Source organism: Phoca vitulina, unplaced genomic scaffold (genome assembly GCF_004348235.1).
Source record: "Phoca vitulina isolate PV1807 unplaced genomic scaffold, GSC_HSeal_1.0 scaffold5, whole genome shotgun sequence".
In the NCBI taxonomy this organism is placed as follows: Eukaryota; Metazoa; Chordata; class Mammalia; order Carnivora; family Phocidae; genus Phoca; species Phoca vitulina.
Genome location: NW_022589708.1, coordinates 63,293,313 through 63,437,491, shown reverse-complemented (window position 1 = coordinate 63,437,491; position 144,179 = coordinate 63,293,313).

Here is a 144,179-nt window from a genome sequence, read left to right as displayed (position 1 = left end):
GAAGCAGTCATCAAAAATCTCCCAACAAACAAGAGCCCAGGGCCAGATGGCTTCCCAGGGGAATTCTACCAAACATTTTTTTTTTTTAAGATTTTATTTATTTATTTTGACAGAGAGAGAGAGACAGCGAAAGAGGGAATACAAGCAGGGAGTAGTGGGAGAGGGAGAAGCAGGCTTCCCACTGAGCAGAGAGCCCGACGTGGGGCTTGATCCCAGGACCCTGGGATCATGACCTGAGCCGAAGGCAGATGCTTAACCACTGAGCCACCCAGGTGCCCCTCTACCAAATATTTAAAGAAGAATTAATACTTATTCTTCTGAAACCATTCCAAAAAATAAAAATGGAAGGAAAACTTCCAAACTCATTTTATGAGGCCACCATTACTTTGATCCCAAAACCAGACAAAGACCCCATCAAAAAGGAGAACTACAGACCAATATCCCTGAGGAACATGGATGCAAAAATTCTCACCAAAATACTAGCCAATAGGATCCAACAGTACATTAAAAGGATTATTCACCACAACCAAGTGGGATTTATTCCTGGGCTGCAAGTTTGGTTCAACACCAATCAATCAATTAATGTGATATAACACATTAATAAATTAATAAAAGAAAGAACAAGAACCATATGATCCTCTCAATAGATGCAGAAAAAGCATTTGACAAAGTACAGCATCCTTTCTTGATTAAAACTCTTCAGAGTGTAGGGATGGAGGGTATGTACCTCAATATCATAAAAGCCATCTATGAAAAACCCACAGCGAATATCATTCTCAATGGGGAAAAACTGAGAGCTTTCCCCCTAAGGTCAGGAACATGGAAGGGATGTCCACTATCACCACTGCTATTCAACATAGTACTAGAAGTCCTAGCCACAGCAATCAGACAACAAAAAGGAATAAAAGGCATTCGAATTGGCAAAGAAGAAGTCAAATTCTCACTCTTTGCAGATGATATGATACTTTATGTGGAAAACTCAAAAGACTCCACGCCAAAGCTGCTAGAACTCATACAGGAATTCAGTAAAGTGGCAGGATATAAAATCAATGCACAGAAATCTGTTGCATTTCTATACACCAACAACAAGACAGAAGAAAGAGAAATTAAGGAGTCGATCCCATTTACAATTGCACCCCAAACCATAAGATACCTAGGAATAAATCTAACCAAAGAGCCAAAGGATCTGTACTCAGAAAACTATAAAATACTCATGAAAGAAATTGAGGAAGACACAAAGAAATGGAAAAACGTCCCATGCTCATGGATTTGAAGAACAAATATTGTGAAGATGTCAATGCTACCTAGAGCAATCTACACATTCAATGCAATCCCTATCAAAATACCATCCACTTTTTTCAAAGAAATGGAACAAATAATCCTAAAATTTGTATTTAGAAAGACCAGAAAGACCCCAAATAGCCAGAGGAATGTTGAAAAAGAAAAGCAAAGCTGGTGGCATCATAATTCCAGACTTCAAGCTCTATTACAAAGCTGTCATCATCAAGACAGTATGGTACTGGCACAAAAACAGACACATAGATCAATGGAACAGAATAGAGAGCCCAGAAATGGACCCTCAACTCTATGGTCAACTAATCTTTGACAAAGCAGGAAAGAATGTCCAGTGGAAAAAAAACAGTCTCTTCAACAAATGGTGTTGGGGAAATTGGACAACCACATGCAGAAGAATGAAACTGGACCATTTCCTTACACGACACACAAAAATAGACTCCAAATGGTTGAAAGACCTCAGTGTGAGACAGGAGTCCATCAAAATCCTAAAGGAGAACACAGGCAGCAACCTCTTCGACCTCAGCCACAGCAACTTCTTCTTAGAAACATCGCCAAAGGCAAGGGAAGCAAGGGCAAAAATGAACTATTGGGACTTCATCAAGATAAAAAGCTTTTGCACAGTGAAGGAAACAGTCAACAAAACCAAAAGAGAACCGACAGAATGGGAGAAGATATTTGCAAATGACATATCAGATAAAGGGCTAGTATCCAAAATCTATAAAGAACTTATCAAACTCAACACCCAAAGAACAAAGAATCCAATCAAGAAATGGGCAGAAGACATGAACAGACATTTTTCCAAAGAAGACATCCAAATGGCCAACAGACACATGAAAAAGTGCTCAACATCACTCAGCATCAGGGAAATCCAAATCAAAACCTCAATGAGGTACCAGCTCACACCAGTTAGAATGACTAAAATTAACAAGTCAGGAAATGACATATGTTGGCGGGGATGTGGAGAAAGGGGAACCCTCCTACAATGTTGGTGGGAATGCAAGCTGGTGCAGCCACTCTGGAAAACAGTATTGATGTTCCTCAAAAATTTGAAAATAGAGCTACCCTACAACCCAGCAATTGTACTACTGGGTATTTACCCCAAAGATACAAACGTAGGGATCCGAAGGGGTACGTGCACCCCGATGTTTATAGCAGCAATGTCCACAATAGCCAAACTATGGAAAGAGCCAAGATGTCCATCGACAGATGAATGGATAAAGAAGAAGTGGTATATATATACAATGGAATATTATGCAGCCATCAAAAAAAAAATGAAATCTTGCCATTTGCAATGACATGGATGGAACTGGAGGGTATTATGCTAAGCAAAATAAGGCAATCAGAGAAAGACATGTATCATATGACCTCACTGATATGAGGAATTCTTAATCTCAGGAAACAAACTGAGGGTTGCTAGAGTGGTGGGGGGTGGAAGGGATGGGGTGGCTGGGTGATAGACATTGGGGAGGGTATGTGCTATGGTGAGCGCTGTGAATTGTGTAAGACTGATGAATCACAGACCTGTACCTCTGAAACAAATAATACATTATGTGTTAAAAAGAAAAAAAAAGATAGTAGGAAGGGAAAAATGAAGGGGGGGAATCGGAGGGGGAAACGAACCATGAGAGACTATGGACTCTGAGAAACAAAGGGGGGGGATGGGTTAGCCTGGTGATGGGTATTAAAGAGGGCACGTACCGAATGGAGCACTGGGTGTTATATGCAAACAATGAATCATGGAACACTACATCAAAACCTAATGATGTAATGTATGGTGATTAACATAACATAATAAAATAAAATTTAAAAAAAAAAGATTCTTAAAGTCCAGTTGGGAAAGCAGACAAGGAAATGAGTACTCAAAACAATTTGATAATTATTAGAATGGTAATCTACACAATGTGCTGTGGGAACACAGAGAAACGCACTCAAGAGATGCAGGAAGCTTTCCTAGGAAAGAAGATCCCGGAACCGGATCTGGAACATAAGTCGCATGGTATCTCCAGAGACTGGGAGAATGGGGGAGGAAGCTGTGCTGGCTAAGATGAAAAATGTTAAAAACCAGGAAGCCTCGAAAAGCCAAATCAGGGAATGATTAAGTAAATAAGGCAACAGCAGCGTGTGAAAACTAAGAAGCGAGCACTGGGGGTTGAGATTGGAGGTAGACAAACATAAGATCATAAAAAGCTTTATTCCTACGTGTGCTAAGGAGTCTGAGTTTTTAATCCTAACAGCAAGTCTGACCATGCAGCTAGTCCTCCTAAATTTTAAAATACATTTTGATAAAGAAAACGCTCTGGCATTAGTTTGCATCTAGTCTTATTTCCTGACACATTGGGCACAGCATTGACACCTACTCAAGAACAGATTGTGCCAATACTTAGTAACAGTCAGCCCACATGGACTTTTAAAATCAGTATAATTATGAGAGATTATAGGTCTTTCATGTTAGCAATTAATTTGTTCACTGTATTTATCATTGATAAATGGAGACTGAATACCGGATTACCTGGAAGTGCCCCACTCGAAATAGAATTTTTAAATTGACATGGTTTGAAAATCCTGTTTTGTTCTGAGTCAAACCAGGGCAATTTGGTAAAAGATCGATTAAGTGTTGCAGACCTGCAGCTTACTTTCTCTTTGATAGACTCTACCTTCCAAATGAAGGCATGTTCCTTTACATTCAGTATAATCATATGGGAAAATGCTGATGGCCTGACAAAATTAGTGGATTATATGGTAAAAGGTGTTCAATGGTCCAGCCACTTTGTTGGCCCCACTCCATATAAATTCCAGACCACTATAGTCCAGAGAGACTCCTATGACCCAAATATCAGCTGGAGTATGAGTGGAAATGACGTAATAATTTCTCTAGAAAGTGATCTATTATAAGGAGGTAGGGGAGAAAATCTTTGGGTTACTAATTACATTTTCCCCTACTAACCTATCTGGGTTAATGAATAACCTTCTGAAACCAGCGATATCATTATTGTTACACATTCATAACAACATATTTGTTCTTAGATAAAGTTATATAGAGACATACAGCAATGTCGCCATGCTACTGAGAAGTCACTGTGGCAAAGGAAACTGCCTGTCTAACATGAAACATTCAGGAGGAGATATCCATCTAAATCCTGTTCTTTACAGCAATAGCCCTAGTGCATACATCCAAGAAGTCTCTGGTACAATTTGAAGGGACCTACAATGAAAATGATAACATCTGAGAATAGCAAACTTTAAAAAAAAAAAAAAAACAATCCATATCTGAACTGCTGCAGGTACTTAAGATGACTGAATCACAAATATTTTGATGCTTCAGATGAAAAAACCTTAGAGAATTTACAAGAAAATCTTTTCCTGAATAGCAAAGGCAATGATACAGTTCTGTAGATATAAATGAGCACACTGCCATATACAGAACATATATAGACTCTTTAATGTACATTTGGCTTAGAACTTCTCTTTATAATTGTGTACGCTGTAGGATAATTTCTTTCCAATGCACATTTCTTTGTTAAGAAAAGCTAGGAAGAGAACTACACAGAGAAAATTATATGCAACAAGTATCCTGAAGAAACAACTTGTTACCTTAAATGGATTTTCCTCCATACTTTGAGGAAACATTTAATCTCTTAAAAATATGACCGTCAAACCCAAGATAACATAAAGACCATAAGAATTTAAGAACCAGACCTTTGTCATATTCACTACAGAATACTCACTGCCTAGAATTATGCTTGACACAGTAAAATGCTCCAAAAATTTCACTGAATGTATAAGCAGCACACAAAATTTGAACAAACAGGTTTTATGATCTATTTGAAGTTCTTTTCTAAAATGTCAATGCTCCTTGGCCAAAGACCACCAGAAACACACATGCAGTTAAATGAATTGGGTTGACTGCTAATTGCAATGGTAGAGAATACACATCATGGCAAAATGTGGAATATCTCAGTAGGAGGGTATTAAGAAGGACTTAGTACAGGATCTGGGCTTTGGTTAGGTGGTTTTATGCTGGATTTAAGGAAGCAGAGCTTTATTCTGGATCAGGCATTGTCAGGAAGCAGAGATAATTCTATACTTAGGTATCTCAATAAGTATTATATAGGATGAGAGTGGACCAAAATGAAGCTAAAGTTCTATTTCGTAAAGAAGCAGTGGTCAGTCACATTAGCCAAAATGGGGAAAGTTTTGTGGCTTGGAATTTTTTTTTTACATGCTCAGACATAATTATGGAGTGATCTTATGTTTGTTCTGACCCACCATGGTCAGAGGGACCTTCTCTGATGTTGGTGTTCTGAAAATTGTTTACGTTTAACAGAACACCAGAGGTCCACTAGGGGCTCCCACGCCAGCTCTTCATGACACCAGTCTTGTGAAGACTGTAAGAAGTGCCTGGCAAATTCCTAGTTGCCGTAGGCCACTTTGGTCTTTCTCAAAATTAGTCTAATATTTGGTCTTTCAATTGTGACTTTCATCCTTAGAGTGTTTTCAATAGCTAACTAAATGCAATAATTTCAAATTACATACCAACTTCAAGGCACACTTTGAAGATAATCAACTAAGATTTTGAAATGGCAAGTCTGAAAGGATGAATACCAAAATTTTTAAAGCAGTTACTTACATAATTTAAAGTAATGTAGGGGGATTATAAGATTTTATCTTCTCTTTTCTGGGGTTTTTCTCTATGTTCTAATGAAGACAAGATATATTTTTAAAGTGTGTGAAATGCTTTGAATAAGGTATTAAATATTCAAAGGGCTCAGAATTATTTTTTATTATGGGTAATGTCATGACAGTGATTAGTAAACAGAGTGAGTTGTTCCGTATATGAGTAATTTTAGATGAAAAACAGCCAAAATGATTGCAAGACCAATTTTCATGGTCCCACTTCCTGTAAGACAAGATGTTTCACTGTAACAGCAGGAGGGAGGAGCTTCTGTAGATATATGATCAAAAGTAGTAATGACTGAAAACAGTTTGGTTGGAGCTGAGCAGCTTGGTGAGGAAAGGCAAAAGAAAACATTGAGATTTAGAACCCCAAATTGGAACCCCTCGGGCTTTCTGCAGGTCTCCACAGACTTTTGTTTCAGACTACATGTTCAGGGTTTGAGCTTCAAGATCCATTTATTCTTAGAGCCTTTTAAAATAGCAACTGGAGTGATTTCAAAGAGCTGAACTTTGTCTTCAAATGTAAGAATGAGAAAAACAAGACCGCAGGGAAGTGAACTTCTAATGGATATTCTTAACCATCCACCTCAATTAGCTGCTCTGTTTTGTCTGTCAATGGGAGTGATGTCAACTCCAAACTATGAGGCCATAAAAAAAAATCATGTAGTAGAAAAAAAATAAACGCAATGAACAGCTAAAGGTAAATCTGGAATAGTCTCTCATTCATTTATTGATTCAACAACTATCTACCAAGTGCCTGCTAGGCACCAGGTGCTGAGCTAAATGCTAGAGATTGAAAGCTGAGGGGACCTTCTGGGCAGAGAGAACCATGCATTCAGGGAAGGGTGAAGGGAGGAGAAGGGGGGGAACATATAAACAGGCAATTTCATATGCTATCTGCATTATTTCCTATTGCTGCCATTAGCATACTACCCTAAACTTAGTGGCTTAAAACAAGGCATATTTATTCTCTAACACTTCTGGAGAACTCTGACATGAGTCTCATTGAGCTAAAATCAAGGTGTAAGTAGGCTGCATTTTTTCTGGAGGGTCTAGGAGTGAAGGGCTTGTCACTGTCTCTTTCAGTCCGCATTCTTGGCCAGTAACAGCCCCTTGAATCTTTTTCACAGCGTAAAAGTCTGACAAATTCTTCTGCCTCCCCCTTTCATCTTTTAAGGACCTTTGTGATTACATTGGATATCCCACCTGGATAATCCAGATTACTTTCTCCATTTTAAGGTCAGCTAATTAGCAAACTTAATTCCGTCTTCAACTTAATTAGCTGTCACCATGTAACATAAGGTATTCACAGATTCCAAGGATTAGGACATGGGCATCTCCGGGGAGCCACTATTCAGCTACCACCCTCTCCAGAGGCAAAGTACAAACAACGTGCTTTCAGAGCAAATCTTCCGAAAATAATTGGGCATGTTTGTTCAGGCCTCCCTGTCTTTTTTTCAAGATGCTGGTGGTGATTCCAAAAATCTGTGCCTGAGGTAGCCAAGCTTAGGTAATCTTTTAAAGAACATTAATGTCCTAAGTCTTTTCCTTCTTTCACTTTTTTAGATTCTTTTCCAAAATGCTTCCTTCATTTATGAAGTATTTTTCTAGGTTCAAGAGGAAAACACTTGTTATGCCTTCATTTAAGCAGTGATATTTTGCTCCCATGATCACTTTATTTCCAAAATTATTCATTATTCATTTCAAACAATTTTTTTGGCCATCCTCCTATCCTACTGCAAACTATAATCTTACATATATCAAATACCAAACAAAAAATGAAAAAATGAATTTTACTCAGACACGGAGTGGGAGACTTATTTTGCATATTGAATGCATTCCATTAAATGTTTCCCATAGTTTAACTCTGAGCTTCTCAAGGGCAGGGACTGAGTTTGGTGATTATTCTTTTCATTCTTTACACACAACACAATGCCAGGCATATACTACATGGTCAGAAATGCTGACTGTATAAATGACTGGACAATATAACCCAATTTCCTGGACTCTTGAATACCTAGAGATGTGATTTCAAAATGTAATGTTTTAAGGTTCTTAATTAAAAATGCAATAGCCTGAAGAATAGTTAAGAAGCAGAAAAGTAATAAACCTGTTATTCTATGCCTTAGTGCCCCTGCAGGTTGCTTGGAATGGCAATTTTTGTCAAACCACTTTCCTGTGCTTCTTGGAGAGAATAGTGGGGGATGGGGGAAGTGGGGTGGTTATGCATTACCCCTGAAGTGTGTCATCAGCTCCTCTTATTCTTTATGACCCACATGCATTCTTGTTTTCCCAGACTGGTGTATCGGTGGCTACCTGTTCCCATGGGAACTAGATGTCAAGTGGCCCTGCCATTTCTTGGCTATCGCCTGTCCCATTTCTCTGCCTTTCCCTGTTGGAGCCTCTGCAGGTCTGGAAGCGGTGATCTGCATTCCCAACACATTTTAGCCTGCCACCTGGGCTTGCTGTCTCTTGGCTGGCTTCCTTCTGCCCTATTCTGAAGCTGACCTGCCGGGATGACTCCCAGACCCTCTTTGCTGCCTGGCAGTGGCCTTTCCTGTTCTTTTCATCTCTCTTTGTATCCAGAGTCCATGTAAGTCAGACTCTGGATATATCTTGATGCGGGATATCTGACCCCCTGTCTCTGTACTCTGTCCACTCCTCGCCACCTCTCTAGCTATTATTACCTTGGTCAAAACCACAGAGTTACTTAGATAACTGTAATACCCCCTTTGTTCTACCCCTGCTCCTCTACAATGTGTTCTCAATTGAGCAATCAGAGGTATCATTTGTACCTGAAAGACGATGTTACCTCTCTGTGTAAAACTGTGCAGTGGTGGGGTGCCTGGCTGGCTCGGTCAGTAGAGTGTGCAACTCTTGATTGCCTGGTCATAAGTTCACCCCACGTTGGGTGTAGAGTTTACTTAAAATAAATAAATAAATAAAATCTTTACAAACAGAAAAATACCCTGCAATGGCTTCTCATTTTCCCTCAGAGTAAATCCTCACAGGAGTCTACAAGGACCCATCTGAGTTGGCCCTGTTACTGCTGTGACCTCTCTTTGAGATGGTCCTAGACATCATAACCGTGTCTTTCTCCCCTCTATACTGCCAGCATTTTGCACGAAGTCTGGTATCCACTGCACAACAATGTTTCTTTACATGCTGAATATTTATCCAGATTCCCAGGGAAGAGCTAAAGCCAATGGTCTTCCTCCATCATTCCCTCTCTCTGACAGCAGACATTCTGAACTGAAGAGCTTCAGGCTCAGGGACCATCTTGCAACATTGTGCACTAGCCACCGGGGCACAGCAGCAATCAAGCCCTGAGTCGGGTGGCAACCATGTAAGTAACTGCCAGTCATTTGACTTCACAGTGGACTTATTCCTATTTCAGCTGAAATTATCTTTCAAATATGGATTCCTTTCAGTTAAGAGTCAAATGCTTCTTTTTGACACTACAACATCAGTGATTAATTAACATATCTCTATCTAAAAAGATTAATATACCTCCACTTGGTAGTCAGTTCAAAACATTAATGTAATATGATGTCATGTTTCTTATGGTTCCTCAAACCTCAGAAATACAATAGTCTCCCAGAGCAATTGGCTGTATTTTAATTATGTAAACACCATAAGCTCAATGGAATGGAAATTCACATTTTACTAGAAATTATCATAAGAGAGACACTCTTCAGAGATCATTTTCTAAAGTATTTACTTGAGATTGTATATCATGGAAGATTTATAGGATAGCAATTCTCTAAAGAGTTTAAATGTTTCTGCAAATTGATTCAACTCTCCTGCATTTTAAAGATTGTGTAAATATTTAAAAATTAATTTATTTCAGCATCTCAAGAAGATATCCTAAAACCCATTAGTAGTTCTTCCCCATTTGCCCTCCATGTCCCTACCCTAGGCAGCCATTAATCTGCTATCCCTCTCTACAGATTTGCCTATTCTGGATGTTTCATATAAATAGGATCATGCAATATGTAGTCTTCTGTGGCCAGTTTCTTTCACTTCCATAATATTTTCAACGTTTATCTTCCATGTATCAGTACTTCATTTTTTATTGTTAAATAATATCCCCTTGTATGGATATACCACATTTTGTTGATCTATGCATCAGTTGATGGACTCTTGGGTTATTTCTCATCTTGACTATACAGAAAATGCTGCTACAAACATTCCTGTAAAAGTTTTTGTGTGCTATGTTTCCATTCTCTCAGGTGTACTCCCTAGGAGTGGAATTGCTGAGCTGTATGATCACTCTGTTTAACCTTTTCAGGGACTGCCACACTTTTTTCCAAAGTGGCTACACTACTTTGCATTCCTGTCAGCAGTGTGTCAGAGCTCCAATTTATCCACAGTCCCATCAACACTTATAATTGGCTGCCTTTGTGTATAACTGCCCTCATTGGTGTGAAGTGGCATCTCATTGTGATTTTCATTTTCATTTCCTTAATGATTATTAACATTGAGAATCTTTTCATGTGTTTAGTGGTCAGTCGCATATCTTCTTTGGAGAAATGTCTATTCAGATCCTTCACCCCTTGTTTAGCTGAGTGATTTGTTTTATTATGAAGTTGTAGAAGTTCTGTATGTATTTTAGGTACAGGACTAGATACAAATCAGATAAATGATCTGCGAATACATTTCCCCATTCTGTGTGCTGTCTTTTTCCTTTCTTGATGAGGTGTTGTCTGAAGCACAAAAGATTTTAATTTTGATGAAGTCTAGTTTATTTATTTTTATTTTGTTGCTTGAGCTTTTGGCGTCATATCTAGGAAGGCTTTGCTTACCCGAAGTTCACAAAGATTTATTCCTACATATGCATAAATGATGTTTATAGTTTTAGTTTTTACTTTTAGGTCTATAACCCATTTTAAGTAATTTTTTTGTGTAAGATGTGAGGGGAGGAAGGAACTTCATTCTTCTGCATGTGAAAATCCAATCAGCTCAGCAATATTTGATGAAAAGACTGTTCTTTCTTCATTGAATTGTTTTGGCACCCTTGTAAAAAAGATGAATTACATAAATGTAAGAGACTATTTCTGGGCTCTTCATTCTATTCCACTGATACACATCTATCCTTATGTTACACCATGCCACACGGTCTTGATTACTATAGCTTTGTATTGACATCAGGTTGTGTGAGTCCTCCAACTTTGTTCTATTTTTTTAAGATTGTCTTGGCTATTCTAGATCCCTTTCATTTCCATATATTTTTCTCCCAACAATTTAAATTCATTTCATATGCAACAGATACTATTTTTGAACACCTATCATTCAGAAAATGGTTTTGGTAGTTCTTAATTATTTAAGAGTACCCAGTTCAATGCCTGTCTTCAGTGGAAAACATAGTGAGTCCACCCTGCTGGGATTCACATTAGAGTTTCCAAGGAGCCCAGATGGATTTTTAGATAACTAATCTATTCCCTATTACTTACATAAAATGTCTTTTATACCTTATTGTTCCCCACTAAGCTCTTACTTTATCAAACAGAAAACATGCCTGCCATACATGCTATGCTTTTTAAGAGTCCACGTTCTCTTCAGAGATACTCCAGATCAATTCATTATGCCATTTTATTATTTTCTTGTAGTTTGTATTTAGCTAGCCAGTGATTTGCTCAACCTAGTTTCATATCCTATAAAGATTGGGTATTACATGGTTCTTTTGTATATTTCTCATATGCACTAACTCTGAAAAATGTCAAAATTTAAAAGTATATCTTTTGGTTCTAAAATTATTTCTAGAGGAAATAGAAATATAGTTTATAACCGGGGGAATCTAGGACATCCTTGTTCATGTAATGAAAATAACTTTACTTCCTTTGATTAACATGATAATTATTTACCATCTCTAAATATTTATAAAGATTGCTGACAATAATAATTGTGAAATTAATAATTTCACAGCTGAAAATAATAATTATTCTTACTATGCAAATAGAGAATTGAAATTCATGATTCTGGATATTTCAAAAGAATGGAAAATAGAACATGCTGTGTATTTATTTTATGTTGGTTCAATTAATTGGAGGCAAAATACTCTCTGGAAAAGACTTATCTAAAACATAAATAAATAAAGCGATTATTTAAAAATAGCCTCAACATAAAAGATGGAATGGCTGTTTACAAGCAAGAGAATATGGTAACTGATTGAAATACATAACCAGAGAAAGAGTTTGGTTCTGTCTATCTTCTGTTTTTCTTAACACTCTCTGCTGATGACTCTAGATTTTCTTTGGTTTTATGAACCTCTAAAAGGGTTGCTTTTTTCCTGGCTCTCTCAAAAAAATTCTTCCTCACTTTTTTTTTTTAAAGATTATTTATTTATTTATTTATTTGACAGAGAGAGAGAGCACAGGCAGAGAAAGAGAGAGAAGCAGGCTTCCCACAGAGCAGGGGGAGCCCGACACAGGACTTGATCCCAGGACCCCCCGGGATCATGACATGAGCTGAAGGAAGTCACTTAACCAACTGAGCCACCCAGGCGCCCTTCCTCACTTTCAAATAAACAAATACGAACTGACTCCTGAGAGCGGAGCTTCACAAATGTTAATATTCATATCAGGAACCAAGTAGTTTTAAGATGGAGATTATATTCAACACGTGTGGGGCAAAGCCTGAGATTCTGCATTTCTAACAAGCTGTGCCGACATGGCAGGTAACAAGGGTTTAGAGGATAAATGGCTTCAAGAGCTTGCCTTTCATGATTAGACCTACATACCTTGGGAAGACACTACAAGTTCTAGAATACATCACCTCTATTCAAGAGTTCCTATGTATTCTTCCAGAGATAAATTATGCCTGCCAAATAATATTTATACAATTTTAAACACAGAAAGTAGCATCCAATAGTGTTTGGCATCTTTTTTTATTTTAATATATCTTGGAGAATGTATATCATTTTTTTCTTTAAATCTACTTTCTAAATCATTGGTACTTATATAAGAAAACTATTAAATTCATGTATGAGTAATGTACTCAGGTAACCTGCTGGATTATGTTACTCTTCGAAATTTTTCCCAGTTCATTCTCTAAACTTTTTCAGTTGTATCATATCAACTTTGGATAAAGATAATTTTCAATATTTATACTATATAAATTTGAAACTTAAGGGAGAAGTTTGAATTGCAGGCATATTTTTAGATGCCATTAGTATAGAGATACTATTTAAAACTATGGGACTAGATAAATATATCCTTAAGGTACTATATAATTTATCATGTCTATTGTTAATTTTCTCTCTTAGATATAACATCAACCAAGAAGGAATATGCCTGTTTTGTTCCCCTTTGTGTTTTAGGAGTTTAGAACAGTGCCCAGTGTTAAAAAATATTTCTGAATTTTGTTGATTGAGGAAAGGTTATTATCTTGAGAGTCGAGAGGAGGGCAAAAGGAATATTAAAGATGTGAGGAGAGAGGACTTATGAAATGACGTTCTGACAAGTTGGGGAATTAACTAGGGAAGTGTCAAATTGCTAGAGAAAGCTAAGAATCTAGTATTTGTGATCATAATTTAACCCGAATCCTTTCAGTGTGGTTATCTCTTCTCCGGCCACATTCAGATACAGTATTAATGGAACCAAGTCAGCAAAGACCTCGGTTCAACTAAGGTAGGAGTTTGCAAGTGATAAAAAAAAAAAAAAAGGTTGGAGATTGGTCCTAAGGGATATCCCGAATGGACGTTCCAGGATATAGATGTGATTATATAGTCTTAAATTAATTGTTAAACCAACGATTGCTGAAAATATTTTTTAAAAAAAGGTTGAAGAGAGGGCAGTGAGATTAGTAATGATGCATGGAATCTTAACTACCTAGAGAACAATGAAACCCTCTGCCTAAGGAGTTGAGAGACAATAAAAAAAAGTAGTAGGATAAATAGACCGGGGATCCTGATAGATGATAAATTGTGTAAGTGTGGGGTTGGGTGGGGGTGGTTGGTATAGTTCATGAGCTGGAAAGCCAGAAATTATGGTCTTTCAGTGGAATGGTTGAAACTAATTCTGGGTGTGATATGATCATTGAAGTGTTGGTGTGAGGTCCAGGAAGGGATGATGGAAAACAAGGTCAATGAACTGGAACATTTACCCAGAGCTCAAATTCCAAATAATATATGATCATTACTAATAAAAATGCTGTGGTGCCCCATGATATTCAACAAAATGGTATAAAGCTTATTCCATATAGCTGATCAAACATGTGCACTTTCACATTTGGCCAGCTTGTACCCAAAGTACATCGTAATTACAAAGCAGAATGTTAGTGAGCTCCGTGTTTGCTGAGTCCCAAGACAAGATTCTCTTTTAAGACTCCAGAAAGGAGAAAATTAAACTCATTGTTCTATCGTAGTTAGAGCTTATGTCTAATTAAATTAAAGAACAGATTGAATAGTTTAACATATCTCATGTTCATATGGCATTGAAAATCCTTGGTTGGCAGCTGTGTAAATCAGCAGGAAATCAGGGGAAGGCAAAAGTGAGATGAATATTTAGAAGTGGAAATTAGAGGCAAACACCGTTTGCTGTTTATATGGCAATACCAATAACTGAGATATGATGATATTGAGTTATTAATATACTATCAAAACATAATAGTAATTAAAACATCATGAGTTTTAGTATCTACCTACTATAACTTTTATTTACCATCTTTTCAGTTTTAAGGAGCTAAACACATAACAGAGAAAAACATATATCTTGAGTTCATCCTTAAATTCCAAAAAATGTAAACAATCATTGTTATGATCACCATGAGCATAAAACATTCAAATACAGTTTGAGATAAGTAGCACAAAAATGACTTTGACGTTAAGCATCATAACTTACACACAGATGCATAGTTACATAATTCTCAGGAATTTAAAGTGAGCTGAACCTTCCATATTTTTCCATTTATCTTTTTTTTTTGGTTGAAAATTTTCATACATGCTCAGAAGCGGAAAGAATTATATAATGAACTCCCATGCACTCATAATCCAAATTTTATAATTGTCAAGATTTACTACATTTTTTAATTCTTTGCTTTTTTTTTTTTTACTGAAGTCTTTTATAAAAAAATGCCAAATATCTTATAATTTTGCCCCTACATATTTCACAATTATATAGCTTGGGTGGGATTCTAGTATTTTTAAATTTATTTAGTAGTTTTTTCAAAACTTTGCCATGTTTTGTCTATGAAAAAAGCTTATTTATGCTTCTCAATTTGCATCTAGCAAGAGTAGAATTAAAAAAATTTGAAAAACTAAAACAAAAATAAATGGAAAATTTTTAGGACAAAGATCAATTTGATAGGGCAGGTAATATGTCATTTTACTCATTAAACTTAATTGTATATTTACATGCAGTTGTAAGAACATACTATAGATTAGTTCTCTGTACTCTTGCCCAGTATTCCCCAATGATAACATTTTGCAAAACCATAAGATGATATCACAACCAAGGTATTGACATTGGTACAGCCAAGATACAGATCATTTTCATCACCCTAAAGATCCTTCATGTTGCCCTTTTATGGCTATCCTCCACTTCCCTCCTGTTCCCATCCCCTCCTTAACTTATGGTACCCACTAATTTGTTCTCCATATCTATAATTTTGTGATTTGAATAATGTTCTATCAGTGGAATCATACAGTATGTAATGTTTTGTAATTGCCTTTTACTAATCCAACATAATTCTCTGAAGATTTATCCATATTGTTAGGTTGATCAGTAGTCTATTCCTTTTTATTGCTAAGTAGAAGTCCATGGTGTGGATCTACCAGTTTGTTATTGTTCTGTTATTCACACACTGAAGGACATATGGCTCGTTTATAGTTCTGCTTTTGATGTCAAGTCTCAGAACTCTTTGCCTAGACTCAGATCCCTAGCCCTATGTTGAATCAGAGTGATGAGAGTGGACATCCTTGCCTAATTCCCAATCTTAGAGGAGGCATTCAGTCTTTCCCATTCAACATCTTGGTGTCTATAGGTTTTCATAGTTGTTCTTTATCAGGTTGAGGAAGTTACCTGCTATTCTTATTTTTCTGAGAACTTTTATCATGAATAGAGGTTGAATTTTGTCAGAGACTTTTTCTATATTGATTGATGTGATCATATGACTTTTATTCTTTAGTCTGCTAATATAGTGGATTACATTGATTGACTTTCTAATATTGAACCAGCCTTGCATCCCTGGAATAAACTCCATTTGGTCTTGATGTATACTTCTCTTTATATATTGCTAAAATTTATTTGCTAATATTTTGCTAAGGAATTTTGGGCCTATATCCATGATCTGTAGTTTTGTTTATTTCGGGGGATTTTTTTTTTTTTTTTTTTTGGTACTGTCTTTGCCTGGTTTTGGTATCAGTTTTACTGACTTCATAAAATGAATTAGAAAGTGTTCCTTTCTCTTCTATTTCCTGAGATTGTATGGAATTGGTGTTAACTTTTCTATAAACATTTGATAGACATTTCCATTGAAAGCACCTATGCCTAGAGATGTCCTTTTTGAGAGTTTTTAAATTATGAATTCAATTTCCTTAATAGTTATAGGGCTCACATTGGATCAACTGTGACACTTTGTGTTTTTCAAGGAAGTAGACAAGGAGTTTGTATAATTGATATGTGTAGAGTTGTTCATAGGATTCCCTTATTATTCTTAGGTGTCTGCAATGTCTGCAGTTAATATCCCATGATTGATCCCTGATATCGGTTTATGGAGTTTAGTTATTTTTTCAAAACATACAAATGTATGTTTTCTCTTTTTGTCCTTGTCAATCTTGATAGATGCTTGTCAATTTTATTGATCTTTACAACAAACCAGCTCTTTGCTTTATTAATTGTCTTCTTTGTATACTGTTGGGGATTTCGTTGGTTTATGCTCTTTCATGTATTATTTCCTTCTTTTTACTTGTTTTGGGTTTATTTCTTATTTTTTTCATATTCTTGAAGTCGGAGGTTAGTTTATTGATTTAAGGCTTTTCCTCTTTTCTCCTGTATTTAGTCCTATAAATTTATCTTTTGACACTTTAGTTATTACTCACCAATTTTTACATGTAGCATTTTCATTTTCATTCAGCTTAATGTATTTTTTGTTTCTTTGGGAATTCCTTTTGACCCATAGATTATGTAAAAGTGTGTTGTTTAGTTTCCAAGTGTTTGGGCATTTTTTTTGGTCTTTCTTCTTTTTTTTTTTTTTTATTATGTTATATTAATCACCATACATTACATCATTAGTTTTTGATGTAGTGTTCCATGATTCATTGCATATAACACCCAGTGCTCCATTCAATACGTGCCCTCTTTAATACCCATCACCAGGCTAACCCATCCCCCCACCCTTTTTGATCTTTCTGTTCTTGATTTCTAGTTTGATACCATTGTGGTAAAAAAATGCATTCTATGATTTCAAATACTTTAAGTGTGTTGAGAGGTTTTTTTGTTTTTGTTTTTGTTTTTTTTTATAGCCCAGGATATGGTCTATCTTATTGAATGTTTTAAGGACATGTGAAAAATTTTCTATTCCAATGTTAAATAGAATATTCTATAAGATGTCAGTTAAACTCTGGTGGTTTGATGTTCTTGTTCAGTTCCTCTATATCCTTACCGATTTTCTGTCCATTGTTCTAATCCGTTACTAAGAGAGGGGTGTTTCAGTACCCACCTGTAATTGTGGATCTATTTCTCCTTTAATTCTGTTTTCAGTTCTACTGTTTTTTGCAGTTTATTGTTTTGTGCATATACATTTAGGATTGTTACATCTTTTTGATGAACTGACTCTCTCATCATTATATCACATCTTTCTCTGTCTATGGTAATTTTCTTTGAAGTCTAATTTATCTGATATTAGTTATTCCTTTTTTTCCTTTGGTTAAAGTTGGCATGATACATCTTTTTTCATCCTTTTACTTTCAACCTCCCTATATTGTTATAGTTGAATTGGCCTTCTTATAGATGACATGTACATGGATTGTGTTTTTTAATACAGTGTGAAAATCTGTCTTTTATTGGTGTATAGAGACCATTTAGTGTATTGTAATTATTGATGTCTCAGGGCTTAGGTCTACCATTTTGTTTTTTGTTGTTGTTGTTGTTTTCTATTTGTTTCTTCACTGCTTTGTTTTTCTTTTTCTTCCTGTGGGTTACTTGAATATTTTCTAAGATTCCATTTCGATTTACCTAGTGTTTTTGAATGTGTCTTTTTTGTGATTGCTTTAGGTGTTATGGATGTAAATTGTCACAGGCTACAGTTATATTTTTACCAGTTTGAGTGAAGTATAGAAACTTTGCCTTCATTTATGTCCCTTTGCCTTCTCTTGTTTATTTCCTCTGTTTAGAATCACACAAACATTTTTACAAGTTTTGCTTTAACCATCAAACAATTTAGAACTCAAGAAGAGAAGGAAAGTCTTTTGCATTTACACATATTTTTGCTTACCATGTTCTTTTTTTCTTCCTGATATTGCAAAGTTTCTTTTATTATTTCCATTTTGTTTAAAGAACTTCCTTTAGTAATTCCTTTAGAAACATTTTGCTGGCAACAAATTCTCTCAGTTTTCTTTATCTCAGAGTATTTTGATTTCCCTTTCATTTCTGGAGGATATTTTCCACCAGGTATAGGATTCTGGGTTCACTGTCCTTTCTCAGCACTTGAAAAATATTGTGCCACTTCCTCCTGGCCTCCAAGTTTATTGAGAAATTTATTGTCATTTGAATTGTTTCCCGCATACATAAAATGCCATTTCTCTCTTGCTGCTTTCCAGATTTTTGTTTGCTTGCTTTTAGTTTTATGGAGTTTAATTATGATATATGTTAACATAGATTTCTTTGAGTTTATCCTGTTTGGGTTTACTCGGCCTCTTGACTCTGTAGGTTTATATCTCTTACCAAATTTGGTAATTCTTTTCTTCAAGAACTTTTCAGCCCTGCCCTCTTTCCCTCTTCCTTCTGGGACTCTAATGACATAAACATCAGATCTTTTTGTTGTTGTTGCCCCACGGGTCCCTGAGGCTCTTCCTTTCTGGTTTATTTTCTTTCTGTTGTTTAGATTGAGTTATTTCCCTTGTCCCACCTTCCAGTTGACTGATTTTTTTCTTCTGTCCTCCCAGTCTGTGTCAACAGCATCCACTGAGTTTTTTAAAATATCATTTATTATGTTTTTCATATAAATTTTCCATTTGATTCTTCTTTATATCTTCCCTTTCTTTGCTGGGACTTTATTTCTTTCCTGAGGCTTTCTAATTTTTAATTTGTTTCAAGCAGGTTTGGAACTGCTCATAGAAGTACCTTTATCATTCTTTCTTTAAATTCTTTGTCAGATAACTCTAACATCTCATCTCAGTATTAGTATCTATGGTTTTTTTAATTCATTTTGTGATCTTCTTGCGTCGTGGTATGAGGAGTGATTTTTTTATTAAACCTAGACCTTTATTTATTTTGTTATAATACCCTGGATTTTATTTAAACTTTCTGATATAGCTGGCTTTCTCTGAGAGCATCCCCACGGCTGGGGCTGGGCGGGGGCAGCAGGAAGAAATCCAGTTTCCCTACTTAGCCTCCACTGATACCCAAGTGGGACATCTCCTCATTACTTCAGAGTAGGGGTGGCATTTCCAGCTTCCTGCGTGATCTCCACTGATACAGCAGTGGGAGAGGCCTCATTACCACTGAGTGACAGTCCTGACTCTTCAGGAGGTCTCCTCTGCACCATCTTATCAGGTAGGAAGAGGGGCACCTCTTTACAGCCAAGTGGAGGTAGAAATCCAGTCTTTCCCTGACCCTCCCAGGGTGGGGGGACTTCATTACTGGCCAATGAGCATAAAAGTCCTAGCCCCCTACTTGGCCTCCTCTGACATTACCCAAACAGAGGTGTTGGAACAGCACTGTAAAGCCTGCTGAGGGTGCACATCTAAGCTCCTCACTTGGCCACTACTGGTGTAGAAAAGAGTGACCCACTGTTTTTCCTGTGTTCTCTGCCTGGAACAGAACAGTTATTGTCTAAAAGTTTTCTGTCTCACCAGCCTGTCCCTTTCCTAGTCCTTGGTCTACGGAGCATATGCTTTTATTGGAGTTCTTTTCATCTGTACCCTTCGGCATTCCCAGGTTATTGACTTCTTCAACTCAAAGTCTAGGATATATGAGGGGGAAAAAAAAAAATCCAGAGAACTTATCGCTGTGTGGCTCCTCACATCTTAAGGTCCCAGGCTGGTCTGCCTTCTTCTTCTACTCTTCAGAGTATTCTTGTGTTTGCTCTAGATATAATGTGCAGGGGTTTTAATTGTATCTGATGGAAGGAACAGGGAAATGTCTGTCTATTCCCTCTTCCTAAAATGTGATTTTAATACACAAAAATAATTCATAATAATATGTTTTATTTTGCACATACAGCAAACATTGTGTTGTAATTTTAGTTAACAAGATGCAGCAAAGCAATGAGAATTTTACAAAGATTCTTTTGGCAAATCCTCATTCTTTTAGAAAAAAATAGGGAGAACCATTTCCTCTAGTTGAATACGTGTCATCAAGCTTGCTAATATATTTCACTTAAAAAAGATAATCAGTGTAACCAAAGAATTTGACCAATTATAAGGGTATAAATTATACTAGTCATGAATTTATCCAAATTTTAAAATCTCTTACAATAAACAAGCAGGGTTTTTTTTATTTCTTATTCAGGTTATTTTGTTGCTTTACAGCTCTGATGGTTACCTGGTTTGGGACCAACTAATTCTTAGTAATCTTGACAATAAATATAATATTTTATGTCATTGGCCAGATTCAGTTATAAAGATGGCCAAAAGCATTGATGATAATTTTATAACCAGCTATTTATCACAGGTAAAGTCAAAATCATGAACTGTAAGAACAGGAATTGAAGTAAGGGTTTTCTTTGAATTTCTCAATAAAATATACCCAACAACCTTTTAGTTAGCATCCTAGTCTTTATTGATTTAAAAAATTAAACAATTCTATTTTTTTAAGTTTTTCTTTACCCTACTATAAATATATTCCTGAAATGTGATGGCCAAAAGACTATGACTTTTACATCTATCTTCTTTCCACTTAACTTATTTCCACTTAATTTTTAGACTATCTTCCAAGAAATATTAAATGTAGAGAAGTAAAACAGTTACCATACAATAATATGATCTTCCCTCTTTCTTAAAGCTGGGTTTCTTGGGAACTAAAGTATTTGCTTGCTCTCCAGCAGATGATATTTTTGGATACTTTTTATCCCTTTTCCACTGTCTTCAATTTTTTGTCTCTTGGTTTGGTATCTAACCTCGTTTTATCATAGTAGCCACTTAAGGCTCGGTTTTCTACTTTTTACAGTCGTTGACAAGTTGACAAGCTATTTCCAAATCACTGGATAACCAGAAGGTCACATCAACTGTTATTGTGTCCATTAGTACACATTTTTCAGTTCTGAGGAAGAGTTACAAAATGTTAGTTACATTAGTTAGGATTCTCCAGAGAAACAGACCCAAAAGCAAATATATAGATATATGTATAAGCGGAGATTTATTGTGAGAATTGGCTTGCATGATTATAGAGGCTGAGCTATGCGGCATACGCTGACTGCAAGCTGGAGAACCAGAAGAGCCAGGGGTATAATTCAGTCCGAGTCGGAAGGTCACTGATCAAAGTCCCAGAGTCCAAAGGTCCTCCAAGGTCAGAAGAAGATGGATGTCCCAGCTCAAGAAAAAAGGGAGGAAATCCGCCTTTTTTTTTTTTTTTTTTTTTGGTCTTTTTGTTCCCGTCCTGCCCTCAGTGGATTGGATGATTAATGCTCCTATTTGTGAGGGCGATCTCTTTACTCAGTCTACCGATTCACATGCTAATCTCTTCCAGAAACACCCTCACAGACACACTCAGAAATAACGTTTTACCAGCAATCCAGCAGTTAATTAATTAAATTAACTGGTCACATTAGGAAATTCAGTCAGATTGCAAATCTTCCTTTAAAGATATTTTAAACCATATCTTAAACAAAAATGTTGCAAATGATACCCAATTGATTCTGATAAAGTACCAATAGGAAATATAAAATCTATCACCTTATAATATCTAAAAAGATGGAACATTCATCTTTCCAGCTTGAGTTTAGATGAAAACCTGCCAAGAAAGAAGTCAATAATGAGACAATAGTGGAGCGGTGTTTTGAGGAGTCTTTTACTTTAGTTAATTAAAGAACCAGCAAAGAGATGGATTTCTGATTTTGTAATCCAAGTTTGGCAGCTCTAAACATGCCAACACAAGCACACAAGAGAAACAGTCTTTCTACTGCTGGTTATTTCTCAGTGAGTTTTTAAACTCCTTATATTTCCAATCCAATTTTGGATCATTTATATAATTCATTAAGAGGCCAGTTTATTTGCACTTTTCCAACTAGATTTACATTTTCCCCTTCAGTTCTTGACATTTTAGTGAATGTTGACTCTGAAGTCAGTCAATATTAGCAGTACTTTGCTCCAAACCAGATGCTAAAGCTTGCAGTGAGAGTGATATTCCTGAACCCTAATTTTCTTTAGTTTCTTATTCCTAAATAAAAAAAAAAAAAAAGGAGAGTGCTTTCTGAAGTGGGATTCTTTAGTTTAAAGAATAGCCTTGGGGCACCTGGGTGGGTCGGTAGGTTAATCATCTGCCTTTGGCTCAGGTCATGATCTTAGAGTCTTGGGATTGAGCCCCACGTCAGGATCCCTGTTCAGCAGGGAATCTGCTTCCTCTCTCGCTCTGCACACCCCCCCTCGTGCCCTCTCTCTTTCTCTCTCTCAAATAAATAAATAAAATCTTTGAAAAGAATAGCTTTGACAGTAGCCACTGAGAAGAAATCTGTGACCTGGCTAATGTGCTCTCCCCTGGGACTTGACTAATCGCATGGACTTTGCGCCCTGACTTGGCCTCCTCCTGTGGGCACATTGTCTGCAGGATCTTTTCTCAACACCGCCTTGACGCTTCTGTTTATTTTCTCATCGAGCTCATCCTTCCCACCACCAATTACATCCACACGGATGAATCACAAGCTTATAATTTTCTTTTGCTGGGTCCTTAAGGGCACCTTAGGAATTCTTCCACTCTACACCTGTACTCTCCATAGACTATAAATGGACTTTAGAATCTATAAATAATCCAGTCAACACTGAACACTGCCTTCAGGTGCTGGCAAGCTGCTGTTCACTAGGTGCTCACACTGAGCCTTCATGCTGTTTGCATCAGCAAATCTTTTCCTTTTAAGTTACTCAGTATATATTCTTTGTGCTATTTACTTTTGAGCTTCGAAAAAGAAAAGAAAAAGATTCCACCCACTACTCCTTTCAAAGAAACTCTAAATAATAACATTTTACTTAGTTAATGGAGCGATTGAGATAGCTATGTAGTCATAATGGGGATATTGTTTTTAATCAAGTCATTTGAGTAAGAACATTTGTTTATATATGCTTTATGTATGCTTTCTTAAAATTTCTATGACCCATAACAAAGTACTATTGTATGAAACATGGGAACTCTGTTTAATTTAACTTAATTGGAAAATCACACAAAATATGGAATTGTTGAATGGGAAAACATTATTGAGAATCAAAAGTCTTCTTCATTTTAAACTCCTTTATGGAGAGCCCCTAAATATTCCTGATTGAAAAACTTCTAATTGCTGGCAGAAACAGACCAAAATTTCTAAAGAAAAAGTGAAATGGGAAAACATAGGCATCATTCATGAAGTTGTCCTCCAACCACTTTCAACTTCACCAAATATTTGGTAGATATTTTATGGATAAAACCAAATTAGAGCAAATCATTAGTGATCAATTTATAACCCCTTTTAGAAAAAAGCAGCATAATACTATAGTGAAATAGGAGAAGTTGGTGCAGAAGCCGTCATGCCTCCTAATTTGAAGAAGGGCAAAAAAGGAGGGTACATTTTGAGAGAATAAATACAACCCTGGTGCAGTAGGAATGTAATTCCCGTACATGTCTGTAAAGAGAGTACCCTGAAAAACCTAATAACAAAGTCCAGAATTTAAGATTGAAATAGGCCATAATTATTTCCCAATCCAGATCATCATCCCAGGAAAATTTAAGTTACCTAAAATTTATATTGATGTTAAGGAGACTTTAGCATAACCGTAAAAGAATGTATCAGAATTTTAAATTTTCTTTTCATTTGTATTTTATTCTTTTTCTAACAGATATACTGATCTTTATTTAACAATTTGATTTTCCTGGGGCACCTGGGTGGCTCACTTGGTTGAGCGTCTGACTCTTGATTTCTGCTCAGGTCATGATCTCAGGGTCGTTGGATGGAGCCCCATGACAGGCTCCGTGTTCAGCGCTGAGTCTGCTTGAGATTCTCTCCCTCTCACTTTGCCCCTCACTCAGGTGCAGGCGCACAAGCACTCACTCAGGTGCAGGTGCACAAGCACCTGCTTGCACACTTTCTCTCTCTCAAATAAACAAATAAATTTAAATAAATAAATAAAATAAAAAATAATCTGACTTTCCTTGTAAGAATGTAAACAACAATTAAAAATAAATATAAAAATTGTATGTAAGTGGCTAAAAGAGGATTAGTAAAAGTTCAGTTTTATGTTGAATACATTTTCTTTTTAGTCACAAATGATATTTAACAAAGTGATAATTCACTAGCAGTATTTCAAAATTGCATCCACAAGGGAAACAATTACTGACATCTCTTTCCAGCACAGGGAATATGTTCTAAGATCTAGCGGTTATGTGAGTCTGTCTGGCCCCTGTACTCAGAGGGCAGGAAGAGCCCGAAGAAGTGGCAGGCCACTCCAGGCTTGCAGGGGGTAGTTTTAATAAACAAAGGGAACTTACCAACGAGACTTGTCTTAAGTGGCAGAAAGATGAATGGATCCCTGCACTCTCCCTCCAAATCTTAACAGTTTACAGAGAGGCCTTGGCTAGATTCAGTCACATCTACTGTGCTGGTGTTTTCATCACTGCGTCACTATCTCAATACTGTGTCCCTGGAGCAGCCTCCGGGAATGGGAAAGGCAAGTGGGTCCCACATTCCAAGGACAGGGGAGGGGGTGAGGAGCCTCCGAATGCCCGCGCCAATTGTCAGTCACATCCTTTCGATGACTTCTCCAATGGAATCTGAGTACTGAGGCAAAGACAGTACTGATTCCTCTCGTGGGAAGAATGGGCAACTTTAAGTTGTCAAAGAGCAATGATTTCTAAGGAAAAATAAATATCACAATCTTTGTCTAAATGTAAGAAACTCACACCTGGAAAATATGTATGTTAAGAACTGAACAGGGGCGCCTGGGTGGCTCAGTCGGTTAAGCATCGGACTCTTGGTTTCGGTTCAAGTCATGATCTCAGGGTCGTGAGATCAAGCCCTGCATTGGGCTCTGTGCTCATGGGGATTCTGCTTGAGACTCTCTCCCTCTCACTCTGCCCCTCCCCCCTGCTCACTCTCTCTCAAATAAAATAAATAAAATCTTAAAAAAAAAAAAAAAGGCCTGGACAAATACTTCGCAATACTTTACAGAGCCTGGAAAAATATGAAACTTATTTCCCAATTACATATTACATTTTTTATCTTATTTTACAGGAATGTCTATGTGATAAAAGATGTGTAGTATTGTCTAGGTATTAGAGGTAGAGTGCTGTTCTTCCAGTGAATGAGTACTATCCCTCGAAGGAATTACCCAAATGCTTTCTGCTTTAAAGTTTTTCCATTCCAGAAAATTTGGTTTCTAGGTGTATTACAATAAGAAACATGCAATAGTCATAAGGATAGTGTTCCAATCATGATTACTGTATAACCTATCACCCCAAAAACTTAGTAGCATAAAATAAAACCATTTTGTTATACCTAACAAGTTCTGTGAAACTGGAATTTGGACAGACTGGGCTAGGTGAATTTCTGCTCCTTGCTCTGTTAACTGAAGCCACTTATTGGAGCTCCACTGGTGGATGGGTTGGCTTGGAGAGTCTAAGACAATGCCACTCATGTTTCTGGGAATGGATGAATCATTGGGTTTAGTGGGAACTGTCAACATGGTCTCTCCACTATGGAATTCTCAGGGTATTTGGATTTCTTACATGACAGCTAGATTTCCCAGAGCAACCATCCCAAGACAACCAGGCAGAGCTGCGTCACTCCCACCACATTTTCTTGGTTACAGGTGAGTTGTTGGGCCAGCCCAGGTTTCAAGGGGAGGAGAATTAGCCTCCATATCTTCATGGGTAGCAGCAAGGTCATAATATGAGAGAATCTATAGAATGGGAGATAATGTTGTAATCATCATAGAACATGCATTCTGTAAAATACAATTTGGAAATTCATTTATTGTCCAAGGTCACTTAAGTAATAAGTAGCAAATCTGGTACATTAACGTAAGCCAAGCATGACTCCAAAGACTTTTCCATTAGAATTTTGTAATGAATCTGAGAGAAAGAGAGGAGAGGCAGAGAGAGAGAGAGAGAGATGGAGAGAGAATATCATATTTTGAAAGCTTATTTTAGGATACAAATTAGATTTTGAAAATACCAAATAGTTTAACAATTATCTCTTATTTAAGGATATTTCTTCTATGAATGTATCATTTGAATCAAAGATCCATTAAGATGGGGGACTTATTCTTCACTTTTACCTTTCTTTTTTTTTTTTTTTATAGCATAGTACTTGACCTAAAGTAGATGATCAAAAAGATTTGTTGGCATGAATGAGTGAATGAATGAATGTTGTGCACAAATGTTGGCAAAGGAAAGATAACTTGTATTTGGAAAAATAAAGGAACAGCTTAAGTATTTTCTAAGAACTATAAGCATTTTATGCTTCCTTTGAACTACCTATTGAAGCCTATTACCTATGAAACTATTTTTCCTACATTCTAGATTTAAAGGGCTTAAAGAGATACATTCCCTTCTCCTTCTTAAATACTAACTTTATGTTAAAAATTATTTGGATAGGGGCGCCTGGGTGGCTCAGTTGGTTAAGCGACTGCCTTCGGCTCAGGTCATGATCCTGGAGTCCCGGAATCGAGTCCCACATCGGGCTCCCTGCTCGGCAGGGAGTCTGCTTCTCCCTCTGACCCTCCTCCCTCTCATGCTCTCTGTCTCTCATTCTCTCTCTCGCAAATAAATAAAAAAACTTAAAAAAAAAATTATTTGGATAGAAAAATTAAACAAATAATTTGTGTGTAACAGTATGCTCATTATTTCACATATAACATTCAATTAAATAAAATGCCTATAGTAAATAATACTGCAATTAAAAGTATAAACAAATAATATACTATACCTTTGTATTTAAAACCTGAAAAACTGCCTGATTTTCAACCTTGACTTGTTCTTTAGGAAGCTACATTTTAAGGTGCATATAATTAAAATGTATATGACTAAGTCATATGTAGAAATGTGTTTATCCAACAGCTATACATTTTCTTAAAGTACAGTTCATTTTATTACATACTCTGTTAAATCTCCTCTCTCTTAAAACATTGGAAACGGATGAATAGTATTCGTTTCTAAACTCTGTCAGAATTTCCCAAGGCAGTAGAGAGGATTTTTCCATTGCTTAGGAATGAAACATTTGGTATAATTTGTTTGCTCAAAGGAAATGTTTCTATATGAGAAAACACAATGTTGCCATGGTGATACATCAAAAAAATCACTTTTAAAAAAATGCAGTGACTTAAAACCTCTTCTATTCTGTTTTTAAAAATAGTTCAGATTTTTAAAATAATATATGCAGAAATTTTAATTTTGAAATGTCTTTATAAGGAAACAGTTTAATAAATAAAAATCAATATTTGATTTGATTACATTTCAAACTTATGAAAAGAAAACTCATTGGATCTAAAGTCAGTCTCTTTATTTTCTTTTATTTCCTTTGTTAACATTGGAAAATATCTAGCAGAATGTGGGTAGTGTGAAGGGATCATCTTTTACTGGTCAGTGGAGAAACATCATAGGATACAGAAATACACTATAAAATCCATCCAATCCAGGTATTGGTGGCTTTCTCTTTAGGTTTGCTTGATCTAAAACGGGCATTATCTAGCAGACTACATTACTTTCCTAATCTCTTAGCTGGCGGGGTGAAAGGTGGCTAGCTATTCAGTGGGTGAATAAGTGGGTAGGAAATGGCATTTGTTATCTATCAGAACTCAAACCTGATTGTTCTAACATTTTCAAACACAGCACTTACCTAGTCAGCAAAAGAGGAAAAGGAAAAAACAATACATTCAAAAGCAAAAATTGCCCTCCACTTTGATTTCTTTGTGAGGACTGAGCCAGTCTGCAATAAAATCACTTTGTTGGCCTCTTGGACTTGAACGCCCCACTTGGTTCTTCTGGAGCTGGAGACCATCTTGTCTCAGGTCAGCTCTCATACGTTCAGCTGGCTTGTCTGGCTTTCAGTGATCCTGGCTCCCAGCTGCCTATCAGTTATTAGGTTAAGGCACACTGGGAGCCATAGCAGTTGGCTCCCCTAGATCTCACCAGAAGTTAGCATATCGCTGGGTGACAAAACTCATCAGTTCTCATTGATTTTCTGGGTCTCTGCTGGTGCAAAGTGATTACCTATGCAATCACCAGGCCTTATATTATCTATCTCCCAGGATCCAAAAGCAAATACACATTATCTTCTTGTTTTCAAAAGCTCTAGAATAACCTGAGTATTGGCACCAAGTCTTTTACCTTAAAACTGAATCTCTCAAAAAACAAATCTACTAAAGAATAACTACAGTCCCTCAACCTATAAACCTATCTTTCTTTACTGACTGGGAATTATTACATATTTACAGTAACTGGAAGAATAGAATAATATTTCATTGACATAAAGAAATTATTATGAGTCCTTTTTTCATACTGAAAATAGTTTCTCCTAAAAATTGTCTAAAAATCACACTTCTTTTAAAATAAGTGAAAACTCTGTTGAATTGCTATGTCGTACACCTGAAACTAATATTACACTGTGTGTTAGCTAACAAATTTAAACAAGAACTTTAAAAAATGATAGGTAAAATAAAAATAAATAAATAAAATACACGAATACTTATTTTAATGCTCTATTCTTTATGACAAAAGAATGAGTTATTGCTGCGGCGGCGGCTACTGCCGGTTCCCTCTAAAATGGTATTTGGCTTTTTTTTTTAAGTGAGAATTACCCCTTTATTGGTATAAAGTGGTATTTGAAATAGCAGTATAATAGGATGAACACCTCCCTTCCGGAAAGAGAGAAGAAATTAAGGAAATCATCTTCAACAATACCTGACACAAATTTGTATTTGAATCTTCCAGGCTTTATTAGTAACTCTGTGTTTCTCAGCGCAATTCCTCTGCTTGAAACCTGGGACTCTATCTTATTTATCTTCATGTTACCAGTGTTAGCAGAAGGATTTTCATAGAGGAGCTGCTCAATAAATATTTATTTGATAAATAATGTTGCTAAGTCATAGGAGTAAGTATTGATAAATGGACCTGGAGATCTTGATCCCAATTATGAGCTCGGGCAGAAGATGTCTCAGGATGAATTTATAGCTGCTAAGTGAGAGCTTTCCCAAAGACCACAGGCCAGAAAGAATGTTCAATCATTTTATTCTAATTTAATTAACAACAGAGAAATTTCCTTAGGATATAATATGAATGAATGCAGCAGACATTGTTGGTGCCTGACCGTGACCCTCAGGACTCACTCTTCCCTTACTTTCTAGGGCTTCCTAGGCAGGCACCTGCCATCAGCCTGGGGGCTTCCTCTGGCCAAGAGAGCCTGTGCCACCTCGTGACCCAGGTGCAGCACCGTCTGGAAGTGCCAGGAAGCTCATGCCTCTGGGAGCAGGCAATATGGAAGGGATTTGGTAGATAAATACCTCAGCATCCTTGCCCTTCTGGTATAATCACAGTCTCCCAATATTACCTAGCAGAATTGAAGCCCAGTTGTCCAACCTACTCATTGATTTCCTCCCCTTCTTTGTCTCATCTTCCTACTTCCCAATCGCTGTTTGAAGGATCACTACTCAAATAAATTAATTGCACTTGCATCTTAGTCTCAGACTCTGATGATGTTTGCTTGTTTGATCCTTCCAAACTGCTACTTTTTTGTTTGCTCCTTTGAATTCTAAATCCTTGTCCTTTTATTCAATATGCTTTTAGTGTCACTTGCCATGTACGATGAGTTCTTACGGACACTAAGATATTCTCTTAAGCCATTTTCAAACACATTTTCTATCTTTCATAAGGATTCATGAACTAATTATGTACAGCCAATTTCAATTGATTAAGTAATTCTTACTTGTTTTTAGCTAGAAGGACAATGAGGCTCTGAGCTCAACATAGCTTTTATGCCAAAAACGTCAATGCTTTACAGCATGAACACATGAAGTCACCTAATACCTATGTGACTCATAATACCTAGGATTCATAAGCTGTACTTTCTTAGTTCCATCATTTTTAGGAAAGCCAGATATACTGGGAGATTTGGGTGCTTTAGACACCAGAGAATTTTAAATCCTAGTGACAGCATTGAGACCATATGATTAACTTTTACAGGAGCCGTAGTGAACACAACACAGCTCACAACAAAACTGTCACAGGACAACTCCTGGCAGGTGCACTTCTAATTTCTCAGCATCCTCCAGCACCAAATAAAGTCACAGGTATTTTTCTAGCAATTTAAATCGCTACCTTCCCACTCTCCATCAAGATGTGAGTTTTATTATTTTCCTTGGAAAGGAAAGAAGAATCTTGGAATTATTTCTTCCTCTAGCTCAAGTGATGCTGTCATAATTATGCCCATATCGTTGATCTTTTCATGGGGCATCTATTCACAGAGAGGTTTCAAATATATGATTTCACGTAAACCAGTTAAATAGATCCAGAGGTATTATAGTTATTTTATTTTGGAGGTAGGAAAACTGGTACTCATAAAAGTTAAGTGTCTTGACTGATAGAACATGGAATCAGGAATAGCCCCAAATGTCCTTCCTCACATCCTTGGCTGGTTCCACTCGACCTTGGGTGGACTTGATAACACCTCTGACTCTGGGGAAAATGCTTGTTCATTGTTAATTCTGTATTATCAGAGAACCCCTGTATTGCCTGCAAAGAACAAACATTTTTAGGGGAAAGTGAATATCCCTAGGATCACATTCAGATCTCCAATGAAAAGGCAGTATTTTATTTCACTTCTTTGTGTTGAATCAAATTAAATTCTTAGATGAAAGTCTCGATCAAAAAGTCATTATGTAGAAATTTTTATGTAGAAAATTTTAAAAGCATAAATCTTGTGCAGATGATCAAATCTTAATGGAGCAAATGAAGTCACTGGGTTTTCTTTGTTAAAGCTAACATCTGGTAAATTTATAGCTCATTGTGCTGTAGTTTAATGGCAATAACAAAAACACTGTCATTGCATCAATAGTCAACCACCATAAGGAGTAAATGTTATTATCCAGAAAATAATCCCCTAAGAAAATGTATTTCTAACTGATTAGTAAAGCTGCATATGAAGACCCTACATAATAAAGCAACTTCGTTTCTTAGCAACAGGAGAATAAAACAGATTGAAATATGATGGGTTTGACAATGACAATGAATGGGAAATCAGTGTAACTGGAAAAAACTCAGCAGGAGAGAAGTTGATAGGTATAGAGGAAAGTTGCAGACTACTTTTAGATTTAAGATTTTAACCATAAATCCAGCACACAGAGGAGCATGAGACTTGTAGCAAAACAAAAATCTGGGGGTGCCTGAGTGTCTCAGTCCATTAAGCATCTCCCTTCGGGTCAGGTCATGATCTCAGAGTCCTGGCACCTAGCCCCATGTCACATTAGGCTCCCTGCTCAGTGGAGAGTCTGCTTCTTCCTCTCCCTCTGCCTCTCCCCCTTCTCGTGTGCTCTCTCTCTCTCAAATAAATAAATAAATAAAATCTTTAATAAAAAAAATCTGAAGGAAGCCAATTTGTTTTATAGGAGAAAGTGTTTCACTGCCTTTCATTATATTAGGAACTATTGCAATCTAACAACCAATGTGGCAAGGAAAGAGTGAAGGAATAAATCCCACTTACATCCTTTTAAAATGCTATCCTGGTGAACTAATCATAAAAGGGATCACATATTACAGATTAACTAGAATTTTAATATCTTAGGAGGGAATTTTCACTATAGATCGTGATATTTCAAGTGCTTTTTATTTTTTATTTTTTTATTTTTTTAAAGATTTTATTTATTTATTTGACAGAGAAAGACACAGCGAGAGAGGGAACACAAGCAGGGGGAGTGGGAGAGGGAGAAGCAAGCTTCCCGCGGAGCAGGGAGCCCGATGTGGGGCTCGATCCCAGGACCCTGGGATCATGACCTGAGCCGAAGGCAGACGCTTAACGACTGAGCCACCCAGGCGCCCCTCAAGTGCTTTTTATGTATTTTCTCAAAATTCATTTGAACTTCCAGTGGGATGGGGGAATTTTAATACATAATATAAAAATTTTATTCCATTTAATGAATACTGTTGATTAATAACAATTTACTGAGTGCTTACTGTGAACCAAGCTCTTTCTAATCAATTTTCATACTTCAGTGTATTTGATCTTTACACCACCACTAAAAGTGCCACTTATTTTCCTCGTTTTACTGAGGAAAGCAGACCCTTTGAGAAATTTGCCTGTGGTAGGCAGAATTCTATTAAGACCCCTAAGAATCCCACCCTGTTAGGTGCAAAATTCCCCTCACCTTACATAGAGGCAGAATCTGTGAATGAATATAGTCACTCCTGTGATTCAGTCACCAATTAGTAGATTTTGAGTGAATCAAAAGAAAGAGTATCTGGGTGGGCTCCATCTCATTAGATGAGTCCTTAAAAGGATCTGAAGGTAGAGAGATAGATAGGGAAGCATAAGAAAACCTATGGAGGGGGCCATGTGACAAAGACCCAAATGCCACCTTTAGGAAATGAGAGCAGACCCTGGTTGGCAGCTGGGACAGGGTCCCCTGGTTGGAAGACAACAGGGACCTCAGTCATACAACTGCCAGGAAGTGAATTCTACCCATTCTAGTCAACTTAGAAGAGGCCTGGAGCTTCAGTTGGAAATCACAGCCCGGGAAGACACCTTGCTTCCACCCTGGTGAGACCTTAAGAAGAGGACTCAGCTCACCAGTACCCAAAAAAAAAGGACAGCCAGAAATTGTGAGATAATAAATGGGTATTGTTTTGAACCATTACATTTATGATGATTTGGTAATGCAGCTGTAGAAGAACAATACAGTGCATAAAGCCCGATTGCCAGTGAGTGAGACCAAAACACAGGGCAGTCTGATCCTGATGGTCTCACTTTCAAACATTTTCCTATCAATTTCCATATAAATTAAGGCCTTTTGTTTGCAATCTATAGAAACTGACCTCTGGCTAACTGAAACAGAAGTTAAAGTAAAATAATTTCATTTCATATGATATACAGAAAATCTTACAGGATAAAAAAAAAAAAAAGAAAAGAAAAGTTAAAAAGCCAGGCTCAAGAACAAGACAGAAAGCAGTTTCCAGAATCCCAGCTGGAAGATCCAGTCTCTATAGGCAGCTGCTGTTGGAAATGGCTCTTCCCACTGCTTCAGGCCTGAAGCTCAAGATTGAGATTCCCCGGCGGGGAAAGCCTGATGGCACACCTAGGTTACAGGCCCACACCTGTGTTGGGTGGGGCTGAAAGTGGGATTGACAAAATTTCTAGAATCATAAGAAGTAATAATGCAGGATTACTTTTTCGTTTCTATTTTGTGAGAGGTGGGAGGTGTATTAGGGTTCTCCAGAGAAACAGAACCAATAGGATGTATATACAAAGAGATAGAGATTTCTTTAGGGAATTGGATCACATAATTGTAGGGCCTGGCAAATCCAAAATCTGTAGATTGGGCTGGCAGCCTGGAAACTCTGGCAAGAGTTGATGCAGTCTTGAGTCCAAGGTAGTGTAGAAGGCAGAATTCCTTCCTTTTTGGGAACACTCAGCTTTTTCCTCTTCAAGCCTTCAATAATTGGATGAGGCCCACCCACATTATGGAGAGTCAGCATCTACTGATTTAAATGTTCATCTCATCTAAAAAAAATAGCTTCAGGGACACCTGGGTGACTCAGTCGGTTAAGCATCTGCCTTTGGCTCAGGTCATGATCCCAAGGTCCTGGGTTCGATTCTCGAATCAGGCTCCCTGCTTATCGGGGAGCCTGCTTCTCCCTCTGCTTGCTGCTCTCCCTGCTTGTGCTCTTCCTCTTTAAGAAATAAATAAATAAAATCTTTTAAAAAAAAATAGCTTCAGAGCACCACATAGATTGGTGTTTGACCAAACAATAAGGAAACTGTAGCCAAGACAAGCTGACATATAAAATTAACCATCCCAGGGGGTCTTATAAGAGTTAGTGGAGGCTTCCAGTACTTCTGCTTGGACTTTTCTATATGATAGCCCTTTACTGTGGGCCAGGAACCACCAATGAAAGGTTTCTGAAAGTTACTGAGGACATCTTTCGATAATGACTGTCACAATATTATCAAAGTTTCCATTGAAAATTATGTAAATACAGTGAACATTTAGCTCCAGCTTTAGCAAATTTATATCAATAGGGAAAATGGATAACTTAATTGAATTTTCAGGCTGGATGTGGAAAATGTCATAGGCTTGATGAGACTTTTGTTTGAAAATTTCTTCTACCATATATCTATTTCACCAGTAATATTAATTGATTAAGCATCATGCATGAAAAAGCATTATAGATTAACTGTGTTTGATCAAAATACCCTGGAGACCCTGACTTTGATATAATTTCCAAATTATAGTGAAGAATTGAAACATGCTATCTTTGGGGAAAATGTATTATTTTAAATTCTTATGGACTTTAAATTCATTTGTTCATTGTTTTATTTAATAAACATTTTTGAATAATTTTCTTTAGAAAATTATGAAGTAGGGCCTGAGATCCCCTTAAATATCTTTGTGCTATGATTTTCCTTTCTTTCCAGAAGCAGGTATGGGACAAAACCATGACTCTCTAACTTGACTAAAGGGTTTCAGAATCTACTACATCTGCTTGGATTTAGGCTATGTATTTTTTAATGAGGGGAATCAAATCCTGACTGATGATTTTCTGCCAAAAGTCATTTTTGACAAAGACTCGTGCATGGTTATTTGCATTGGCATTCCTATAAATAAATCCAGGAACATTTGTCCATTAATGTTCCAAATAAAGGTAATGAAAGTTGTGTTTCAATGTTTTTGTGGGCCCTGAATGACACCTTAATCAAGACAATGACTCTTTGAGACATTTCTCCACCCTGGCATAGTTATGAATGGGTATCACCAAGGCTTGGCTACCGAGGGCTACCCTATTTTGTTGGTGCCCTCAGTTTCAGAGTGGGGACAATTTTTTCAAATTCAGGCACCCAAGGCAATCTGGATGGCTAGAGAATGCCCCATTATTCAGTGTGAATAACATCAGGCAATATACTGAGGGCACATAGAAAATAAAGCTTCTATTATCCCTCATTTTACTGTAATTTATAGATATAGTGAAATGTAGAATGAGCTCAAAAGTCAGAGTGCTTGGGTTGAAATCCTGGCTCTGCTGCTTAATAACAGTGTGACTCTGGTTGGCTTTCTTAACTTCTCTGTGTCTTGCTTTCTTTTCAAATTGTGGATAACAACAGCAGGTTTGCAGCAGGGACTACATGAAATAATACATGTAAAATGCATAGAACTAGACGATGCTAGTAATATTTTAGTAGCTGACATTTTGGGGAAAAAAATCCCGCAATTATAGAATTTTCCAATTTCCATGATATAAATTCTCCCACTTTGGCCAATTTCAAGCTGCCAATGTGGTATCACTGAACCTGGAGGTGGGGACATGTGCCAGTTGGCTCCTGGAAGACAGTATGGGTCAGCTTCAGCACACTACTGATTTGAACAATACCTAAACATAGTAGACATTGAAGGAAAGTAAGTTATTAGTATTCCTATTTATTGAAAATTTACAACTAAGTATGGTTTCATCCAAGAGGTAGCCACACCAGGCAGACCCTGAAACACTCTCCAAGGTCATGGCACCTGGCTTATGAAAGAAAGATGCATCTGTTCTGTAAAGCTTCAGTTAGTATTTTTCTTTTCCTTTTTTTAAAAAATTTTTTAAAGATTTTATTTATTTATTTGAGAGAGAGAAAGAGAGCACATGAGAGGGGGGAGGGTCAGAGGGAGAAGCAGACTCCCTGCTCAGCAGGGAGCCCGATGGGACTCCATCCGGGACTCCAGGATCATGACCTGAGCCAAAGGCAGATGCCTAATCAACTGAGCCACCGAGGCTTCCCTCTTTTTCTTTTTTTAAGATTTTATTTTTAAGTAATCTTTAAACCCAATGTGGGGCTCGTATTCACAACCCCAAGATCAAGAGTTACATGCTCTACCAACTAAGCCAGCTAGGTGCCCCCAGTTAGTATTTTTCTACTTGAGCTGCCGTTACAAAGGCGAGAGCAATCAATAGCAGAATCACAAACCCTTCAACCTGTCATGGCTAACCCATGGTTCTGACAATGCTCTAGCTTTCTGCTTGCATAGAAGCAACCATGCTGGGCAGAGGTCTTGTTTGTCTGTGTTTGTTTTTCAAATTATAGCTTGGGACTAGAGCAAATATCTTCAGAAACTACTCTGTTTAGTTGACCAAGTGCTCCATTTCTATTGACTGGGCTACATCCAGGCAGCTGCATGGAGAATGAAACCTTAATCTTTCTCATAGCAAAAAAAAAAAAAAAAATTGGAACAGAATCTGCCTGCAGTTGATGCTATTTTCCCAACTGGAGGAAAACCCTAATCTTAATCAATGTTACAAATAAATATTTATTTATTTGATTTTGGTTGCATTATTTTGTTTGATATTTTAAAAATATTTTTTTACTGAAAAAGGAGGTAGGATATTATTTTGTTTTTAAGTTATCCCAAAAGTGCAAAGTAAAGCCACACAATCTGGGGCAGCGTGATTCGATCACACAGAAGACTCTTCCCCACACTCACCATCTCTCTCACTCTAGGGCCAATTTGCATGGGGCCAACTGCATGATTCCTGAGCACCTGAATGCTGCAGTTGAAAGAGAATAGGCTTCTGAGTCAGAGAGGGCATTGTTCAAACCCTGAACCCACCATATACTGCTAATTGACTTTGGACAAATTACTTAGCCAATAAAATTTATTTATTCAACAAATATTTTCAAGCTCCATCTCCTAACCAAGCACAGTTAAAGCATGTTCCAGAATAAAATTTAGATATAAAGGATACAAAGTCCCCATCCTCATGGAGCTTACATTCAGGTGCATAAATACAAAAATTAGTGAAGATACTGAGTAGCAATAAGAACTGAGAGGAGAATTAAAGCAGAAGAAGAGGGATAAGAGAATTGTTTATGAGTTACTTTAGAAAAAAATAGTCAAGGAAGATTTCTCTAAGAAGGTGAGGCAGAGGGAGGAGAAAGTGCCAGGTCCCTGAGGTAGAATTATGTTGGTGTGTTCAACCATCAATAAGAAAGCCAATGTGGTTAAAGCAAACCTAGTGATGGAGACTGATAATAAGGACAAGATCATGGCAACATGTGTAGGCCAAGTCTGTTAGTGTTCTGTTGCTGTGTAACAAATCACCACAGACTTAGTTGCTTAAAACAACACAAACTTATTATGTTACAGTTTCCATAGATCAGGAGTCTAGGGGAAGCTTAACTATGTTCTCTGCTCTGGGTCTCCCAAGGGTGCAATAAAGGTATTGGCCCGGGTGCATTCTCATCTGGGGGCTCGACTGGCTGAGAATCCACTTCCAGGTTCATTCAGGTTGTTGGCAAAATTCATTATTTTGCAAGTGAATCGTTATTCCTCATTTTCTTGCTAGTTCTCAACTCCTAGAGGCTGCCCTCAGGTCCCTTCCTTTGGTCCCCTCAATAAGCAATTCACAAAATGGCTGTTTGTTTAGTTAAGGCCAAAGCCAGAATCTACCTTCAAGATGGGGCCAGTTCCTGTCTAATGGACTTTACCTGATTACATCAGTCAATTTAAGGTAATTTCCCTTTTGACTGACCAAAAATCAGCTGATCTGGGATCTTGCTTATACCTGCAAAATCCCTTCACTTTTGCCATGTTGAAAATATGGTGACCTCATCAGGAGTGATGACCCATCCGGTCATGCTCACAAGTCTTACCCACTCTCAAGAGGAGGGAATTACATAAACATCTACCACACCAAGGTACAGACCTTAGATTTTATATTACAGGGATGGAAGTCATGAAAATATTTTGAGCAGGAGGACAACATAATTAACTTTAATTTTTTAAAGACTTGCTGCTCTGTGAAGAATTTATTGTAGGGCTAGAAGAAGGGAGGCAGTGAAAACTTTAGGAATTTTATACAGTAGTATAAGAGATAGACGAGGACAGCTTGGAGTCGTGTGATAGTGATGAGAAGAAGTCATATTTTTTTATTTTGAAAAATGAAGATGGTAGTATCTGATGATGAATAAGATGTGCAATAAATAGTAATCATGTTGGAGGGTTGTTATGAAAATTAACTGAGATAATGTATGCATACAGCATTTAGTAGATACTAAACAAATGTTATTTATCTTTTATTTATAATATATAGAATTACAATTATTATTTAGAGGACATATTTTTTTTCTTAAAGAATCTCATAGCAAAGAGCCTTAGTACCTGAGAATTTAAATATTTACAGAATTTTTAAAAAGATTTATTTATTTATTTTAGAGAGAGAGAACATGAGAGGTGGGGAAGGACAGAGGGGATGGGAGAATTCTCAAGTAGACTCCCCACTGAGTGTGGACCCTGATGAGGGGCTTGATCCCAGGACTCTGAGATCACAACCTAAGCTGGAATCAAGAGCTAGCCACCCAACACTGACTGAGCCACCCAGGCACCCCTAGATATTTACAGCAACTTTTAGTTAGAGTAGTGAAAATCAGGATATAAAGAAAAGTTCATTTCTTTCCTTCTCACCCTGAAAATTCTGGGAACATGATTATTCCTTTTGCTTTATATGCAACCAAGAAAAGGGAGAGAGTGACATTTAGATGTAAGATTCAGCTGCATTTAATTGCACTTTTTGATTTAATCTGGATTGTATCCAGAAGCAATGTGTTATACCAGAGAAAAATAGCTCCTTTCACCTGTAAGAGACCTGAGAGAGAGGAAAAAAATTATGGCTTCAAATCTCAGTCTCTGGAGCACCACTAAAGTAAAAGAGTCTTTCAAAACAGCCATATCCATGAGTCTCCATGCTCCAGCCCAGAAGAGTATTTCAGAATCTCCATTATGTTTGTATACAAGAAATCAAAAGAAATGAGCCAGCTGTCTCCCTAGAGGATGGCTTAAGTTTAATGAATCTGTGGTTGTAAGAGCTTTGAGCTCCTGTGTTTTTAGAAGACATTGCCATATTATGAATGTAACATACACAGGACCCACTTTAACCTTTTAGAAACAAATATAATTATATAATTTATAAGGTAAGAATTATAGTTTCTCTTGCTGGTTCTTCACCAAAGAGATCTTAACATTCAGAAATCATAACTATTACTTGATGACTTTTAATGTCAACTGTGTACATGGAGATTATGTTACCAAAACTGCAACTGAAGAAAGGGAAGAGGTAGGCAATACTCGAGTGATTAGCTCCATTGCTAGTGTCCATGAGAATGACACCCCTGCTAGCTTCCTGACTAGAGATTCTCAACATTGTGTGCATATTAGAATTTTCTGGGTAGTTAAAAAAATTAACAAGGTCTGGATCTCACTCCAACAGACGATGATCTAATTAATCTGGGGAAGATCCTGGGCATAAGTATATATTAAAAAATAAATATGGTTGGCAAAATATTGCTTCCAAATATGCGAGGTCTCCAGAATCTGTCAATATATTATGGGATTGGGCAGATGAGATTAAGGCTGCCAACCCTGAGATGAAGAGATTATCTTGGGTTATCTGGCTATAAAATATTATCTGATTATAAAAGGCATTAAAATCAAAGAACACCTCCCAACTAGAGTCAGAGATGGGACAGAAGAAAAAAGGAGAAATTTGAAGTATAAGAGTGACACAAATAACAATTACTGGCTTGGAAGATGAGAGAAGGGGACCATGAGCCAGGGAATAGGAAGCTTCTAGAAGCTGGGGATTGCCCTCTGCTGACATCCAGCAAGGAAACAGGAACCTCAGTCCTACACCCAAAAAGAACTGAATTCTGCCAACAACTCAACTGAGCAAGGAAATAAATGCTCCCCTAGAATCTATAGAAAGGAAGACAGTCCTGCTGATGCCTTGATTTTAGCCCAGTGAGACCTTTGTCAGATTTCCAACCTATAGAACTGGACACTATTAAATTCATATTTAAATTCCTAACTTTCTGGTAATTTGTTTACAGCAGTAAAAGAAATAATCATAGAGTAATTCTATATATATTATACATAAAATAATATTTCAAAAAGAAATAATAATAGAATAAATTTCATATTTAGAATAGTTTTAAATTTACAGAAAAGTTACAAAGATAGTACAGAGAGTTACCTTACACCCCACACCAGTTACCCCTACTAACATATTAGTGTGGTACATTAGTCACATATAATGAACCAATATTGATACATTATTTTTTTTAAGATTTTATTTATTTATTTCAGAGAGAGAGAATGCAAAAGTGGGGGGAGAGGGAGAAGCAGACTCCCCGCTGAGCAGGGAGCCCTATGTGGGGCTAGATCCCAGGACCCGAGACCATGACCTGAGCCGAAGGCAGATGCTTAATCGACTGAGCCACCTGGGTGCCCCTTATTAACTAAAGATCATACTTTATCCAAATTTATTAGTTTTTACCTAATATTATTTTGCTGTTCCAGGATCCTATCCAAAATACCTCATTACATGTAATCATGTCTCTTTAGTTTCCTCAAGACTGTGACATTTTCTCAGACTTTCCTTGTCCTTGATGACCTGACAGTTTTCAGGAGTACTGGTCGGATTATTTTGTAGAACGTCCTTCAATTTGGACTTGTCTGATGTTTCTCTGGGGTTGTGGGGTTTTGAGAGGAAGACCACAAAGCTAAAATGCCATTCTCATAACATCACATCAAAGGTATTTTCTATCAGTAGGACTCATCAATAGTGATATTAAACTTTGATTATCTGGCATTTGACAGGTGTCTCCACTACAAAGTTACTTTTTAGATTCTTTTGTCAAAGTCTGCATTCCTTTCTGGGATTCTTGACCCTCTTTTTTTTTTTTTTTTTAATTTATATACATTAATGTTTATTCGTTGTATTGTAAAGTTGTTTGATATTTTTAGGGATTCTTAACTCTATATTTCTTTTTTGTTTGTTTTTATCATGCTTAGACAGTTAACATGAGATCTGCCCTCTTAAATGTTTAAGTGTATAATACAGTATTGACTATAAGTACAATATTGTACAGCGTATCTCTAAAACATATTTATCTTGCTTAACTAATGCTTTACACCCTCTGATTAATAACTACCCCCGCACCCTGTTCCCAGACCCTGGCAACCACCGACTCCACTCTTTGAGTCTATGAATTTGGCTGTTTTAGGTACCTCATATAAGTGGAATTAGTAGTATTTGCCTTTCTGTGACTGGCTTTTTTCAATTACAATAATGTTCGCAAGGTTCATCTATGCTATTGCATCTTGCAGGGTATGCTACAAATATCATTTTCTTTGTGTGCCATGATATGAAAACTTTTGGAAAAAACTTAGAGAACAAAATTTGGAAGCTTTCCTTGAATGCCTGTTCTCTGCCAGGGCATGGCAGGTGGCCCGGTTGTTTAACGTGATGGGAAATAATGCAAGTTTTCTCATTTCTGCCACTGATTCACTGTAGTTTTGAGTAGGTGACTTAAACATTGTGTCTGTACATAAGATGGCAAGAATGGATGATCGCTGAGATTCTAGTGTTCTTTGAGTTTGTCAACAGTTAATAATGAATGCAAGAACACATTTAAAATTGAGATATGAGACTAGATTTCAACAAACTTACCTGTATGGAATATTTTGTGTAAAGTGGCTTCCTTTGGATTTATGAATCTCTCCCAAATGATGCTTTTGATGTCATGGCTTTAGCATTTATTTGTCTAATTAAAGCGAATGTCGACAGACTTATTTCAGACCACATCTCACCATACAATGTGTTCAGCAGCAGCAAAATCTCGCTGAAAGTCAATTTGAAAGAGAAGGCAAATTGAATACTTTAAATGAGAGTTGCTGAAGTAGAGATGAGTAATTAAAGGCAATGTAAGAATGAGTTAAGTAGATTTATTTTTAAAAGAAAGCAAGCTGGAATGTTCTGCCAATGCTTTTAATCAATTTCTATTGAATGGCTCAGTCCATTTAATGAAAAAAAAAAGAGAACATCTCATCTCATGAAGATGATTAGGATGTTTTATTACCAGTCCTTAGATTGTAGCCAGTTCAATCATCTTCAGACATGAATTCAACCAAAAAACCCTTGAGAATATGCTCAGCATTTATCATACACTTCAAAAGCCCTAGGAGAAAATGGGAAAAGGTGCAATGAGAAAGTTTAGGAGAGATTCATAGTACTTCTCATGCATCAGTCTTGCCAAGAGCTCCTAAATGTTCTAAATGCATTTCTATCTATGGAATAATTTTATTCTCAATGGGATAAATCCCGAAAATTAATAAGACTATCTCTTGCAAGTGAGCCAATAACAGAGAGGCATTGACTATTTGAGCAAAATTATGTTAATTCCAAATTTATTTTTCTCACTACAGTGTTTTCTGAAATGTGGGACGCGCATCACTGACTACAAGATAATTCTAGGTGGTACATAGACAGCTTTAAATAGCATTAAATCACATAGTGAGAAAGATACTAAGTGTTTGGTACTTTTCCAATCCTTACTCATTAGGTCAATAGACAGTCTTAATTTGATGCTAGTTTCTTTCTCCTACTTTAATGCTATTCTGAAGAGACATTACATGTACATTGTTTATAAAGTGAGACTTCAATTAAAAACTCCTAATTCACCATTGTCCCCCTACCCATCTTCCCTCCCTGGAGAAAAAGCATTATTATTAGTTTTATTTATATTTGCCTATTATCTATTCATTCAAATATAAATCATTTTTTCTTATCTAAATAGTGTTAATATCATATGTACTTCTGTGTTTTGCGGGTTGTTTTAAATGCTATTCATGGGTTTAAACACCTGTTAATATTCCTTTTTAACAGAAAGATTTCAATGTTTCACCAGTTAATAGAATCAAGCTGAAATTTAATAACAAATATACTCCCATTGTATTAAGAAGTTATCTATTTATGGCAAGGAAGGATGAGGTGATATGATGCTTCCTCTTCAAATATATTCAATTTTTAAGCTTGAACTAATTGAAAGAGAAAAAAAAGCCCTTAGGGAACTTTCAATAAGTAGGGCTCTAGCATCACGGAAAGAATCATTAAAGAATATAATCCACATTCATTACGAATGAAAAAAAAGGAACTGAGTAGAAGGAAGACACAGATGATAAAAGCAAGAAATATATATAAGACATATCTTTGTAAATCTAGTAACTATGGACTGTAGATACTAATGTGGAATTTGAGAAGAGCATAAAGGAGTAGTTAAAACATGCTAAGTTACTTATCTTCTGGAGACGAGAATATAAACACTGGAAGTTTATATTTAAAGTTTTTTTAAATTGATATTTAATAGCAAAAAAAAACTGTATATAAAGTTTTTGATAAGGTTTTTAAAGCTAATATCTTATAAGGTTTAAAAACTTTTATAAAGTGTCTTTTAAAATTAATACTTAATAGCAAACAAGCTGTAACTTCAGACCACAAACCAGCCAAGGCATGGGGAAGGCATATGGAACAAAGAGACTTTATTAATCCAACAGAATGCAAGAAGGAAGAAAAAAAATAAAGAGGAAAAAAAAAGGCCCAGGATACAGAAGCTACCAGATAGACACAGGCCACTGAATTGTGTTCTTCTAACAATTGTCGTCGTTTTAAAATATCGCTGCAAATTCTTTGACATTCTCTTATTGAGTGTTGTCTATATTCCTTCTCCTTGAACCTGGGCAGGACTAGAACTGCTTTGACCAGTGAATTATGGCAGAAATGACCCTACATGAGGCCTTTACCTGAGTCTCTTCAATTGCTCCCTCTGTAGACACAGCCGCTTGACAACTGAGTCTTCATACGGTGAGAACCCCAATCAACAAAGAAAAATCACGTGTAGCCCCTCTGATCGACAGTCCTGGCTAAATCCAGTCTTCTAGTCATCTCCGTTGGTAGAGACATGGGGAAAAACACATTCTGGATGAGTCCAGCTCCCAGCCATTTGAAACACTCCAGTCATGCAGGTCATCCCAGCCAAGGCCCGAGATTTAATTTAGGAACAGAGAGAAGCCATAATCCTAATCTCACAGAATCGATAGGCATAATAATTTTTATTTTATGTCAAAAGTTTTGGGGTAGTTTGTTACACAGTAATAATAAATGACACAACAAAATAGTTAAGACCATTTCTGAGCTTTATTTAAATGGATATAATCTATGTATTTTCTGTATTTGGCTTCTGTCTCCCAACATGGCATATTTAAGATTCAGCCATTTTGTTGTGAGTAGCTATCGTTCATTTATTTTCACTGCTGTACAGTGTTCTAAGACTATGCCAAAATTTATTTATGAATTCTGCTTTTGATGGTTTGTTTCCAGTTTAGGGGCTGCTCAGAACAATGCTGCTTCTTAAATATGAACATTCTTACACATTATTCCTGGTGCACATATGCACAATTTAATACCTAGGACAGGAATGCATAATTTCAAGTTGGTTGCCAAAGTTGTTGTGGTAATTTAAATTTTTAAAAAAGTGTTTAAAAATCTTGTTTCTTCACAAACTTTAGTATTATCAGACTTTAAATTTTTTTTTGACTTGATGGGAATAATGGTGTCACTGTGTTAATCTGCATTTTCGTGAGCAACTGTCCATGTGTTTACTGGTCGTTTGGATTTCCTCTTTTGTAGAGTGTATACTCTTATACTACATTGCCTTTGTTTTCTTTTGGTTTGGGTTTTTTGAAAAGATTTTATTTATTTATTTATTTGACACAGAGAGCGAGCGCACAAGCAGGGGGAATGGGAGAAGGATCTCCTCTGCTGATCAAGGAGCCCAATGTGGGGCTACATTGCCTTTTTATATTAATTTTGAAGTGGCATTTCATGGACTTTTTAGATATTGATCCTCATCAGTTGTATATGTTTCATATATCTTCTCTCAGTCTTTGGCTTGTAATTTCACTTTCTTCATTATGTCTTTTGAGTAATAGAAATTCTTAATTTTAGTGTAGTAAAATTATCAATTTTTCCTTTTTCCAGACAATTTCAGAGGTAAATATTGTCAAGCTTTGAAGGAACACTTTCTGTTCTTCACAAACTGCTTTCAAGTATTAATAAAAAATTAGGGGGAACTCAACCTAATTCATTTTATAAAACATGAAGCATGTATGCTTATTTTATGAAGTATATGAAGCATTAAGGTGATAAGAAAATTTAATAAGGACAATGTAAGAAGAGAAAACCATAGTCAAATCTAACTTATAAACAAAAACACAACTATATTAGCTAAATTCTAGAAAGTAAAATACAATAGCGTATTAGAAATATGCATCATAACTGAGTAGATTTATCCTAGCAATATAAGGATAGCTCACTATAAAAAGAAAAGAAATCAATGTAATTCACTATAAGAACAAACGAAAACAGTGTTACGGACTGAATGCTTGTGTTCCCCTAAAATTCGTACATTGAATTCCTCACAATGTGGTGGTATTAGGAGGTGGAGCCTTTGAGAGATAATTAGGTCCTGAGGCTAGAGCACCCATAAATGGAACTAGTGTCTATAAAGACACCAGAGCGTGCTTTCTCGCTTTCTCTGCTCCACTCTGCTCTTCTCCATGGGATGATACAAGAGAAGATGACTCATCTGAGAACCAGGAAATGAACTCTCACCAGACACTAGATCTGCCTGCACTTTGACCATGGACTTCCCAGTCTCCAGAAATGTGAGAAATAAGTAGTTGTTGGTAAGCCACCCAGCCTATGATCTATTTGTTATAGCAGCCTGAACTAAGACAGAGAAAACTGTGTGAATACATGAAAACGTGTACCAGTTGTATCTGAAGAAATTCTGCATTTTCCCACAATAACTAACTCTTATTGAATTAGGACTAGAAAACCTTCTCAACCTAGTAAAGGATATCATAAAATATTTGCAACAAACTGCACACACACACAAAAAAAAACCCTGTGGTTTACAACAACCTGCATATCAATGAAATGTTAAAATTGTAACATTTGAGTCAAGATCAAGAGAGGCTTTAGGTAAGGCAAAGACAAAATACAACCACCACAAAAAGCAAAGACCAAAAAATTACTACTACCATTATAAAATAAAAAGTAAAATAAAAGAAAGGAAGTACTTATGCCACCAAGTCATTATTATCATGATTACTAATAGCTATGAAGGTCCATTTGAAAAAGCCAAGAAAAGTTTTATAACCAAGTAGAACTAATAAGAGATTGAGGTAGTCTTGCAGGTTACAAGGTTAACATTTTCTTCAAATTTTAAGGGCATTTCCTTAAAACAGCAATAATAAAATAGAAAATATATAGTAAACCAATATCTCAATTATAAGCACATTATCTAACATAAGTTGTGGGAGAATATTTTGGAATTTAAAAAGTCATTATTTAAGGGCGCCTGGGTGGCTCAGTTGGTTAAGTGACTGCCTTCGGCTCAGGTCATGATCCTGGAGTCCCGGGATCGAGTCCCACATCGGGCTCCCTGCTCGGCAGGGAGTCTGCTTCTCCCTCTGACCCTCTCATGCTCTCTCTGTCTCATTCTCTCTCTCAAATAAATAAATAAAATCTTTAAAAAAAAAAAAAAAGTCAGGGGCGCCTGGGTGGCTCAGATGGTTAAGCGTCTGCCTTCGGCTCAGGTCATGATCCCGGGGTCCTGGGATCGAGCCCCGCATCGGGCTCCTGCCTCGGCGGGGAGCCTGCTTCTCCCTCTCCCTCTGCCTCTCTCCCTGCTCATGCTCTCTCTCTGTGTGTATCTCTGTGTCTCAAATGAATAAATAAAATCTTTAAAAAAAAAAAAAAAAAAAAGTCATTATTTAAGGACATAAAATAAGGCCATCTTTTCTTGCCTAGATGGTTGCACTCATTTTAGAGCTGATTTCTTTCCTTCTGCAATGTATTCTCCTCTCCAGCAGCAAGAGAGATCCTTTTACAACACAAGGTATATCCATTCAAAACTCACCAGTGTCTTCTTTCTCATTTAGAATAAACCCAGAGTGCATAATAGAGTTCCACAAGGTCCCAGACCTCACTCACACTGTCCTTGGTCCTACACTACCCTTCATTCACCCTTCATTCAGATCCAGTCCTTTGGCTCTTTCTTGAACTTACAAGGTGAATTTACACTCTTAGAGTCTTGACACTTGTGATTCCCTCTACTTGAAATGCCTTGACCCAAAAAACTCCTGACTTCTTGGGTTTCTGTTCAAATGTCCCATTATCATTACTCTCCTACATAAAATAGTGCTCTCTTCTGCCCTGGCATACTTGAGCCCCTTTATTCTGCTTTGTATTTTTTTTAAGACTTTATTTATTTGTCAGAGAGGGAGAGAGAGAGGGCACAAGTAGGCTCCCCCCTGAGCAAGGAGACGACGTGGGACTCGACCCCAGCACTCTTTGGGATCATGACTGGAGCTGAAGGCAGACGCTTAACCAACTGAGCCACCCGGGCATCCCTCTGCTTTGTATTTCTCCATAACAGTTTGCCATCTGATGTTATAGATATTTACTTGTTCATATGTTTGTTAACAGTTTCATCCCTTTAGATAACTTCAGGACAGTGACTGTCTTTTTTTTCTTCACCACTGAATTCCATCCCAATACATAGATGAATTTGTGGACGAGAAACTGCAGTAATATTTTTTTAAGTGTTGCTTCTTACCAAAATAATCTATATACTTAATGAAACCTTAGAATAAACATTTTCAGGCTATATCATCAAAGCAGGGAAATTAGTTCTAAAGAATAAAGTAAAATAAAGGCATAAAGGTGTGTTTGGAAAAAAAAAAAAGGAATAGACTTGCCCACAAATGTGTTAGTATATAGTTATAATAGCTAATACGGTATTTTATCAGTGCAGTTTTAATTAAAAATGGAAAAGATTAGAGAACCCAGAAACAGCTGCCAGCATATGAGGGACTAGATATAAAATAGAACATTTTAATCATTAGAGAGGGTGAGCCATCTAATATATGTTGCTGAGTTGTCTGGCTTTCCTTTAAAAATATAAATAGAACCTTATTTCACACCAAAAATAAGAAAACTCATACTGGATCAAAGACCTAAATGTGAAAATAAATTTTAAATTGTTGGAATAAAGTAAAGGATATATTTACCATCTTGGAGGAGAGACAGATTCCTTCAACAAGAATCCAAAAAATGCAAGTCACAAGGGAAAAACAGGTAATTTTGATATCAAAATATATACAGTCCTTTTGCCAAAAATATAAAGGCACAAACCAAGCAAAAAGACAAGTCACATTCTGGGAAAAGGTATTTGCAATTTGTAGTAGAGATAAGAATCAATTAAATCAAGAAAAAAACAGGGACTCCTGCATGGCTCAGTCGTTAAGCGTCTGCCTTCGGCTCAGGTCATGATCCCAGGGTCCTGGGATCGAGCCCCGCATCGGGCTCCCTGCTCAGCGGGAAGCCTGCTTCTCCCTCTCCCACTCCCCCTGCTTGTGTTCCCTCTCTCGCTGGGTCTCTCTCTGTCAAATAAATAAATAAAAAATCTTAAAAAAAAATCAAGGAAAAACATGATCCAATAGAAAAATAGTCAAACGGATTTGAAAAAAGCAATTCAGAAAAAAAGGAAACCTAATGGCTAATATGTATATGAAAAGATATTTGTATCACGAGTAATTGAAGAAATAAAAATCTATAAAACAGTAAAATGCCATCACATAATAATTAGACAGGCATGCAAAAAATACATATAGTTTTAAAACTTCGGTAACTACATTTTCGTAAAGTTTTGGAAAAAGGCAATCTAAGGCATTGCATGTGGGAGGTAATCAGGTACAACCACTATGGAACAATGTGTCGATGTTGAATATTTTTGAAAACGACCGCCCATGTGTAACAGAAGACATTTATGGATCTATTCATCTCAGCAGTTCTTGAAATAAGAAAACAAATGAAAACTAGTTGTGCGGACACCTGGGGGAATGGACACAATGAAAAACCTGTGTTGATGTGTATCAATCTGAATGTCTTCAAGGGCACATGTTACATCCACACGTGGGTTGCTTTTGAATAATGGGAAGGAGCCCAGACTGAGAGGACAATAGTAACATCCACTCTATCTATACAGTGTTCTCATCTCTTTCACAGGAAAATATGCAGCCAGATTACAAAATGCAAATGTCAATAATGCTAAAGAGTGGTATATATACGGGACACCTGGGTGGCTCAGTTGGTTAAGCGTCTGCCTTCTGCTGGGGCCATGATCCCAGGGTTCTGGGTTCAAGTACCGCATCGGGCTCCTTGCTCAGCGTGAGCCTGCTTCTTCCTCTGCCTGCCGCTCTCCCTGCTTGTGCATGCTCTCTCTCTGACAAATAAAATCTTTAAAAAGAAAAAAAAAAAAGAGGGGCGCCTGGGTGGCTCAGTTGTTAAGCATCTGCCTTTGGCCCAGGTCATGATCCCAGGGTCCTGGGATCAAGTCCCACAACCGGCTCCCTGCTCCGTAGGAGGCCTGCTTCTCCCTCTCCCACTCCCCCTGCTTGTGTTCCTGCTCTCGCTCTCTCTGTCAAATTAAAAAAAATCTTTTAAGAAAAAAAAAGAGTGGTATATATATGTGTGTGTGTATATATATATATATACACACACACATATATATATATACACACTCAGACATAGATATACATTTCAAGAAGAGCAGAATGCAGATGTGCTACCCAGAAGTGGCATTCTATTCCTCATATGTCTGATGGTTTGAATGCATTAACATATGAGTAGGGTTTTTTCCCCTGGATTAATTTATATCTGATATCTGATTTGATATAGCCATATACATGAACTTGGTCTTTCAGTTAGCCCTCTTTTCTATTAATGGAGCATATTACTGCCTCTGTAAAATGACAGAATGTATTGTGTTCACTGATTCACAACTGAGCTACAAATTACCTTGAAAGAATGAAAGACCATATACAAATCTCTTGTCATTATTGCAGCTGAACACCTAACTGTTCACTCACAGCTGAAAACATGATGTGATGGCATCTGCATCACATACAAACTAGTATTGGGTTTGGTTATTTTGTTAATTGTTTTGTAAATAAAACTGCCAACTGTCCATACTCATTTTGGTATAATTTGTGAATCTAGAACTGCAATTCCCAAACCTTTTTTTTTTTTTTGTCACATGACAAATCCAACCAACGCATGATGAATTTTCTCTCCAAGTAGGACATATATTGGCATTTTTGTTGCTGTTGTCTCAGTGATTCCTTGATGAGAGGACTCAATTAATTAAAACATGTTTAATAAGCACTACATGACATGCACTGTACTAGGTTCTGGGAATATAATGATGAACAGAATTCAGAACCTGCCCTGAAGGAGTTAATAATAGCCAGGTTATGGTTACCATAATGTCTATTCAACTACCTTCTGAGAAGAAAACAATACAGTTAGTCTAAAACATTATATACCTTTTCTTTTCTGAAACTGTGCCCCAGGCATTTCATTAAAGGTTAAAGAGAACTTGAGCAAATATTAACTAAGTCACTAAAACGATGATGTGATAAAAATCAATATACACAAATTGCTCTGAAATTGTATATTAAATTAGGTTACATAGAATAAGTTTTCAAAGGGATTAAATGTAAGCATAAGATGAGCAGATAATGTCCCTATGCAGAAACAAACCGAGACTTCTAGAGGCACTTAAGGATTGAAGTTTCCTTAAAAAATGTCAGGAGGGTCGTTATCCCTAGTGGCTGGCAGACAGTTCTGAGGTATCTCCTGATTCTGAAAGAGAAACTTAATCCTGATTATGCAGAGTCCAATGAAGACATCATCTCTACAGACATTTCCAGCCATTCTGTGCCCAAATCGAAAGACAGCGTCCCAAGACGTTTAGTACATCTACAAACTGTGGCCCAGAACTGAGAAAGAGGGAAAAAAAAAAAAAAAGTAACTCAACTTTAGTCAAAGGCAGGAATATCACTAAAACCCTATATTGTAATGTTTGTTAAAAGGGTTGACTTAGCTTGTTTATCATGCTTGAATTCAAACAAATTTGATTTGAAAGAGTCATTATGATTTCTCTTCTTTCTAGTAAGGGTTTCTTTTAATCAAATTTGAATAAATTTAGTCTGAAATAGGCAGGGTTTTTATTCTTTCCACCACGGTATTCTTTCCATAATCTACTTGAGTGTGTTCAAATGTATTTTATCATTTATTAACAAAATACACATTTTAATATTTCATTGACAAGTGAAAGTACATTTTGAAGACATAAAATGACGCAAGGCAATAAAAGATATCTGATAGGAACCATAAGTGACTATTAAGTTTAAATTTTCAAAAATGTATTTTTAATTTCAAAGCTGTCTTAATTACAATCAGGTAAAGGCACATCTTTGGCAGTCTCTATGAATTGGCTGCACTGACGAAGACAAATATATCACCTAAAATATAAGCTTCCTAAAAGCAAACATGGCTTCGCTTCTCTGCATACTGACGATTTAACAGACCAGATAGCTAGGAGTAAAACTGATAATTTGCTCCTTTAAGTTACGTGAGGTTGACTGTGTTAACATGATGCTCCTTTGCATCATAGCTTCAGATGTAACTTTAAGCAATTAAAGAAGGAAGAAAAAAATGTGAGTTAGGAGTTTAGCTGCACCAAGGAGTTTGAACTAAGCAGAGGGCCACTGAGTCAGCAATCAGAAAAGCACGTCATTGTTAATATATTATAGCATTTCCATACACAGTCCATTTTAGCAATTGTTAAATTATTGACCGTCTTTACGGCTGAGCTGCATCATGATAACACCTACTGAGCACAAAGAGGCAGATGGATTAATTATTTTAATCTACTACTTTCAGATGAATATGTTTGATGTGTGCAGGCTGAAAATATGTATTTTATAATTAGTATCACAAGTTCTCAGTTATATAGGGGGAATTTGTTCAATATGTATCCATTTTTTTCGTAAGATTTTTCTCTATCTTGCTTTGGATTTTAGACTTAGAACGTGTCAACTGCTTATCAAGTTATCAACTGGAAGTTACTGAAATCAGAGTGGTTGATGGAATATTAAATATATATGAGGGCCTTAACTTCTCTGCTGTAAATAGTGAACAATATATTGGGTATATATGATTAAAATTATTGAATAAGATGAGATTTTAATTTTTCTTGTGAATTGAAATAGTAACATTAACTTGATCTTTTTACTACAGATAACTGACGTATTTCATTGGTATTGATAATTGATTTTTATGTACTCTGTATGATACATTTTATATGCTAGTATTTTGTTAAGGCTTTTTACAAGTATTTCATGAGATATGTTGATTTGTAGTTTTCTTTTCTTGTAATGTCTTTAATCTGGTTTTGGTATTAAAATATTGGCCTCATTGAATGGGTTAGGAAATATTCCCTCTTCTATTTTCTGGAACACATTGCACAGAATTCCCATAGTTTCTTCTTTAAATTATTGGGAGAATTCGCCAGTGACACCAGCTTGGGTTGGTGGTTTCTTTTTTGTAAGATTATTATTAATCAATGGATCTCATAAATACAAGCATCCTCAGGTGATCTATTTCTCCTGGGCATGAATTTTTGTAGTTTGTGTTTTCAAGGACATGGTCCATTTTGTATAAATTATCAATTTATCTGTCATAGCATTGTTCATAAAACTCCTTTATTATTATCCCTTTAATGTCTAAGGAGTCAGTATTGATGACTCTTCTTTCATTTCAAAATTAGTATTTATGTCTTCTCTTGTTTTTCTTGATTAGTCTGACTAGAAGTTTATCAATTTTATTAATATTTCACCTATTTACTGTTTATTTTTTTATTGATTGTCTGCTTTAAATTTCATTGATTTATACTCTAATTTTTTTTTCCTTTTGCTTTTGAATGAAATTGTTCTTCTTTTTCTGGTATCTAGGTGGAAACTTAGATTATTGATTTAAGATCTTTCTTATTTTCTAATATATACATTTAATGCTATAAGTTTCCCTCTAAGCTTGGATTTGCAGCATCCCACAAAATTATCATATATTCATTTTCATTTAATTCAAAATATTTTTAAAATTTCTCTTGAGATTTTTTCACTGGTCAAAGTGTTATTTAGAAGTGTGCTACTTGGAGCGCCTGGGTGGCTCAGTCATTAAGCATCTGTCTTCGGCTCAGGTCATGATCCCAGGGTCCTGGGATCGAGCCCCGCATCGGGCTCCCTGCTCAGCGGGAAGCCTGCTTCTCCCTTTCCCACTCCCCCTGCTTGTGTTCCCTCTCTTACCGTGTCTCTCTCTGTCAAATAAATAAATAAAATCTTTAAAAAAAAAAAGAACTGTGCTATCTAATCTCCAAATATTTGGGAGCTTTCCCAGCTATTTTTCTGTTATTATTTCTAGTTTGGTTTCTTTATAGTCTAAAAACCCAGTTTGTATGATTTTTACTCTCTTTATTAAGGTGTGTTTCATGGCTGGGAATGTGTTCTATCTATTATAGCAAATATTCCAGTCAGCTTGAAAGAATATGTTTTCTACTGTTGTCGGATGAAATATTCTATGTCAATCAGATCCAGTTAGTTGATGGTACCATTTATTTCAACTATATTCTTAACAATTTCTGCCTGTTGGATCTTTCAATTATTAAAAGGGGCATGTTGAAATCCCCAACTATAATAGTGGGTTTGTCTATTTTTCCTTCCAGTTCTATAAGTTTTGTCACCTGCATTTTGATGTGCTGTTATTACTATATACCTGTTCAATAATTTTATTATGTCATCTTGAAGAATTGACCATTTTATCATAATGTAATGTCCTTCTTTATCCCTGCTAATTTTCCTTGCTCAAATTCTGTTTTGTCCGAAATTAATATAGCTACTTCAGCTTTCTTTAGATTAGAATTAACATGGTATAGCTCCATCTATCCCTTTACTTTTAACCTGTGTCTTTATATTTAAAGTGCCTTTCTTGTGGACAACATATTTGGGTCTTGTTTTTATCTACTCTCAAAAGTTCTGCCTTTGAATTGGTTTATTTAAACCATTCACATTTAAGGTAATTATTGATAAGACTATTGATAGAGTTGAATTCATATCTACCATATTTCTGACTATTGCCTATTTTTCTTTATTCTTTTTTGTCATCTCCTATTTTCCCACCATCTCTGGTTTAATTAAGCACTGTATGTGATGCTATTTTCTCTCTTTCTTAGCATATCAATTATATTTCCTTTTTAAGAAACTTAGTGGTTTCCTCAAGTTTGTAATATATATTTACAAATAATCTACATCCACCTTCAGATAACACTATACCACTTCACAGTGTGTAGGCAATTTATAAAAGAGTATTTCCAATTCCCTCCTTACACCCCTTAAAACATTGTTATCATTCATTTCATTTACCCATAAGCTATCATCACTGAATGTATTAAATGTATTTTTGCTATTATTAATTTGAACAGTTGTCTATTAGATTAAAAATAAGAAATATAAGAGAATTAATTTCACCCCACTGACATCTTTTTGACACTCTTCTCTCTTTATGCAGGTATGAGCTTTTGACCTTTTATTTCTCCTGAAAAGCTTCTTTTAACTTTGGGCAGTTCTACTGTAACAAATTCCTTCAGTTGTGTCAGAGAATCTTTTCAAGGATAATTTCATTGTGTATAGAATTCTAGGTTGTCAGGGTTTTTTTTTCTTTCACTACTTTAAATATTTCACTCCACTCTTTTTTTGTTTGTTTGCATAGTTTCTGATAAGAAGTCTGCTGTAATTCTTACTTTTTTTTTTTTTTTTCTCCTAAGTAAGGTGGGTTTTTTCTCTGGTTTCTTTCAAGATTTTCTTTTTGTCTTTGGTATTCTGCAATCTGAATGTGATTTGCTTATATGAAATTGTTTTGATATTCATCCTGCTTGGTGTTATTTGTGCCTCATAGATATATGGGTTGATGTCTATGATTAATTTTGGAAGATTCACAACTATTATTACTTCAAATATTTCTGCTCCTTTCTTTCTTCTTCTATTGTTCATAGTATGCCTATGTTACACCTTATAAAATTGTCCCATAATTCTTGAATGTTTTGTTCTGATATTTTAGTTCTTTCTGGTTTTTGCATTTTATTTTGGAAAGTTTCTACTTAGATATTTTCAAGCTTACATATTCTTTCCTCAGCCCTAGCTGGTCTTTATGAGCATCTAAGGCATTCGTGATTTTTTTTTTCCCCTTCAAAAGCCTTCTTCATTTCTTTTATAGTGTCTTGATTACTAGCATTTCCTTTGACTCTTTCTTAGAATATCCATCTCTCTGTTTACTTTAACCATGTATACTTGCATATTGCCTACTTTTCATTAGAGCCCCAAACCTATTAATCATAGGAGTTTACATTCCCTATCTACTAATTCCAAAATTTGTATCATATTTGAAACTAGCATTGAGTCTTCTTATTTGTTCTCTTCAGGCTTTTTTTTTTTTTTTTTACTTATCTTTTGGCATGTTTTGTAATTTTTTCTTTTTTTTTGAAAGCTGGAGATGATGTATTAGGCAATAGGAAATGACGTAAATAGGCCTTTAGCCTTAATTTGGTTAGGAGATGAGCTTTAATAATCACTCTAGCTGTAAGTACTGGAGACCTCAGTATCCCCTGAGGTTCTCGTTTTTGGTTATCCCATAGTCTTTGGGCTTCCCTAAGAACTCATTCTTAAGTAGAGTCTGCATCTTGCAGCTCTTTACATTGTAACCCAGTGTTATTATACTGGAGCCCTGTTGATGTGGGTGGAAGATGTAGGGGAGGGAAGCCTTATAGAATGTAATAATTAAATCTCAGTCTTTTAGTGGTTCTGTGTCCCTGGGCTGTGACCTTCTCAGGTGTTTGTTAACTTTTTCTTTCTCTTCTTAAGTGAGACAGGAAAGCTAGAGATACTGGAGTTGACCAACTACCCTTCTTTCAGGCTGAAAAGGATCTGGTAAAGTCTTTTCCGTTGAAGAATAGGCCTTTGTTATGGAAAATTCTCTGTGTATATTTTGAAATAGTTACTTTTCTCTTCCTTCTGCCAGAAACATGAGGGTATTATTCTTAGATCTTCACCGTGAGAATCTGGATTGGAGGGGGCATTCCTTGAGGTACCCCCAAAGACTTTCAACAGTTCTCATTTTCAACTTAGTCCACAGTCTTCAGCAATTCATCAAAATTGCTATTTAAGTGTCCTACCAGTTTATAACTTCAAAACATCTACTCTGTGTAAGTCAACCTCAGCTGTGATTCTCTGTCTTCTTTGACTCTCTGTGTTTATCTTCCCAAGTTTTGGAGTGACAGCTTTTTCTGTGAACTCAAGTCTCTAATGGGCCCAAGAAAAGTCATTAATTTTCAGTTTGTTCCATTTTTTTCTGGTTATAATGATGAATAGGCACTGACTCTTTATGTGTCAGAGCTGAAAGAAGCTAGTTTGTTATTTCTTTTGAATTTAATAAAAAACATGAACCCTGATATCATTGTAAAACAGACAATAGTGAAAGTAATGCCATGTAATATAACAAAGAGTTTTTGCACAACTTGAAAGGTATAATAAAAGAGAAAAGTAAGTCAGGCTGGATTTCTTCATTAAATAATCTATGCTGATCACTAAAACTTTAATGATGAATAAGACATTTCTTCAGGCTTCAAGTAAAAGACTGGCCATCATGGAAGGTTGGCATATAAATAGGCAATTAGCATGCAGTTCCCCTATAGAGTGGTAGAGGAGGACACAAAAATTACCATTTGTTTTTGCTTGAATATTTTACATAAATATGTGTTATATGCAAAGATATTATTTCACTGGCCAGGGAGTTGAATCCAGCAGTATAAAACAGAGAGGGAGAGAGAAAGGAAGAAGGAAGGAAGGAAAAAAAGAAGCAAACAAGAATAGTGATTCATTTTTACATAGTAGGAATATGTTAACTTTTTGAACCTATTAAATTCATGATGCATTATCAGAAAAGAGGTAGAATACCATGGATCCTCAAAAACAGATTTCCGAGGGGATGATACCTCAATTGGGTCATGGAAGGTGAGCAGGAATTAAAAGGCAAAAGGGATCGAGGACATGAATTCCCGAAAAAGTGTAAAAAAGGAGTAAGGACGTGAATTACTGGCAAAGCAAACAGTATAAATTGAAACTGGAACTCAGACTAGAGCTGAGTTGAATTTTGGAAATATAACAAAATGATAAGAACTGATAGGTAATCCATGGACTAGTGTTCAGCAGATTTTAAATGATTGCTGCTAAGTGGCTTTGAGACATTAGTAAAAGCTATGGACCTCTCCCCAGAAGTCATGTCTATGTGTGCAAAATCATGCATTACAATTTCATGGTATTTAGTCCCTGAAGCCAATCAAGATCATATTAGGTGATGCATGGGCACCATGAATGGGTTCAAGGAAAAAACCTGGGGAAAAGCCAAATTTAAGGAGAAGGCAGTAAAGGAAGAGCCCATAAAAAGACTGAGAGGAAATAATCGGAGCAAAAGAAGGAAAACCAGAAAAGATTTTTGTCATTTAAAAGAGTGTTAAGGGGTACCTGGGTGGCTCAGTCGTTAAGCGTCTGCCTTCGGCTCAGGTCATGATCCCAGGGTCCTGGGATCGAGCCCCGCATTGGGCTCTCTGCTCGGCGGGAAGCCTGCTTCACCCTCTTCCATTCCCCCCTGCTTGTGTTCCCTCTCTCACTGTCTCTCTCTCTGTCAAAATAAATAAATAAAATCTTTAAAAAAAAAAAAGTGTTACAATAGAGCCAGCCAACTGTGTCAAATATGACAGAGAGGTTCAGAGAGACCGTGATTGAGTGTTCGTTGGATGTGAGGTTACTGAAGTCATATGTGACCTTTACCCAAGCAGTCTCACTGGGATAGTGACTGTTTATAGTAGATTTATGTGGATTATATGGTGGTTGGGAAATGAGTAAGTGGAGACTATGAGCAAGAGAATTTGGGCTTAGCTGAGAAGAGAAGGAGAGAATAGGATGTGTAAGACAGCATATGATCTGGGGCGCCTGGGTGGCTCAGCCGTTAAGCGTCTGCCTTCAGCTCAGGTCATGATCTCAGGGTCCTGGGATCAAGCCCCGCATCGGGCTCCCTGCTCAGCGGGAAGCCTGCTTCTCCCTCTCCCACTCCCCCTGCTTGTGTTCCATCTCTCGCTGTGTCTCTCTCTCTGTCAAATAAATAAAATCTTTAAATAAAAAAAAAAAAAAAAGACAGCGTATGATCTAAGGAGGGATAGCTATTTTCAAATGGAGAAACTTGACCTTGTTCGTAGGATGGGGAAAGGCAAATGGAAAGAAAAATGATGAGGAAATGGGTAGAAACGTGTATAAGTGGTCAAATGAAGTCCCAAAGAGAGCTGGAAGGAGTGGCTTGAGGCTGCAGGTATGCACTAGGAAAACGGGAAGAGGAAGAGTGACAATTCAAACGTTAATCTGACAGCTCTAGGGGCAAAGGGAGGTCTCCCTTATTTACCACTATATTCCTAGCAGAGTCCCTGGAAGGTTTTCATTTTGCATGAAGATCTTTTTAGCTTCCACACTAGATATGGTACATATCACATCACTCCCCTTGTGCCCTTATTAGGACTACATTTTCACTTAAGCAAATTTGTATTCCTTTCAGTCAAATAATCATTGATTACAGCATTAAGAATCATCAGAGAGAAAAAAAAAAAAGATTTATACACAAGGCTGATTTTTGAGTTGTATTTATAATGGAGGATGAATGTAAACTCTCTAAATGTCTAAAAATGGAAAAATGATTAAGTAAAAATAACACTATCCAAATGATATGGCCATTAAAATTATGTTTTTCATTTTTATTTATTTATTATGCCTGGGACATAGTAGTAGTTCAGTAAATATTCACTGAATAAATAAATAATCATCTGGATAAAGTAGCTTAATATGGGCCCACCTATACATGCTCTTATCTTACTGAGAGATGGATTCCCAACCATTGTGAAATTCCGTATTAAACCATAAAACTTCTGGCTTGTTATTGGAGCTTGGGTTAAGACATTCCAGGGTAACTCTTTCCCACTGTGCGTCTTCTTTCTATTCTTGCTCTAAAATCAACATTGCTATCAGTTAACACGCCCTGGTTCGGTGAACTGCTCTCAAACACTATCATATACAACGCATGGCAGTCAAATATTATCATTCTTTACTAGCCTGATTTTAGAGGACAGCTATGTATAGATCCTTTTTTTTTTTTTTTAAATCACCACTCACCTCATGACCCGTATGTTCTCTCCAGTACTGCAGGGATCAGATCCTGGGAACACCGTCACATTACTTTCAGCAAGAACCGGCATCAGCTAAGCAGAAACCATCCTCTTTCAGCAGTGACTGACCAATGCTTGCCCCCAGCTGACCTGAGGGTTTTAGCAGCTTCCGGCCACACACCCACTGACCTTCGTGATGCGACCTTACAGCGTTTCCTTAAGATCGTGCCCTGGCATCATGGCAACTTCTTGATTCCTTGAAATCTACTCACAGAAGGAAGACCTACAGTTGACTTTGCCTGAATGTTGCAGCTCTAGCTCTTCCAAAGCCTTCCAAACCACTTAAAATAAATCTCTTATTGCTTGAAACACCCAGAGCGGATTCTCTTTCTCAGACCAAACGCTGATGAAATCACCCTGTGGCGGGAGCCGAATTATAAACACTGTGGTTGAGCCGTCCCAGGCTCTCTCCTACCATACTTAGCTCGCTCACAGTCACTGCTGTGTAGCTGCTGTATTCTGCACCCTCTCGTTCTCTGAATGTAGTATTATTGCCAATATGTTGAATCGATTGTGGTAGGGCCTAATCCAGATGGCTTGTCATTTGGGAGTTATGAAGCTAAGCAGATCATATCCAGAAGTCTTATTTTTGAAATCCATTTAGGTTTCATTTTGGAAGCCACTGGATGTGATCTCTGCCCACCTCTGCTGCCTGCCTCCCCCTGCCCCACTTCGTGCCAGGCGCTGAGGGGTCCCTTAGGCTGGCAGAGAGTGTGAGCCAGACCAGAACCCCGAGGCTGCTTTGGCCTGCGCATGCGCTCCAGGACGACACCCCCCCCCCCAGCCCCAGCCCCGCCCGTGTGGTCTCCACCCTGGCTGCCCCCAAAGGCCCACTTGATCTGCCTAGTAGAGGAGTTCCTGCAAGAAGAACCAGGGCCGCTTCTACTGCCGGAGGGCCAGCGACCTGGTTGTAAGGACTCACCACTGTGGGAGACCTGGTTTGGCTGTGCAAGACTGGCACAGAAGACGAAGAGAGGGACCTGAAGTTAGAAGAGGACCACGGGACAGACCCACCCGAGACCTGATTCTCTATGTCCCCACCCCTCCGGCCACTCCTTTTCTGTGTCACCTCCTGCGGGTCTGGGCCATTTCTACACGAGTACAATAAAAAGTATGAGTTTAAAGGAGAAAAAAAAAAACATTTTGGATGTTTTCCTATCACTGGTTTAGTGTTCTACTAGAAGTCATATACATAACTCATTCTGAGTTTATATTATGCTGCATTTGCTGAGCAAAATTATAAGCCCTTTAGGTAAAGCTGTCCCTTCTAAAGGATGCCTCCTGTAGTGGTTTGTTAAGAAAATGGTGGTGATTTCAAAGTAATAACAGAGTTTTTGAAAAATTAAAGGAACAATTAATAAATCTATGTGTGCACCGTATCTTCCCCGTCAATTCATCCTATATACTGCTGTCAGAGTATTTCTTTAGAAAAGTGTCTCTGATGGCATTGCTGTGCTCAGATGAATACAGAATACATTACAGACTCCTCACCAAGGATGGAAGTTTTTCCATGATCTATGCCTTCTTCTCATTTCCAAGCATTTCTTTTCTTTTAACACACCTAACCTTCTGGAAAGCCTGGGCCATTGGCCATCTGCAACAAGAACATGACAAATATTAGTTGCTAGCTAGCTCAAGCCCTTCCCTTTCAACTATCCTTGTCAGGATCCCCCTTGCCCACTCTATAGGTCCCAGCCCAAACATCACTTCACCATAAATATACCTTGACTACTGCAGCTCCCTTCTTTAAATTCTCAAAGGATTTTTTTCTGTATTACTCTTATAGGTTTGAGGCAATGACAGAATGAGAAAAGGCAGTTGAAAACCACAGACTAGAATCTAACAGCATGACCAAGATTGACAATACAGATTTTAGAACTTACTTCATAGAAGCAACGAATGAAAGTACTAGGTAGAAGTAATTATGGTCTGGTAAATTAGCTTTTTAGTGGATATAGTTCAATGCATGCTCTCCTAGTCTATATTTGGAACTGCAGAATAGAAGATACTAGGCTTAAAATATGTAATTAAAAAAAACTGAGCCTAATCACTCAGTATAAGTAGTTCAGTCCATCAAACTGTGACCTTGTTACCTTTTGTGATAATTGCCCATTAAAGAGGCTGACTCTTCCATGTTGGTAAACCCCCTCTCCACCCTTTTTAACTTGGGTTAATTTCTTTTACTTTCTTTTGAGATAATTTAAGCAGGTTGATAAAGACTATCTTTAGATTTTCAAAGCATCTTCTTACTGAAGCATGGTTCTGTTTATTCATCCATGCGTTTATTCCCTCTACTCTTGAACATATATAACCTGCAAAGCTCAGTGTCAGGAATTGGAAGTGGGAAAAGACTTAGTATGAACAATAACAGTGACTCTGGTTGACTGGACCATGGATTTCCTGAAAAGAAATAGTGGGAGAAAGGATTTCCAAGGCCAAATGAAGTCGGATCATAAAGGACCTTCAATAACTAGCCAAACGGTTCTGATTTATTCAGGGGGAAAAGGGAAATTAATAAAACTTTTGATCAGGGAAATAAGATGATCAGGGATAAGACTTAGAAAAAAAGTGTGACTAATAAAAGCAGAATGTTGGAATCTAGAGAAATCCTTAGGAATCTATCATAATCATTGTGTGACAGAGTGATAATACAGTGGAAAGGGAAAGAAAGGGAAAGAGATAGAGATTTTTGGAGATAGGTAGTCTACAACTGTAATTTGGAAACTGATTAGATTCATGGGGCATAAACAAGGTTGGCTTCAAAATTTGCAGGACCCAGTGCAAATGAATGAGGTCGAAAATGTGGAGCCTTTTGTTCAAAAGGCAGGAAAAAGTACTGCTAAAGTCACTAAAATATAAAGCCTCTCCATTTAAGATAGTTTATTATTTATAAAATGTAAGAAGGGTAATAGAGATACAGGAGTAAAAACATAAACTTCAAAATCAAAAAATGAAAGTATTTTGGTCTCACAATTTTATATAATATAATAAAATACTTTATTAATGTGATGTATTACTCTTGGCAAATTCAAGGTCTCAACTAGTTTTTTGATAATTTTTAATTTTGAGAAGCATGCAACTATTATTGGAGCTGTTAAGAGCAATTTACAGGCTGTGAAAACATTGGGATAACTTTTTTTAATTGAGGTATAATGGACATACCATGTTGTATTAATTTCTGGTGTACGACATAGTGAATTAACAATTCTATACATTATACAATACTCATCACCATAAGTGTAGTTACCATCTGTCACATAGGGACAAATTTCTGATAAATTTAATAAAACACTCATTTAATTTTTTTTAAAGATTTATTTATTTATTTGAGGAGGGAGCGGCAGAGAGAGAGAGACAGAAACTTAGGCAGACTCCACACTCAGCATGGAGTCCAACACGGGGCTTGTGATCTCACTACCCTGAGATCATGACCTGAGCCAAAACCAACAGTTGGAAGTTCAACAGACTGCACTTCCTGGGTGCTCCCCAAACATCCATTTTGTTACAGCTAGAATTGAGGATTTGGGGGAAACAATTTTTCTAAAAAAATTTAACTCTTTTTACAAATTAATTTTGTGTAATTCTGAATTTATTTTTAAATGTTAATTTTTACAAGAGCATTTTAACATTTCCTCTGACATTTCTTGTAACTTGAGGTCATTTAAGAAACTGAAAATGTATATAATTTTATACAATTTAAAATACCTATTTGTGCATTTTATCACTCTATTTTCATTTATAAGGAAAACTTAATTTCAAAATTGTCCCTTGTTAACAATTGGTTCTTTGAAATTTTATTGAAAATGTTCTTTTCTATTGAAAGTGATGATCCTTAAATTTAATTTCTATTTCTAAGCCTGGGGATATTTGCTTTGCAATGTTACAGCACTTTTCAAAACCAGAAGTGTATATTTTTTTAAAGAATTTTAATAACTCCCTGATATGCTTTATTGCAATGTTAATATGCATGCAATTCATGTTGTAAGATTTACTGAAAGTTTACTTCCTGGGGACTGCAGTTCCTGTCCCAGCCCTCCAACTGGAGAATTAACATTTGCACAGACAACTGCAGGGACAGGGTCTGGCGATGGACAGGCAAGCTTGCCTCCCACGTGGGGCTTGGCGCTGCCCCCAAGTGGAGCCCCTCCTTTCTCCCAAAGCCATAGTCACTTCTGCAGTTACCCTCAGTGTGACCACCACCAATCTGGATCAGGTCCCACCAGGCGACCCCCTCAGGGCCTCATGGCCCAAGGACTTCCCCGACAGGTACCGGGGACGCTCTGCCCACAGACACTGCTGGGCCACAACAGTCCCCTGCTGCTTGCCATGCTCCTTCCCCTGCTTTGTCACAGCAGACTTCACTTACAAAACGTTAAGATCAAAATAAAATTAAGACTATCCAGATGGTGAGAGCAGAACATGAAACCAAACGTGGGGTGCTTCTCAGCAGAGGGTCTCGTGTGAATACACAGGTCACACACCCACCAAGCTGTCCCTGAGCACAAGGAAGAAAGGAGACTCAGAGATGATTATGAACACTGGCACTCACTGAGTGAGTGGTGTAACTATTCATAGAATCCAACCCTTCAAGCATTAGTTTTAAAGGGGTACAATGGAAAGAGGCAGAAGGTAATGAGTTCAATTTTAACAATTAACTGGGGTGAAGTACGAAACTAACCAAAGTTGAAGCAAGAAGCTCTTCAAATGGAGACTCATTTGCCAGAAACAAGCAACTAGGCAAGATGCTCCCTCCTCGTTCCCACTTCCTTTTGCCCTGTCTTCCTTGGGCTCTCTTTCAACTTGAGTCTCTCCTCTACCTTCCTTTTAGGTCTCAGGGATAGAGTAAATCTGTTTCCACACAGTTTTAAACATGTCTTCAAATTCTTTGACATTCCTCTGAAAGGAATCATGACTGCAACGAACAAAGCAAGGACACACAGAAGTCATGTATTTTCTGCCTGCTTCTCTTGGAACATATTCTCCACATGTCTTGTGGGACACAACCTCTCAGAACACAACACCAAGCTACCAGAAGCCCAAGGCACGCGGAGAGTGGAAGCGTAGGCGCTCCAGCCTATGCCCCAGCCAAGCCCAGCCTTACCGTCATCCCTGCCTAGGTACTAGCCCTCTAAATGAAAGAGCCTCCAGTGATTTCCGCCTCTAGCCTTAGTTACATTACCCTTAGCCTTCAGGTCTCACCAACTTACGCCCTAGACATCCTAGAACAGACGAGCCATCCTGCCCTGTCTCATTTGAATTCTCAGCCCATGAAATCCAGAAGCATAAGAAAATGGTTGTCTTACATGATCAAGTGCTACCTTAGTTTGTACCACAGCAATGAAAACTGTAAAAACCTCTGTCTTCTACACAAGTTGGGGCAAAAACAGGATTTATTTTTTCGATGGGTGGGAAAGGGTGTGGGAAAATGGGAAATTTACTCTATTTATCTTCCAGTGTTATCAAGATATAATTGACATGTAACCTTGTATTAGTTTAAGGTGTGCAGCATGATGATTTGATCTATGTATATATTGTAAAATGATCACCACAATTAGTTTAGTTATCATCCATCCATACAGTTACAGAATTTTTTTCTCTTGTGATGAGAACTTTTAAGATCTACTCTCTTAGCAACTTTCAAACATACAAGACAATAGTGTTAACTATAGTCACCATGCTGTACACTATATCCCCAGAACTTATTTATCTTATAACTGGAAGTTTGTACCTTTCGATGCCCTTCCCTCATTTTGCCCACCTCCACCTCACCCTCACCTTTGGCAACCACCAATCTGCATGAGTGATGAATATTAACTCTGAATCTATGAGTTTTGTCTTTGTTTTATTTTTTTTAAGATTCCACATGTAAGTTAAATCATACAGTATTTGTCTTTCTCCATCTGACTCATTTCGCTTAGCATGATACCTTCAAGGTCCATCCATGTTTTCCAAACAGCAGGATTCCCTTCTTTTGTGTGGCTGAATAATATTTCAATCTATCCATCACATTTTCTTTATTGATTTTTTTCTTTTTCCTCTCAGCTCACTGAGATAAGCTGAGATATTTTAAAGACACTCACCGAAAACCTAAATATAACCAAAATAAAATAATATAGGGGATTTAGAAGGTGCATCAAAAAATCTTTAAGCTTACTAGGATTAGATTTCTGATACTGGTATATCTAATATGTTTACAGGCACACAATTCATGTCATTGTATACGTAGAAGTCTATTTTTAAATTCGTAAATTGTCTTTCTACCACTGTTTATATTGTATTTCTTCCTCCTTAAGAAGATGCTATGCAGAAGAAATATAGTCAATAATATTATAATATACATATGGTGACAGACAGTAACTAGACTTACCATGCGGTCATTTCGTGATGTATAAAAATAGCAAATCACTATGATGGACACCTGATACCAATAGGATGTTGTATGTCAATTACATTTCAATTTAAAAATTTGGTATTTAAAAATTCTTAAAGGATAAGATGCTAAACCCAAGTAATGAGCCTTCAAGAAGATACAAGGAGAAAGCACGTTTCCAGATGAACCCCGAACCCCAACATTCTTCCAGGTTGCACAACTATCAACCCAGACTCAGAAAGTCTAATTTCTATTCTTCTTTCTCCTCTAACCCTTTTTTGGGCAGGTCAGTTAAAACTTCACCAAGAAAGTGATAGTCTGGCCAGATCTTAAAGGACACCTTGCTCCTAAAAGAATACTGTGTGTTAACTAAATGGAATTTTTTAAAATTTTAAAAAATAATAATTTAAAAAGGGACACTTTGTTCCTGGTGAATAGTTAACAGTCAAACAAATAATTTGAAGAAATACATGGGACAGACAAAGACCTAGAATGAAAAAAAAAGAAACCACGGCCAGGGGAGGCAGGGTCACGTCCTGGGCCCAGTGCGAGATGCTGGGTGGGGTCTGTGAGGGGGCTTCTAAAGGCGATGGCAGTGGTATCTGAGTGCAATGGGCTCAAAAGAGAGGGACTTCTATAATTCCTCAGCCACATTGGAAAATGGGAGAATCTTCTGCCAAACGCATGAAGCATGATATTTATTTGGACCCAAAATGTACTTTCACAAACTTTCTGCCATGGAAATATGCCTTTAGTCAAATATCTGCTTGACATTTTCCATTTCAATATTTAATTATATAAGCCATTTTTAAACCTAAATCATTTCAATCAAGTATGCAGAGTCCCTATAAAAAAGACTTTTGAAACTCGCAATTTCATCCAATCCCCTTTCATTAATTGTTTTCTGTGTATGATTTGAAAAATCAAGGCCATTTTTCAAACTTGAAAGACCATTTTACCTAATAAGCGTTAATAGAGCTTAACATCAGCAGCAATAGAAAGGCACTCAAAAACTCAAAAGAGAAAGTGATTAAAGAGGTTTGATTTTGGAAAGATTAACCACTTTAAACAGAAGGACCTATATGCTCCCTATGGCTGCCACATGTCCCCGGGTCTCTGTGCACATAGGAGGGGACAAGGATGGAGAGGAACTGGGGATTTGTGGTGACATGAAAAGTCAGCTGTAATTTCAAAAATTACATGCAGGGGGCGCCTGGGCAGCTCAGGCGGTTAAGCATATGACTCTTGATTTCAGCTCAGGTCATGATCACAGGGTCCTGGGATGGAGTCCCGCCTCCAGAGTCTGTTTGAGGATTCTCCCTCTCCCTCTGCCCTCCCCCTGCTCACGCTCTCTGTCTCTCTCTCTCTCTCAAATAAATAAATAAAATTTTTTTTAAAATGCATGCCGAATATTTTGGTTTTGTAAAACTGTTTTGATCCAAGCCAAAAATGTGGGTTCCCTCTTGCCCCATACATCTGAACACTGATTCATTCTATATTCTCCTTGAAAATATCTATTGATATATCGGTCTTCTAGATGTCAGAGGACAATGACTCATTAGTCAAACAAGGAGCTCAATTTGTCTCTGTAACTCACACCCCTGTGCAGGTTTTCACAAGAAGTTAACCACAAATATTGTAATGCCAGAACACAAATCCTTTATGCTTGAACTTCGTTTCGAATTCATGAGAAACTTATCTATAAAGTAGGCTTAAACATGCTTTTGGACTCTGTGAATCTATTCTAAGATGACAACTGGCAAAAGTATTTTTGCTTAAGTCTAATTATCTTTCTATTGAGTAGAAAAAACATTACCATTATCAAAATTTATCTTTCCCTTTCCCTCCCCACCTGTTTTTAACATTTGGTAACTATTCTACACTTAGGCTTTCAGATAATAAATATACATACATAAAGTGTTTGCTCATAAGTTTAGCATCTTCATGGTTTTGAAATATTTTATGATTTCCATTAGAAACAAAATGGCATAATACCATATTACCAAGGCAAATAGTAGACTATATCCTTTGGAAGAGTGTTATCTTAAACTACTGCTCAGTAATTTATGACTTTGTTCTAGTGATTTTAGATCTTGTCATAAAATCAAAATAGAGACAAAAGCATCTCAGCTGAGGAAGAAAGAGAAGTTCCTTTTATTTATTTGCTCATTTAACAAATTCTTGTTTTCGCATTTGCCATATCAAACACCATCTTAGACAACTGGGATGTAGGGACAAAGTAGATAGGAAGACTTTTGCTTTCAAGGAGCTGACATTTTGATGTATATTGGAGGAAAAGGGGAATTCAAAAATAAACCTGACTGACCACAATTCTCTAAGGCAAAGTCATTTAAAAACTTGCTAAATTTAAAGATAACTAACTTCTTAGGGACTAAAGCTTACTTTGGTTCTTTTGGTTCTTTTGATTTTACTTATTTATTTGCAAGAGAGAGAAGGAGCAGGGCGAGGGGCAGAGGGAAAAACAGGATCCCCACTGAGCAAGAAGCCCGATGTGGGACTCGATCCCAGAACATGATCCCAGGACTCGGGGATTGTGACCTGAGCGGAAGGCAGACGCTTAACCGACTGAGCCACCGAGGCGCCCCAGTCTGGTTCAAGTGCAAAGAAATGGAAATCTTAAAACTTCAGATGCTAGAGATCTCAGTGGGCTTTGTTACTTTTTGCTGTTGCTGGTTTTTTGTTTTTTGTTTTTTTTTTAAATTCCTTCATTTCCTGTCAAAGGCAATGATAAATGTCATTCAGACATTACCTTCCCTGAAGTCAGCCGTGTGCTAGGTATGGAGTTGTTTCAAACGATCTAGCCATCCTGAACACTTGAGCTGTCAAAGATTTCTGGGACAAAGGAGTGGTCCCAGGGTTCTATGTGAGCCACGGCCAGTCCTGTGGACATGGCCACTTGATTATCTCAAAAGACATAGGTACTCCACTTCCTTTAACTTCACCTCTGGGGGGAGAGAAAAAGACAAGTCTGTCGGTGATAGGCAATAACGTCTTAATGATGTCATGTGGGTAAATCTAATGATTACCTCTGTGCTAGACTGCTAATTATTCCCCTTGTATTTATGTCCCTTCGCAGAGTAACTTGGGAGCGCCCTTCATCAACAGGGAGAATGTAATTCTTCTCTCACTGAGTCTGAATCCAGGGTCACATTGTGACCTGCTTTGGCTAATGTAACTCGAAGGAGGTAACGTGTTCAAATTCCAATTGCAGGACTCGGGTTTTGCATGCTTCCCCTGTGTCTTTGAACTCTGCAGTTCCATGTGAACCAGCCCCGGCTAGCCAGCTGGAGGGTGGGAGACCACCATGTGGGGAGAGACTTCAATTTTCCCAATCACTCCTGCTGAGCCCGTCATAGACTCATAGTCTTGGGGAACCCACCAGCCTTCCGCAGAAACACGAGGAAACCGGGACAATACCAGAGCAGGCAGGCCCAGGCGAGAACAACCACCCGGCTGCGTTCAACTCTGCAAAATCTGATCCAAATGCATTGCTGTTATTTTAAGTCACTAAAGTTTGAGGAGTTTTCATACAACAAAAGCTAACTAATATGAAATTTTATCATAGTTGTACCACTTCATTTAAGACATCTTCTCTATTCTGTCCTATAAATATTACTAAGAGAGACCTCGCTCGAGATTTTGTAAACATAACTTTGTCTTTCCTTTTGTAATATGTGGAATAGATCTTTTGGCAAAAAGAAAAAAAAAGTGGAGATTTTGGTGCAATTGATTTAATAAGCAATTTGATATTAAAAACTGACTCAACTGTTTGCTTATACAATTTCCCTTCTTTTTAAAATTCATTCCAATGAATAGTAGTAACACTTATGATTTATTCTAGGTAATATCGAACCTTGCCTAGAACAAACTTAACTAAATATTTTAGACACATTTGACTGAACTAAGTCATATCAGCAAATACAATCGAAATTCATTAAAATCCTCCAAATTCCCCAAAATCTTATTGAAATTTCACAATAGTAAATAATAGAGACTAAAGTTAAAATAACTTAAATGCTTTCGGTTCTACATTTAAAAAAATGCTTAAGCATAAGCATAAGTACATTTCTTTACCTTACTTTGAATGCTATTTAATAATTACCACTTGGATATGTGCAAACATAAAAATCATTCCATTTTCATAATTTCATGTCCTGCCTTTGACTCTGAACACCAAATCCACCTAAAATATTTTTGCCATATTCTCATTTTCTTAATCCATCCCTGTTATTTTGTCATCTGGTTAGTTATCCGAATCTCTATAAATGTCCAATTTATAATCTGTATCTCAGAAATTCCTTCTTTAATGGATATTTTCCCTTTCCTTCATTTTGGTCCCAGGTACCATTATCTGCCTGAGATCGCAGGGCCACCTTCTTCCTTAGTTAGCCTACCCATGTGAGCACAGTGCTTAGGACCCACAGAAACATTTTAATTTCAATTTAAAATTAGAAGAAAGAATGCATATAATGATAATGACTCTGTAACCACGAATCCAGCCTGGATTATATTTATCTTTATACTAACCCAGTTGTAAAATATATTTTTAATTTTTTTGTATAGAGAAAGGGGCTCAAGAAGGCAGACGTGCCTGGCAAGGGGGGAAGAGCTTCTCCTCAAGAGATCACCTCCATGCTGGTGGTAGGAAGTGTGTGGAGCTCTCCTCTGTAGGCCAGAGGCTCTTCTTCCCTCGCAGGCAAGGCTGTTAACCATTCTGTGCTTTCAGCTCCGGAATGTTGGCTCTCTCGGGGAGCTTCTGATGTTCTGCGCATGAGCATCCTCCTGGGACGCGTTCTGCTCTCGCACCTCCTCCCAGGAACCCACGGTGCCTCTAACCATTGGAAGATCTCAAAGCGTCCCGTCCGGGGGACACCACTCCCCTCAGCCCTTCTCCCTCTCCTCCCTGATTTCCCTCATCCCAGCTGCCCAGTTAGGTTTGAGAGAGCCATCAATGGTCAACCCTTTGGGAACCCTAATCACTTCCCACCTCCTCTGGTTCATTTTTTATGGCCTCCTCTTCACGAACACAATCAAACCAGTGGGGCGTTGTTTGAATCTTCCTATGGATTGTAAGGGCTTGGCCCCACACATAGTTAGTTGATGAGAATAAACGAACAAAGCATTTGTTCTGGTTACCCTTGGTCATGATCCTTGCCCCAGCTGGTCATCCTAGGGCATTGTGAAGTTGCCTTAGCTACTGTTCCCCATCTCAATTCTATATATATACAACACTAATAATGATATATGTAAAGTACAAAAATAAACATGTAAGTAAATAACAGAAATGAATCTAGAGGGGGAAGATAGATCATATAACCACTTGGATAAATTATTTGGGTTTTTAATTAAAATTTTGTGCTGATAGGATATTTTTCCAGGGCACTATAAAACAGAGAACAATTTTTTACCGAAGGCAGACGAAATGTCATTTTTTTCTTTTGTTACCATAGGCTGAATTTTATTGGAAACCAAACTCAATAATTTTATATGAAATAGGAACAGCTTGCTGACAGAACTAACCCCAAATGGATACTAGATGAAATAGCTTTGAATTATTAAGGTATCAAAATCTGTTTCGTTTTTAAAAGAAATATATCTCATTGGAAGCTGCTAGATATGAAAGGCTAATATATAAAATTATGGAAGCTTTCTAAGAGCTTGTGTATGTATAAAATATAAAAGTAAAATGAATCCACATTTATTTTAAAATGTACTTATTTTTATAAGAATATAAAAGCTTGTAACAGAAAACAGGCTGGAAAGCTAGAATTTAAGCCAAATCAAGCTGACTCCAAATTCCATGATCTTTCCACTATATCAGTGATGGCAATTATATACAACTCATCTTTACCCTCTCCCACGATGGACATTGCAAATCAATTGTGACTGTTTGCAGCCAAGCCTGGATGTGGTCTCCAAAAACTTCTCAACACAGAAATTCAGAAAGCCAATCATAATCAGGCATGCAACCTAAAACCTCTTTGCAATGTTTCCCCTATATCCACAGCCTGTGTTTACTTACCTAGTTTTGTTTTGTTTTTTAAAATAGGGATAATAGTTTTTAAAGATTCTTCAATGTAGTCTCCCTCTTGATAAGCCATCTTTTGTCTTTTCTTCCTCTCAATCTTTTCACCATTAAGGCAAATCTATGGAATTTACTTTCCCAGGGGGCAGATGAGGTAAGTGAGCTTCTAGAACAACAACAACAACAAAAACATAGAATGGGGGAAAAAGGATGATATGTCATAGGGAAGTTTTCAGACAGAAAGACAGGCAAGAGAGGAAGACATTTTCCTCTTGGAGAGAAGGAGAGATGTGTAGGAGCAGTTACCATGGTGAAGGTGCCACCTGAGCCCCTGAGAAAAATCTAGTGCCTCTGTCCTAAGCTTGGTCAAATATGGGGAAGATGGAGGGTGTAGATGATTTGAGAGAGAGACAGACAGGGACAGACAGGGAGAAAAAAGACAGAGAGACAGAGAGAAACTGGAGGAAAATCCAAGAAATCTGAGCTTGTGTTCTAATTTCTTCAAGTTTTCACCATGTTAGCGCAGCTGTAAAGCCTGAGTGATAAAAAAGACCAGATGGATGAGCTTGAGCTTGTGCCCCAGCACACACTCCCTCCCACAACCTACAGATGGCATGCACATGTCCTGGAGAGAAGACAGGGGTGGTAGTGGTGGACCCCAGACATCAGGGTTCTGGACAGAGGAACCTCTTCGTTCAGTATTCATACCTAAAGCACAGAGCAGCAAATACAGAACCCTGCCCCGGATGCCAGGACAGAGGATGGCGAGGTCAAACTGCTCACTACTCATTCAGGTTTCCAGCCCTGACCAATCATGTACCACCTTCTGTAGCTGAGAACAGAGACAACAGAGGAAAGCAGAAATTCTGGAGCCCTTATCTGGAGCCCAGTCACTTTGATGAAGGTACTATGTTCCTCTGCACCCAGATGCCCTTTTAGGCAGTTGGATAAGACCGTGAAAATGTTTTGCAGGAGATATCCTATGGTGTTAATTAGCTCGATGGGGGAATCCCTTCACAATGTATACGTATATAAATGATCATTTTGTATGCTTTAAATATCTTATAATTGTATTTGTCAATTATATTCAATAAAACTTAAAAAAATCTAATCAAGGGAATTTAAATTCCAAATTCTTTAGATTGACTTAATAGTCACCTAAATCAGGGGAGATTGTTATATTTTGCTGGTGCATTTGAAGGTTTTCTCCTGCCAACAGAGGGAAATGGGAGCTCCAGAGCAAGATGAAATCAGTTCACAGAAAATAAAGAAGCTACACTGATTCAACACTCCCAAGGGAGTGGCATTCTATCTCTGTTTTCCATTTATCCAGGGCAGTAATTTTCATGACAAAGGCTGACAGGCCACAAAGCATCCTGCTATCTCTTAATTGGAAAAGTAAGACACCCACTGTCTATATAACTAGTCTTTGGCCAGCAAAAGGTGAACTTAGCAGAGACTAGAAAACATGGGTATTTATCTGCCCACGTTATTATTCCCATTTTTCACCAGGAGAACCAAATCTCATGTTCTAAGTTATGCAATCAGGGTCCCACAGCTAGAAGACAAAAAACTCAAGATCTGAATGACAATCTGTCTGATTTAGAAATCCATATACTTTCTCCCAAAACGATTTCACATCCAAATACCTGTTAGCATCGTTATCTTGATACCTCATAGAGAGCTCAAACTCAGCAGATCCGAAATTGAATACTTCATCTCACCCAACAAATCTATTCTTTTCTTCCCCATATTGTTTATTTTAGGAAATGTCTTAACCAGGGTCATCCAAGATTTCCCAATCTTATCCACTCTTTCTAATTGCCCAGCAAACTGTCTCTTCTATTTCCTGAATATCCCCCGCTGAAGACCCCTTTGTGCTCATAAATAGGAGAAGTGAATGAAGGACAAGAAATATCTACATGGATACGTAAATATCTACATATATACAAATAGCTGATAAATTTCACTGTCACTTGAAACCCCAACACAGCATCTATAGTAAGGCAGTCCGTGAGCAACAGGAGCCCAAATACCTTCTTGGAAATTAGGTTTCATTTCTTGGAAAAGGGAAACAATATCCAAGGGGAGCCAGAAAAGTACTTATTATGAAATCAGATTCAGTAAACAGAAGCACAACTCAAAATAAGATGAGGTGTATAAGGAAACACCTTGAACCTGCTTCTGGGTGAGCCAATCAGAATGTTTACATGGCAAAGGAAGAAGGAAACCCAAGAGAAAAACCACACTCTTGCACCTCATGGAAACCACTATGTACAGGGGATGTAATCACTGACCAGAGAAAGAGGAAAACCTTCAGGAACTTCCATTCATTCCTAAAGAATCCAAGACAATGAGAATGAAATTATCTATTGGTTTTCTCTTTCTCTTCTTTCCTTCTTTCCTTCTTTCTTTCCTTCCTTCCTTCCTTCCTTCCTTCCTTCCTTCCTTCCTTCCTTCCTTCCTTCCTCCCTTTCTTTTTTCCATATTTGTGTATTTGTTGGTTTTTAGAAAGCACTATGTTGGAGATTATTAGTTGATAGATTCTATATAAACTAGTGATAACCGCACTTCACATTTAAAATACATTTTGTAAAGTTATATATAAACTTTTATATTTCCTTATCAAAGGACAGGTGATAAGAAAACATTTTGTTGGTTTACATTTCTTTTTTCCTTACATTTTTAGTCCTGCTGAACATTTTGTGGGTGTGTTAGTCTTGTCCTCCATTATCTCTGCTGACTGTTGCTTTCATTTTTCAGTCTTTCCTCTCAGACTCTACTCATGAACTTGCCCAGAGTTCAGTGTAAGAGTCAGCTGTGGAGGTCTGCATCCACAAACACACACACATTGCACACAGCATTAACCACCTGCTTGAATCATCACAGTGTATGGCTTTGCTCACTGGCTGCCCGGAAGGTGGGTCTCTTCTGGCCACCCTGAGCATTGGGACTGTTCCCCTTTGATTTGTGCAATCCATTAAAATTCTATGTCCTAGAGTAATGGAAGGAAGGAGCTATAAATTACTTTTGTTGAGCAGAGTAACTTCGGAATGACAAGTATATCACCATTGTGTGTTACTGAATAGCGGCAGAATTTGACTTTGATTGATGTGAGCTGAAAAAAAAATTATGTTTCGTGGACTCAACAGGAAGGCTGGAGAACCAGGCTTCGTGTTCCACAGCTGGAAACAATAGCCCAAATCGTACACAGAACTGATGTGATGAGGAAGGAAACTTGTTTTCCCGCTGAGTTGCAAAGCTTACAGTTTGCACTGAGGGCCCTGGTGCTCTGAGAAGGACCACGACACCACAGATTCACGACCTGCTGCTTCTTGGGGGCCCGAGGGGCTTCTGTCTCTGGGATAGGTGTCTGTGACTGGCAGAGCCTCAATTCCCAGATACAAAGAAGGCTGGGGCAATGAGGCTCCGGCATTTTCAGTTTCTATAATATAAAGTTGATTCTGCTCCCCTCCAAGAATCATGAGATCTCATAATATTATCCAAAATATAGGCAGAGAATTCAGATACTGAGCAGCCAGAAACAATGACAGATGTCTGCTATGGGGTCTGAGTTGAAAACTGTGGTCACATTGGGCAGAAAAATAAATGCCAAGGTACTGCTGGGCTACCAAGTCCCCTAAGTAGCCTCAGCAAGTGTTCTTATTTATCAAGGTTTCTGACCAATTTCCCATAGGACACAGACAGACACAGAGACACACGACACACAGACATACACATGTGTGCACACAAATGCGCACGCATGCACGCAGGAAATAAAATAGCATACATTTGCTCCTAGGTAACTAAAGTATTCATTTTTTCTAAATGTTAGAGAATTCCATAAAAATAAAGGGTGAATAGAGGTTAATCATTTGAGATATTTGGACTATGCTTTTTGTCCATCTTGCCTTTTTGGCTTGCTGATGACACTTTGGTATGTTTTCCATGCTAATTTTGTCCAATAAATCCTGGATTGGATGCATTGATTATGCTCTTCAATCATATCCCGGGGGGGAGCTTTTTTTGTTAAAATAAAATCAAAAGAAATATGATGGGTTTAGAAAAAGTAGTAGCCTATGAAAACTGTGAAGGCACCTACTTATTTTTAATATGGAAGCTTAAAATGCTAAGTATAATTGAGCAGGAGTATACAGTTTTAGTATATATAAATTAATAAGAGCTTTCATTTTTTAATCCATAGGGTAGAATGTTATATAGTAAACCTACATAAAAAGGAAAAACCACAATTTTCATTTTTCTTTTTTATGTATTTACTTTGCACATGCCCATACATTATATAGAATTAAATTTGCTGAACTTTGTTTTGTTTTTTATTAAGAACACAGTCTCATTTTTCTCTTCAATTATTTCAGGCAAATAAATCGTCAAAATAAATGTGATACATGACTACACCTCTAAATTGCTCCTCTTATATAGCGAGCTAGCACACTCTATTGGACACTTACAAAAATGAATGTGGTCTCCAAAGGAATGTTTTGATGTCATTAAATTCTGCTATTTATCTTAATCGTGAAGTAATCTTTTTTTTCTTACCTTATAGAATAAGCTGAAATTTCAGATCATTGCTCTTCATGCTAAGCAGGTAGACCAGGACTAAGATAGACCAGGACTTACCCATTCAACCAACACTTTTTGAGTACCTACCATCAGTAGGACAGGCTTCGTATGTAGATCCAAAGATGGCTGAGACAGTCCTGTCTTAGCACTCTGAAGAATTGGTAGGGTTAAAATGTTTATGGAATACTTCTGATACTAAGGAAGCAAAATATAGATAAAGTTTAATTTTAAGATGTCTGGTGCCATAAATTCTTATTATTGTGAAGAATAATATTTTATTCTCAGAGAAGGGGCCAGTTAGTAAGATCAAGGACTCTGGGTAACCCACATCTGCTCATGATTTACTTTGATATTTCAAGTAAAATCTTTTTAGGCTCATTTGCCTACCTGTAAATGAAAAGTGTAACTTGGAATGAAAATAATGCAGTATTAATATTATAAATATTAATAAATGTATAATAATAATAAATAATATATAATAATATAATATATTATATATAAATATATAATAATAATAAATAATATATAATAAATATAAATAATAATATTAATAAAAACACCTTTTTAGTGTTTACTGTGCACTGAGTTTTTTTCTAAGGGCTTAGCATATATTATATAATTTGATTCTCACAATAACCTTAATGGATATTACTATTTTTCCCACTTTACCCATGAAGAGACAGAGGCACAAAGGACTCAACAACTATCCAAAGATCACACAGATTGTTATAAGTGACAGAGTCAGGGTTCAAACCCAGGACATATGATACAAGAGCTCTTGCTTTTTTATTTTATTTTATTTTATTTTATTTTATTTTATTTTATTTTATTTTATTGTTTAAGAGGGGAGTGCAGAGGCAGAAGGAGAGAGAGAATCTTAAGCAGACTCCATGCCCAGTGCAGAGCCCGAAGCAGGGTTCGATCTCATGACCTTGAGATCATGACCTGAGCCAAAATCAAGAGTCGGTCACTTAACCAAATGAGCCACCCAGGCACCTCAAGAGTTCTTGTTTTTATTCATCACAGGATATTTTTGTGATTAACCTATTTCATTAGACTGTGGGGGAGGATAGATAATGCCCAGCAGCAGCTTTTGGCTTCTTAGAAAACCAGTCATCCAGAGAGAAACAAGGCATCTGGTTGTCTAGGGCTGAGGACTAGTTATAATAACCCAATTGATAGGTTTGTAACTTGTAGCCACTCAAGTGATTTTTAAAATAATATATCAGATCAACATTGCTGTGATGAACAATGGGTATGCTGTAGTCTGTAATAATCACAATATATCTTCCTTCGATGCTGATCAAGTATACATTTTATACATGTTTCTTGCCTCCAGGAATATATAGATATGATGCATCTATGATGTATATACACAGGTATATATATATATATATATATATATATATATATATATATGGATATGATGGGTATGTGATGTATATACATATATGTGTATATTGTGTATACATATCATTAATGTAAACAGAATAGTTGATACTCTGTTTACAAAAAAGAGAGAGGACATTTTACTAATTAACATAAGTCAAAGTGGAATTCAGCATCAATGTAAAATGAGATGCTCTGGTTCGTCAATATTCTTGTTAATAAATTCTATTTATTATTGATTCATATGCCCATTCATTTAGATCTTGCATTCCTTTAACTTGCTTACTTCTCTTAAGCCCTCCATGGGATCCCAAGCACACTGAGGGTTTGGATTATATTTCATGAGTCAGTTGCTTACATAATCATACCAAATGTTAAACGTGGAAATTAAATACCCCATAGTCAAAATAGTGATAACTAATAACATTACAAAATAAATTGCCAAACACATGCTTAATTTAAGGGCAAATATGCCAGTTTTCATAAAAACAAGTTCTCTTCCTAAGCAATTGTTGGTTCTGCTTCAATAAAACCAATAAAAACAATTATGACCTGACACAAATTAGGGATTCATACACATGCATATTTATAGTATTGTGCACATAAAAAACATCCAGCAGTATTCTGATTTAAAAAAGAAAAACAGTCTTAGACTTCTTTAATTAGGCAACTAAATAAGGTACCTATAGGCACAGATATCAGAAAAAACAATGACAGGACACATATGTCATTATTTTGGAGGATTAAGACTAACCAGACAGTAATAATTTTGTTTTGCAATGCCTTTTGGCATTTGAAATCATTAACAAATATACCAAACCAGCATTCCTGCAACGATGGAGAAAGTAACATTTCAGGATTTAAATATAAATGTAATTATAGTCTCACATCTTTGCCTTCAATTCTGAAAAAAAGGAAAAAATGATACATAAGTTGCAATGAGCATAATTTAAATCTAAACAGTGAAAATCAAAATCACTTATCCAAAGAGCACACCAGGAGTCGTTCACACAAATCACTAACTGCCACTTGGAGCATTTTGAAGCTAGAAGTGTCTTAAGACTCATCCATCCTTGAGGAGAAGTCTTGGTGGCTCCATGGGGCCAACACATTCAGGGGAAATGTCAAATTTGAAATAATGATTTGATTATGTGGCTTTTTCCTCTTTCAGTATTAAAAAATAAAGGACTGGTATGATTCCATTTGTGTCAGACCAAAAACAAGTCTAAACAATCTCTTCCGACAGTCTTTGGGGAGAACAATGCATTTCAGGAAATGCAGCAAGCTAATTACCACAGTCAGGGAAGACGGTCCCGCTGAGGGTTGGAGGGAGGAGGAGGATATATTGGGGGAGGGGGGAGCCCACAAAGGGCTTCAGAGATACTGATAGTGTTTGCTCTGTGCATTCACAGGTGTTCATTTTATTATAATGCTTTAAATTATACATGCATGTATATGTCCTTTGTTCCATGTACAACAGAGTTCACAATAAAAAATTAAAGATTAAAGTGATTTTTAATATCACTGATTGAGGGGCGCCTGGGTGGCTCAGTCAGTTACGCGTCTGCCTTTGACTCAGGTCATGATCCCGGGGGCCTGGGATGGAGCTCCCTGTTCTACGGGGAATCTGCTTCTCCCTTTCCCTCTGCCTGCTGATCCTCCTGCTCGTGCTCTTTCTCTCTGTCACATAAATAAATAAAATCTGAAAAATAAAAATTTTAAATCACCGAATGAGCTCATTTTGGCATCCTATATATATCCCTTTTTAGTTTATCTATTATGTATATGTCTACGTCATTTTTAATTTCCCAGGTAGTAACAGATAGCCAAATTTCCCAAGGATCAAGTAACGCTTGATCAGAATACCTTCATCAGGGACCAATACTCAGATTCCAATCCACATTTTTAATGTTCTCTTTCGCCACTACCTTCCCTTTTCACCCATATGCTTGTCATTTCTTAAACACACTGTGTTTTGTTTCCTACATCTGGGAGTTTGCAGGACCTACTTCTTCAATATCCTTCCCCTAACTGTCTCTTCCACTAGTGAAGAATTAGTCTTGCTGTAACACCCACATCAATCATTAGGTCCATCCCATGCTGAACAAGTTGAACCAAAGCTCTCCTCTGCTACCTTAACTCTTCCTGCAAGCTTACTGAAACCCCCATCCCGCCTCATGTTGTTGCCTTTCATCCCCAAAAGGTCTTAGATAGCTAAGGTCTACTTGGTTTCTTTTCTCCAGTGCCTGGCACACTGCCTCATATAGTCAGTGCTCCAAGAATGATCGTAACGACTGAATGAACTCCAGGTTGCTTACAGAAGGCCGAGACATATACAAATAACTTTAGAACACAAGGTCTAGAACCTGAGATTAGAATGTTAACTTCATACAAAATATTATGGAAACTTTGAAGAAAAAGAAATGAATGTGCTCCTATTAGCACACAATGAGATGCTAAGATATCTCTTATATAGACAGACACAGTTATATACTGCAAATGCCCTAGAAAAATATGAGATGATTCGTGCTTCATTAAATTTGCAATCGAGTTGGAGAGAAAAGACCAGTAAATACTGTTCGACCAAGGGATGAAGTTTCGAGGTTAACAGAAGTCTAGAGATGGGGAAATCATAAAAGCTAAGTTAGTATAAGCAAAGATAACTTTTTTCAGGAGGTGAGACTAGCTTTGGATGTCAAAAAAGACAGTGTTTGTACAGAGTTGGGGAAAAACAGATGGTTTTCTAGATGTGCGAAGTAAGGGAAAGCAAAAGGAGGCTGGTGTTTATGGGAACTGCTGAAACAGAGCCCAGATTGCGTGTTAGGAAGTCGTGGGAAATAATGGGAGATCAGTAGGTCGTGCCAGATTCTAATGAGGCTTTTAAAGTTACTAACTGCTAACCAAAGTTTGAGATTTTTATGGTAACTGAAGCAAATGATTGATTGATGGGGGTGGGGGGAAACATTGTGCTGATTAAATGTTGACCATTATAATTTTCAGTGCAACAGCTGCTCATGAAATTGCAGTCATTCAAAATGAAAAATAGACACTGTTGTTCTAAAATAGCTGGAACTATTTGGAACCCCGTAGCATGAGTTTATGCTATGTAGTTTCGCTGAGAACATGACGGGGTGCGGGTTCCTTTTTTCATGTAATCATAATGACTTGTTCCACGGATTGAGAATTCAAACTGAGCCACCATTTCACAGCCAGAGCCGGAGTGTGGGTTGTATAAAGTTTAGAAGCGCTTTTCAAGGTTATGAAAACTCCTCCTTACTACCGAACTACAATGTCTAAGATGATATTTGAAAAGCATCAATTGCTTGCATCTCTCCTCTGACTAATAAAAATCTATTAATCACTAACTCACCATCTACACGTATTACTTGCTCAGAGTTATTTTACTATAAAACTTAGTCACGAAATTTGGAGTCTATTTTTACCCTAAGATAAACATTGACAAAACTAACCATGTAGTGTAAATGCTTGAGGTGGGAATTATCCATGAATACAGTGTACAGCTAAACTCATGATTACTTACTGTTTTCTACCTTAAAGAAACATTTTATTGCAAGGTCATCGTTTTAGCTTCTTTGGGATTCGTCATATTTATAATGTCAGTTAAGTCATGTTATAGTTCAGCATTAGTGTACTATGCATCCTTGTTTATTTACTGGCATATTATCTCTGCACCTCTAACTTATTTTAGACTACCTTGCAACCTATCACCCTCACAGTAGACACTCGAAAACAGAGAGAAACTGTGAAAATCCCAACCATTATCTTTTTGGAAAGATAATGCTGGTAGCCATAGGAAGATGAACAGGAGGGCAATGGAAGAGGTTACAAGATAAATGCGTAGGGCAAGAATGGATTGTGTGGAGAATAGAAGAAACAAATTGAAACATTTTAGCGGTTGAATGGGACTTGTTTGGGGGCAAATTGAATCAACAGGTACATCTGAGATGGTGCAGCCCCAGATGTGCTTGCTTAGGGGAAAAAATGGAACTCCCTGGGTAACTAACGAGGAAAGAATGGCAGAGGTTTCGCAGAGTAGCAGGTTGCTATGGCCACAGAAGCATGTCAGGTGGAAATTCAGCCGGGTGTCTCAGTCAGTGACCAATAGAGGTTTTCAGAAGGTTGAAAATGTATTAGCATCCTGAACCAACCGGTTTTTTGTTACGGAAAAGTGATCATCAAGTGGATACCATAAATGTGATTAAGACTTGAAGGGAAGGGCGCCTGGGTGGCTCAGTTGGTTAAGCGACTGCCTTTGGCTCAGGTCGTGATCCTGGAGTCCTTGGATCGAGTCAGGCATTGGGCTCCCTGCTCTGCAGGGAGTCTGCTTCTCCCTCTGACCCTCCCCCCCTCATGTGCTCTCTCTCATTCTCTCTCTCTCAAATAAATAAATAAAATCTTTAAAAAAAAAAAAATACTTGAAGGGAAGCCATATCCCATCTAATCAGATGTTTATGGTACTGAAACAAGATAGGTTTTATATAAAGTACACTTTTAACCTTTCTATTCTACGAAAGTGTAGTGGCTTAACATCCCTGTGCGTCAAATTCTTCATTTGTAAGAGAGAACAATAATTATATCTATCTCATAACTTGTTATATGTGGTGCTTAGAAAATGCATGCCGCATATTAAGTATAATGTAAATGTTAGTCTTTATTATTATGGTTATTACTGTCATCCTCACATAAGGAGGTAGCATGGTATAGTATTTAAGAGCATGAACTCTGGAAATAGGATGCCTGGGCTATTTTTTTCACATATGGCAATTTTTAGCTGTGTAAACTTGGGCAAGTTATTTAACTTCTCTGTGCCTCAGTTAACCCACCTATAGAATGGGAAATAATGGGGCACCTGGGTGGCTTAGTTGGTTAAGTTCAGACTCTTGATTTTGGCTCAGGTCATGATCTCTGGGTTGTGATATGGAGCCCGGAGGGGGGGGCCTCCAGTCTCAGCAGAGAGTCTGCTTAAGATTCTCTCTCCCTCTGCCCCTGCCCCTGTCCCCACTTGCACACTCTCTCTCTCTAACAAATAAATAAATCTTTAAAATAAGTAAATAAATAAATAAATAAATAAACAAAATGGGAAATAATAATCGTATAGACCTCATAGAGGTGTTATGTGGATTAAATGAACTAATATTTGCAAAATGCTTAGATGGATGTCTAGCACATAGCAAATACTGAACCAGCATTTATTAAATAAACAAGCAAATAGGAAAATTTTTATTGGGTTTCTCTAATAGTCCTAGCATCTTTATAGTAGCTGCCCTTTTTTAGTAGTTATTTTCAATCTAATTTGCTTTTATACTTTTCCATAGCTTATGAATGTAAAGAAAGCAAAAAGGAAGGCAGAAAAAACAAAACTAAAATTTATTGCATTTCTATTTTGTTCCAGCAACTCTTGGAGGTATTGCATCATTTAATCCTCACAAAGCCACATGAAATAAGTTTGTTTTTTGTTTTTTGTTTTTTTTATGGCAGGCTACAGACCAGAAAAGAGACCCAAAAAATTGGCATAACTCACTACCCCACAGGTGGTAAAAGTTAAGGCCTGAATTTAAATCCACATTTCATTCATTTTAACATTAATATTCCTTAAATTATACACAGAATTTCTTAAGTTTAAAGCAAATAATAATTATTATTAACCAATAATTATGATAATTACTGATTATGATCGTGTGGCATTTTAATTCTCATTGTATTCTTTTTTATTCTCATTTTATTCTTATCAAATCTTACATTTCTAGTAGTTAACGTTTTTCTCTATGCAATATAAAATGTATCCAATTGTCAACCTGCAATATTAACTCTAGAGTGAGGCGTAATGTTCTGCACAAGAGAGAAGCTTAATGGTTAACTAACTGACTGATGAATGATGGATTCATGGAGAATATATTTTAACCCATGACCTTAAGAACCCCTACAAATATTTAAATATACCCAGTTTACTATCATGACCATATCATTTGCTTTTTTCAGATTGCAGTACACTGATTCTTTATCTTATAAAAATTACTTGTAGGCGTTTACATTTAATAGTTATATCGGGATTTAAGGCAACAGCGAGGTTCCTTTATGCCCTTTTAAGCAGATGAAACACCATTAAAGTTGTTTTTAAAGAATTGATGTGTGCCTCAAACTTGCGAGTTCATCATATATAAAGCAGAAAAGCTGTCTTCATCTTGTATTTAAAATTGAGTATTTGAGACACACAAAATCCATCATTTCATTTTCCATTCTCACCAAACTTAGACTTAATAGACATGACTTCATCTGCTGTTTTCTAGTTAATTTTCAGTTCAGAATTTTTTCAAATTGTATTCCGAGCTAAAGCCCCCATCTACACAGAAGCAGTGATTTTCACATCAAAGTTTAAAGGAAGACAGAAACACATTCTCAGATAGCAAGGAAAGAAAATAATTACTGCTGTTAGTCACTCCTCGAAGGCCAAGGAGAAAATGGAAATAATTTTAGATGTGGATGAAAAGGTGAAATGTGGTTCCTCTTTGTCACTGCTATGTGTTAGTTTCAAAGCAATCTAATGAACCAGAACAGCGTCAGCGAGAAAATAGAAGGATGCCATAGTATCTTTTCTCTTTTTGAATTCAAGAAATTCATAGTTTCTATTATCTAACTTTTAGAAAATCCAATGGAGATATTTTTCACCTGCAAATTCATTAGTGGGTAGCTCTTTCTTCTGTTCATATTATCTTCATATACCCTTAAAATGAAGTAATTGTTTTCAGCGACAATGCAGAATAACAACAAGAAACCCTCAAACGTAATCTGTTAAACTCTTCTAAACAAATGCATTATTCAATGTATATATACTTGTATTTATACCCTTCATTCTGAGAGCATTTCTCGGTCTCCACAGAAATAACCCAGACCTCATTCTAATATATGTGTGAGCCAATGAATACAGACTTTAGAAAAAAATAATAGAAAACTAACCCCTAGCAAATTCATGGTTAGCTATCATTTTATGCCATGAAATATCAAGTTCATGACACTAAAAAATTTTCTTAAAAATCACTGTTTCAAGAAGCGCTTTTGGAGAACATGAACCAAGTCCAGTAGGACTTATGCTTTAACATTTGTAAACAGAGACGTGGAGAAAAGGTTGAAATATAGTTTAATAACTTAGCATGAAAAACAGAAGTTATGTATCTTCAACCAAAATTTAGTATATGTTTCTTAAAGATGAACAAAGGGAGATATGCATGGGGGGGGCTTACATTTGTTGGGAGGAGAAATATTACTAACAAAATGAATGTTGAGTATGCAAGAGATTTACCATTTTCCCTTCATATCTACCCTTCATTCTCCTTCCTGCTCTGTGCCTGGAAGGATGAACCCCATGAATTGCACAGACTCCCTCTAACTTCCAGTTGGCTTTGGCCCATGGAAAAGCTGCAGGAGATCTGCATGGGGAAGAAGTGTGAGATCAGATTATTTAGCCCCTGGCTAACCTTTGCCAAGCAGTTTGGCACTCCACCAAAGGCCAGGGCACCTGCTTGGCCTCCCTCTCCTATAACCACAGTGACATCCAAAGCAATAGTGACATTTCTTTCTGGGTTCCAATACTCATCCCCCTTCAGATCTAGGATGCTAAGTGCTTCCTGCCTTTGCTAGGACTGAGATGTCATCCTTTTGCTGTTTTTTTTTTTTTTTTCTTTAAATCCCAGCTCAGACCTTTGTATATAGTTCTTTTATTAAACTATAGTTAATTACTTCAGTTGAGTGTGCCCTCTTTCCTGCTGGTAAGTATAAGGAACAATTGCCAGTATTAACTTCTCAATTTCAGTCCGATAGCTATTAAAGAAATTTAAATGTCTTTAAAGCAATTTAAATGGTTTTACAGAGTCAACTTCATTAACTTCGGTATAGCTGGCAATCGATGATAATTTAATGTTTAATTTAAAGTTTAAGGTTTAATGTTTTTCTTATGGGAGTAGAAAAGTGTTTCTACGATTTGGTAACTAATTATGTCAAGAGAAGTAAATTCAGGCAATATTTATGGAACTTCAATTGAGAAATTAAGAAATTCTCTTGTGGTGGGTGTGCTTTTGATTGGGCATTCTTCCTTAATTTTCAATATTTCAAATAATCTTACCTCCCACTTTTCTAAATTTTAAACTTGTTATTTACTATCACAGCGTCTTTAAAACAAAGGCAATATTATATAGTGATGTTACTGCATTTGAGTGTTTTAGCAATATGTTAAGGTCCACATGGGCATCAAGGAATGAGTTTTGGCTTTAAGAACCATAACAGCAAAGAGCCAAACATAATCAACATAGTCAAGCTCCAGGGATGATAGGAATATTCATCTTCAGTCCATTGTCTTTTTAATTAAAATTGTTAGCATTTCACACCTGTCCTGGCTGCTCAATATTTTTTCCCCACCCCAAAACATAATCACTGAATCAACAAAGTTCAAAACAGATGATCTGGGAGTACTGAGTGGTGGCTGTGAATGCCTTGGCTCTCTCATCACAGTTTGGTTGCATTATGCAAGTACTGATTTAAAAAATCATCATGCCCAGCTTAGAGTCTGAAACCTTTAAGAGCCAGAAAACCTTCAGGAATGAGAATAGTAGGCTTCCATGTGCCTTTTTCAACACCCCCTTTTCCAGCTCTTTTTATCCAAGATGTGCAACCACATAAACACATTTTACTTGCTGATCTCTACCATGATGTTTTTATTTATTTGGTCAAAAGGCAAAGATAATAATTCTTTACTAAATTTAATATGATAATGAAAAAGCAAACCCACCATGTTTGATCCCTCCTTGATCACTCAGTATGTATGTTTATAACATGTTAAATAGCTCACATTTGAACAGATTTTACATTATAAACATATGTATCACAAGATGGTATCAATATTGAAATTGCACAGGTGATGAAATGAAGACTCAAAGTTGAATAACCAGCCAGCTATAGAACTTGACCTTAAACTCAGGTTTCCTAACTCCAGTTAATTACCATATCCATTAAGCCTTGAGAACATATTTTGATCTAGTATAGTAGAAAAGCCATTAAAACACTAAGTATCCAAATCAGGATAAAGGGAGAAAAGGGGATGATGAAGTCACTGATAGGAAACATCACCGGGCTCAGAATTTTTCCTAAGAAGAGCTTTATCTGAGGGAATAAAGGCCAGAGATGTGCATTCAATGAAGTCTTTGTCATTGTCATTAATCTCAAAAGTGGAGTCCCAGAAGATGTCAAGGAAAAGGAAGGAATGCAAAATTCTTCTCCCAACATTCTGTTCTAGCATATCCACCTTAATCTTTCCCGAGATGGAAATTAAGAAATGGGCCAAAGAAAAGGATGGTCTATGTCACATAGACTTCTGAGACACTGTGCAGGCTCTAGGGACCCATGCCTTCAGCAAAAATGCTCATACACACAGATTACTCCTATCCTATTACTGCAAACAGTGCATGAGAAAGGTATTGACCAAGTGGTCCAGAAAGACTTACAGCACTGGTGAAATTAATGCAAATCATCACATGATTGATACAAAATAACTGTTGGATTTGATGCCTGGTTATTTCGTTAGTAGTGTAGCACTCACTTCCTTCCTATATGCATGCAAACTCCAAATGACACTAGATGCTCCAAAATTTGACTTGCACATCCTTTTTAGGTTCTCAGAAGGAATTACTTCCCCCCAAAATGTTAAAATAAAGGTTCTTTTCCTAGACCAACCTGTAAAATTTTACTGAGCCCCGTAATTTAGCAAGGGAAAAGAGGAAATATTTTCATAATACTGGGAATGAAACCAAGTAGAATCTTAACTAGATTGAATTACCTTGAATGTGATGTTTGAACATGTGTGCGTGCTTATTTCCATTCCTCAGTCATTGATTCATTCAGCTGACATTTGTTGAGCACCATCCATTTGACAAGCACATACCAGGGATTTCAGAAACAAAGACAAACCTTTGTTGGTCTCAATTATTGATAAACTAATAGACTGGTGGTAAAGACTGATGGACAAGTTTACCAGAATTCTTATTTGAACATCCTTCGAATACAACTGCAGTCATGTTTGCATAAATAGGACAAATCCTGCTGCTCAGAAACCTACCACATGATAGCAGGACCTCAGACCCTCTCATAGGGAGTCCTCAGGTGGGATATCGTCTGTCCGTCCATCCTTCACTCCCCCACCTGGCTCCATGTTATATGGCTCCACTTCCTACTGTTTTCATTAACTGTCTCTTAAAGGTCTCATGGACTATGTTGCCACCACCATTGTCTTGAGGAGCCAAGGCAAAGATGATTCTTCCTTTTGTATGATAGTTACAGGGCCAGCTTCATGAATAGGTGACCAGCACAGTCACACGGGGTTCTACTTTCAAAAGTGTCTTACACTTGGAGTTTAATGCTCTGTAATCATCATCTGAAATTCTTAATAATTTTATCTTTGAATTTTTGTTTTTTAAATGAATAAATGAAGCCCACTGAGACAGTGGTGCATGCACTGGGACTTGGAACCTGAGCCCACAGATGGTCCCCCCCTCCTACCACCCCTCTGACTCCATGGGAAGAGTTCTGGGCAGCCCACTCCCCACTTTCTGTAACCCTGGGTCCTGCCCCGCCTTCCCTCTTGGTCCCCACTCCCTGACCTCTGTCACATTCCACCCAGGGCAGCAACAGGATCATGTTGGTAGGTAGAGGCCTACATTCTTCTTGTTGCCCTTGACTCCCATCAGAGGCCTGGGCAGGAGTCATGGGGAAGGTCAGAGTCACTAGTGTCTGCCCTGCAGTATCTAGAGAAGGTGCAAGGTGATGGTCACCTGGTCCTGCACTGGCAGTGCCACAGAATATTTGATGGGGGCAAGCTTTTCTTGAACACCTGTTCCAGGTACCAAGTGTGTATCAGCTTGGAATTGCAATCTCAGGGAGTCACCCAGTCAACCATGGGACTGATAGTGGCTAATAGGAAGGGGAGATTGACTTTTCTGCCCCCACCAGGTCCCTGAATTTTTATTTTACACCAGGCAGCAAAAATTATGTAACTGACCCGAATGGGTAACATACACAATACCCCTGATGTCATCCTGAACAGAAGGAGAATAACTTATAATACTGTCCCCTTTAATATGACAGAGTATAATGGGAGAGGAACACTTTAATCATGTTAGAATAACATAATCAGAGAAACCACAGCTTGGGAAGTGACCTTGCTTGGCATGAAAGAACCTCCATCCATGGAGAAGTTGAGGCAGAGAAGATGACTCGTGGGGTTAGAAAATTGGATTTATACAGGCATAGAAAAACTAAGTGAATATAGTGAGAATTGTAGGAGCCAAATTTCTCACTGCTGGAGAAAATATAAATATAGAATGGGGAAGGTGAGAATAAATCCCAAAGTGTTGGATTGAAATTGTAAACTCATGGCTCTCTCTATATGTATAAGTGGATGGGTATAGAAAGAGATGCAGCTCTAAGTGGGTATATGCATATGTGTGTGTATATATATATATTCTTAGGTCTGCCCATTGAGAAGCTCTGGAAGCCCAGTAGCAATGAGCACACCTAGCATACTGATCTTGGTTTCTAAATACCATTCTCCACTAAACAAAAGCATAACTCCTTGGAAAAAAGGATGGTTTCAGAGTAAGAAAGATATAAGGTGGAAATGGAAAGAAAAGAAGGGGTCAAAGAATATTCGGATATGTCAAAGAGCAGAGGAATCACCTTAAAAGAGCTCTTATTGCAAAAACTTGGGACAATTTGAGCAGCAAAATAAATAATGATAATAATTAATTATAACCCATTGAGTAAAATAGGAATCCATGGGTCCATGCTAATATAAATACATAAGTGAATGAGTGAATAAGTAAGTGAACAAAATAGGACAAGGATTGTTCTACGTTACAGTAAAGTGCCAACTATGATGAGTTCAGAATATGACATTTTGGCAATCCCCACAATAAAAATTAATTCAGGAAAGGATAATCCCTAGGTGTTTAAAAAAATGAGTGGGGGGGGGTGCCTGGGTGGCTCAGCCGGTTAAGCGTCTGCCTTTGGCTCAGGTCATGATCCCAGGGTCTAGGGATCGAGCCCTGCAGCCCATTTCTCCCTCTCCCACTCCCCCTACTTGTGCTCTGTCTCTCTCTCTCTCTCAAATAAATAAAATCTTTAAAAAAAAATTGAGTGGAAGTTTGATGAGAAACGGATTATTTACCTAGTCTCAAAGTAGCTCCACAATTATTTTAATATTATTTATTTAAAAATTGAAATAATAAGCACGTGTTGACATAAATAACATAATTTTGCTTAAAATGTTTTTTTCAAAAATTAGTGAGAGTAGTGGCATTGCTTTTTTTTTTTTGCAAATCTTGCTAATTTTAGGATTAATACAAGAGGTAGATTCTTATATCTGCTTTTGTATTTACTCTAATGTGACATGTTGTTTTAGCTGAACTACATAAAGAAAATCTAGCCTCACACAGATATGTAGTTGAAAAATGAAAGGGTATTTTAACAACCTTTTCAAATAATGGTACATATTCTTTGGCACCGTAGCAAAATTTAACAAATAGTTCCTTAAATATTACCTTAAAAGTATTTTTATGGAATAAAAAACGATCTCAATTAAATTTTCATACTGTGCTAAATTCCATTTGTTTACCCTGTATTTTTTTAAATTGATAGATTCTACTCTTAACAGTTTTAGATTTACAAAAAAATTGAGCAGAGTGCTGAGTTCTCTTTATACTCCTACCCCACACAGTTTGTCCTATTATTAATACCTCACATGATTGTGGTACATCTGTTACAATTAATGAGTCTTTTCTTTTCTTTTTTTATTAAAGTATAATTACATACAATGTTATATTAGTCCCAGCTGTAAATACTTAAATTAAACTAAATTTCCATTAAGATTTACTCTTTATGTTGTATAGTTCTATAGGTTTTGACAATGTATAATGTCGTGTCTCTACCATTATTATGTCATACAGAATAATTTCACCTACAGAACAGTTTCACTGCCCTAAAAATCCCCTGTGTTCATTTCTCCCACCACCCATATTCCCCAGGATCCTTGGCAACTGTGGAACTTTTTATTGTCTGTTCTTTTCTCTTTTCCAGAATGTCATAGTTGGAATCGTATAGTAATTAGATTTTCCCTAACCAATGTCCTTGTAAGATTCTTCTATTTCTTTTCATGGCTTGCTAGCTCATTTCTTTTTGTCACTGAATACTATTCCATATCACCACAATTTGTTTATACATTCACATATTGAAGGACATCTCAGTTGCTGCCGGTTATTGGCAATTATGAATAAAGCTGCTATAAATATATGTGTGCAGGTTTTGGTCGGGTGTAAGTTTTCAACTCAGTTGGGTAAATATCTAAGAAGATGATCGCTAAATAGTATAATGGAACTGTTTAGCTTTGTAAGAAACTGCCAAACTGTCTTCCAAAGGACCATTTTGCATCCCCACCAGTAATGAACGAGAGTTTCTATTGCTCCACATTCTCTATGGCATTTGGTATTGTCAGTTTTTTGGATTTTAGCCGTTTTAATTGGCGGGTAGTGGTACCTCATTGTTTTAATTAGCAGTTCCATAATGACAATGATATTGAGCATTTTTTCATATGCTTATTTTCCATCTGCATATTTTCTTGATAAATTATCTGTTCAGATCTTTAGTCCATTTTTTAATTGTTTTTTTTGTTGTTGTTGTTGTTGAGTTTTAAGAGTTCTTTGTATATCTTGGGTACAAATCTTTATTAGATGTGTGTTTTACAAGTATTTTCTCTCAGTCTCTTGCTTCTTTTCATCCTCTGAACAGTGTCTTTCACAGAGAAGAAACATTTCATTTAATAAACTCCAAGTTATTAATTTTTCTTTCAAGGATTATCCTCTTGTTATTACATATAAAAATTCATCATAAAACCAAGATTATCTAGATTTTATCCTATTTTATCTTCTGGAGGTTTTATATCTGACAATTAGATCCATGAACCATTTTAAGTTAATATTTGTGTAAGATGTAAGGTCTGTATCTAGACTTTTTTTTTTTTTTGCATGTAGATGTCCAACTGATCCAGAGCCACTTGTTGAAAAGACTGTCCATTCTCTATTGAATTATCCCTGCTCCTTTGTCAAAGATCAGTTGACTATATTTGTGTCAGTCCATTTCTGGGATCTATCTTCTGTTGTATTGATCTATTTTCTATTCTCTAGTCAATACCATGTTCTCTTAATTACTGTCACTTTATACCAAATATTGAAGTGAGATAATATCAGTCTTCCAACTTTGTTCTTCTGAAGTATTGCATTATCTAGTCTGAGTTTGGCTTTTCTGTATAAACTTTGAAATTGTTTTGTCAGTATCCATGAAATAACTTGCTGGATTCAAAGTGGGAAAAACTGGCATCTTGACAATATCAAATCTTCCTTCTCATGAATATGGAACATCTCTCCATCTATTTATATCTCATTGATCACTATCATCAGAGTTTTACAGTTTTCTTCATTACTTCTTATACATGTGTTATTAGAATTACACATAAGAATTTCATTATTTCAAGACAAATGTATTGTGATTTTGATTTCAAATATTCATTGCTGGTACACAGAAAAGCTACTGATTTTTGCATATTAAACTTGTATCATATAACCTTACTATAATTGTTTATTCCTTTCAGGTGTTTTTCTTGTTGTTGATTATTTAGGATTTTTTTACGTAGATAAGTATGTGATCTGCAAACAAAGACAATTCTATTTTGTCCTTTCCAGTATGTATACTTTTTATTTCTTTTCTTTCTTATTGAATAGCTGGAACTATGTTGGATAGAAGTTGTGGGAGGATATCCTTGCCTTGTTCCCAATTTTGGGGGTAAAGCATCCATTGATTACCATTAAGTGTGATGCTAGCTGTAGGTTTTTGAAGATGTTCTTCATCAGGTTGCGGAAGTTTTCCTCTATTTCTAGTTTGCTGAGTTTTAATGATGAAAAGGTGTTGGATTTTGTTAAATGCTTTTTCTACATCAGTTGACATGATCTTTCTTCTGTTAATGTGTTCATGGCCTGTTAATGTGATCAGTTACGTTAATTGATTTCAAATGTCAAACCAGCTTTATCTTGCATTAAATCCAACTTAGTTGTGGCGTATAGTTCTTTTTATACAATGTTGGAGTCTATATGCTAACATTTTGCTGAGATTTTTTACATCTATGATCATGATAGATATTGCCCTTAAAGACCGGGCCCCCCAGATTTCATTCTCAAACTAGTCCACACTCACTCTGCAGCAGTTCATCAAAATTACCTTTTACATTTTCCTACCAGTTATTGGCTCTAGAAGCTTCTGTTCCTATGACCTGATCTTGGCAGTGATTCTCTTTATTCACTGACCTTCCCAGATTTCATGGTGATTGTAGAGCCTGTGACTTTCATTTTTTAGTGGATGTAAGAAGAGTTGTTGATTCTCAGTTTGTTCAACTTTTTTCTTGTAAGGACCAGAGTGACAACTTCCAAAACCTTTACATGAGAGAACTTCCCATTTACTTTTTAATAAGTACAAAACACTGACAAATTAACTTATCTTGAGCAATCCTGGTGAAGACCCTCTTAACTGAATTATAAAATTCAACATCTCCATGAGAAAATAGACATTGTGTGCTTGCTGATAATATGCACTGAGAGCACAGCATCACTTTATAATATTCTGTCAAGAATGCATAACCCCAATCTAATTATGAGAAAACAAAAGATAAATCCAAAATGAGGTCATTCTACAAAGTAACTAACCTATATTCTTCAAAAAAGTCATGGTCATGAAAATCAGGGCAAAATAGAGAAGTTCTTTCAGTTTGAAAGAGAACGAAGAGACGTGGCAACTAAGTGCCATGTGTGAAAATGCATTGAATCCCAGACGAGCAAGAAATGGGTGATATAAAGACATTGAGGGGCAAGTGGAGACATTTGAATGAGCTTTATGGATTGTATGATAGCACTGAATTAACATTTATTTCCTAATTTCGATGAACATGTGTAGAGTAGTGTCATCGTTTTTAGGAAATATACCCTTATGTATGTAGGGATATTAAAGCATAATGTCAGAAACTTATTTTCATATGGCTCAAAAATATAATCGTAATAATATTTACATAGAGAGAATTATAACACAAACAATTAATAACTGGAAAATCTGCGTAAAGAGTATACAAGATGATCTGATGTATACTGAACACTCGGGAAAAGTTAACTATATTCAGAATGCATACAATATAAATATTCGTTATATCATTAAAAATAATACATAATTTCAAAGCTTCTGGCAGTATCTCCACTGAGGGCATATATCTGGGATAGAAGGCACTTTTATTTAACAATAAACAAAGAATGCAGAACTTAATGGGTTTTCTTGGCAAGTTTACGTTCTGCGTATAATACAAAAAGTCATTTCCGTTATGGATAGGGAAATAGTAAGAGAGTCTATTGCCTTTAGGAAAGTTTATTTTATATGAATTTTCTAAAATGTCTCTGAGCCTCTGTGTGTAGAATGTGGAGAAGTCCTGTGCACCCTCACGTACAGTTGCTCAGGAGTTCTCTTCAGTAGACTGGAGTAGAAAGCAAGCAGGGTGGCATGGTGGGGAAATTTCAAGTAAGACTGGATTTGGAATACGATACTCACATAGCGTTATTCTATTGGACCTGAAGTGTCAAGCACACCATGGAATGTTCTGCTGGGCTTTGGAAACACCCACCTACCATTCTCTTATACGGTCTTGCCCAATCCAATAATGTCTCTGGGAGGGAATTAGTGATTAAGTAATAACAAATAAATACTGCTTCGCTTCTTAGAAAGCTTGAAAGGTTAATTGAGTCAAATTCAAAAATAGTATTCAGATTCCAATATAAATGAACACATCCAAAGCAGATCTTCAGGTTCCTTGAGAGTAGAACTGGTAAGTATTTCTGACCTACTATTGCACATGAAAGCATTTAAGGATACCATAAAGTGGTCCAACATGCTCAAAAATAGAATAATATCTCTACTCAAATATCGATTCAGTATAAATTGCATGGAATTATATTGTGTCTGTTGCCTCCTAAATGCTCAGCATCCAGGCTTTTAAATGTTTTTTCAGTATAGCTTGATTCAGAATTTTATTTTGTTGCATTATATATTCAGATAGATCTTTTATTCCTTCCAGCTCATTTTTGCATAATGTAATTTTTCATAATGTTTTTCTATTTTTATCTGTTTATCAGACTTATCCTATTTTTTGATGAAGCATTTTGAGGGGGCACATTGTTGAGTTATTTACTCTTCCCAGTTTTATTGAATGTTTTAGATATTCTTATAGCTGTTCCATTTCATCTGGAGAATATAATGTACAATAAAACTGAAATGCATTACATTCAATGAAACATGGCAAGCACCTGGTTTCCTTCTGCTTTGCTGCATAAGATCTCTCAAACAGAGCTCCACATCAAGACTGAGAGCATTTTGTTGCAGAAAGCTGTGAAGTTCCTACTGAAAGAACTGGATAAAACATATCTTACACCTGAATCTTATGATAAGCCAATATGCAAAATATTTTCTGGCTGAAATATGTTTACATGAGTGAAATGTGTGAATTTCATTCATTTTTGGCTGCCTCTAGAAGAAAAAAGAGAAGGGGTGCTAGGTGGTATTGCCAGAAGATGCCATCCTAAATGTCAATGAAGCCATATGAAATAAAAGCATCTCCTAAAAGCTGTAAGAAGCTTCCCTAGAAATCCATAGAAAGATGGACATTTTTTTACAATGAAAAGACAAAACTAGAATTCCAAATCTTATAAATACACTAAAACTTAAAGTATGATTAAGTGTTTCACAGTGAAAAAGCTGGTTACAATGCTATAAAACTTAATGAGGTCTACCAAAGTTCAACTTCTGGTAGATTCTGTCATCTGATTGGGGTTAATGATATTTCATAATGTAAAATTGCAAATATGTGTAAGAGATAAATATGCCGAAATGTTCACTCTCCATCGGATCTTAGAAATTACACAGAGTAGGCTACATAATCCCTTAGAAATATGGGGTCCAAAAAATTTGGGTTGCTGGGAAAGACTGTGAGAGCAAGGGGAGACTTTTTTCCCATTCTCAAGATGGAAGAAACAAGGGCGCGTTTGTCAGATGCAACAATAAAGAGGCAGCCTGGATCTGCTTGGGTGGGTTTTCCTGCCCTTTGAGTGGCATGATGACCTCAGAGTTATGCTCACTCAGGCAGCATAGGATAAGAAACTTGCTGAGTTTTTTGTTGTTGTTGTTTTGCTTTGTTTTTATTTTATTTTATTTTATTTTATTTTATTTTATTTTATTTTATCGTTATTTAAGAAGTGTTTAGATGTAGGGGAACAGGGAATGAACATGGGAGTTGGATAAATCCACCAGCTCAGAAAACATCTGGCATACTTTTTAATAGTCATACTTCAGTTCCTGACTCAGTCTGGACCTAACTAGAAAAATAAGCAATAGCCACATTCTTATCATCTATTGGAGAGTAAAGTTAAATTGCCCTTCAAGATCTATGAGGCAGTCATGACTCCTGGATTCTGCATTGCCCATCTCTCCTTCTTAAGGATAATGTGAATTACTCAGAACCCAAATGCACTAGAAACTACCATCGTACTATCTCCGTCTTCATCCCTAAAGAATTACCCCTTTCTATACATCTTGTCTTTAGCTTGTCTTTAGTCTTTGCTGCAGTCAGTTACAATTCCTGCTAACAAGGCCCCTCCAAAAGTAAAGTTTTATTCTAGACCCTAGTTTGGAAATAGTCATCAGGCTTTTCATACTTGCCTCTTTTCCAGAATTGAAGCCAATTCCCCAATTCCAGTCTGACTGTTAATATAATGGTTCATAACAGATTCACCAGAAGATAAATTCCTACCAGATTACTGAGTAGTAGCTACTGTGTGAATTCAGAGGCTCTACTCCACATTTCTATAGAAACTTGTACCTCCTGTAGCATTTGAATGCTATACTGCAATTGTTTCTTTATTGGCATCATTTTCCGACCAGGCTGGGAGACATGCCAGGAGAAGGACTGATTTTTTCTAGCTTTATTGAGATACAATTGACATATAACATTGTGTAAGTTTAAGTTGTACAACATGATGATTTGATACACACATATAATTTGAAATGATTACCACAATAAGGTTGTTTAACACATCCATCACCTCACATAATTACCTTTGTGAGTGTGGTGATAAACATTTAGGATCTACTCTCTTAGCAGCTTTCAAGTGTATAATAGAGTATTGTTAAGTATAGTCACGATGCTGTATATTAGATCCCCAGAACTTATTCATTTTATAACTAGAAGCTTGACCAGTATCTCGCCATCTCCCCTACTCCAGCCCTTGGAAACCACCACTCTATTCTCTGTTTCTACAAATTTAGCTTTTTTGAAGATTCCACATAAAAGTGAGATCATACAGTTTTTGTCTTTCTCTATCTGACTTATGTCAGTTAGATAATACCCTCAAGGGCCATCCATGTTATTGCAAATGACAGAAATTTCTTCTCTTTAATGACTGAATAAAATTCCATGGAATATATATACTGCAACTTCTTTATACATTCACCTGTCAACTGACACTTAGGTTGTTTCCATGTCTAGTTATTGTGAATAATGCTGCAATGAACATGGGGGTGCAGATACCTCTTTGAGATTCTGATTTCATTTTCTTTGGATATACACCCAGAAGTGAGTTTGCTGGATCATATGGCAGTTCTATTTTTAATTTTTTGGAGAACATTCACACTGCTTTCCAGTGTGGTTATACCGATTTTCATTCCCATCACAGTGCACAAGAATTCTCTTTCCTTCACATGCTCTCCAAAATTTATCCCTTGTCTTTTTGATAATAGCCATTCTAACAGCTGTGAGGTGATAGCTCATTGTAGTTTTGATTTGCATTTCCGCAATGATTACTGATGTTGAGCAGCTTTCCATGTACTTGTTGGCCATTTATATGTCTTTGGTTTGAATAGAACAGAGCTTCTCTGTAAGTAAGTGACTTGTAATCAGAATTCCCAAAGCTGTCACTGGTACTGTGGCAGTTTACTCAGACCCAATTAAAGCTTCTACTTTAAATAAGAGACAAAGAAACAATTTCCAGGAGAAAAGTGAAGGATGGATTACATAACTTCCAGGGGGCATTTACATAGATACGAGAAGGCAACAGTGAGCACCAATGTTAGAAATGATAATGACTAGGGAATGCAGAATTGTGTGTATTAAGCCTGCAGTCTGAACAGAAATGAGCACGAAAGACTGGATCTATTATTCAAAAAATCATACACTGAATAAATGGGAAGAGATTTGTAGCAGAGCTTCAAAATGACATAATACTATAGGGTTTGTATTTTAATACTATAAATTTATGTTTTATAAGGATTAAAATGCTTACAGATATTATTTTAGTAAGGATTTGATCCAATTATTCAGAGCAGCATATCAAAATAAATATATCTAAAACATACCTATGTCTCTTTTACTGCTACAGAAGCCTTTAAGACTAATGAGAACACAGTTATATCAATTTTTAAAAGTATTTAAAAGTTGAGTGGAATATTCTGAGATTACCATATGTATCAACCAATTTTTTAAATAAAGAACACAATACAGAAATGATGTTATCTTGTGATTAAAGTTTCCAATAAACAGTGAAACTGTTTGGCAAGGGCCCAGGGATTTTTAAAAATATCATGTTACATAGTTAAAGAATGGAGGTATAGAGAAATTGTGAGACAATGGAACCAGTGTTTAAGGATTCGTAGTGTAAGCTTCTTGTGCTTGAATGATGGGCCCTGTGTGAAATCATTTTTTATACGTCCATGGTTAATATTTTATTTTTACTCATCTATAATTGCTTTGTTTCAAAATTGTTAGCTATATTAAATGCACATAATTCAAAATGAGATAAAATTTAAAATAAATAGAATAATTTCCAAGTAAGATCCCGAGAGCCTGAATTCTTTCTACAGATGAGGGTTACTCTCTTGTCCACTGATATATCTCAATGCCTATGATAGTGCCTAGAATGAAGTGAATATTCAAAATTTATTTGCTGAATGAATTGGTGTGACGTGAATGCCTATTTTAACTTCCTCCTCTTTTATTTATTTATTTTTAAAGATTTTATTTGTTTATTTGAGAGAGAGAGAGAGCATGAGTGGAGGGGAGAGGCAGACAGAGAGGCAGAAGCGGGCTCCATCCCAGGGCTCGATCCCACGGCCATCCCAGGGCTCAACCTGGCTTGATCTCAGGGTCCAGGGATCATGACCTGAGCAGAAGGCAGATGCTTAACCGACTGAGCCACCCAGGTGCCTTTCCTCCTATTTTAGATCTCTATTGACATAGCTATCAGAACAACGAGAAAAGGGAGCCATCTTTTTTTTTTTTGTCAGTGTTGAATCTGGAAAACGGTGATATTTACTGAAAAAAAAAAAGATTGATGCTATATAGTTCAAATTGGACTAGAGCAAAATATTAATAATTAAAAAGCTGACCTGTCCATGTGGGAAGGAGCAGCCTACTGAAAAAGCATGACCAGACCATCATTGTCCAATTCAGAATGGTTTAGGCTGGAAGTGGCAGCCGGTTGGTTAATAGTCAGGGGCATGTCTGAATCCCACCATCTTCGTCTGGAAAAACTGCCAAGTCCCAGAGACTACACCTATGGCAAATACATGGGGTTATTTTTAACAGGCTTGGAGCTTGACACAGATGGTCCTGCCAGGCACAGGATGGCTGCTCTATCAAATAGTGAATAGAAATTCCAGCTTTTCCATTTCCCAGGTGGTTTGTTGTTGACTGGGCAGAGGAAAGCTAAAGTAAAGCTACAATTTTCATCTTCTATTATTTGAGACAGAATGATTAAAATAATGACCCACACAATTTCAGAAAACACTATCTCCTTTTTAATACCAAGCAAGCATTGAACTTCTTGGTAAGTGTAATACCAAACAGTAATAGATGATCATAGTGATGATGATGATGGTGCTGGTGATGATGACAGACTCAAAAAAACATACTAAGTTTTCTTCTTCTGGATCAAGAATTTATCAGGTTTTGGCTTCTGGCTTAACAAGGTTGAATTCCTAATATGTATTGATGTTTCATTCTTTCTTGAAGTCGAATTAAAATGCTAAAGGATATTAAAAGAAGCTTTCAATCCTAGAACATAAGATCCATACTTTCTTAAGGGAGTGCTCTCTACATTCAGATCTTGTCCATTTGTAAGGGAACCATGAGAAAATTTACTCTATCCACCAACACTGATTAATTTGGACCTTCTATTATACTTATCACCACAAAAATTTTAACCAACACTGTGAACAGAGGCATCAAAATGGAATATTAAAGAAAATTTGGGGAAAAATTAACTCAGTAAAAGTTTATAATGTTAATTGGTCATGTTCAAATAGTTGGGGAATATTAAATCTAAAGCAGTGAAAGCAAAAAGGAATTGCTACTCAAAAATCTTTATTGGATGAAATAAAATGGGAGAGAATCAGAACAATTAATATTCATGTGGTAGAAGTTCCAGGAGGAGACAATCAAACTTAATATGTTGTAGAATTTTTCCTTTCATCAATTCAGTACAAGTGAAAACATGATAAACGAGGACAGAACAATTCATCCCTAATACGGTAAAGAATAGTATCTTAAACCAACATACTATTTAATGTTAGAAAGATGGAATTACCTTTAAAGTCAAGAAGAAAATGAGTACACTATTACCATTATCAAATATTATCTAGACATGCTAATCAATGCAATACTGTGACAAAAACAATTCAGACAAATACCTATTGGAAAAAGTGGTAAAATTATCATAATTTTCAGATGGTGTTATTGTCTACTAAGAAAATGCAAGCGAATCAACTAAAACATAATCAAAACGCATAAATGAACTCAGAAAAATATCTAATTATCACATTAATGCAAATTTTGATAGTATCTTATGTACCAGCAACAGTCTATTTGAAAAATCGAAGTGAAAATACTTTATTCTTAGCAACAATAAAAAAATATAAATGCCTTACAATAAATGTGCAGATTACTAAATAGAGTAAACTACAAAAAGTCATTGGAGTACAAAAAAGACTAGCAAATGAGGGTAATTTATCACTGAAGGAGAAAACTTAATAGTGTAATATAATAGTTCTCCCTAATATGACTCAAAATGCAATGTAATTATAATAAAACCAATTATAATTATAATAAAATAAAAATAGTATAATTACAAAAATAACTATAAAATTATAATTAAAAATTTAAAATGTTTTGCGATTACAAAATGTTACTGAAGTTTCTACAGTTGAAAAACTGGGCTAAAATAGTATAAAGAAATTTGTGGGAGAGTTTCACCATCCACTATTAAGATGCATTAAAGTGTTTCAATAATTAGACTTAAACAGTCCAAACCGATTGGAGGAAGTTCTGAAACTGGGAATAAGAGAAAAGCTCAAAAGAACAGAGATGTAAATGACATAGACACCTATTTATTGTATTTTACATAAAAGAAATCCGGCTGTAAACAGTTTAGAGCTGACAAGGCAGCTCCATGGTATCATCAAAAACTGAGGCTTTCCACCAGATTCTTTCACTAAGGCTTCCATTCTAAGTACAGCTTCTATCTGTGTGACCACTGTGTGGTTTCTACCCTCCACAGTATGTGTTAGTCCAAGACATTTGCTGGAACATCACCCATCATTGACGCACTGCAGGTCAGAAGGGAAGAAAAGACAAGAAAGCAAAAAGCTGGCTCCTCTTCAGTAAGTGAATTCCCTCTAATCAGCCTTTGCAAATGGCACATGCAATAATCTTGCTTACCCCTCATTGGCCAAAATGTCATTATGTGATCACACCCTGCTACAAGGAGGAATGCGGAGTATTCAGTTTCATTTATGCAGTAGTCTGCCTAGCAGAAAATTAGAATTTTTTTTCCATGGAGGCTGCAGCAGAGAGTGGATAGATGTTGGGCTAGACAACTCCTAGCTTCTGACAAATGAGTTGGAATATAATAAAATTGGCATTTTATATTAATCGGGAAATTATGGATTTTTTCCAAAATGATGTGGGGAAATTGGTTAAGTGTTTAGAAAAATACTAAGTTCAGGGGCACCTGGGTGGCTCAGTCAGTTAAGCATGGGAGTCTTGATTTTGGCTCAGGTCAGGATTCCAGGGTCATGAGATGGAGCTCCAGGTTGGGCTCTGCTCTAAGTGAGGAATCTGCTTGAGATCCTCTCTCCCTCCCCCCACTCATGCACATTCTCTCTCTAAATAAATGAATAAATCTTTTAAAGAAAGAAAAAATACTAAGTTCAGTCTTTCCTTACAGTATACACATAATAAATTTCTATTATATTTATTTTCAAATCATATAGGAACATTTTTATGATTTAAAATAAAATGTCATAAAAGATAATTTGAAAAAATACAAAAAAGTATGTCAAGATCATATACTGTCACTACCAGAGATCACAATAATTAGTATTTTACATTTTGCTCTCTCTATAAATATATGTATTTAAGTAAATATATATAAAAGTATGTACCATGCATACAATATACATAGATATATTTAATGAGTGTGCACAGTTTATGCGTGTGTGTGTGAGAGAGCACATACATACTCATATTGTATGGTTCAGGGTACTGTGGCTGAAAACATCAGAAATTTAATCTAACACAAAAAAAGTGATGTGTTGAAAAGTAGTTCACCAAATATTTGAAAAACCTACAAAAAGAGAAGAAAAACATAAAAGACATGTTATAGGCAAGAAGTCTGATTGCTACAAACCATCAAGTCCTGGTTATGTTTTGTAGAAGAAATAGAAATATATCTTTATGCTTTCCAGAGATTTAAGCACCTCTATTATCCACAGGATCCATCAGATATAATCAAATTCCTCCCTCTAGTAAGACTGGAAAGAAACTTACATCTCAGGTCCTTCCAACAAGCCACGTAATACAATCATAGCAATTTCAACAACATTAAACCAACAAATATAAGTCTATTTCTTCTCTCAATGTAAGCCAATATAATCTTGGCAATGTGAAATTCAATTAAAGCTGTTCCACAAGAAGCCAAAGCAATTTTGTTCAGCTCTGCAGCAGTCTGTTATTCTGGGCAATCCAACATGAGGTTTTAGAATGGCTATAGCATTGGTTCTCAAAAGATAGCCTAGTGGAAGTTCTCAGGTTCCAGAAAAGCAGCAACTCACTTTTAATTCTTAGGGTCCTGCATAAGCAATCAAGAAATGGGCAGAAGACATGAACAGACATTTTTCCAAAGAAGACATCCAAATGGCCATGAAAAAGTGCTCAACATTGCTTGACATCAGGGAAATCCAAATCAAAACCTCAATGAGATACCACCTCACACGACTCAGAATGGCTAAAATTAACAAGGCAGGAAACGACAGATGTTGGTGAGGATGCGGAGAAAGGGGAACCCTCCTACACTGTTGGTGGGAATGCAAGCTGGTGCAGCCATCTGGAAAACAGTATGGAGGTTCCTCAAAAAGTTGAAAATAGAGCTACCATATGACCCAGCAATTGCACTGCTGGGTATTTACCCCAAAGATACAAATGTAGTGATCCAAAGGGGTACATGCACCCCAATGTTTATAGCAGCAATGTCCACAATAGCCAAACTACGGAAAGAGCCAAGATGTCCATCAACAGATGAATGGATAAAGAAGAAGTGGTATATATACACAATGGAATATTATGCAGCCATCAAAAAAGAAAAAAACGAAATCTTGCCATTTGCAACAACATGGATGGAACTAGAGGATATTATGCTGAGTGAAATAAGTCAACCAGAGAAAGACATGTATCACATGATCTCACTGATATGAGGAATTCTTAATCTCAGGAAACAAACTGAGGGTTGCTGGAGAGGTGGGGTGTGGAAGGGATGGGGTGGCTGTGTGATAGACATTGGGGAGGGTATGTGCTATGGTGAGTGCTGTGAATTGTGTAAGACTGATGAATCACAGACCTGTACCTCTGAAACAAATAATACATTATATGTTAAAAAAAAAAAAGAAAGAAGGTAGTAGGAAGGGAAAAATGAAGGGGGGGAAAGCAGAGGGGGAGACGAACCATGAGACTATGGACTCTGAGAAACAAACTGAGGGTTCTAGAGGGGAGCAGGGTGGGGGGATGGGTTAGCCTGGTGATGGGTATTAAAGAGGGCACGTACTGAATGGAGCACTGGGTGCTATAAGCAACCAATGAATCATGGAAAACTACATCAAAAACTAATGATGTAATGTATGGTGATTAACATAACATAATAAAATAAAGTTTAAAAAATCTATAGGTAAAAATATGCTGGAAAATATTGCATTTATCTTTAAACCTTTAATGCTACTATTCAAATAAATACTAGAAACATTAAAAAAAACAGTTCATTTGAAAACAAATTAATACCATTAAAAAATGATAGTAACCTTTTTAAAAGCTTCTTGTGGAGGAATCGATGGTCTGGTTGTTTTTTAGTCTTCCATAAATATTCCTTCTCCTAGCTGCACTTCTGGTATTGTGAGAACATATTAAACATCGAATACCATGAAAATTGCCTCAAATAGAACTATTCTAAATTGCTCAGTAAGCATATAACAATATGTTTGAACCGTCAGGCAAAACTGGGGATAACACTTAGAAATGCCAGGTAAAGGTCAAGTAGCTAAAGCACGAACATTGGCAAACTTTTGTGCAGCCCCAGCCAAGAAACACTCAAACCAAAGCTGGACCAGCAGCCTTCTTTGTCTATTCTCAGATCAAAGCCTAAACCATAACCTCCTAATTCCCCTGTGCGACTTACAAAAGCACACTCAAGAGCAGCAGAAAAATAAACAAATGAATTAATGAGTGTATGGATTAAATCAGCATAGGTGTTTTTACAATTCTCCTTCTAAGATTTGGCTCCTAGGAGATACATCTCAGTCCACCTATCTTCTAGAATCTAGATGAGCATTCTCTCAACTTCCCAGTGAAATAAAGCAGGCAGGAGGAGGAAAAGGTTGAGGTAGGGTGGGAGGAAGATTTCCAGGATTTTCTCTCCTAGAAATCAACATTCCTCTGGGTGTTCTGTGTATATAAGGTCAACTAGGAATACAGTTCCTCTGCTCAAGGGAGATCAATAAATTATAATATGAGAGAAGTGTCACTGACAACTTTTTGTCACTGCTTTCTCTGTCTTATATACATGTATTTGGGGGCCCAAGAAGATACAGTCATCACCTCCAAACCTTTGGAATACCTATTAATTATATTCCCTGAATGATAATCCAAAGGGTCAAGTCTCTACAATAAACTGAGAAGTCACTCCCATTCTAATGATTGTGTGGTAGTATGTTCTTTCATACAATTCAGCTAAGTTCACCAAACTGATTGTACAATGACTATTCAATCAGACCTAAAGTTGTAAAACTCCTAGAAGAAAACATAGGGGAAAAGTTCCTTGATATTGGTTTTGGAAATAATTTTTTGAAAGACACCGAAACCACAGGCAACAAAAGCAAAAATAAATGTGAGACTACATCAAACGGAAAAGCTTCTGCACAGCAAAAGAAACAATGAGAAAATGAAAGGCAACTCATGCGAGGGGAGAAAATATTTGCAACTCATCTAAGAAGGGGTTATTATCCAAAACATATAAGGAACTCCTACAACTCAATAACAAAAACACCAAACAATCCTATTTAAAGTGGGCATATGACCTGAATAGACATATTTTCCAAAGAAGACATTTAAATGGACAACAGGTACATGAAAAACCGCTCAACATCGCAGATCACTGGGGAAATGCAAATGAAAATTACAATCAGCTATCACCTCAAATCTGTTAGAAAGATTATTATAAAAATACAAGAGATAATTGGAGACTGTGTAAAGTAAAAGGAACCATTGTGCACCACTGGTGGGAAAGTAAATTGGTGCAGCCACACGAAAAACAGTGTAGAGTTTCCTCAAAAACAAAAATTAAAAATAGAACTGCCATAGGATCAAGGAATCCCTCTTCTGGGTATACATACATCCAAAGGAAGTGACATCAGGATCCAAAACAGAGATCTGCACTCCCATGTGCATTGCAGCATTATTCACATTAGCCATGATACGGAAACAACCTAAGATCCATCTACGGATGAATGGAGATATCTATATATCTCTATCTATAATTTAGCAATAAAAAAGAAGGAAATCCTTCATTTGCAACAACATGGGAAGATCTTGAGGACATTATGCTAAGTGAAATAAGTCAGACAGAAAAACAAACATTGTGTGACTTACTTGCATGTGGAATCTTTAAAAAGCTGAAGAAAGAGAGAGGAGAATGATAGTTGCCAGGGGCCGGGAGTGGGTGGTAAAAAGGTACAGACTGCCAGAGAAAAGATGAATAAGTTCTGTAGATCTAATATGCAGCACGATGGGTATAGTTAACAATATTGTATTATATACCCAAAAGTTGCTAAGAGAGTAGATTCTAAATGCTATCACCACAAAATAAAGATGGTAATTACGTGAGGGAATAGAGGTGTTAACTACCCCTTTTACGGTAATCATTTGCACTACATATGTGTAGCAAATCATCACATTGCACACCTTAACTCAAAACAATAGGTCAATTATATCTCAATAAAGGGAAAACAATTAAAGCTATGTAAGTAAGTCCACACATAATACACGTTCATGGGTGAAGCCTTGCTATAAAACAAGGTGATCATTGGGAATAATGAAGGCCCAACATGTGTGGTTTAGACAATAAATACTGTTGAGAAAAGAGATCAGGAAAGTTAGATACCATGACCATTGTTCTCTGCCTATAAAGAAATGCCAATTTTTGATTTTTTTTAACTTCTACGAATTAAAATTCAGGCAGACAAAAATTGATATTAGTTTATGGATCACATTGTGACATTGTTGGTGGTTTAGCTCTCCTCCTCATAAGTTCAAGTGAACCTCCCTCATCTTTAAGTCGAAGATATGAACTGAGTTTAAATATACAAAAAAGACGAAATATTTCTTAACTATCAAACATCTGATCTATAGAGTATTTGCAAAGGCTAACCTAAAACTCTTATTAACCTGAAAGAAAGAACAATAGTGTATTTTTCTCAGGACAGTAAGGATATTTAATAGAAATATGTTAAAACTATTCAGTATTCTCATGAACCAAACATGCATGGAGAGATGCTGACAGTGAGATCTACAAACCATAGACTTGCCTGCTAAGAAATCTTTGATCTGAGAGTAACAGTAAGATGAACTATAATGTAAAGGTTTCAAGAAACATTGGTTTGGGGGCACCTGGGTGGTTCAGTTGGTGAAGCATCTGCCTTTGGCTCTGGTCATGATCTCAGGGTCCTGGGATCAAGTCCCACGTCGGCCTCCCTGCTCAGCGGGGAGCCTCTTCTCCCTCTCCTGTTCCCCCTGCTTGTGCTCTCTCTCTCTCTGTCAAATAAATAAATAAAATGTTTTTTTTAAAAAGAAGCATTCGTTTGATACTTGAATGACAGGATTCTAAGCCAGACATTTCTGAAACCTCTTGAAGATTTTTCCCATTGCTGATGGTGCATTACATTATTTTAGTGAAAACTGGGAACTATGACAACTACTTTGAAAATGCTTTTTCAAGTAAATCAAAGATTCGTAAAGTACATTAGCCAAACTACAATTCCATGTAGGTTAGGGAGAAATCATGGGGATTTCTGTATTTCTTCTGTATGTCCGTATGCACTTGGAACTAAATAGTGCAAGCCTACCCCTTATGTGTCTCTCTCTTGATGTAAGAGCAAAAATGACACATTTCTCGTCCCTGAATATAGAATTTCCATGAATGTTCCAACAGTGGGGCTGCCCCACAGTGTAATCACAGGAGTCTTTTTTATCAAACCTGACTTCAGCAACTTTCTGGCAAATTTAGCTGGATATTATATTATGTAAAATGTATAGCATGTGTTTATACATATACATATATTCCACAACACCCCCTGATTTATTTGTCACCTTTTTGTCACTTTAGTTTTGTAATGTAAGGATGTTGATAATATTTCACACTTTCATTTTCATGTAAATCAAGTTTCTTTGGTGTTGCGTGAACCAGTGTTTTTACCGCTTTTGTGTTTGGCTGGTACAAATGTTTCATAGAATATAACTCAGCTGCTTTTGTATCTGAGAGAAGTAGTACTGAGGGTTGTCAGTTCAGCACATGCCATGACTGTTTGTATATCTTGGCACTGGAACCCATTTATTAAGAGCGAAAGTTCACGTCGTGTAGAGGACAAAGAAAATGAACCTAAACTAGCTATAGCTTTAAATATTGAAGGCATGGTGCCATCTGGTGGGAGAAAAAAATATTAGAGGAGAAATACAAAGCCCGTTGCCCCCACTGATCACAGAAGGTTGCTGGGGGAAAGACACAGGCGGACAGGGAAAGCAGAGATAAAGTGTCATTTCCTACCCCTCGAATGTCAGTTTGTGGGTGAGGACGAGGTTGTAAGGGAAGGGTTACAGATCTGCAGTTGGTCAGCTACAAACCGTCCTGTGTTGAAGGTTTCACATATCAGAGAAATTGTTCCATCCGTGCCTTATTCCATTCATTTGCATTTCACCCATCCCTCCATCCATTCATTTACCAACTACCTGCAAGGCACTGTTCTCAGCCAGACAATGTCCTCAACACCATAAAACTTACCTTCTGATAGAAAGATATGGACTACAAACAGTTCTTTTAAGCCATATATTAAATGCTTCAGAGAAGAAACTGAGCAGAGGGTTCCTGGCAATGCTGGGTGGAGGAAGGGTAGAGAGGAGGTGTTCCAATATCGAGAAGAGTGTCCAAATACCCCTAAGTTTTGCCAATGCTCAAACCAATAATTGACGGTTACACTATGGTTAGTGTATCTTTTATGAGTCCTTATTTCTGAAGGGCTTTTTAAGACAAAAGCAGACTGGGGTCTTGAATGACATGTATAATCACCAAAGATCGATACAACCACCTAAACCAGCTCTATTGAACAATGGTGGACTAGCAGTGATACCTAATTTATAAGCTCCTAAACATGATGTACTAGTCTTCTGTATTCTTTACCTTGTTATTTTTCCTAACACTAAATTAGTTTAGATGTCTTTCTTGCTGCCTTATTCAGACATTTACAAAATCCCCAGTGAGGAATATGGTACTAGTAAATTGCCCAATCTTTACATATTATCATTTTTATGTCTGATATCTACACTAAAAATTTGCTATTTGAGTTTTCACCTTACAGATCTTCTAAATAAGATGTAACTGAATATTAAAAGAGAAAGCATTAAGGATGAAGATCCTAAGTAGCAAAACTAAAGATTTAGTTCCTAAATTTAGCATGTTATCACTTTTATAAAGGGTGTCACTATCTAAGTTATTAAGTTATGCCAGAATCTGTTTATTAGTATTTTTTAAGTTTTTATTTAAATTCCAGTTAGTTAGCCTACAGTGTAATATTAATTTCAGGTGTACAGTATAGTGATTCAACACTCCCATACAACATTTGGTGTTCATCACAACAAGTGCCCTCCTTAATCCCCATCACCTATTTCCCCCATCCCCACCCCCAACCACCTCCCTTCAGGTACACATCCATTTGGTCTCTAGTTAAGAAACCAAGAAAAAGACTCATACACTTATATCTTTTTTTTTTTTTTTTTAGTTTTTACCTAAATTCCAGGTAGTTATCACACACTGTAATATTAGTTTCAGATTTACAATATAGTGATTCAACACTTCCATTTTTCCAGGGAAGACATAAAGATGGCCAATAGACACATGAAAAGATGCTCAGCATCACTGATCATCAAAGAAATGCAAATCAAAACTACAATGAGATCTGTCAGAATGGCTAACACTGAAAACACAAGAAACAAAGGTGTTGGTGAGAATGTGGAGAAAGGGGAGCCCTCTCACACTGTTGGTGGGAATGCAAACTGGTCCAGCCACAGTATGGAGATTCCTCAAAAAGTTAAAAATAGAACTACTCTATGATCCAGCAATTGCACTATTAGGTATTTACCCAAAGAATACAAAAATACTAATTCAAAGGGAGACGTGCACCCTGATGTTTATAGCAGCATTATCAACAATAGCCAAATTATAGAAACAGCCCAAGTGTCCATCAACAGATGAATGAATAAAGATGTGGTACACACACACACACACACACACACACACACACACACACTGAAATATTACTCAGCCATAAAAAAGAATGAAATCTTGCCATTTGCAACAACATGGATTGACCTAGAGAGTATTAAGTTTAGTAGTATTTATTTATAACTAGGTCCATCACTTGAAAGAATTCAGGAAACAATAAATACACATTGAATATTTTGAGGATTAATTTAATCATGGCCTTCTTTGTTCCTTGTGTTGTTCATGCATTTTATGGCATACCATAAAATTAGGAGTCAGACAACCTGGAAATGAGTTCCAGCCTTGCCCGTTGGTTATGACATTGTGATTGGAAACAGTTCAAGTCTTGTAGCTACCTTTTCATCTAGAAGTGACAGTAAAACTCCATACTAGATAATGGTTAGGGCCATGGGTTCTAATCCCAGCTCTGGCACATTCCAGGTGTGTGATTTGGGGCATGTATTCAATCTGTCTGTGCTTTAATTTCCCCATTTGTAAGAGTAAAAATAATAATTATTATTATTACATATAATATAATAATTTTAAAATCAGAAAATAATGGCACTTTGAATGATATTACATATAAAATTCTTAGCAAATCTTTGGGTGGACAGTAGATAACAAATAAAGGTTAACTCCTTCATTTTTCAGGGCCAGTGTATAATTGCGGTTGAAAAGGGTAACAGCACATATTATAGCCACTCATAAATAATACAGGACAATGCTAATTTAGCATTGATGTGATTATAATAGTGCATCAACAATATCACACGTATACCTACAACATATCCCATATCCTCTCTATTCGCTCAAGACAAAGCTAAAATATATTTCTAAGGACATGCAGTGGAGAATTAGTTCTTCACCTGGAAAATGTCCTAATTTATTGCTAAAAAACAAAACAAAACAAAAGATAAAAGCACAAAGAAGTTTGCAAGGATTTTAAGTAGAGTAACCTCTGTGTCAATTTCTCCTAAAATTAGCAGGGAGGCTGCCCACATATCTATGGTAGAGACCACGGTTTCTCTTGATCGAGAGGTCTCTCCTGGACACCTCTCCATTCTGAGAAGCCCTCTGCTGACCACCATAAATGAGGAGCCATTTAGGAATTAAGAAGTTAGGAAATGATTGGTCAATCTTATATTTATATTCATCTTGCATTTCTCAGTCACAATTCAATTTATTAAGATGGTATTTTAAAACCATTTTTAAACTGCATTTTTAACTACTCTCAAAACTACATGTACTCTGAATTTTTCTCTCTCTACCCAGAATATTGTCCTCTTTGCACTGCCTACCAACAAATGTTTATTTGACTCATGAACTTGTATATATTCTTAAATTTTTGCTTCAAATTTCACCTCCTTCAGGATGCCTTCCTTGTTTCCCTTAGGTGAAATTAAGAATTTTCTCTTCTGTCTTTCTTTAATGCTATGTATTCTGCTACGTATTAACCTCAAATGCATTTCTTGTGCATTGAATTTTTTTTATTATGTTATGTTAATCACCATACATTACATGATTAGTTTTTGATGTAGTGTTCCATGATTCATTGTTTGCGTATAACACCCAGTACAGTACTTGCCCTCTTAAATACCCATCACCAGGCTAACCCATCCCCCCATCCCCCTCCCCTCTAGAACCTTCAGTTTGTTTCTCAGAGTCCATTTGATCTGTTCTTGCATGCCTTTATTTCCCCATCAGAATATATACTTGGGGATCAGAGACTATTTCCTAGTCATTTTCGTATTTTATATGCTTATCCCAGTATGTAGAACATGGTAGACATTTATTAAATCTTTGCAAAATATAAATCAAAATGAAAGAAGATTCTAAGATGTTAGCTAGCATGGGCTTTATACCATTTATGAGAAGGAAATAATTCCTATAAGAAAGTGGTCTAGGGTGCCTGGGTGGCTCAGTTGGTTAAGCAACTGCCTTCGGCTCAGGTCATGATCCTGGAGTCCCAGGATCGAGTCCCGCATTGGGCTCCCTGCTCAGCAGGGAGTCTGCTTCTCCCTCTGACCCTCCACCCTCTCATGCTCTCTCTCTATCATTCTCTCTCTCTCAATAAATAAATAAAAATCTTTAAAAAAAAAAAAGTGGTCTAAAATTCAGAATAAAATTATTATATCCATATTTTTAATTGCTATTTATTTTAAAATAAGTGAATAACTTACTTCATCAACCTCATTATTCAAGTTGAATTTCGTATATGCATTTTAATATTCAAAAAAGCCTAACTAGTGGCTCCTTGGTTGCTCAGTTGGTTAAGCGTCAGACTCTTGATTTCGGCTCAGGTCATGATCTCAGGGTCGTGAGATGGAGCCCTGCATCAGGCTCTGCGCTCAGTGCAGAGTCTGCTTGTCCTTCTCGTTCTGCTCTTCCTTGCACTCTCTCTCTCTAAAACAGATAAATGAATGAAATCTTTGAAAAATAAAAATAAAAAAGCCTAACTAGAGAAATACAAATGACATCAAATACCTAATTCTTTTTCTCTCTATGAGGTTTATACATATATAACTGCTATTTTTTTCTACATATAAAAGAATTAGTAAAAAAAAGTATGAAAGTGTAAGGGATTCAGTGACACTTTACAGAATAGAATTTGAAGTAGAGTTTTCCTGGAATACTCGATGTGCAGAGGCTTACTATCAATGACTACCATTTATTCCTAGCTTCAGCGTTAGCCCCCTTTCCCTTTTGTGGGAAGGCAGCAATGTGAAGCAACTCTAGCTTCACGCTTTCCAGCCCTTATTCATCGTTTTCAAGCATGGTCATCCTATCTGGAGACAGCACTCTTCAAAGGAACCAGAAGCACAGCGAGGCTTAAAATATCACTCAACAGAAAGATAATGATGCTTTGGCAAGGTTGTGTGATTTGATCGTTAGTTCTTTCATAAGTGCCACTAAGTACCTCTTTGGCCAAGCATCAGGCTTAGCAAACAATGTGTAATTCAAAGCTCCAACGAGATTGGGCAGGAATGCGCACTGACTAATCAAGGCAGTGGCAGAATGAGACAGCCAAGCACTTTGGCTGGGTGTTCATCTCCACCTGGTTATCAGTAAGGCAGCTCTCCTGGGGCTGATTCGGGCCCCTGCTGCTGCAGGTACAGTGTCCAGAAATAGGAAATAACCAGCCTTAGGTTGTTATACCCGATGCCATAATTATCAATGGTCTTTTCTCACAGAAAATTAGTCAAGTTTAACAAAAATCAGAGCAATAGTTTAAAAATAGAAAGTACCAAGTTATTAGTGAAAAGTTAGTAGCCTTTCAATGACCTTAAAATGTCCCTAGAGAGAAGGAAGCCCGTCTGCACTGGGCCCTTCACCTAAGGGCACTTGCTTTCCCCTTTACCGTAACACTATTCATTCTGTGTTATTATGCCTACTTTGCAGATTCAGGGAACTGAGGTTCAGAGAAGTTATATAACTTTTTCAAGACCTCATGTTTGGGAAATAACACGGCTAATATTTGAACTCAAGAATCCAATCTCGTTTCCACGATAGCAAATGCGTCTCTATTTTCTTCCTGGACTTGCTATTTCTAGGTCCTATAAATCCCCCTTTTTCCTGAGCTAACCCGTTTTTCTGTATTCTTCTTCTCATTCCTTTTTTCCTGACACTTTCTAAAACTTTAGGAGAAAGAACCAACTTCATCACATGCTTCTTAAGATTTCGTTCACAACCTTCAAAACCTCAATCAAGTGTAGATGAATTCTGGATTCTTATTGCTGGATGAAGTGTACACTTTCTTATTCTAGGAACTCAGTTTCCAAGCATCTAGTATCAACCGTGTTTCACATGTAACGTGCTAAAACTTCATCTTGTACCCAAAGCTAATTTACCCTGGCTTTTTGCAAAAAAAAAAACAAATATTTCATTTGACTTTCAGGTCATTTTTTCCTGATTCTAATTTTTCAGACCAATGAGCAATAGCCACTGGAGAACAAATTTATGGCAAGGCCTTGAATTCCTGGAAATGATTGCTAATTAGATGCTAGTTATAGAGATTATTTGTGTTTAGATATGTACCAAGTTTTGAATTTGTAGGCTTTTGGGTTTTAGATTACAGATAAACTACCAATGTTTCAGTACCTGCTGCGTTGTCTGTCTACCCAAGTCCCGCCGTCATCCTGGCCAACAACATCATCACTGACAGCACATATGACCCCCCAGAAAACCAGCCCCTTGATGTCCAAGGATCTTTACCTCTGTCCTCCATTCCACTCTAGGAACCCGGATCATGGTTCCAAACTAGCTAATGTTACCTCCCAAATGGCTCTTCTACATTATTCTCAAATTCAGAGTACTTACAGCCTACTATAATTATGACTATCTCACTCTATTGTTCATATCGCACCAATCCTTCTACCTCATCAACACCTCTGGTTCTACTGTCTCCCAACATAAAGTCCGTACTTGTATTTACTTCCTTCAATTAAGCTTGGATCCCAGAGCAATAATTTTTTTCACTGTCTGCCACTTCCCTCAACTATCTTGCCCTCCTTCCATTCACAGATGCTTGTAGAAACCCCTCTACCAGTCCCACAACTGCTGAGAACAACTGGAAAACAATCACACAACCTCCTCTTAGATGAGTGTGTCTACTGACTCGTGGGGACCTCTCTTAACTGGGCCTTCCCTTACCGTCCTTGTCCATCTGAGGTGGTTCCCCTCTTCTCCACAGTAGATCTTCCAGCTCTGTTTAACTTTGTTAGAGCTTATTACCCAACCATCTTCCTCTCTCACACATTTATTTTTTTACTTATTTATTAGTTTGTGAAATACTTATTGAACACATACTATTAGCCAGACCCTAACCTCAGCAAACGGCTCCACTCGTATTTTGCAAAGAAAATGGGGCCCAGTAGAGGAGTAAGTCTTCAGTTTCTTGTCATACACCCAAGCACTGCCTGGCATCCCTACTCATCCTTCCCTGCCTTCCTCTATAGGAAGGGGTTCCCAGTCTCATTCTACTACAATATCACAGGTGTTTCCACCCAAAGATGCTTCTATCTTCCCATCCAGGCTTGGTTTTGTACTCCCTTAACACCAGCTCTCCTTTTCCCCAATGTCTGCCTTTCTACTGTCTCGGTGCAGCCAGCATAATAACATCCTCAATCTCTCTAAATTAAAAAAGAAACCAAGCAAAAAAACAAACAAGCAAGCAAGCCTCTCCTGAATGCACTTTCCATTCCAGCTACTGCCTTTCTTCTTTTACATCAACTTCCTCACTTCTAATTTACTCCTCAGCCTCCTGCAAACCAGCTTCCTTTTACATCACTCTGTAGTGATATCACTCACCAAGGTGATCGGTGTTCTTTGTGGATGGAGACAATAGACACTTGATACTGTTTATCCTACTTCTGAAATGTTTGACACTCTTGACAACTATCTTTCCCTTGAATTCAGAGGCACCTTGTGCTCTTGGTTTTCTTATCATCCTCTCGGGTTCTTGGTGGGTCTCTCATTCTCTCTGCCCTGTGCCTTGAGATTAAAGTCCAAATCCACTAACATGGCAAACCTTTGTCTTCTCCCCAGGGACTCCTGGCCTCCTCCCCATCATAACACAGACCAGTTCACTTTGCCTTCTCCCCAACACCTTCCCTTTTCTCTTTGGTCCAGCAATGCCCACCTGCTTGCCGACATCACCTTCTCTAAGACTCTTCCCCAGCCTGCCATAGCACTAATCACCCTGTATTGAAATTGCCTGTCTTCCCACTGGACTCTAAACTTCTTGGAAACTCAAATTATGGAGAATATACTGTTTTTTCTTTAGCACAGGACCTGGAAAATAGGGGTTCAGTGATTTTAAATTTATTTTATTTATTAATTCTGAGCGTGTTTCTTTTCCATGTACCTCATTGGAACTTTCCTTAGTACTATACTCTCCCATAAGATTTCCCAAAGACATAAGCTCCCTATTTGATTCTCAAGCATTAAACCATTGTTCTCTTAGATGTAGTACTTTGTAGGTACACACTATTAACATGTATGAACATTCAAAACAATTTAATTGGTCATAATATTATAAGAGAGTAGTAAGAGGTCAACCTACTATAGAGTGTAGTATGCATAATAAATTCTAGTTCAATGGAAATGTTCTCTCAAGGTCAAAGAATTAAGTCACATATTACAAGATACCACAAAGAGTAACATTAAAATAGTAGCATGTTAAACAAGCAGAGATAGACATCAATAGAACAAAACAAAAATTCCATGGTCAAAGTACACGATGGACAGTGTAATAGTTTTATATTGCTGCTGTAATAAAATACCACAAATTTAGTGACTTAAACCAACACAAATGTATCATCTTACAACTCTGTAGGTCAGAAATCCAACACAGGTCTCACTGGACTAAATCAAAGTGTAGGCAGGGCTGAAGCCCTTTCTGGAGGCTTTCTGGGAGAGTTCATATCCTTTCCTTTGTAGCTTCTAAAGGCTGTCTGTATTCCCTGCTCATGGACCCCTTCATCTCTAAAGTCAGCAACAGGGCATCTATCTGAGTCTAATTCTGTCAACACACCTCTTCTCTGATAACAGCCAAGAGAGATTTTCCTCTCTTAAGGATTCATGTGATTAGATTGTCCTCACCTGGATAATCCATGTCTTTAACCTTAATCATGTCTGCAAATTTCCTTTACCATATTCACAGAGTTTTGGGATTAGGAGATGGAGATCTTTGGGAGACTATTATTCTGCCTACCATAGACATTTAGTATATATAAAGGTGACATCTCAGATTATTGGAAAAGTATGGATTTCTTAATAAATGATGTTGGGTCAATCATACAGACATTTGGAAAAAGATAAACTATATCTATATCTCACACTATTCACTAGAATAAAGTACTTAGATTAGAGCTCTAAATGTAAATAAATAAATAAATAAATAAATAAATAAATAAATCATACATATGTCCCCAAATGAGAAAACATGGAAGACTGAAAAATTTGACTTCACTATAAAATGTCAAAATTCAAATGACAAGAGAATATATTTGCAATTTTCATTAGAAAAAAAAAGCTAATCTTCCTGAACTAAAAATAACTCTTAAAAATAGAACAGAAGACAAAATGACAATTAAAAATGGACAAAGGGCCACAATGCCAAACAATGGAAAGAGCCGAGATATCCATCGACTGATGAATGGACAAAGAAGATGTGATATATATACACAATAGAATACTACTCAGCCATCAGAAAAATGAAATCTTGCCATTTGCAACGATGTGGTTGCAAATAGAAGGTATTATGCTAAGCGAAATAAGTCAATCAGAGAAAGACAATTATCATATGATCTCACTCATATGTGGACTTTAAGAAACAAAACAGAGGTCATAGGGGAAAGGAGGGAAAAATAAAACAAGATGAAATCAGAGAGGGAGACAAACCATAAAAGACTCTTAATCTCAGGAAACAAATTGAGGGTTGCTGGAGTGGTGGGGGGTGGGAGGGTTGGGGTGGCTGGGTGATGGACACTGGGGAGGGTATGTGCTATGGTGAGTGCTGTGAATTGTGTAAATTGTCTGTTGAATCACCGACCTGTACCTCTGAAACAAATAATACATTATATGTTAAAAAAAAAAAAAAAAAAGAAGATAGTAGGAAGGGAAAAATGAAGGGGGGGAAGCAGATGGCGAGACGAACCATGAGAGACTATGGACTCTGGGAAACAAACTGAGGGTTCTAGAGGGGAAGGGGGTGAGGGGATGGGTTAGCCTGGTGATGGGTATTAAAGAGGGCACGTATTTAATGGAGCACTGGGTGTCATATGCAAACAATGAATCATGGAACACTATATCAAAAAAAATTAATACATAGATGTAGAGAAAATATGGGTGTTTATTATAATCTTTCAACTTTTCTGCATATGTGAAATTTTCATAGTAAAACTTAGTAGTAAAAAGACAAAGACAACATAAGAAATGAAGTCAAGACACTTTTTAGCTATTGTAAGAAGAGATTAAAAAAAAGACTTCAGTGATTTTGATTTGACATTTCTGTGCAATAACCATGCTGATTGGTGGAAGACTGCGTCTGTAAATCCTAATGCTTCTGGGCATATTTCCTATTATATTGCTTCTTTCCTACCTTTTACTTCTTCTTCAATTGTCATACTCTTTGCTTGAGAGAACAATCATAAACTCTAAGTCAAAAAATAAATTCTAGATTCTAGAAAAATGGATATAATTTTAATACCAAAGTAGAGCATGTTGATTTATATAATATTTTCAATATTCGCATGAAAACCACTTTCTCAAGCATCGTGATTCTGAGGTAAATAACAAACTCAAATCAGGAAACTGCAGTTCTAAATCTCAGCACAGTTGTAAGATTTCGGTTTAGGCAGTATGTTTAACCTGCATAACCTAAACTCCTCCCATTAAAGTAAGAGCAGGAGAAGGGCCTGTCTTAGTGGATAATTACCAAGATTACCCTAAAGCATCATTCCACATGTGCTTTTGCTGTGCAGATATGACTGATGTCTACTAATTTACAGACAACTCTAGCAAGCCGAATTGTGAAAGTCGCTAATTTACAAATTACTTGAGAAATTTAAAGTTGATACAGTAAGAAGCAAAACTTAAGTAATTGTAAATTAACATCACCTCATATCCTCTGAAAATTAGAAGTTTAACCCCTAAATGAGTGAGTCCTTTTGGTTTTCAGAATTTGAGGGTAGTAGTTACCAGTATGGTCTTTGTGTTAGTGACGAAGTGCCTATTGGATTTACGAGCTAGGCTCCCTGTCATCATATTTCTGGATGATTTCTCTCCCTAGGCCAATTTTTAGGGCTTAAAGGGAGGCATGGTCTTTATCAAAGTCACCTTGTTTAGCAGAATCCGGCAGTACCAGCTTCTTTGAAGGTGTCAAGACGAGGTCAGCTCCAAAGATAATAATACAACGTGGAATTCAAACAAAATTCATTTTGTTTTGTCCTGGTCTCCTTTCCAAAATCTCCTAAATATAGTTTTAAGGAAGAAAGGCTTTCAAAAACATAGTTGTTTAAGAAATTCTACAAATAACCTCGGAGATTTTAGCAGGGCATAGATGGCATCAGTTGTTACTATGAACTAACAGTATTTAGCAGATTATGTCACGTATCATACATATTTCACTACACACTAACAGAAAAGTACTAGACTTCTCGCGAAATGGGTTAGTCAGGTCAGTGTGTGAACCACACCAAATAAATCATCATGATTATCAAAGCACTGCTAAGTTTAGGGAACATATGGAGGAATCAAAGACATGACGCATCTCTCTGTAAACCACGGACCCAATCTCTCCACTATTTTCATAAGAAATGCTATAGTACAAATAGCTGTAAATCAGATATGGACTCTGATCCCCGGATATTTATAGTTTTATAAAAGAGATGAGACCTCTTCCTAAATAGCTAAAAAGCTGAGACAGCTGTGGTAAATCCTCTAGAAAGAGCTTAACCTCAAAATCATCTTTGATTTCTTTTCCCTTTTATTCAGTTGGACCTCCAACCCAGTAGTTTCTACATGTCTTCTTTCTATTCACATTACCACCCTCCAAGTTTAGCTATTTTTAATATTTCATTGTAACAGATCACTCTCTCCCAGATGGGATCTCTCCTCTGTCCTAGCCAACATCCACACGGCCACCAAAATGCAGACCTCATGTTGTCATAACCTAAACTCAGAAATAGTGCCCCAAGAAGACATTCAGGTAGCCAACAGATGCAGGAAAAGTGTTCAACATCACTCATCAGCAGGGAAATGATCATCAAAACCACAATAAGGTCTCAACTCACACCTGTCAGAATGGCTATTTTTAAAAAGACAAGAAATAACAAGTGTGGGTGAGGATGTGGAGAAAAGGAAACCTCGTGCACTGTTGGTAGGAATGCAAATTGGTGCGGCTACTGTGGAAAACAACATGGTGATTCCTCAAAAACTTCAAAACAGAACTACAATATGATCCAGCAATGCCAATGCCAGTTTTGGGTATTTATCCAAAGGAAACCTATATCAAAAAGATATATGCACCTCATGTTCATTGCAGCATTATTTACAATAGCCAAGATATGGAAGCAATCTAAATATATACATGTTTATTTCATTTTCTTTAACCATGCAGCCATTGATGGAATATTATTTAGCCTTAAAAAAGAAAGAAATTTTGTCATTTGCCACAACATGAATGGAGTCCGAGGGCATTATGCTAAATGAAGTAAGTCAAGCAAAGTAAGACAAATACTGTACGACTTCCCTTATATGTGGAATCTAAAAATAATAGAAAAGGAAAAAAAAACCAAGCTCATAAATACAGAGAAAAGATTGGTGGTTGCCAGAGTTGCGGGATAAGGGGTAGACAAAATGGGTGAAGGTGACAAGGTAGAAATTTCCCGTTATAAAATAAGTAAGTCATGGGGATGTAATGGACAGCATGGTGACTACAGTTAACAATACTGTATTGTATATTTAAAAGTTGCTAAGAGAGTAGATCTTAAAAGTTCTCATCATGATAAAAAAAAATTGTAACTTATGTGTGGTGATGAATGTTAACTAGATTGTGGTGATCATCTCACAATATATATAAATATCAAATCATTATGTTTTATACCTGAAACTAACATAATGTTATATGTCAATTATACTGAAATTTTAAAAAGAAAAAAATATATACTTTGTTTGTTACAAAATGATGCATGATTAGTATGGACATCATACTATTAGTATGGACATCAACGGGCATTGTTATCATATACCAAACTCTATTCCCAGCCTCATCTTCTGTATTCTGCTGTCTCCTGCACACCTGAGACTCTAGCCACACAACTATTCACTTTTCTGGAATATACCCTGCACTTTCATGACCTTGTGTCTTTCATTATGGTGTTCATTCTGCAGGGATTACCTTTCTTCTACCTCATATACCTCATCCTCCTTCAAAACTGCATTTAATTCTTCAAGGTCAACTTCTCTTAAGCCTTTCCCAATATCTCCTGTCACCATTATTCATTTCTTCTTTTGAATATTCATAGTTTTGGGGCATCTGGGTGGCTCAGTTGTTAAGCATCTGCCTTCGGCTCAGGTCATGATCCCAGGGTCCTGGGATCGAGCCCCGCATCAGGCTCCCTGCTCAGTGGGAAGCCTGTTTCTCCCTCTCCCACTCCCCTGCTTGTGTTTCCTCTCTCGCTGTGTCTCTCTCTGTCAAATAAATAAATAAAATCTTACAAAAAAAAAAAGAATATTCATAGTTTTTTTGATTATACCTTTTGATTAGGACATTGGTACTATGCGTTGTATTTTATTTACATAATGATACTATGCAACTTGCAAAGCACTTTCACAAATGTCTAAAACTCACAACTATGATTTGAGTGTAGATCAGGTGAGGGAATCGTTTCAGAGAATTGAATGCCATGCCCAGGTATCACAGTCCAGTAGCTCTTCAACCATCTTTCTTAACTGTGGAACTTGTACTTCAGAGTATTCTATATTTCTGCTTCCCCTCGTAGACCATGGGTCCCTCAGGGCAGGGGCCCTTACCCTGCTTACTGCCTGGAATATAGTGAACCTCAGTGCCCACTTACTGAAATCCTGGGGCTCCAGCTGGAATTCTTTCCCCAGCCTGCCTCTCTCTTTAGCTGAGGTCACGTCATCCCTTTGAATTTAAGAAGATAGAGGTCAATAATCAGAATTGAATCAAACCCACCTACTTCATATGTTGTATTCCAGGTGAAGGAACTGTGTGCCTTTATCCTGCTTCTGAGACAAAGCTTCAAAGTAATGCCCAATCTCAGTAGCCAATCTTTGCCTTTTTTCTCTGGTCCTAAATTCTGTCTTAAAAATCTGCCCAACAAAAGCAATAAACAGGGACACCTGGGTGGCTCAGTGGGTTAAGTGTCCACCTCTTGGTTTCGGCTCAGGTCATGATCTCAGGGTCATGAGATCAAGCCCCATGTTGAGCTCTATGCTCAGTGCAAAGTCTGCTTGATATTCTTTCCCCCTCCTTCTCCCTTCCCCTATGCTCCTCCCCCACCCCCTACTCATGCTCCTTCTCCTTCTCTAAAATAAAATAAAATAAAACAAAACAAACTGAGGGTTCTAGAGGGGAGGGGGGTGGGGAATGGGTTAGCCTGGTGATGGGTATCAAAGAGGGCACGTTCTGCATGGAGCACTGGGTGTTATATGCAAATAATGAATCATGGAACACTACATCAAAAACTAATGTAATGTATGGTGATTAATATAACATAATAAAAAAAACCTGCTAAAAAAAAAACAAAAAATAAAATGGAGCATGTTGAATAGTATGCAAAGTTGAGTAAAGCACTGATAGGGAAATAACAAATATTGCTATCACTTTCTTTAGGTCAGATGTGGTTTGTTATCTTGGAAAATGCCATTAGCAAGAATCAAAATTCTGTAGAGATTTCACCATTACATCTCTTTTCCAATGACTATGTTATTAATTAGTAAGATTAGCAAGAGTGAAAAATTGATTGTGAATATACTAAAATAATTGCAGACAGTTTATTGGGTACCTACTACATACTAGGCATTCTGTTGGGCTACTTACATACATTATCTATCTTAGTCTTCTCAATTATGTAGAAGTCGTTGTAGTTGTATTATAATGCGTCAGGAAGCTCAGAACAGTTAAGTAATTGGCCCATAACTGGTAAATGGCGGGACAAGGTTAACTATATATAATTATGAAGTCCATTCTCTTTCCTCTCTGCCACATTGTATTTAGTTGAGAAATTCTTGAGATAAAGGATTGGTTTATCTTTTAAATGAAAGATGATTTCATGCTTTATTGCTTACAGATGGGCCCCAACTTAACAATGGTTTAACCTATGATTTTTTGACTTTATAATCATGTGAAAGCCATAGGCATTCAGTGGAAAATGCAATTCAAATTTTGAATTTGTACAATCCTCTCCTGTGATGCTGGGCAACAAGCCCCAGCTCCCAGTCAACCATGCAATCACAAGGGTAATCAATTGATATACTGACAACCGTTTGGTACCCATATGACCATTCTGTTTTCCACTTTCAGTACAATATTCAAGAAAGTATGAGATATTCAACACTTTATTATAAAATAGGCTTTGTGTTCAAGGATTTTGCCCAACTGTAGGCTAACATTGGTGTCCTGAGTGCATTTAAGGTCGGCTAAGTAAGCTATGATATGGGGTAGTTTAGGTGTATTAAAGGCATTTTCGACTTACAGTATTTTCAACTTACAACAAGGTTATTGGGACATAACCCCATGGTAAATTGAGGAATATCTGTATGTTCAACGTTTTGATTATTCGAACATCTTTGATTTGCCTCTGTCTTCCAATTTTGTAAAAGGTTTGCTACGTTACTACATTTTCAATATTACCACAAGGTTTACTACAATAGGTATCATAAGACCTGGGTTTTATTTTAATCTTCCATGTGAACTTGGACAAACCACGAGATTTTTGTGCCATTTTTTATTTATTATATAATTGGGAGCTTGAACTAGGTGATTTAAGATTTTACCTAGCTCTGGTATTTCTCTATTAAATCTAAATGGATTCATCTTTTGAGTTTAGTCTCCAATGGAGGGAAAACATGTGGTTCTCTCAAGAATTCTTTTTCACAACAGTAAAAGACTATTATCTCAACGTGATTTTTAAAAAATAATTTATTTAACTTGGATGTTATAGGGATGAAGGACTCAAAATGTTACCTGCTTACTCAAAGCACCATACATGAGATTTGTCAATGTTTCTACTAGAAGAGAATTTTTAAGTCTTCATTATTAATCACAATTTTGACACTATGAGTCTTGAATATTTACCTATATATTACTAAAAATGTGGAAGGAAAGAGAAATGCCCACAATCCAAGTATGACATGAATTAGTAAAGACTCTGTAGCCTGCAGCAAAAAATGTCAGGTCTGAGGTTTTTGATCTCTTTAGGTCTATAGTGACTTTGTCCCAATTTTTACAAGTGTTCTTTTACTATCTTCACATTGAATGAAGCAGCATCTCAGGATGTATTGGAGAAAGGCATTAACACTAGAATTCTCACTGACATTATCAGAACCGTCCTCCTCTTCTCTTCGGCTGCATGTTGCTAAAAGACCAGCTTCGGAGCATGGATCCTCACACTCCCACATTACTCCTTCTGGTGAAATTAAAGAAATGACAGGCAACTCATCAAAACATTTGGCATCCTAGTATCTGCGCCTCCCATTTCAGTGTCTTCTCTGATGTTGTAAGGAAAACAGGTGGTTCTACATTAAGAAAGCAAGATTGTGAGCTGTGAGTTTCTGCTTCACTCTATCTCAGTGTGATCACCTTCCCTGAATTTTAGGTTCTGTCTAAGCTAGAAAGACTCCGTTGTTACAAAATAATGTCTGAAATGAATGATTAAAGGAGGTAACTGCATTGTGTTTGTGGTGGATTTAATCTAAATGTTAAATCTCTACCATAAAAACATTCTGTAATGAATTAGGCGTTTGAAATAAGGAAAAGAAATTTTTGCTCTACTTAAAAGCATTTAAAACTCATCTGAACTATTATCTTCCGTTTTAGGCATTGTACTTTAAGAATAAAATGGCTAAATAGAAATATAACCAGGAGAAAAATCATCAGGTGGGTGAAGGAACATGAGACCAACTGTTGAAGTAATTGGGGGAGAGGAGGTTATCTTGGGAAAAAAATGAATATTCAGGAGGAAGATGGTGATTATGTGCAAATATCATTTGAACAAGACTACATTTGTCTAATAAGACACGGAGATTTAAAATAAACCCAATGGATAAAACTTCTAGGTAGTGAAACACTAAGTAATGACAAGGAAAAAAAATAAGCTAATTTTTGGGTATCTCTGAAAAAGGAAGGGCTCCCCTGGAAGATATTGTAATACTATAATTATCATTGCTAGAGAAAGGGTTAACAATGACCTGGTTAATGTAAAATGGATTCTGACACTGAATGACTGAGTGGGCCAGGTGACCATTTGTGTCATTTACAATGAGAGATGATTCTTTTTTTTTTTAAGATTTATTTATTTGAGAGAGAGAGAGAAAGAGAGTGCCAGGGGGGTGGGGAGGGGCAGAGGAAGAGGGAGAGAGAGACTCAAGTAGACTCCATGCTGAGCATGGGCTCAATCTCATGACCCTGATCAGGACCTGAGCCGAAACCAAGAGTCGGCTGCTTAACCAACTGCACCATCCAGGCCCCCCATCAATGAGAGATTCTTATTCTAAGTCAATGATAACAGAGTTCTTAGAAAAGTGAAAAAGAACTTCTATATAATGCATTTCAAGCATAGAAATAAATAAAAGTTATTATGACTCCAATTACAAAATGTTTCTTTTTCATTCTCCCTAAAAGATAATTCCAACGGACTTTTCTTTCATCCTAAAGTTTACAAAGAACATGTTAAGTAGACAAATTGTTAGAAATAAAATATTTGTTTCCAGTTTTGTCAATTCTTTATGCAACTCAACTCAACTAAAAAAAAAAAAAAGTAGCCAGGGATGAAGATTTCATTCATTGAAATTTTGTAGAGCAAGTAGAAAAGCAAGTGGCAGAACAGAATAGTATTTGGTTAAAATAAGGAAAAAGAAAAGAAAACAAGTCTGAACATAGGCCAAACTACTAAGTGAGGATTGATACAGAGAAGGAGAAATTTTAACTTTTTTACTCGTTCATAACATTTGAAATTTGTTCCAAAAATCTGTCTTTCTTTAAAAAGTTATATTTAGGGCACCTGGGTGGCTCAGTCGTTAAGCATCTGCCTTCAGTTCAGGTCATGGTCCCGGGGTCCTGGGATCGAGTCCCACATTGGGCTCCCAGCTCAGCCGGAAGCCTGCTTCTCCCTCTCCCACTCCCCCTGCTTGTGTCCCTTCTCTCGCTGTGTCTCTCTCTGTCGAATAAATGAATAAAATCTTTAAAAAAAAAAAAAGTTATATTTAAAATATTTTTAAAATAAAGCTAACAGAGGGCCAACTCTTCTGCAGTACCCAATAAATATGAATGAGTTTTGTTATAGAAGTTCTCAAAATATATTGCCTTATATATGATTTAATTTCAGATTATACTCTGAATAAAATGCCTGTTAAATTTAAATGCATACCAAAGGAATAACATAAAGAAAGTGAAACACTATTCCTTTCTTCATGAAGCCTATAATCAAAGGGAAAGGGCATCCATGAACTAACTGAGGGGCATATTTACCAAGCAACATATGAACAGAATGGTGTTCACTAGAGAGTAGTACAAACTATGGACATAAGTGTTAAGGATTCCTAAATAAAAGCAGGGCTAAAATGAGGTGGGGTTACACAAAAATATTTTCTGGATGAGGTAGGGATGTTAATGAAAGTTTTAAAGAAGATAAGAGACTAGGAACAAAGTTATTTCATTGTAACCGTAAGACTCCTCCTCTATCATTCTTTTAATTATTAAACAATTTGATGTATTTTTAAAAAGAAAAGACCACTCCTTCTCTCTTTCCAGATCATTTGGCTTTTATTTGCTAATTACCTCTTTAGATAAGGTTTGAGAAAGTTTTACGTTATTTAGGCTTGGGTACCCAGATGCTGGCTGTTCTTCATAGGCACAAGATGTTTTAGAACATACTGTCAAAATAAGCTTTGCTCCGACTTGCATTTCAAACACTGAGAGGTCACAAAAGGAGAGCCTGTGTTCTGCTTCCTGCGGTGAGCGCCCCGGCAGCGTCATGACCCACTTACTCCGGCTCTCACATCCGTTGGGTGCAGATGCCGATGACTTAATAGGTAACTTCATGCATTAATAATGGCTCTTACACTTTCCTTACTTTTTTTTCTGTTTTTATTGCTTTTGAATGAAAGGTAATCTTGTCATTTTCTTACAGACTCAACTATTTCAAGCTAAATTGCCCATTTGTGTGGCATCCAAGACCTAAGCATTCTCTAAATTACGACCACTGTAGATTTCATGATCACTTTCATCAAAGGAAGAGAAAAAAGGAAGGAGGTAGGTTAAATGTATCCATATTACCACTTTGAGCATCTGTGACAAGGAATGAACTAGATGGCTTAATTTGCTTAAGACTTTTATTTATTTATTTATTTTTAAGATTTTATTTATTTATTTGACAGAGAGAGTGAGTTAGCGAGAGGAGGAACACAAGCTGGGGAGTGGGAGAAGGAGAAGCAGGCTTCCCGCCGAGCAGGGAGCCCGATGCGGGGCTCGATCCCAGGACCCCGGGATCATGACCTGAGCCAAAGGCAGACGCATTAACGACTGAGCCACCCAGGCGCCCCTGCTTAAGACTTTTAAGCCATGTTTTGCCTTTCTTTGCAGAGGTGTGGTTAGAGCAGCCCAGGATTCTAGACCAGACTCTCAGTCACTTTGAGTAGTCATGATGTGTCTTACACAGTGTTAAACACTTTCATACGTACACACACACACACACACACACACCTCATTTTTAATCTTCGAAATAACCCTATAAGAAGGTATTTTAGCCTCCTCTTTGAGAATTTTCCCCAAAGGCCAAAACTTTGTCATTCTGTGTCCTGGATTCCTTGATGAACTGGAAGGGAATTTCTCAATGTCTTTATCCTTTTAAGATGTAAGGGCTTCCTTGTGACCTTGCATGTCTCCCTCAAGGGTGTGTGGAGGGGAATTGGGAAGGTCTTTCGGCCTATCTGAACTGACTGTTCAACACCATCAATGCTAACTTATAAGCCCATATTCCAAAGTAATAGGCAAACATTTAATTCCAAGATTATCCCTTATTCCTCCAAGAATAGGTCAATTATCTTACTTTGGTCTAGAAATAAATGAGGTCACAATTCAAAAAAAAAAAAAAAAGAAGGTATTTTAGCCTCACTTTTTAAATGAAAAGAGAAATGCTTACAGAATTTAAACAATGGACTCAAGAAATTCACAGCATAACCAAAATTTGAACAGATTTCTTCTAAATCTAACTCCCACATCTGTGCACCTCTGAGATCCGGCATCTCTATGGGTCTTGAGAGCATTGGGCTGGGACCTCACACTCTTGAGCATGGAGCCTTGCCATTCTCTTCAGTGGTAGCGTCCCCGTCCCTGTGACCTCTCCCTGTACACGGGGCCTCTAATTGCTTCTGCACCCCCACTTATGGAAGCAGAGACTCAGTTGCTCTATCTGCCCCACACTGGAGCATATAGTCCCTGGGGGGCTGGGCCCAGGCCCACCCACATCGACACCCTCCCTCCTAATTGTGCCGCTGCACCTTTGGCACTCCTGCGCAGGTGCTCCAGTGAAGGCCATGTAATTGAAAGGTTCGCACACTTCCCGGGGAGCACTCAGGAAAGAGTAGCATTAAACTTGACGTTCTTAATTCAACTGAACCTATCCCAGTGTATTCACTATATAATTAAGTTTGGACTGAGTGATTTAGTTGACTGAAACCCAATCCTACCTCCTGGGCTTTCAACTCTGAAACAGAAGATTCAAGTCCCAGGCTCTACTCTCTCAAGTCCTATGGGCTCTCCTCTGCTTTTCAGAAAGCAATTGTCTTAGTAATTCATTCTTCCCACTCAGAGGTTCTTTGTGGAAACCTCTGTGTATTCCAGGCTTGGCTTTCAGTATTTAAAGGAAAAGCCTTTCCTCATTCAACAAAATCAATTTTCACAAATTAAAACACTTGCTTTTAGGCTATGATTTTCCTAGGTACTTAAAAAAAACTGTACTTCTTTTAAAACACAAAGCAATTTCTTCTTTGTGTCAGGACTTTTCACTTTCAGTGGGGTGAGGGCCACGAGATAATTAAGAGAAAGCTGCTGCAGGAATTAAAGACACTGATTAAATATTTATCAAAAAGTTCATCTCTAATATTCTACACTTGTTCATTTTTAAAAGTACATTAAGTTTATTAATTGTTTTTAATTTTTTTGTTCGGTTTGGTTTAAAAAGTCATAACAATCTTTAAGATTATTTAATTTAGAGTAATAGCTCCTTGAAAGCATCTGGGTGAGACAAATAGGAATTATTGGCATAAGAACTGTGAAAACAGGCTATAAAATACCTCAAATTAGGTCATCTGAAGCTTTAGAATATTATTCATGCAAATTTCATCACTCGGGAAGTTTATGAAAAAGATAAGTTGCTAACTTTAAGCCTTTAGCCCCAATTATACAGACACATAAATAAAGTTTACTCTACAAAATGGCACCTGTTCAATCTATATATAAATTCAGAAATTAAGCATTAACCTGGTCCCTAAATCATTGGGACCTCAATGGTCAGTTAGATCAATTCACATTATTACATTTTAGAATGTATAGAGATCATTGCAATAAAAAGATACATAACTGAAAAAAAAGAGAGAAGTCATATTCTACTCAACAAAGTTTAGTATCTATGATAATTGAGCAGTAAGTGTCTTGCTTTACATTTTGCCACAGAGATAAATAAGGCTCTGGTGTAATAAAGTTGATTTATGCGTGCAAAGCACTAATTTTTATTTCTTATTACTGGGGCAATATTTTCAGGGCCCCTTTAGGAATGTCAAAGCTCACATGAAAAGATAATAAAAATTTCATCAGCAAATAAGTCACTTTACATATTTTTGAAAGCTGAGGACGCAGGTTGTCTGACTGGTTTTTATTCTATGTTCTTTTATGTGATAGATACTATTCTGACACTGTAAAACATTAGGCCAGAGGATGAAGACACAGACGGTTTGGAAATGTCTATTTGTATGTCTCAGCCTTTCCTTAAAATGTGTATTTGTTTTGAGCAGTGTAAATTCATGAATAGTTCCTTTAAGAAGCACTTATGTCCGTGGTCACAAGCAGAATCAGAGAGTCCCTTCTATCTTTTTTCTCTGTGGCTCTTCTTGTCAGCCTACAACGGAAGCAGACCCTTGCCCTCCTCCCAGGAAACAGCACAACAAAGTATGCAAAAGACAGCAAAGTGTACAGAGAACACTTTGATACAGGGCTTAAAGTATCCCAACGAATACAGCGAGAATCTGCATCCTGACCCCATAGCAGCGGCACAGACACGGGTGCTGGTCTCCAGGAAGTATCAGGGTCCAGGAAACAAGAAAGGTGGAGGAAGTGGTCAGAACAACATTGATTTCATTCATGACTGACTAATGGCACCTTCCTTAGCACTAGTGGCAGATGGAAGACCACCTGTAGGAAGAAGCTGCCAGAGGATGCTCTCAGGAAGCAAGAGAAATAGCAGAGAGGAGAAACGTGGAGAAAAAATTAGCAGTAAGAAAAATGAGCTTTGATTCCTTTATATCTCTCAAAACCTGAGAAGCATCTACATACAATTTGGGAGTTTGGGATGTAGTCAAGAAAGCCATAAGCAAGTGTTGTCTGGACATGGGCTGTAGATGTCTGGCTGGTGGAATGGAGGTGATTCCAGGAAGCCTCAGATAAGTATTAAAATAGCTGGAATGCATGACTCTCCTTCACCTTCAGGGATTCACACACACACACACACACACACACACACACACACAATGTGTCTTTGGGCAAAAGGTCAGAAATGAGGACAAAAGCTACTGAGTTAATATTGTTTCCTGATTTATGATGATTAGACTTGTTATATAGGTGTGTTCAAGGCCAATTTATATGTTGGAAGGCAAACCACTACCCAGTCCAGTGTCATGGACATTCTACATAAAGCAAAAATATCCATAAGATTCTTAATCCAAGTCATTTGGGGCATCAATAAAAGACTCTGTGTGTGTGTGTGTGTGTGTGTGTGTGTGTGTGTGTCTGTGTCTGTGTGTGTCTGTGTAGCTGAATTATACAAAGGCATTGGTAGAACATTATTTTTGAAGTATCTTATTTTGAACATTTTGATTTCAACAAAAGAAATGGTCAGTTTGGAGAAAGCAATAACCATCTTCAAAATCGTACTTTTAAATTACAGTGTTCTCTTGTTATGTATCGTTCATTAATTTATTCAACTTATTTTTATTAAATACCTACTCTGCCCAACCAGTGTTTGGGCATAGGGGCTAGAGCAATAAAATGAAACAGAAATGTACTCTTGAGATCTATAAGGAGAGAAAAAAATAAAATATATAAAATGGAAGGTAAGGATAGTGCCTTAAGGGAAAAAATAGTAGGAGAGTGAAAACAGGATTGGGGGTTGCCTGAGAGCAATAAGTTATCAACAGAACATGATCAGGGAAGATTCCTCTGATAAAGTTACATGGTAGCAAAACTTGGAAGTAAGGAAGGGAAAGAGTCCTAAGGATATCTGGGGGTGATGGCGGTTTTGATATGGCAGCTTCACTCAGCTACCATTTCCAGTTATTCAAACACTCATCTAGGTCCTACTGTGAAGTCATTTTGTACGTGTAATTAAAGTCTGTAGTCAGTTGACTTTCAAAAGAAAGATTATCCCAGATGATCTGGGTGGGCCTAACTTGCTCAGCTGGAAAGCCTTAAAAGCAGAGCTGAAACCTTCCAGAAAGAGAGAAGACATTCAGCTTGAGAGGAGAACTTGTCAGGGCCACACCTGCAGAATTCCATCCTGCTTCTAATCGTCCTTTCCTGACTGCCTGGCTCATGAAGCTGAAACATGCCCAGCTAGCCCCACAGCTGACAATTCCTTTTAACAAAGATCTTTCTATCCAACTTGTTCTGCTTCTTACTGAGCCTTGACGGACCCACTGGAGAACATTCCAGGCAGAGGAAGCAGCAGGCCCTGAAGGAAGAAGATACTTGGCAGGTTGAGGAGACATCAAGGAGCCAGCATGGTTTCAGCACAGGGAGCAGGAGGGAAAGGCAGAAGGAATCACTTAGCTCTGGACACATGTTTAGACACTTATTAGATACCAAAGTGGAGACATCAAATAGATATTTGGATATATCTGTCTGGAGTTTGAGGGTAATGTCTGGATTAAAGGTGTACATTTGAGAGTCATCAGTGTAGGTGTAATTTAAGTAAATGAGATTGGATGATCCTCAGGGCACCCAACACACAGAGTTCAGTGGAAGACTAAGAAGGAGAGTGAGGAGTGAGGCAGGAGCCAACAAGACCAAGGAAAAGGGAGCGGCCAACTCTGTTGGGAGGTAGACTGATCTCAGCGACTGATTCCTGAGGAGCAAGAGGGAAGTCACTGTTGACCCCAGTAGGAACAATTTGTGGGAGTGTTGGGATAAAAACCTGATGAATTGGATTCAAGGGAGTAGAAGAAGGCAAGTGGAGACAGCAAGGACAAACAACTATTTTCTTTTTCCAGGCAGTGAACATCACTTAAGAAGTAATCCAGGTAGTTGACAGACCAGCAGAAATGCAAGATTCTGAGAATTGAATCTGGATTATGTGTGATCATCCTATCCTAAATTTTGGACACATTTACATCCATTATTGGGCAGCTTGTCAGAGATTGTTATTTTGTTTTTGTAATTTTTAAAATGATTTCAATTAAGATGTAATTGACATGTAACATTGTATTAGTTTTAGGGGTGTAATATAATGATTTGATATATGTATACATTATAAAATCATTACTAGTTAACATCCATCACCACCCAATTATAAAAATTTTTTTCTTGTAATGAAAACTCTTGAGCTCTACTGACTTAGAAACTTTCAACTCTACAACACAGTATTGTTTACTAGAGCCACCATGTTCTACATTACATCCCCAAGACTTAACAATCTCATACCTGAAAGTTTGTATCTTTTCACCTCCTTCACCCATTTCCCTCTCACCCCTACCCTCACCAGTGGCAACTACCAATCTCTTCTCTATATCTATGAGTTCAGGGCTTTTTCTTATTAGATTCCACAGATAAGTGAGATCATACAACATTTGTCTCTCTCTCTATCTGACTTATTTCACTGAGCATAGTGCCCTCGTGGTCCATCCCTGTTGTCACAAATGGCAGGATTTCTTTTTATTTTTATAACTGAATAATATTCCACTATACACACACACACAGACACACACACACACACCATATTTTCTTTATCCATTCATCCATCCATGGACACTGAGGTTGTTTCCATGTCTTGGCTATTATAAATAATGCTATAATGAACACAAGGGTACAGATGTCTTTTCAAGATAATGATTGCATATTTTTTGAGAAAACGCCCAGAAGTGAGATTGTTGGTTCATGTGGTATTTCTATTTTTAGTTTTTTAAAGAACTTCCCCACTGTTGTTTGTGGTGGCTGTAACCAATTTACATTCTCACCAACAATGCACAAGGGTTCCCTTTTCCCCACATCCTCACTAACATTTGTTATTTCTTGTCATACTTGAAAACACCCAATCTAACAGGTATGGGGTGATAGCTCATAGTGGTTTTGTTTGCATTTCCCTGATGATTAGTGATACTGCATACTTTTTCATGTACCTGTTGGCCCTCTGCATGTCTACTTTGGAAAAATGTTTATTCAGATCCTCTGCCATTTTTAAATTGGACTGTTTGTTCTTTTCTATTGAGTTGCAAGAGTTCACTATTTTTTTGGACATTGACCCCTTATCAGATATATGATTTGCAAATATTTTCTCTCATTTGGTAGACTGCCTTTTCATTTTGTTGATAGCTTCCTTTTCTATACAGAAGCTTTCTCTTTTGATATAGTCCCACTTGTTTATTTTGCTTTTGTTGCCTCTAAAGGTAAAATAAGGTATTCAACAAGCAATTTATTCAATGCCACAACCTCAAAGCCTTTCAGGAATGAGGAAGAACATAAAAAATACATAAAAGTAAACATTAGATACTGTGACATTTTGCTATAAGACTTGAGTTATAGGACAAGTGTAAAACATAGATTATAGGCTTTCAATATAATAAAAATATGTTTTACATATACTTATGCTCAGAAGATATGATTTAAGTGGGAATTAGATGGAGAATAAAACATTTTTTTGCAGTTTTATAATTGCCTAAAAGTTTTTTATCCACTTTTTATGCTTTGGAAAAGTTGGCTTGAAAAAAAAAAGCAATATTTATAATTAACTCTTTTGTTAAAATGTTTAAAAGCAGATAATTCTTCAGGAAATATAACATGGTCCACCCCCAGTTAGAAAGAATTAATGCTTCATTTTTCCCTAGGAAGTATCTCACACCTGTTTCTAATATTTGTTCCTTTGGAATAATTCCATGCACTTGGTTCACTAATTTCTCCTTTTTAGGTCTGCCTAGTGTAAAAGAATTGAGCAGAGCTATTAAACCCAGGTGGTCTAGAAATCTTCACCACTGTTGAATTGTAGTTGACCCCAGTGTGTGGGAGTGGATATGATGTGAAACAAAACACACCACTTTCTTTAAAGAAATCCCATAGACCACACAGTCCTACTTTTTCCCTTCAGAGTTGCCTAATGAGGTGGATAAATGAATTTGGCTTCTTTAAAGAAAAAGATATAGCAACTTCCAACATAAACATAAATTGTTATTCTCCAAGGAAAGCAGGTGGTGATAAATCTCTTTTTTGTGGTTTTGAAATCCAAGTAAAGAAAACCTGAACAAAAGTGCTGGACATTTGAATGGATTTCTCCCTCTAATGTACCGTGGCTTTATTTCCATTTTTGCAGTGAATTTTTGCCATTTGATTGAAAGCCGTGGATGCACAAATAAATGATCTTGGATTCATTTGAGCCATGCATGAAATATTTATTCAGTGTTTATTCTGGAAGATAGAATCCTTGCCCTCATAAAGGCCACAGTCTAAAGTGGAAGGCAACTAAAACCACCCCATCAAAGACGATACGCAGATTGCAGATAGCACACGAGGAGATGCTCCACATCATATGTCATTAGGGAAATGCAAATTAAAACAGCACAGATACCACTACATACCTATTAGAATGATCAAAATTCAGAACAATGCCAACACCAAATGCTGACAAAGACATGGAGCAACAGAAATTCACTCATTATTGCTGGGAATGCAAAATGCTACGGCTACTTTAGGGGGCAGTTTGGCAGTTTCTTACAAAACTAAACCTATTCTTACCATATGATCCAGCAATTACACTCCTTGGTATTTGCCCAAAGGGGTTGAACACTCATGTCCACACAAAAACCTGCTCAAGGATATTGATAGCAGTCTTATTCATAAGGCTTAGAGGGAAGGGAGTGTTGAATAGGCAGAGCAGAGACAATTTTATAGTAATAAAATTACTCTGTGTAATTGTGTAATGGTGGCTACGTGTCATTATACATTTGTCCAAACCCATACAATGTAACCACCAAGAGTGAACCATAAGGTAAACTATGGATTTTGTAACAAATGTCGCAAGCTGGTGGGGGATGCTGATAATGGGACAGGCCATGCATATTCCAGGGCAGGCAGTGTCCAGGAGATCCCTGTACCTTCTAATCATTTTGCTGTGAACCTAAAACTGTTCTAAGAAATAAAGTCTAATTTTAAAAAAGTAAAATATTGCTCCTATTGTCTTTTGTTTCAAACAGTTATTTTAGGCTAGATGGTGGAAAGAAGAAACATTGAGGAAGCCGACTGCTACATGCATGGTTCATCTTCTTGATGAACAGAACGTGTACTGATAGAACATAAGGAATACTATGCTAGGTGTCCCAAAAATACTTCCAGATATTTCCAGATAATTCAGAGCAATGGAGAAACATTTAGTTCATCTCAGAGGACACTAAGACAAAGTTACGCTCAATAACCTTCAAAAAATAGAAAGTTTCTTTGTAGACAATTATGAAAGCAACAAGAAAACATGGAAATTAGGGGCATAATACAATGTTGCACAGAGACGCCCCCGTAAATCCCCTTCCCTCATATGGAGATAACATCAGTCAGTTAAACATTCCTAAAATGTGCTTGAGGCTTTAGTCTCATAAAAGCCTAGAATTTGTTGCCCTTCTAAGTAAAAGAGATTTCAAAGATCATGGTGTCCCCATCTTTCATCCCTTTTGTCCTCTTTGTAGAAGAGGAAACTGAGCGTGGCACATTGCCCAAAGCTACCCAAAGAGAAGGGCAGAATTAAAACTAGAAACCCAAATTGTTTGCCACCCAGCCCAAAATTCTTTCTTCCTAATTATGACTCCCTTCAGTAAAATTTTCAAATTTTTTTCCCTAACTTATCAATCCTGCAAGTCTCATCTCAAATATTTCCCTCAATAGGGTGTTATCAAAAGCAATCTGACTTCACAGAAACATTATCCAAAAAATAATTTACAGGCTATAGCCTTCCTATTTAGTACTATGTAACCTTTAACTTTTAAAGAATATCACTCTAACATTTAACTGGGTCTTAAAAATATAAATCTGTCAGACTGAACTTGTAATATGCATCATATTAAAAAAAAAAGACAATTATTGCCTATAGGCTACATCCAGAGAATGATGAGAAAAGAAAATTGGGCAGATTTGGCAAGTCTTGCTAAACACAATTTGACTAAAAATCATATGATGATCCAATTTCTGGAAGAAAACAATACATGTAGTGCTAAAAAGAGATGTATGTAGGAAAACATTGAAATCAGAGTTTTCTGAGGTGTCTAATCAATTCTTAAAATCCCTGAGTGTGTTTGTGTGTGTGTGCATTTTTTCATATCCCTTACAGAATAATAAACAACTGAAATATTTAACAAACATATTTAACCTTTTTGTCAGGAAACCATTTAAAATTAACTGTAGTTAACATTCACATGCTGCACTCAGGTTTACAACTTTTTACAGATGGTTCTTCTCTGGTCTTGTAACAATTCTTGTAATTAGGTGGTATTTTGATAATAATATTTATGTCCTCATTTTCCAGACAGGGAACCTGACGGTCAGAGGGCCGACTTCTCCAAGATTACATGACTAGAAAGTGGTCGAGGTGAAACAGGCACAAGCTTTACTTGCCATACATCCTGTGTTCTTCCCTTAATGATTATAGATTTTGTGTTGGTCCAGAAGCAAGAAGACCTTAATGATTCTAAAGTAGTGATCAAAAAAAAAAATTGTGTTCTGTTCAGCTCCTTCCCAAGGGTTTGTAATTAAAGATGGTCCAATTAGACCAAGCCTCAGGATCACAAAATGCAGATGAACTGTTACAAAGTTTAAAACAAAATGAGGACTCTATAATCTCACTTCCAGCAGCAAAAGTAAAAGGGACTTTTAAATATCTCTGTGGTTGTAAGTTTCAGAAACATGCTAGGATGCTACCACTTTTTATTATTCTGCTCCCTACATTCTTTGGAACCCGAGTCTAAGATGAAAACTTTTTTATTCAAAGACTTCCAGCTACAAAACTGTTTTAGTGTCTTGAACTCAATCCTGTATCTCTCTCCCTTACTCTTCACCTCAGGATTAACCCAATGGTCCTGCATCTGTGCTATGCTTTTGACACATGTCTAGAGTATTCACAATGACTTCAAACCCAGTATATCCAAAGCTTTGATCATTATCTTATTCCCAAAGATAGCCATCCCTTCACCTGCCATTTATGGTTGTCTTACTTAGAGAACAAAACTGAATATACATTGTAGAAATAAAAGTTAAACTGCTATTCCATAAGTCAGAGGACTCTGTCTGACTTGTGGGTGAAATACCTCATGAAATCCCAATATTTTCAAGGTAAACAACTGGGATTGGAGAAAGCAGTTTATGAAACAAATCTATATAAGGATGGAATTTGGATTCGTTGTGTCTTCAGACAGACCATATTTCTAATTACTCCTGAGTGAGAAAAGAACAGAAAGGAATATTGGAGGTGACTTTTAAGGAGGTAGCCCTGTGCACGTCAACTTAGCATGTGGGAACAGGAGGTGAGAGAAAATAGGTTGGCAGAGTAACTTCTCCCTTGGGTAGAGCATGGTCCAGTGAATATCAGGTCTTATATTAAATTATCAACTCCTCTTGATTTGGGGAAAAGCCAGAAAGGTGTGAAAAAAAAAATAGGAAGGTCTCCTCCCTCATGGGCCAAAGGGTTGACATACAGGAAAGAGCATCTGAATCTTCCTCACTTCTCTAGCCCATGGCCTTTTGCCTCTGACCCTAAAGGGAAAAAGGGGGAAAAAAAAGTTTCTTAGCTTCCTTAGAGCAGGAACCAAAATATTTGACCCTCTATGTTAGTTTTTTTTTTTTTTTAAGATTAAGGAAGAGATAAACAAGCTTCTTATCTGACTTAGTACCTTTGTTCCTCACTCAACAAGTGAATTGGCAAAGATAATATAACCATAAAATATTTCTAGAACCAAACTGATGAAGGAACCTAACCAATACAAACAATATTTTTCATTATTCAGTATATCAGTCCTTGTTCAACAATTCAAGTCAACCCTTTGGCCCCTGAGGGAGGAGACCTTCCTATTTTTTTTTTTTTTTTCACACCTTTCTGGATACAAACACCAGAATCTCCGTACAAGCTCAAGGCCCATTCTGAAGTGCTTGGAGTATTTTAAATTAAGGCTTCAGATTTAAAAATCCATTATGTGTAGAATATTTTATTATAGAAGAATAAAGTCTAGAATCATCTACATGATAATGGATTGGTTTTGGAAACATCAATATGAACTCACGTTTAGCTTAACATAAATACATATGGTTAAATATAGAAATATTTATAGAAATATTTATATACTTGGGTTAGTTTATCCACATTTATCTTCTTGTTTTGTCAGTTAAGGGAACTTACAATCAATGACATCCTCGTAGCAAGGAGGATATCTATCCTTGGAGTAATCCATATTCTAGAACCGGGGCAGAAAATATACAAGATAAGCCTGGAGCATTTTGCAATGCCAGAGTGTTAAAATAATGACAGGAGTATGGCCAAAAAACACAGAAGCCAATTAAAAGAGACGCCAACGGCAAAAGCTGGAACGATTTGAACAAAATTAAACAGCATTGGACTATAACCCAAAGTCCATATTGATATAAATAAATGGTTGAAAAAAATAAATAAATGGGGGAGAATAGATAAATATGCTGTGCAGGAGAATTCTAAGTAATTTATATAGACATTCTCCTCTCAAGTTGGTGGAGCACAGAGCATAACTTCCCACTCTTAAGGGTAGACTGTACTAGTGACTCCCTTCCAAAGAGTACAGTGTGGAAGAGTGAACAATAGTAACTTCACAGTGGAAAAACTTGACAAAAAACCACGATCTCAGCCAGGTGATTAAGGTTCGCATCCACCGTGATAAGTCGTGTAAAGCACATGCTCACATGATATGAGGTGAATGGCACTTTCTCTCAGTGCTCTTCCTCCCCAAAACACTTAAGTCTACCCTGAAGAAAATCATCAGAAACATTCTACTTGAGGGACATTCTACAGAATATTTGACTGGTGCTCCTAACAGGCAAGGTCACCAAAAACAAGACAATTTTGAGAAACTGTCCAAGCCAAGAGGGGCCTAAGAAAATCTGGCAACTAAATATAATACGGTATTCTGGATGGAATCCTGGAACAAAAAAGAGACATTAGGTAACAATTAAGGCAATCTGGTGAAGTATTGACTTTAATTAATAATAATGTATCGGTATTAGTTCATTGATTATAACAAATGTACCGAACTAATATTAGATGTTAATAATAGGGAACCTGAGTGGGGCCTATATGGAAATTCTTTCTACTATCTTTATAATTTTTCTGTAAATCTACAACTGTTTTAAAATTAAAAGTTTATTTAAAAAATATATATATATATATTCCCTGTGTATAAGATTTGGGAACAACTGAACTTAATAATATGTAACACCATCTTAGATTTTATTTTACTACATGCAAATTTCATGTGATAATGTACGAACTCTCTATCTTGTATACCAGTGTTTCTCTAGTACATAATACAGTGGCTGGCATATATGAAATTCTTAAAAATATTCATTTAATAGATATAAATACAGAACTATATATATGTGTGTGATCTTATAACATATTCATATAAATATATTTGTATATAATTTTCTATATTAAATGCTTCATCTATACAATAGTAAATGGATCTAGTAGTATTTAAAATGTATTCAACTAAAGTTCCCCACTCTACTCATATCCAAATTTCAACTTAATTTATTTCAAATAATTTGTTTGATTGCAAACAATACTTTGCTTTCCAATGTATAACACCTAAAAATGACCACTCAAGGGTCACTCAAGGAGGAATTATTTATTGTATTTAGTGTGGATTTTCTTTGAGTACTTGACCTGTTAATGACTCCAAAATCCTCCTTATTCCTACAGGTCTAATTCTAGTTGAATAATTTCATGTTAATTAAGAGATTTGAACTATTTTATGTCTATGTATACTTGATGTAACCTTGAATCCTTACGCTCTTTTGGTAAGTATTAATGTCTGTAATGTGCTAGTTAATATCCATTATAACCACTGTCGTTGTATTTTGGTACGTATTTAGGAATGTTGCCTTTTGATTTATGGCCACAGAGGCATTCCTGACAGACACCCAAAGGGCTGGATACAAAAAAGGTATATGCAATCTTTTCTCGATCTGGGCCAGTGGTACATTGATTCTGGGGGATGCACGCCTCAGGAGTTTAAAAAGTCTTGTCACACTTTATCTAAACTCCCTTTCTCTTTTGCTGAGGGCATGCTTGGAACTTTGCCATTCTCTCTCCCTGTCGCTGGGAGGTCTCTGTCTCTCTCTCTTTCCCTATTTGCATTTTGACAAATGTCTGGACCTCTTCTACTGTGTTTGAGTCTTCAGTCGGTGGTGAAACTAAGAAGTTTGGGAGTAGTCATTGAGCTGTTTTAGTTTTTAAGTCACAAAATATTTAGTGTTTTGTAAGATTCCCAAAGAGTGATCTTTCTCTGCATTTCTATAGTATTTACTTACTAAATCAGTTGAAAGAATAATCACAAGTCAGTACTGTCACCATACACAGTTTACGGCTTCAATTTCATGTAAATAACTTCACTGCTTTTTAACTTTATGGTGTTTCTTGTTGGACAGAACTATGAAAAGAAACTATATTTTCTAAACTGCTAGGGACAGTCTCTCTAATCTACTCACACCTGATACATGACATACGAAACAGCCTGCTACCAGACATGCTTAGATATCTGATACTTACACGTCTTTCACGGCATCTGTCAACTCTCTGACCAGCTGCACCTTCCACCCACTGTCAAATAAGAGAGGAAAATGTATACTGTGTCTTAACATGTGCCTTTTGGGGAAGACCACTTAACATTCATTCATTTATTAATAAGTCCAATGGACATTCATCAAATATCTACTTTACATAAGGCATTGTCATAAACGCTGTTGACAGAAATGCAGAAAACAGAAATAGCATTTTGATCTACTTCATCCAAACCCTTACAGCTCATTCCATTTTATGTTCGCATATACTAATTAAATAAGCATGGATTAAGAACATTTTGTATGCACATTATGCTAATAGCTACCATGTGTTTTGCTAATTCCTGCAAACTTTCTCTTGACTTATTTGAATAATAATTACTTAGTCTACATTTTAGAACTATGGGGCTGGGATTCCTGACACTGCACCTGTGCATCCAGAAGGAGTTTTTAATAAACCATGATCTGATGTCTACCAAATATCAGGCTGGCAGAGAAGGGGGAGAACAGAACAAGAGATCCAGCCTCCATCCAAGAATCACACAAGTGAAACGATTTTCCAGGCTGACTCTGGGCTGAAATCAACATGCAATCTCAGAAAATAGGGCAGCCTACAGCTGTAAGAGTGACAAGTGAATTTGCAGGTCATGTCAGATGGAAACACTAAGGAATGCAGGTGAATCATGAGTCCCAATCCTGGGGCATGAGGCTGGCAGGAGCAGGACAAGAGATGCAGGCCCAGGCCTGTTATGTGGGTGATCAGATGATTTCCTTGGCTGCCAGCAGAGGTCTCAAGAAATGTCTGCTGACCAGATTTTGCCTCCCAATAATGCCCATCATGATATCCTCCACCATGTCAAATAAAAACAAAAACATATGTTCACAAAAACATTTACACAAATATTGGCAGCAGCTTTGTCATAATATCCAAAAAACAAAAAGAGCCCCAGTATCTATCAACAAGAGAATAGATAAACAAATTGTGGCAGGTCTATACAATCAAATACTACTCTGCAATCAAAAGCCATGAACTACTAACACAGATGACAACATTGGTGAATCACTAAAATATTGAGGGGTAAATGAAGCCAAACTCAAAATGTACATTTCATATGATTATATTTATATGAAGTTCCAGAATGGGCAAAACTAATCTCTAGTGGAAAAAAAGTCCGAAGAGCAGTTGCTTCTGGACGACCTGGTGGCAGGACTGACTGGAAAGGGGCATGAAGAAACTTTCTAAAGCACTGATAATGTTCTATACCTTGATTAGAGCTTCAGTTGCAAAAATGTATGCACTTATCAGTACTCAGCAAATGTATACTTAAGATTGTACTTTGTCTTTTATGTAAATTTTACATTCAGCTCTAATTAATAATTTGCATGCCAAAGCATTTCTGGAAAAGTATACTGATGCCTGCATGGATTTTAAAATGCCTCAGTAAGATGGTATGGCAAATATAATAAAATGATCAACAGTCTACCTAGGGGTAGACGTAGATGTCTTCTATAAAATTCTTTCAACTTTACAGTATGTTTTTGAAATTTTTCATGTGTTGGAAAAAGTGGCCTTTCAAAAAAAAATTAGATGGTTGTGTTAATAGTCAAGTTTACTCTAATGTTCATATTTATTGTTACATTTTGAAAATTTAATTATATAAAATTTTATTAGCTACTCTTCCAAAGAGATCTCTGATTATTACTCCTTCATGAGAGAGGTTGTGAGACTCATAAAAATAAAATGCTCAGTTTCTATCTTTATCCAGAGTCAGAATCTTAGAGTGAGTCCTGCCATAAAAAGTCGCAAGGTCCATTTCTCCCCACCAGCGCTCTAAGGCAGTCTCCTTATTCAACAGTGCCCTGCACAGGCTGCTCACGAGGCCCCCCAGTGTTCGCTGCTTCTGGCATTAAGAGACATTTAAATCCCTATACTTTAAGACCTGGACAGCACTAATGACAGGAAAGACCAGTGAGGCATAGAAGCTGGGATATAGCAACTTTTATCAATCTCTTTTTAAAATAGAAAGTGCGTCCTGAAAAGATGACTTTGTTGGATCAAGAATTTCAACTCCCGGGGCGCCTGGGTGGCTCAGTCGGTTAACCATCTGCCTTCAGCTCAGGTCATGATCCCAGGGTCCCAGGATCGAGCCCCACATTGGGCGCCCTGCTCAGCGGGGAAGCCTGCTTCTCCCTCTCCCTCTGCCCCTCATCCCTGCTCGTGATCTCTCTCCCTCTCTCTCTCTTTCCCTTTCTGTCTCTCTCTCAAATAAATAAATAAAATCTTTAAAAAAAAAAAAAAGAATTTCAACTCTCTTCATTTCAAACTAATTAATCCTAATTAATACCATTAATTACCAATGCCTCTTATTCCTTAAAGAGGGTTCCAGTGAATAGCTTCCAACAATTTATTTCACAGGTATTGTTGATTAGTATTTCATAAGCTGCTCTTATTGTCAAGTGTTTTATAGAAATGAGAAAAATTTTAGAAGAGAATCCAGAATGACTCAAATTTTTTATAGTAGCACCCAAATAATCAAATAAAAACTCTAAAGGCCATAAATAGTGGCTTTCTTCATATATTGAAATTCATCCACAGTGTTTTTGTTTTGCTCTGTTTTTTTCCTAGTGAATGACAATATCCAGAAACAAATAATGTATTTTCCCATCACTGGTCAAATGATTTTTTCTGTATGACCGAATCATTTGTTGGCAGGTAGTGATCTAAACATTTAGTGAGGTAAGAAAGTGCTAATACATTTCAATATGTACAAAAGTAAAATAAAAAAATAATACAATAATTATTTTATCATCTCTAATATGGATTGTATAATAAGCTATACTTATTTTATGTTTGATTTCAATCTACTAGCCATACCTTAACATAATTCCCCATTCTTTTATCCAACAGACTTCCATTGAGTA